We start from the raw sequence: 117,671 nt of genomic DNA, 5'->3' as shown, positions 1-117,671 counted from the left end.
GCTACAACCCTAGTTGGAAAAGCAAGATGCTATAAGCCCAGAGGCTCCAACAGGGAAAATAGCCCAGTGAGGAAAGGAAACAAGGAAAAATAGAATATCTTAAAAACAGTAACAACATTAAAATAAATGTTTCCTATATAAACTATAAAAACTTTAACAAAACAAGAGGAAGAGAAATAAGATGGAATAGTGTGCCCGAGTGTACCCTCAAGCAAGAGAACTTTAATCAAAGACAGTGGTAAATCATGGTACACAGGCCACGGCACTACCCAAGACTAGAGAACAATGATTTGACATTCTAAAGACCCGTTTCAATATTTTAACTTCAATTAAGACCTGAAGACACATAAAGCCTTTGGTCTTCTTTAAAGTAAATCATAAACTTGAATCAAAACGTTCCTAAGACCAGTTTCAAGATATTTCAACTTCGATTAAGACCTAAATGACTCCTAAACCCTTTGATTTTTCTTAAACATAAATTATAAATTCAATTGAAAAATCCAGGCTATTCTAAAGACCATTTTTCATATATTTCAACTTCAATGAAGATCCAAAAGACAACTAAACCCTTAGATTTCTCAAAAAAAAAAAAAAAAAAAAAAAAAGTAAATCAAATTTTAAGACATTATAAAGACCATTTTCAAGAAATTTCAGCTCAACGAAGATCCAAAAGTCTAAGACCTTTGTTTTATAATACGTAAATCATAAATTTAATTCAAATTCCAAGACATTTTAAAGACCAGTTTCAAGACATTTCAACTTTGATTAAGACCCCCCAAAAAAACGAATAAACCCTTTGATTTTTATAAAACATAAATCAAAAACTTACTTCAAAATCCAAGACAATCCTTCACAAAGACTAGAGAGAAGAACAAAGACCTTGACTTTCAAAACACGCAAAGATCTCCAGCAAAGGAAAAGTAGCCATAATATAGAACCGAAATCCTATAATTCAAATAAATTGACATTGAGGACCATTTGATAAAGCTACACCTTGTGACGTTCCTCTAGCAAAGACCTGTAAGATTATGTACAAAGTTTCAACACTTCATATTAACAACACTAATTCCCCATTAACATTGTCATATTGCGAAAATAACTAGCCAAACCCCAGACATGAATTGACATGTCTGGGGCCTTTGTCCTGCAGTGAACTACAAACGGCTGCATTTGCTGTTGTTGTATTGCCAATATAAACATGGAACTTAATATGCTATACAAATATTTGCTATGTCAATACGATTTAACATGAACAACCGGTGTCTCGAAATGGGATCAGTTTCCAGCGCTGCAAAATCAATTCTCAAATACAGGCATAAACACAATAAATGTATTTCCACCAGAACACTGTAAAGCAGTTTCACAACTTGACCGAGCGGCCACGGTAACAACAATAACAACAGCAATCGCCAACATCTAAGTATTAAAAACACGCCCAGATAAAAACCAAATGAGATAGAAAACACCCACTTGATAGCAAAACACATTGCAAATGCTCACAACAAAACAAAATATTGCAAACGCCCATTTACATGCAAACACATTAACAGTAATAACCCCAGTAAATGTCCACATCAACAGTAATAACCCTAGTAAATGTCCACATCAACAGTAATAACCCTAATAAATGTCCACACCCGCAGTAATAACCCCAGTAAATGTCCACATCAACAGTAATAACCCTAGTAAATGTCCACACCCGCAGTAATAACCCCAGTAAATGTCCACATCAACAGTAATAACCCTAGTAAATGTCCACACCCGCAGTAATAACCCCAGTAAATGTCCACATCAACAGTAATAACCCTAGTAAATGTCCACACCCGCAGTAATAACCCCAGTAAATGTCACATCAACAGTAATAACCCTAGTAAATGTCCACACCAGCAGTAATAACCCCAGTAAATGTCACATCAACAGTAATAACCCTAGTAAATGTCCACACCCGCAGTAATAACCCCAGTAAATGTCCACATCAACAGTAATAACCCTAGTAAATGTCCACACCCGCAGTAATAACCCCAGTAAATGTCACATCAACAGTAATAACCCTAGTAAATGTCCACACCCGCAGTAATAACCCCAGTAAATGTCACATCAACAGTAATAACCCTAGTAAATGTCCACACCCGCAGTAATAACCCCAGTAAATGTCACATCAACAGTAATAACCCAGTAAATGTCCACACCAACAGTAATAACACTTCATATGCCCACATCAACAGTAGCAACCATAGCAAATGCCTACATCTACAGTAATAACCACAGCATACGACCATATTATTATTATTATTATTATTATTATTATTATTATTATTATTAGCTGTTGTTGTTGTTGTTGTTGTTTTTGTTGTTGTTATTATTATTATTATCATTATTAGTCAAGCTATAACCCTAGGAAAAACAGAATGCTTTAAGCCCAAGGTTTCCAACAGACAAAGCAACCCAGTGCAGAGATTAAATAGAGAAACAAGGAATAAACTATATATGAGATATAAAAACGTATATTAAGATCAGCAACAATACTAAAATAGGTCATTCTTATAAAAATTATGCAGAAAGAACTAGGTGGGTGACGGTGCCAGAGATTAATATCTAGATCAGATTACGAACTTAATAGCGATTAAGTTTTTGCAAAACAAATTAAGAAGAGAGTCGGCAACTGAAGACCACACAGAATAATACTCAAATCGTGGTAGGATGAAAGAATTAAAATAAGAACAATACTCAAATCGTGGTAGGATGAAAGAATTAAAATAAGAACAATACTCAAATCGTGGTAGGATGAAAGAATCAAAATAAGAACAATACTCAAATCGTGGTAGGATGAAAGAATTAAAATAAGAACAATACTCAAATCGTGGTAGGATGAAAGAATTAAAATAAGAACAATACTCAAATCGTGGTAGGATGAAAGAATCAAAATAAGAACAATACTCAAATCGTGGTAGGATGAAAGAATTAAAATAAGAACAATACTCAAATCGTGGTAGGATGAAACTTGCCGTAAAAAAAAAAAAAAAAAAAAAAAAGCGGCAAAACCCCTGGAATAAATGTTGCCAGGCATTCACCATTTAAAAAACGGACATATTGACGTAAAGGAGTGATATCACGGTCACCAACCCGTAAAAGATAATAAAATGGGATAAAAATTGCAGTTGAATTACTGAAAATACGGCTGAGAACATTATATTTTTACGGAGAATCTTCGATTAATTTTTTTTTTAAGTGCATAAAAGATTAATCACCAAAAATTCTAACATAATTTCTCAATATACCAATTTTAGTGCAATAGAAAAAGAAACAGACCAGATGTATTTCTCAATAGTAAATTTGCAGTCAGGAATCACACCTAGAATTTGAAATTCGTTTTATAATGTTAAAGAGACATTGTTAATACAAATACCTGGATATTGAGGCGCCACTGTCCTTGACCTACTTATAATCACATCAACAGAATAACCACAGCATACACCCACATTAACAGTAACAATCAAAGCATTAGTATTTCGAAATTGATACCAAAAGCTTTACCCAGAGCAGATAAAGCCTAGATTATGTAGCATGCCTTGTGTTTACTAACAATAATATTGTTCACAGCTTTACCAATACCTCTGTCATCAGAGTCTCTTTGATTATGGCAGCAACATTTTTGTTGTGAGATTTTTAATTATAATCCAAAAATAAAACGGCAACAAAAGGAAAAATAAAATAAAAATAAAAATATAGAGAAATAATCTACCTTCTAAAAAGTGTCCGGGAATAGTATAGCAACAAAATTATTATTATTATTATTTTTATTATTATTATTATTAATTGCTAAGCTACAACCCTAGTTGGAAAAGCAGGATGCTATAAGCCCAGAGGCGCCAACAAGGAAAATAGCCCAGTGAGGAAAGGAAACAAGAAAAATAAAATATTTTAGGAATAGCAACAACAAAAATATTTCCAATATAAAACTATAAATACTTTAACGAAACAAGAGGAAGATAAATTAGATAGAATAGCACATGAAACAACAATCACACATCTTTGTAGTCAATTCCATAATAGAACCTCAAGGCCATTAATCAACAACAGCAATAAATAACTAAAACAGTACAAACAGCTCGCCAGCGCAAAACAGCTGCGGCAAATGGATCAAAGCAATCGCTTACAAAACCGTATGCCCAAAAAAAACAAGAATAACGATTCTTCTTCTTCTTCTTCTTCTCCTTCTCATCCTCCTCCTCCTCCTCCTCATCCTCTTCTTCTTCTTCTTCATGAGATCTCTGACCTAAACGTGCATGATCATAGTACGATGCCATGGCCGGATTCCCACTTGGGGAAAGTCAAAGTTCATGCAGAGAGAGAGAGAGAGAGAGAGAGAGAGAGAGAGAGAGTGTGCAACTTTGATCTCAAATCGGTGCAGTTGAAACTTGGATTATTCATAGCCAGAGAGAGAGAGAGAGAGAGAGAGAGAGAGAGAGAGAGAGAGAGAAAATTCGCTACATAGATAGACAGATATATAGATAGATAGAGGTTTAAAAATGTTATATACATAGAAGTAGTTTGATAGAGCACGAAATCTTGTCAGAGAGAGAGGGAGAGAGAGAGAGAGATCGAAATTTGTTTGCTATACACACAGACAGATAAGTGGATGGAGAAGTTGAAAATTATCATATACATAAAATAAATTTGAGAGAGAGAGAGACATTGTACCAACCGTGTGTCACACGACCGTACATAGTAACATTTCATTTTGTGTATACATTCAACTTCAACCGAAGCTGACGTGAATGCCGTAGGACACACACGCCTATGAATGCCGTAGGACACACACATCTATGAATGCCGTAGGACACGCCTATGAATGCCGTAGGACACATACGCCTACCCCGTGACGAGCCGGAGAGGCAACAAAACCACCCCAACTTGAACCACCCATCATCCACCACTCGCTCGCGCTCCAACCAACTTCTACAGCCACTCACTGCCGCTAATCGGCCGCAGTTTTTGCTACTACTACTCCAGATTCAGGGCGCTCTATTTAACATGTACAGTATGTCATTTTTAGGGGGGGGGGGAGCTATGTACCAACCGTGTGTCACACGATCGTACATAGTACCGACATTTCATTTTGTGTATATATTATGCTTGTATCTTCGCTCTCCCCTCGCACTAAAAATAACCTGAATAAACATGTATCTTTTTCTCACCGTTAACTGTTAACCGGTACGGTGTCAGTTGAACAAGAAATTTCCTGTTGCAATGAGTTTTTGTATATAAAGGCGAGTATCTGTAATAAAGCTACTCAGTTGCTTTCATCCTGCCTTTGAGTCACTACCTTCTCTCGGCTCGTCATAACATCGTTGAAACTAGAGTTGAGCTGACAAGGAATAATCTAACGTTTTTAAAGATCCAATTCTTATTTTAGAGTTTATATAATTATGCTGAATTATTGTGATTGTGAATACATGTATTTGAGCTTTTATATATCTCTTAAATAAAATACAGATTAAGTGTCTGGATATAAATATATATATATATATATATATATATATTATATATATATATATATATATATGTGTGTGTGTGTGTGTGTGTGTGAATATGTAAATTATATATATATATATATATATATCGCTCAGCAGCATTACCAGACGTATAACTCCTCGGTCTCTTCCCGTCCCTCGGGTAAGGGAAGTAATCATACCCTGTGAGAGGGAGGGAGACTGTCCTGAGAGGTAATCAGGAAAGGGGAGGTGTTGGGAAGGGTTGAATCTGTGTGTGTGTGCATAGTTATCTAAATATCTAGCCGTCATTTTTGACGGATCGCGTACACTTGTCTAAGATACTTCAAAGCATACTAATTAATAAGGAATTTTAATTTATGGCTATTTAAGTGAATATCCAGAATGCCGGTGACGGCTTTGTATATTAGAGAGAGAGAGAGAGAGAGAGAGAGAGAGAGAGAGAGAGACTAATGCAGAATTCATGTAAGGAATTATTAACAATAGCACCGCAGTGACCGCATATCCTCCATTACAAATGTAATTTCAAGACGTTTTCAACCTGCCAGTGGAAAATTACAGACAGCATACAGACACTGAACACACAATTACACACTTGCGTCCGAATTAACACATACACAGGACCCACTAATTAATAAGATATCATTATTTCCTCCTACACCTATTGACGCAAAGGGCCTCGGTTAGATTTCGTCAGTCGTCTCTATCTTGGGCTTCTAATTCAATACCTCTCCATTCATCATTATCTACTTCGCACTTCATAGTCCTCAGCCATGTAGGTCTGGGTCTTCCAACTCTTCAAGTGCCTTGTGGAGCCCAGTTGAAAGTTTGGTGAGCTAAATCCCTCTTGGGGAGTGCGAAGAGCATGCCCTAACCATCTCTATCTACCCCTCACTATGATCACATCCACATATGGCACTCGACTAATCTCTATTATAATCTCACTTCTAATCCTGCCCTGCCATTTAACTCCCCATATTTTTCTGAGAGCTTTGTTCTCAAATCTACGAAATCTGTTGAATATTGTTCCATTGTCATACCATGACTCATGTCCATACAGTAACACCGATCTCACTACTGACATATAGCCAAATTTTTATTATATGTAATTTCGGGCGATTTGATTTCCAGATTTTACTTAAACCTTCTCATTGTCTGATTTGCTTTTTTCAGTCTTTCATTGAACTCAAATTCTAGAGGTCCTGTATTAAAGTTCATAGTTCCTAAATATACAAATGATTCCACCTCATTAATCCTTTCTCCTTCCAATGACATTTAATCTTCCATTACATATTCCGTTCTCATCATCTCTGTCTTTCTTCTATTTATCTAGAACCCAACCTCATATGACATTTCCTGCATTCTGGTAAGCAGGCTTTGCAAGCTCTGTGATGTTCAGATAATAAGAACAGCTTCATCAACATACTCTAGGTCAGCTAATTTACTGTTGCCAATCCAGCCCAAACCTTCTCCACCATCCCCAACTGTTTTATGCATTACAAAATCCACGAGGAGGATAAACAACATAGGTGACAACACATTCCCTTGGAGTATTCCACTGTTCACTGGAAATTCATTTGATAGGACTCCACTAACTAACTTTTCACTAACTATTCTCATGAACAGGCTTAACCAAATTTACATATTTAAGAGAAACTCCATAATAGCGCAGGACTCTCCATAAAATTGGCCGGTGCACACTATCAAATGCTTTTTCATAGTCCAAAAATACCCTCACAAGTGGATTTCTATAATCTACACATTACTGTACCACATGTCTTAATAAAAAAAATTGGCCGGTACAACTTTTACCTTTTCTAAATCCTACTTGTTCATCTTTCAGTTTTTCATCAACCTTTTAAATATACCCACCTTTCCAATCACCTAAAAAGGATTTTAAATACACCTACCTTTCCTACTCCCTAAAAAAAAGTCTTAAATACAACCACCTTTCCTATCACCTAAAAAATAGTCTTTTAAATACACCCACCTTCTCTATCACCGATAAATTAGTATTTTAAATACACCCACCTTTCCTATCACTCGAAAAATAGTCTTTTAAATACACCCACCTTTCCTATCACCTAAAAATAGTCTTTTAAATACACCCATTTTTCATATTACATAAATATAACATTCTAAATACATCCTCCCTTTTCTCATTTAAATACACCCACCTTTCCTATCATCCAAACAATAGTCTTTTAAATACACCCACCTTTCCTATCATCCAAACAATAGTCTTTTAAATACACCCACCTTTCCTATCATCCAAACAATAGTCTTTTAAATACACCCACCTTTCATATCATCCAAACAATAGTCTTTTAAACACACCCCCCCTCTCCCATCATCCAAACAATAGTCTTTTAAATACACCCACCTTTTCTATCATCCAAACAATAGTCTTTTAAATACACCCCCCTTTCCCATCATCCAAACAAGTCTTTTGAATACACCTACCTTCCCTAACACCTAAGGAATAGTCTTTTAAACAAAGTTTCCTTCCTATACTAAAACAATGATAAAAAAAAAAACAAAAAAAAAATCTCGAAGTTGACCTCGCTGAATAATATCAGAACTTGCATCAGTCTAACTTAGCCTTCACTTACGTCGGAGTCGTACGTAACCTAGTGAAGGTGGTCCCTCGGGCGTATTGATTTGCTCTAGGTTTCCTTTATCTCTCTCTCTCTCTCTCTCTCTCTCTCTCTCTCTCTCTCTTGCTCCTTTGCAATTATTCCACCAGTAAAAATGTGCATTTCACAATCAATTTTGAGCGTTTTTCGGTGCTTTCATATATTCTGCCTCTCAAGTGTTTTATATATATATATATATATATATATATATATATATATATATATATATATATATATATATGTGTGTGTGTGTGTGTGTGTGTGGATCAACAGATGCACGAATCGAAGCAGAGCCTTTACAAATTGAAGTAACGTGATCTGACACTGAACTACTAAAGATGTGTATGCTTTGGATTGTCTTCTCATTATACTATTTTATATTTATAAAACGAATAAATTTTTAGTTAAGAGAATAAGGTAGACTCCCTTACAATATAATATATATATATATATATATATATACATATGTATATATATGCAATATATATATATATATATATGTGTGTGTGTGTGTGTGTGTGTGTGTGTAATAACAAAAATGCACGTTTTACTGTCCACTGCAAGACAAAGGCCTCAGACACGTCCAAATTCATGTAAGGTGGTTTGGCACTGTAGATACTGTAGATAATTCATATATATATATATATATATATATATAGCCTATACACAAAGCGATTTATGAACCCCTCAATCATACACTAAGTTATTGTAGCTATTAAAATCAAATGGACGTTATTGACAATGCTCCTGTCACGCTTTAACCTTTGCTTCCGATTACAACAATAAATTATCCGTTTGTTCGTCAAGTCAACAAGTCCATTAGCTAGATAAAGGATATGTCCCAGTTTCCTAACTCTTTGATTTAGCTCATTGTTTAAAAAAACACAAAGAACAGATATAATAAGTCGTGGAAAAAGCAGGATTTTTAAAAGTGGCGGGAACACCACGAGCGACAAGCAACTTCGAAAACAGGAAGACCGTTACGGTGTATTTTTGAAAGAGCTGTGTGACTGCATTACCCCCTTGTAGCAATTTTTCCTCCTTTCCTACCCTCCACAAGAACTACCCTTATTCATAATTCTCAGCACGATTGTATTGTAGTTACTGTATTAGCATTGTCATTTATAATGGATAGCAGCCACCTGGTTGACTGTCCTCAAGGGCTTGCCGTACTTAGACCGAGGAAACGGAACCAAGAAAGCAGTTCCTAGACACAAGAGCTCGTTTGATGTTGATTCTCGACAGCAAATTTACTTTTGAGAAACACATTAGGTCTGTGTCTTCTTCAATTCCACAAAAAATTGGCTTATTGAGAAGTCTTACAAGATTTTCGGTGATCAATCTATTCTGAAGAAGTGTTTTAATTCTTTCATTCTACCTTGTTTTGAGTATTGTTCTCCTGTCTGGTGTTCAGCTGCTGATTCTCATCTTAATTTGTTGGACAGAAACTTACGGTCTATCAAATTTCTTATTCCTGATCTAGATATTAATCTTTGGCACCGTCGTTCAATTAGTTCATTATGCATGTTGCATAAGATTTTTCATAACTCTGACCATCCTTTACATTCAGATCTCCCTGGACAATTCTATTCTGTTCGTAATACTAGGCAGGCAGTTCATTCTAATAGCCAGGCCTTCTCCATCATGAGGCTCAATATTACACAGTATTCTAGAAGTTTTATTCCAGCTGTTACCAAGTTATGGAATGATCTTCCTAATCGGGTAGTTGAATCAGCAGAACTTCAAAAGTTCAAAGTTGAAGCAAATGTTTTTATGTTGACCAGGCTGACATGAGTCTTTTTATTGTTTATATATGACATATCTGTTTTTGACGTTGTTAATAGTTTATATAGGACATATCTGTTTTGACGCTGTTACTGATTTTAGAATGATATATTGTTAATTTATTCTCATCATTTATTTATATCCTTATTTCCTTTCCTCACTTAGCTATTTTTCCATAATGGAGCCCTTGGGCTTATAGCATCTTGCTTTTCCAACTAGGGTTGTAGCTAGGCTAATAATAATAATAATAATAATAATAATAATAATAATAATAATAATAATAATAATATTTCGGAGAGCATTGGCTGCCTCCTAAAAGTTATTATGAATAAATATCATCAGCATCCGCCTAAATGATAAAGAACGATTTGTCTGGCTATATATATATATATATATATATATACACTGTATATCCGATCACGCTAAGCGGGGGAGTAGGATTAGTCATACCCCGGTGAGAGAGGGTACCCTAAGAGGTACGTACACATGATGATGATGATGATGATGATTATTATTATTACTATTACTTGCTAAGCTACAAGAGTACCACAATCTCCCATATATATATATATATATATATATCATATATATATATATATATATATATATATATATATATATATATATATATATAATCTTTCCAGTCATGCTCAGCAGGGGGAGTGGGATTAGTCATACCTGGTGAGAGAGGTTAACCCGAGAAATACACACAGAAACCACAATTTCCCACAATTGCCAAACTGCTGGGTTGTAGTTAGGAAAGGGAGAGGGAATGGGAAGAGTTGAATTTGTGAGTGTGTGCGTGTGAGTGTCTACCTATCTAAATATAAATTAGCCGTAATTTTAACGTCTCCGGTTCGTCAGTTATTAATAATCGTGTGAATATACATCCTTAAATTTTTTATATCAATCTCCGATTATGTAGAACGACTACAGTAGGAAATTGTCAGAGAAGATGGGTGATATTAAAAAGTACATGTGTATTCTCATAATCTGATCATAGCTCAAGTCAGAAAACATTATCAATAATCTTTGTGCCTCTGTGTGGTTAAGTGAACTTCAATATCATTATTGGATATATCGACAAACAAATCTATATTTAATACTAATGTTATCCGTCAACGAAGTTTGGAGGAGGTTATGTTATGGTCTCTGTAAGTTTGCTTGTGAACAACTTCCTGGCCCCAAATTTACTCATAGAAGTGAAACTTCCAGGGATTAATTTTTTTTTTTTGAGACGTTGAAGTGATTCAACGTTGAAAGAACTGGATCAAAGGTCAAAGAACAAGGTCGAGCAAAAGGTCGACCAAATTAACACTAACCTTAACCCCAAGTTCGCACATGGCTGTCACATAAACTTAAAATACGCCAACGGTCTAAATTTATTCTGGGGGAAAGGCATGCTGGTTTCTAGAAATAACCTACCGTGGTAGAGGTCTGCACTCTCAGACTGTTTTTCTAGTTATCCATGTTCCAACCCTAGTTGGAAAATCAAAATGCTACAAGACCAAGGGCATCAACGGGAAATACAATCCAGTACGGAAAATAAATGAAGTAAAGAATAAACCATAAAAGAAAAATGATATATATATATATATATATATATATATATATATTAAGGTTAATAATAATATCAAACAAATAAGTGGCATAAAAAACATGAAAAGAGTCAACCTGCTCAACAGCAAAGCATTTGCACTTCAGTCCATTTCTTTTAGCGATGCAGATTTGCACCGACTCGCAGCGGTGCCCTTTTAGCTCGGAAAAGTTTCCTGATCGCTGATTGGTTGGACGAGATAATTCTAACCAATCAGCGACCAGAAAACTTTTCCGTGCTAAAAGGGCACCGCTGCGAGTCGGTACAAATCTGCCTCGATAAAAGAAATGGACTATACTTCTGAAGCGTCACTAATTCATCTACTCGATTGGGAATAAACCTTATAGTATAGGCTACTGTGCAATAGTGAGACCTATGAAAGAAAACGCAAGACTGCTAGAATTAACTGTATGTAATAGATGGTATATAGGGAGAACTGAATACAAAAGATGGCTGTATTTATATAAACCTCTCGACAGTAAGCTTAAAGAGTTGATTAAACGGCCGTGGCAGAGATCAATGTCCTGATTTGAGAAAAGAGATTTGATATACCGTCATTTTGGGCTCAATAAATCAAGATCAGGGTCATATACTGAAGATTGAACTTCAGTAGGTAGTAGGCTGGCCAGGACACCAGCCACCCGTTGAAATATTACCACTAGAGAGTTATGGGGTCATTTGACTGGCCAGACACTACTACATTGGATCCTTCTCTCTGGTTACGGTTCACTTTCCCCTTGCCTATACATACACCGAATAGTCTGGTCTATTCTTCACAGATTCTCCTCTGTTCTCATACATCTGACAACACTAAGATTACCAAACAATTCTTCTTCACCCAAGGGGTTAACTACTGCACTGTAATTGTTCAGGGGCCACTTTCCTCTTGGTAAGAGTCGTCAGCTATGGTAAGCAGTTCTTCTAGGAGAAGGACACTCCAAAATCAAACCATTGTTCTCTAGTCTTGGGTAGTGCCATTGCCTCTGTATTATGGTCTTCCACTGTCTTGCTTGAGGGTACACTCGGGGACACTATTCTATCTAATTTCTCTTCCTCTTATTTAGTTATAATTTTATAGTTTATATAGGAAATATTTATTTTAATGTCACTGTTCTTCAAATATTTCATTTTTCCTTGTTTCCTTTCATCACTGGGCTATTTTCCCTGTTGATGGCCTTGGGCTCATAGCATCCTGCTTTTCCAATTAGGGTTGTAGCTTAGTAAGTAAAAATAATAATAATAGAGAACAATAATTAAGACATCATACCATGGTACAATGAATTTATCTATACTTTTATCCCGTCAAGATTAGGGCCATACACTGAAGATTGAACTAGGGAACAATAATCAAAACAGTATAGTACGATGGATTTATCTATTTACCTCCGGCAATGGCATCTGACCTTTAGGGAATATGAGAGAGCATATTCCCTGTTAATACAATTCACTAAATGACTTTCTTAAACAGACACTTCCTTAACAATGCCACGGGAACATATAAGATGGAAAGAAGCAATGACCGTTGATTCAATTCCTCAGACTAATAATAAAAGTAAAGCGATAGCTAGGCATACAGCAACTTGTAGCAGAGCTATGTGGTACGTGAAAAAATCCCTGGGACCTTTCAATAAATCCCTAACTCCCCGCCTTCTGTCTAACTCACATTAATCTTAACTATAAAATCCGCAACTTTATCTATAAAACAATTACGTTAAAAGCTTCTTTCCTCTCACAACTTTGGAGGATTTAAGAGAAAGGTCGATTTGACAACTAGTCTCTCTGCCTACCCAGCTGGATTGGATGCCTTTTGAGAGAACACTCTCTGTCTGTCTCCTCTCTCAGATGTCATTTCCTTGAAAAGAACATCTCGCATGTCCTTTATCTTATTCCCTTTTTTATCAAGATAATCATTCGTGTCTCTTCATTAGTCTATATACAACAATTAATTCGTAGTGCACTGGCAATGTGCTTAAACGTTTCTGCATTTCGATCACTTAATCGAAAATCAAGATATGTGTTTACTTGTCTAGTCGGATATAGCCAACTTAATCTAAACCGAAAGGGAAGGCTTTAGTTATGTCTATGTTTAGTCCTACCTAAATATTTATCTTAATTTTCAAACCAAAATCAGTAAAGTCAATATTGATAAGACCTTGCAATTGCCAAAGTAGAATAATGTAGTGTAAAGACTGAAACTCTTGCCTTTAATTACAGCTATAGTTTAGACATTAATCCTAAGTCATCACGAGACACACTCTCTCTCTCTCCTCCTCTCTCTCTCTCTCTCTCTCTCTCTCTCTCTCTCTCTCTCTCTGCCATGATGCTTCGTCATTCTATGCACAATAAACGGGAAGTATCAAATGGCAGCTTAATACAATATGTTACGCAAGCAGTGTGTCTAAGTGAGAGAGAGAGAGAGAGAGAGAGAGAGAGAGAGAGAGAGAGAGAGAGAGAGAGAGAGAGAGAGAGAGAGAGAGAGTGTGTGTGTGTGTGTGTAAACACGTATGAGTCGACAGCAAACAAAAGTAACTAAATATTCCATTATGAGTAGGGTGTGGTTCGTTACTCATAATAGTGGGTGTGTAGGTAAGTAAGACTAGGGTGAGGATATTAGTGACTCAACCGGACGGGAGCGGGAGAGGTGGGGGGGGGGGGAGGTGGGATACATATCATGGGAGAATAGGATTGGATGGGGGGGGGGGGGTTTGGAGTCTAGTCACGCATGAGCACAATCATACATTTAAGTCATACCGTTTTTTCTTTGGTTCGGTGCTATTTCCGACCGCTAGGCCTAGGCTTCGAGGAAAAAATTGACCCGGACTTGGTTCGAGCTTAAAGATGTGGTTGCTTTTGTCTCTAATATTGTTTCGTTGGTGTGACTGGCTGACATCAAATGCAGTACAAATATACTCTTGTGTCTATAGAACACTCACTTGTTAGCATGCTTACAAATAAATGGGGGAGTAAACATGCATAATTGTATAATATGTGCGAGTGTATTTGTATAAATAAATTATGTGTACGCACTAGAGTATAGCCATATATATATATATATATATATATATATAATATATATATATATATATATATATATATATATATATATATATATATATATATATATATATATCATTAGCTGTTGCTAGTCCACTGCAGGACAAACGCCTCAGGCAAGTCCTTTAACTTGTCTGTTAATGGTTTTTCTATGCCAGTCCAAGCCCAAATTTTCTTAGCTCATCAATCTATTGTCTTCTCTTCCTTCCCCTGATTCGTTTGCAGTCTCTCGGGACCCAATCTGTTACTCATAGTGGCCATTCATTATCTGTCCTCATTATACGTCCTGCCCATGTCCATTTTTTTTTCTTGCATTTCTTTACTTTAGTTTACTCTCGTATCCATGGTGTTCTTTTAGTCTCTCATTATTCTTTCCATAGCTCTTTGAGTTGTAACTAGCTTATATTATTATTATTATTATTATTATTATTATCCAAGCTACAACCCTAGTTGGAAAAGCAAGATGCTATAAGCCCAAGGGCTCCAACAGTGAAAAATAGCCCAGTGAGGAAAGGAAATAAGGAAATAAATAAATGATGAGAACAAGTTAACAATAAATTATTCTAAAACAGTAACAACGTCAAAACAAATATGTACTATATAAACTATTAACGTCAAACCCAGGTATGTCATATATAAACTATAAAAAGACTTATGTCAGCCTGGTCAACATAAAAACATTTGCTCCAACTTTCAACTATCCGATTAGGAAGATCATTCCACAAGTTGGTAACAGCTGGAATAAAACTTCTAGAATACTGTGCAGTATTGAGCCTCATGATGGAAAAGGCCTGGCTATTAGAATTATCTGCATGCCTAGTATTACGAACAAGATAAAATTGTCCAGGGAGATCTGAATGGAAAGGATGGTCAGAGTTATGAAAAATCTTATGCAACATGCATAATGAACTAATTGAACGACGGTGCCAAAGATTAATATCTAGATCAGGAATAAGAAATTTAATAGACCGTAAGTTTCTGTCCAACAAATTAAGATGAGAATCAGCAGCTGAACACCAGACAGGAGAACAATACTCAAAACAAGGTAGAATGAAAGTATGACGAAGCAGGGAGAAGGTTGTGAACTCAAAGGCAGGATGCAATCAACTGAGTTATATTATTATAGAACACACTCCTTTATATACAAAACCTCAAGGCAACAGGACATAACATGTTCACAAGACAGACAATGTTACAGAGGAAAACCGGAGACATGAATTTTCATGTTCGTTTTAGTGCGAGGGAAGAGCGAAGATACAAGCATAATATATACAAAAGGAATTATGTACAATTGTGTGACACACGGTTGGTACATGGTTCCCCCTCTAAAAATGACATACTGAACATGTTAAATAGGTGCCCTGAATCTGGAGAGGTAGTAGTAAAAACTGCGCCGATTAGCGGCAGTGAGTGGCTGTAGAAGTCGATGGTTGGGGTGCGAGCGAGTGGTGGATGAGGGGTGGCTGTGTTGCCGCTCCGGCTCGTCACGGGGTAGGCGAGTGTGTCTTACGGCATTCATAGGCGTGTCCTACGGCATTCATAGGCGAGTGTGTCCTACGGCATTCATAGGCGTGTCCTACGACATTCATAGGCCTACGGCGTTCATAGGCGTGTATGTCCTACGGCATTCATAAGCGTGTATGTCCTACAGCATTCATGTGAACTTCGGTTGAAGTTGAATAGGTGTCCTCTTCGTCACAAGTGGGGGCGTTGATGGAGGTTTTGAAGGTCATGAAGTGGCTGTCCATAAGGGTACGAAGTAGGTTCACCTCACAAGGAGAGCTGTCTGCGGCAGGTTGCAGGCGAGTGATACTGGTCATTTTCCTGAGGGTGAGCGAAGCCCTTTGGTCCCCCAACGGTTGTTGAGAGCTGAAAAGGCGTTGCTATACGGGTGGCTGGCGACGGCGAGTACTGCTGCAGAAGGTATGCGTTGACGGCGTCATAGTAATGGTGAGAGGTGGAGGGGGGGGGGGGGAAGCGGGAGGAGCGATTCACTCCGGGGTCACCAATGTGACGAAGCAGGGAGAAGGTTGTGAACTCAAAGGCAGGATGCAATCAACTGAGTTATATTATTATAGAACACACTCCTTTATATACAAAACCTCAAGGCAACAGGACATAACATGTTCACAAGACAGACAATGTTACAGAGGAAAACCGGAGACATGAATTTTCATGTTCATTTTAGTGCGAGGGAAGAGCGAAGATACAAGCATAATATATACAAAAGGAATTATGTACAATTGTGTGACACACGGTTGGTACAAAAGAATTAAAACACTTCTTCAGAATAGATTGATCACTGAAAATCTTAAAAGACTTTCTCAATAAGCCAATTTTTTGTGCAATTGAAGAAGACACAGACCTAATGTGTTTCTCAAAAGTAAATTTGCTGTCGAGAATCACACCTAAAATTTTAAAAGTCATACAAATATAAAGAAACATTATTGATACCGAGATCTGGATGTTAAGGAGCCACCGTCCTTGACCTACTTACAATCATACTTTGAGTTTTGTTAGGATTCAACTTCATACCCCACAATTTGCACCATACGCTAATTTTAGCTAAATCTCTATTAAGGGATTCACCAACCTCAGATCTACATTCAGGGGATGGAATTGATGCAAAGAGAGTAGCATCATCTGCATATGCAACAAGCTTGTTTTCTAAGCCAAACCACATGTCATATGTATATAGTATGAAAAGTAATGGGCCAAGAACACTACCCTGTGGAACACTGGATATCACATTCCTATACTCACTATGGTGCCCATCAACAACAACTCTTTGAGATCTATTACTTAAAAAATCAATAATAATGCTAAGAAACGACCCACCCACTCCCAACTGTTTCAGTTTGAAAACAAGGGCCTCATGATTAACACGGTCAAAGGCAGCACTAAAATCAAGACCAATCATACAAACTTCCTGACCCCAATCAAGGGATTTCTGTACAGCATTGGAGATTGTAAGAAGGGCATCACGTGCTCCAAGGCCTTTACGAAAACCAAATTGCAAACTAGGGAATAGATGATTACCTTCAGCAAACCTATTAAGACGTTTTGCCAGAAGACCTTCAAAAACTTTAGATAATATGGCAGTTATGGAAATTGGGTGGTAATCAGTGGGATTTAAGCTCCCACAAATACATTTACATAGAGGATTAACATTACCAATTCTCCAACAAGTGCTAATAGCTCCTCTTCTTGCCAACTTGCGCAAAATAACAGATAACTTTGGAGCTAAGAAATCTGCTGTCTTTATAAAAAACAATGGAAAAATACCATTTGGGTCTACACCTCCATAAGCATCAAGGTCCACCAACAGAGCTTTAATTTCACGAGATCAAAAAGCTAAACTAGTTAGTTTAGCCTCAGGAAAACATGACTGAGGAAGTTCAAGTTTTTCATTACTCTGTTTACTGTCAAAACCATCAGCCAAAAGGGTTGCCTTTTCCTTTGGACAGTGAGTGACTGAGCCATCTGGTTTAAGTAAAGGAGGAACTGTTGCATCTACACCAAAGAGTGCAGATTTAAGGGTAGACCACCATTTATGTTCCTGAGTTGTACCAGAAAGGGTTTCTTTTATGGTTAAATTGTACTCCTTTTCAGTTGAGGCATAAACTCTCTGAGCAAAAGCTCGAAGCCGAGTATAGTTATTCCAGGTCAAATCTGATCTGTTACCCTTCCAAAGATGATAGGCCTCCTGCTTCTCCAAATAAGCACGTCTACAATCATCATTGAACCACGGTTTGTCTTTCACTCGTTACCTTAGCACACGAGAAGGGATACGCCTATCAGTTATGTTGACTATATCCTCATTCAAAGGGACAACAGGATCTACATTACTATATAATTGTGACCAATTCAAGTACAAAAGATCATGCAAAATCCCATTCCAGTCTGCTTGGGGTTTCATATAAATTTTACAAGAGTATGATATATCAGGGACAGGCTGCTCAGTCTTCACTACTTTAGAAAGATTCCAAGTTTCTGATGCATAAGTTAATACTGGTAGGACAATCTCATTAGATACTTTCCTTTTCAAAGAAAGTAGAATTTTACTTTTCATAATCACCTTTTGTTTACCAAATGTTCTCCATTCAACGCTTATCCTTCTTTTACTTTCGGTCTCATATCCTGGGGAAACACTTACTGTCTGTTCTAAGTATGTATATTCATAAACAATCATTACAGGTTCATTCATTTCCATTATAGATTATCTTAGATTTACTCATATTTATTTTTGTTCCTACTTTTCTGCTTTCTCTATTCAATTTTATCATCTTTTGCAATTCCCCTCATGATTCACTAAATAGAGGTATGCCATCTGCAAATCTTTAGTTGTTCAAGTACATCCCATTGATATTAATTCCTACCTTCTCCCAATCTAAATTCTTAAAAACTTCTTTTAGGCATGCGTGAAAAATTTGGGATAGATGGGTCATTCTTGTCTAACACCTTTCTCATTCAGAATTTTCCATCTTTAAGTAGTTTTTGGATTGCTGTATTCCTAACATAAGATTCATCTATTCTTTGCCTTTGAAGGGCTTTCATTACTGCCGAATTTTGACATAATTAAGAACTTTCTCATAGCCTAAAAGTGCCATACATTGTTGATTGTCATACTCTGTTGATTTTTCTATTACCTGGATATGGTCAGTTGTGGAATACCCTCTTGTAAAGCCTGCCTACTCTCTTGGTTGGTTAAAATCTTTTGCTTGAGGGTACACTCTGGCCAAATTCTATCTAATTTATCTTCTTGTTTTGTTAAAGTTTTTGTTTTATATAGGAAATATTTATTTTGATGTTCTTATTATTCTTAAAATAATATATTTTTCCTTGTTTCCTCTCCTCACTAGGCTATTTTCCCTGTTGGGATCCCTGGGTTTACAGCATCCTGCTTCTCCAGCTAGGGTTGTAGCTTAGCAAGTAACAATAATAATAATAATAATAATAATAATAATAATAATAATAATAATAATAATAATAATAGCTGTCTTTCTATTTGGCCTAATATGACCTTTGTAAATCTTGTATACATATTACAAGAGAGTAAACTTACTAGGCGGTAATTTTTCAAAACCTTTGTCTCCCTTTTTTTCGTTAATTGGTATAATAATAAAGCCTTTCCATGCTGTAGGTATAGAGCATTCTTGTTGACATTTTGTGCAAAGTTCAGTGATTTTTACTAGCATGAAATCTCCTCCATCTATTAATAAATAAATTGTTAGACCATCTTCTGTTGCTAAGTCTCTTTTCATGGCTTAAATTTTTTTTTTTTTCTTATACTGTTACTTTTGGTACCGGCTCGGGTATTTCAGTGTATCGTTATTTCTTATGTCACTATTTGTATAGTAATGTATTGAAATATTTTGCAATTTCACCACTCCATCTTTGTTGGTGATATTTCCATTTCTATCCTCTAAAGCAAGTATCTGTTGGCACCATGTCACCCAAGGACAAAAAATCTGAAATATCAGAATTCTCAGAATTCCATGGTAAATTCGCTCTTAAGACACTTAACCAATGCCTGCTATCCTGATCTAAACTGGCTTAAAGGTTACTCATAAGCGACAAAGATAAAGAAAGGGAGGACGACATCGAAATGAGATTTCACGGCATTCATTTTTGGAAAAAAAAAAAAAACTGCCTATGCTTTCAGTCATTTCTTAATATTGCTTTCCACATTGGCTGAAGTATATACTCCTGTATCTGGGGCAGCATTTACATGCAAATCCTCATATTTCCAACTTTATCTAATACTATTGAAATGTTAATATTTAAGCCCTTTCATGGGCCCGCTGAATCGACTTACTCCTTGGTAGTCAGAGAGGGGAACCAGTCAGGTGCTCGCAATGACCTTTTAAGTTTATATATTTACATCCTCCCACTTGTGACAGCAGCCCAAATTCGAGCTTTCTTAAATTAATGTTCTGGAGACCTCTTGGTTATATAACCATATTATTCCTATACATAAATTTGGGTATTGTTGTTGGTGTTTAAATGTCACTCATGAATGGCAGAGGCAAGGGACATTAACAATGCCCTAGAGACATACATATAACCAGCGACCAAGCACCCTCTCCAGTGTTAACACAAGCTTGGACCAGGGAGGACAAGGAAATGGCTGCTGATAACTCAGCAGGTAGACCTATAGGCTCTTCCCAAACCCGCCATCTTTTGCTCACAAAGATGGTGAGGTTGCAGACCCTACAAGAAACTATCGCGCTTCTCAAACCGGAGTCTGGCTAAAAAGCCATAAAGGGACGTTTCCAATAGGGTACCACAACCTATAATCCATTTCTTTTAGGGAGTCAGATTTGCACAGACTCACAGCGGTGCCCTTTTAGCTCGGAAAAGTTTCCTCATCGCTGATTGGTTAGAATTATCTCGTCCAATCAATCAGCGATCAGGAAACTTTTCCGAGCAAAAAGGGCACCGCTGCGAGTCGGGGCAAATCTGCCTCGCTAAAAGAAATGGACTATAGTGTTTGTCATTCTTCTTCGCTATCACTAAGTAACGCCGTAATCTCCACATAAACTGCTTATGGACCCTGTCCTTATCATGCACACTTGCACTCAGATCGTCCATCCTATCTCATATATATTCTAGATCTACACCCAGAAATGTAATAAACAGCCATGGACACATGACACAATAATCTGACACACTTTTAAATAAAACTAGTCCCTCTTTTGTATGCGTATTCCAACACAAAATTTGCTTCCACCAACATAAATTTATATCTCCACAAACTGCCTTCTACACCACCTACCATCATCACCCTAAACGTCATTTCTCTAACGGCAGTGCGATGATGCATTAAGACTTTAATGATAATATTCGATAATTTTTGCTGCCAATGCTAATCCTATAGCTAGCAGGACAGCGCCCTGGAGACTGACCTTATATACATACTACATCAGCGCCCAAGTCCCCTCTCCACCCAAGCTAGGACCTGGGGTGGGAAGGTAGACGACTCAGTAAGTAGACCTATAGGATCACACCAACACCCCACCTCCACCATCACAAGGATGGTGAAGTGGCAGACACTACAAGAAACTATCGAGCTTGAGTTGAACTCGAACCCCAATCGGCAGGGACGTTTCCAATAGGCCACCACAACCTTTACAGTAATATGCTAAATAAATCAGACAGATTAACATTATTCGAGCTAAGCTACAACCCTAGTTGGAAAAGCAAGATGCTATAAGCCCAAGGGTTCCAACAGGGAAAAATAGCCCAGTGAAGAAAGGAAGCGAGGAAATAAAATACAAGAGAAGTAATAAAAAGTAAAGATAAAATATTCTAACAACAGTAACAATACTAAACTTGATCTTTCATATATAAACTATAAAAAGTTCAAAAACAAGAGGAAGAGAAATAAGATAGAAATTATTTTGCTTTCTAATAATATCTTTATGGGTACTGATGACAGTATACGGATGATAAATCAAAATTCTAGACTTACCGTCGTCCAGCCCGGGACCAGTGACTCTCACTAATAACGTCCGTATAAGTATGCAGATCAAATGAAAACAATCTATTTATTATTGTAATTTTAATAATATAAGTACGCCAGTATGAAATAAAAAGTACCATTTTAACCTCTCTCTCTCTCTCCACACACACACAAGGCTCCACGAGGCACTTGAGAAGTTGGAAACCTAGGCCTACATGGATGAGGACTGTGAAACGTGAAATAGGAGATGATGAGATATATATGAGCGTGTGTTCTTCAATTTTGCATAGATGAAAATATTACTAATTCTGATAAAAAACTGAAATAATGAATACTAACCTACAACACTATCAGAGAACATGCGAATTGATACAACTTTTCTGTTTTAATTAAAATCTGACAGGAACTCTGGTATATTTTCCTCTATTTATATGTCCGTTTTCGTATACCAGGTAATTTTTCTTTTTTTTTAAAATAAAATCTGTGTGAAAATAAACCATACATTTGCGAAAAAATGAGTCGCCTTCAGTCATTTGCCAAAACATCAAATCTCTCTCTCTCTCTCTCTCTCTCTCTCTCTCTCTCTCTCTCTCTCTCTCTCTCTCTCTCTCATGAAACGGCACCTACTGATTTTCATTTACTAAACCCCGACATTTCACACTAATGTGAAATTACAAACAAGATACTCTTTACCAAATAAAGAACGAAAAGTAAAGGTTTTAATTAAAGAAACAAAAGGGAAAATAAACATGCATTTTATTGAACAAGAAAGTGCATTACAAATAAAACTAAATACAGCCATATCAAAAGAATTACAGAGTATTTCACGCAGGCATGCAAGGATGAAATGCAAATGAATAAATAACTTAATATAGATAAACGTAAATAGGTGAAGAAATCAATAAAAACTCAAAACATGCATTTATTGACCTGGAAAGTGTATTATAAAATAGATAATCAAGTTAATATCAGCAAAGAAAATTACAATGTCGATTACACTGATATGCCAGTATGCAAAATATATGTAGAGTCTAACATTCTTAAACTAAATAAAACAACAGAATATTACTAAGGGCCTTAAGAGGAATCACAGCAACTTTAAAGAAAAGAATGTGAAAATTATACCATATTTACGACGTACAGTTGGACACAGGAATTTCTGGTACACCTCGCTCTGAAAGTTTCACCCAGCCACACCCATACAACGCGGCGAGTTCCTGTTTCTAACCCCGTTCAGCCACCTCTACCTACAGTATCTGTTTGGTCATTCGCCGCGAAGTGAGGGTGTAACAGGGAGCACTTCGAATGAGGTGTGTCAGGGACTCCTGTGTCCATCTGTACCACCGGACAAACCAGGGGCTCGTATTCCCTCGTAATAATAAGAGTGGGCCTACAACTTCTACAATTAGGCTTAGGCATAGAGTGATGGAAGAGAGCAGTAACAATTAGCAATTACTACTTCTGTTGCTAGGAACAACTAATTGGAAGCTTATAAAAACAAAATTGAGAATTTTTCTCTTATGGATAGCTTACTAGAAGGTGGGAACTTTAGCATCTAATGTTACTAGTCATATTAGATGGAAGTGATAACTAAACTACAGGTACTATTACTGTCAATTCTACTCTCATTACAAGTACTAACATTAAGAGTAATGACGATGATAATAGGTAACAGAAGTGACAACTACTACTTTCCTCCACATAATAAAGAGCAAGTACCCGGTTATATATATATATATATATATATATATATATATATATATATATATATATATATATATATATATATATATATATATATATATATCCGCTCACGACCAGCTCTACGGTCTGGGGAAAGGGAGAGAAGTAGTCATACCCTGATTACATGGGTGGTGCCCATGCGTGTATGTATAACTGTATATTTATCCCTCATTTTTTAGCGGGTTGCGTTCACTAATAATCAATAACGATAAAAGCAGAAAAAAGACAAAAAAAAAAGAAGAAAAAATAAACTAAAAAGGCAATTAAAGAAAAAGTTGAAGCGGAACTTTGCGCCACATCCAAATAATACGCATGGACGCTCTCTTTTGTCTACCATCGAGAAGCGTAAGAGCCAAGAGCAGCAGCCCAAGCATTATGTTGCATATAAACAATGCATGCACTCTTTTTTTTCATTTGTTTAATTTCCAACTGCAGGGTTCAAAATGGTAACATTTAAATACTACTTCCTACATGCCCATAATGGCTGCATTTGCCCCGCCAAGTGGGATGCATCTGGGTTTATAGGTCTAGATTTACATTGCTCAGTTATCGCCTACTAAATATATATATATATATATATATATATATATATATATATATATATATATATATATATATATATATATATATATCACAAGCGCACGTGATTTCAATCAATGTAAATATCACCCACGAATGGCATTTGATACCGAGTTCTATCTTGGAAATATATATCTACTTAGAATTCATTTTATGGTAACAGCTGGCCGGGTGGAGATTCGAACCCCCACCTGGTCGGCTGGAAACGGTATCCGGTCATTTCGCCCACATGCCATTTCGCCACACTATGGAGTCAATTCGCCCACAGGTCATTTCGCCCACACTCTGGAGTCATTTCGCCCTCACTGTGAAGTCATTTCGCCCACACTGTTAATATCATACATATACATATCTAGTATCTTTGATTTTTGGACCCACAAATATATATATATATATATATATATATATATATATATATATATATATATATATATATATATATATATATATATATATATATATATATATATATATATATATATATATATATATATATATACATACATTGCAAAACGTTATTTACAAATGCTAAAGTCTCTCTCTCTCTCTCTCTCTCTCTCTCTCTCTCTCTCTCTCTCTCTCTCTCTCTCTCTCTCTCTCTCTCTCTCTTCTCTGTATCTACGTATGTGTATACATCTCTCATATGATATACTCTCTCTCTCTCTCTCTCTCTCTCTCTCTCTCTCTCTCTCTCTCTCTCTCTCTCTCTCTCTGTATGTATGTATGTGTATACATCTCGCATATGATATACTGTATATAGATATATATATTTCATACATAAGTGTATATACTATATACGTTATGAATATATAGTCTTATGTATAACTTTAAAAGAGTCATACCATATAACATCAATTCTTTGTCACTATCTGAATATTACATGTATGTAACTGTCTTTTAATAAAAAAAAATACTTTCTGAATAGTAATACATTTATTTAACTGCTTTCTGAATCTTGCATATATGCAGCTATTTATTAACAAAAGTTTTTTATTTCACCACTTTCTTAATCTTACATGTATGTTGACTCTTTCTTATATGTGGGCGAATTAACTCTTATATGTGGGCGAATTGACTCTTATATGTGGGCGAATTGACTCTTATATGTGGGCGAATTGACTTGTGGGCGAAATGACTTGTGGGCGAAATGACTTTTGGGCGAATTGACTTGTGGGCGAAATGACCGTAATTCCTGGAAACTATGCCTGCAGAGACCCTACCGACTGAGCTAGAAGCTGTCACCATAAAATGAATTCCAAGTGGATATATATTCCCAAGATAGAATTCGGTATTAAATGCCATTCGTGGGTGATATTTACATACATACATATATATATATATATATATATATATATATATATATATATATATATATATATATATATATATATATATATATCACTTGATTTGCTTATCTTTTTCCTTTGCTAACGCAGTATGACAAAAAAGTGTGGATTCTCAAATAAATATTTAGACCGATCTGATAACAAAGCGGGTGTGGCCCATCAAGCGGTTAAACTTATAGATAGGATATTAATTTTAAGAGAAAATTTGTAATCTCAGAATGGTCTTTTTTTTCTATTAAAACTGCCTGCAATGAAACTTAACCTTCATGAATACGAAATAGACCTAACACTTAAAACAACGATGATACAACATGAACACAAAATAATATTAAAAATCAGGCTGAACTAGTTTTGTTTCGGTTAATTTTCTGAATTAGTAAATTGGAACACAAGAATGGAAAATTTACCAGGGACTATGAAGTAATGAAGCATTGGTCTAATGATATTTTGGCGGTTTTTAAATTTTGGTAATGCAAGCCCTCATACAACCGCGCGAATCTGAAACATATAGGCCTACATTTTCTAACCCACAAACTAAGATTGTTGCCCATTGCAGTGATGATTGAATTTATGGAATAATTCAATACATATATATATATATATATATATATATATATATATATATATATATATATATATATATATATATATATATATATATATATATATATATATATATATATATAAAGCAAGGAAGAATTAATGAGCTTATAGAAATAAAGATATCAAATACCTTACTGACAAGAGTTGTTTGTAATATCCGAGTCACAGAGTCAAAACATCTAAAAAAATATTCAACGCACAGGATACCAATAAAACTGAGAGAGAGAGAGAGAGAGAGAGAGAGAGAGAGAGAGAGAGAGAGAGAGAGAGAGAGAGAGAGAGAGAGAGAGAGAGAGAGTCCAGCTTATCCTTGACGCATGATGCATTTAGCTGACACAACTGTTGGGAATAATGATGCCATTAAAGTAAAACACCCCAAATGAACTCATATACGAAATGATAATTGGCCTCTCATATTGTAATTATCTAATTGCTAAGACTTAAAGAAATACAATGTAAAATTAAAGAAATTTATAATTTTTCCCTTTTAACATTACTCAATTATTGTTTGAACCTCAATAAAATAAACAACTGAACCATTTTCAAATTCTTATCCAGCATTGCTAAATAAAAGCTTATAATTATAAAAAGCACAGCTACTCAACAATGATGTACCTCTAATTGCAATTAGGCCTATGCTAAGACGTATAACTACGCGGTCTCTCCCCGTCCCTAGGGCAGGGGAATTGAATTGATTCATTGATTTGGAGTTTACTGGTATTCCGACATCTAAGATCATTGAAGCCGATCGGGTAGGGGGAAAGAGAGTAGTCATACTCTGATGAGAGGGAGTACCCCGAGAGGTACACTCGGAAACCACAATCTTCCAAAAATTACCGAACCAGTGGATTGCAATTTGGAAAGGAGAAGGGGTGGGAACGGTTGAATCTGTGTGGGCCCGTGTATTTAATGACTTAACCGCCATTTTTGACAGGTCGCGTACACTAGTAGCTAAATAAAAAGCCACCAAAAACCAAAACTGACCAACAAGAAAAAATAAAAAAATAAAGGAAAACCGACAAGGAAAAAGTCCAAACCATTGAACTGAATAAAAAAATAAGTTGAAATCCCACAACCGAGCACTGCGTTGCACATCAAATTTGATCTTAACGACTCATCATATGCAGGTGTTAGCTTCTTCAACAGCCACCCCCCCCCAACCAACCCACTCCCCGTATCCCCTACCTTAGACAGCCCTTCCCCCTTCCCCCCAAGCAACCTCCACCGGGGTCCCTTTAAAGACGAGCTGTGGCGCATAGCTATACAATTGAGGAGGCGAACACGTGTATAAAGAATTAAATGTCGCCAGGTCGGGCTTTGACTTTGATGGCATTATCGCATGAGACGACCATACATACACATACACACTGTATATATATATATATATATATATATATATATATATATATATATATATATATATATATATATATATATATATATATATATATATATATATATATATATATATATATATAAACAAATGCAATCGTTTCTAGTCTACTGCAGGACAAAGACTTCAGACATGTCCTTCGTCATGTTCGGGGGTTTGGTAATTTTCATCACCACACTGGCCACTGCCGATTAGTGATGTGGGAGATTTTTATTTGATCGCTCACAGCAAACCAACCTAGTATGGGTGGGCCTGACTTAGCAGATCACGTCAATACACAAATCCTTTTATCATCTAAGGTACCCCCACTCGGAGATGGATATATATAAATATATATATATATATATATATATATATATATATATATATATATATATATATATATATATATATATATATATATATATATATATATATATATATATATATATATATATATATATATATATATATATATATATATATAGTAAGACACGGTAATAATCAAAGATGAAGCCCAGTGTTACGTAGGAGTAATTAACGAAATAATGATCGTACTTACAATAAAAATGACCAGCTTAGCTTATGAAATGTATACAGAAATTAAAGTTATATATATATATATATATATATATATATATATATATATATATATATATATATATATATACCAGTTTGTTTCGTACTCACAAAATCTATAAATTCAAACAATTAAGCACAAATATTCTAGTCACAGCGAATTCATTATACCTTGAACTTAATTTGCATTAAAAACTATAGCCTAGTCTAATAATATCTTTTGAACCCATGAATTAACTGATCAAGACATGGGTGCGAAAACTAGTCAGGACACATCTATCAAATACATAAAATTATCTTAAATACAATATATATATATATATATATATATATATATATATATATATATATATATATATATATATATATATATATATATATATATATATATATATATAATGTGTGTGTGTGTGTGTGAGTGTGTGTATAAGATGTGCTACAGCAAACGGTCACCGTCATGGCCTTTCGCCGAAAAGGTCAAATCGACTAATAAATAGCTACGATTTACAGACTATCTTATTGATGAACAATTAAACCGCAAAATATTTCATCATTAGGAACAAATGACAATATATTAATTAGAACTGTGGCTAACGTCACTTACTATTTCATCTAAAAACAGAACACCTACACAAAATTTCTTTACAAGTAGAAAACAATGTCATCTTTAAATGACTCTACCTTCATAATGACAATCAGCTGTCTGAACCTATTCCTATTTTTTTTTTCAAAATCTAACGATGATAGGTTAAAGCAGTAATTAAATCGATTCACACAGCATCATAAAGTATAGATTAGATTATTTTCGAAAAGGAATATTCTCAAATTATGCTGTTTGAAAGGATAAAATCACTAAAATATACAGAATTTTTACTACTACGAAAGGATGAATTCAATTTGGGTTGAGGTATTAAGCAAAGCATATTGACATAATAGTTTGCAATTAGGTATTTTCACTCCTCTGATTAATGCAAGGTAATTGATCATAACATAATACACATACATTTAAGAGGCTATCTCATGCTGATATGCCAATGCAGAATACGAAATAACAACAACCTAATGAGAAATACAAGTGCTTACGCTAGTAGCTATTTGCAGCTGTATGGGCGAATGTACACTAGATTGGGAAATAACTCGGCTAACAACGTTATCCAGAGATATGACTATCAGTCTGTTAATTACAGAACACACTAGTAATTGTTCGAAGCAGATACGGATGGTGAGAAACACTTAAATGTCACGTAGCAGAAGACACTTTTCAGTTGGATGATGTGACGTTACTGCCATCTCTTCTCTACATTTCTTACTAACACTCAGTCTATACATCTTTTCAATTTGTGCAGCAAAATTTATACATATGTTACATACCTATATAAACACAAGTTTATGAATACTTTAATTAGATTTAATCGATATAATCTAATCCTTATTCATCTTTAAAAAAAACTAATGTAATATACAATTTCAACATATTTATTTCTTTTCAATTTGTACAGCAAAATTTATACATATGTTACATATCCATATAAACACAAGTTTATAAATATCTTAATTATATTAAATAAATATATTCTAACCCTTATTCATCTTTAAAAAAACTAATGTAATACACAATTTCAACATTTATTTGGAAAGATGTTCTACCTACCTGTCTCCGTCAAAGAAAACAAAACAGCCATAATTTGTTCCTGCCTGTAAAACACGTTTCGGTACTTAATAGTGGATTTTCACGCGTATCACCATGGGTATTCTGGAAAAGATTAGCGAAATTGAAAAAGAAATTGCAAGAACTCAAAAGAATAAAGGTAGATAAACTTTATTTGTGTGGCTAACAGGTGTATTTAGTCTTAATCTGCTTAGTTTATTACGGTATGTAATGTTCAAACACATTATAAATTGGTGTTTTATGTCTTGATTATCTGGAATTCATTAATTTGCTGATTGCCATTAATTTTTATAATGGCTATAGATGTATTTGGTGTCCGTGCATATTGCCGGTGAAAGGTGGTAACGCATTTTGGGTATGTCTACAGTAGGATATATTAGCTTAGGCCTTGACGAAGATTGGCATGCCGATATCGGTTCGTAAATTTACCGTAAGTCTCTTTAGATTTGTCACGGGGTGAATGTAGTTGATCGGGACAGGGCAATATCTTTCTTATTACTAGCCCAATCGTTTTTCCTTATGGGGAAGATGTGCTTTACTCTGATCCGATTTCTGTAATATGAAGTTAGTTTATATTTTCTAAGTTCAGCCCAAGAAGGGGGTTTGGGGGCTTGCCCCTGGCTTGGGGTTGTGACCTGGGAACTACTAGGTTGGGTTTATGGGGTTTGTATGATAGTGACAGTGGTTGGGGGTCGTTAGCCCCCCCCCGTTAGATCATTAGGAAGGACACGGCTTGTAGGTCAGGTTAGGGAGGGGGGGGGAAGTTTTGGTTACTTGTTTTCCATTTTTCTCGGCGTGTCCCCATAAACTTCAAAGGCAACGTTCAGCTGGGCTCTACAAGGGACTAAAAGAGTTGGAAGACCCAGGCCGACATGGCGGAGAACAATGAAATACGAAGTAGGAGATGCTGAATGGAGAAGTATTGAATTAAAAGCTCAAAATAGAGATGACGCGTGAAATTTAACTGATGCCCTTTGGTAAAGTTTTACTGTATTACAGATTTCGGACAGAAAATACATGTTTTCTTGTAGTATATAACGTGATTTGACCTTCATTTCAACTGCAAACAAACAGAACAACCAATTCGACTAACTTTTAAGGAGCCGAACTGGTTGCTGTTATTACAGGTGAAATGAAGGTGAAAACCGGTTAAATCACGTTATTTTCTACAGGAAAACATATATTTACTGTTAAAATGTTTAAATATAATGACTTTTGTTATATATATCCTGTTAAAATGATTGAATATAATGTCTTGTTCAAATTCCGTGTCACTTCACTCACGGATGTACTGCGAACGCTAACATTAGCAACGTTACTAATGTTAAACAGAGTTACCGTTACGATGTCATTGCTAACGTTAGCAATGCTACGGTAATATTAGCATGTGTATTTTAAATCATTTTTCCATATACCCTTTACACAATATAAAGAAAGGTACCTGTACTAACAAACCCACCTAACCTAACCTAGAAGTTCATAACATTAGCAACACTATATATAATGGTTTTTGTTCCGCCACTGGCTCGCTAATGCTCCCAAAAAAATCGTATGTACTGGCAGGCGATAATGTTGAGCTGCACACGCTAACATTAGCAAGGTTAATATAATGGTTCTTAAAATATAATGACTTGTTCAAATTCCGTGTCACTTCACTCACGTATGTACTGCGAACGCTAACATTAGCAACGTTACCAATGTTACACAGCCTTACCAACGTTACGATGGCATTGTTAACGTTAGCAATGCTACGGTAATACTATCATGTGTATTTTAAAGCATTTTTCCATATACCCTTTACACAACATATAAAAAGGTACAAAAAGGGTACAAAACCTAACAAGATCTAAAACCATTAGAATTAAAGAAATGAATGAATTACCTTATTTGAATGTCCTTCCTGTAAGATAGGAAGGAACGGCACTTGGGGCACTGTAAACGTTAAGGTATTACATTGTGTGCTTTAAGGAAATTATCAACATTGGATGTCTTATCAAAAAATCACCATAAAATTTAGCAAATGCTTTTAGGTATGGAGTACTGCAGTCACTATAAGTTTCTATAACTTCCTCCATTGCAAAAGACGAAAAAAAAAAGCTCACTTGAGATAACGAACACCTGACTAGGACAAAGGTTTTCACGGAAATGGATTTGGTGGGGTATGAATAGCCCACTTGAAGAGATAAGGGAAGGGGGTAGGGAAATATTAACCCCCACCCCCTGTGCAAACTTTCCATGTGTATGGGTTCGTGATTGGTTAACGGGAAAACAACGAAGTCTAGAGGGTAAACATGAAAGAACTAGAATGGGAAGCTTGTGTGAAATCGGGGTGTGACAACGTAATAACAAAATTAATAAAAGTAATATAGGAAGATAAAATGGAATGTATGATAAATAATATTTAATGGATATATAAAATGGGGTGATTTTATAAGGCATCGGATAATAAAACGTGTAATACTGGGGTCAATCGTAATATGTATACGAGGGTATTACAGAAAAGGAATGGAATAGTTAAACTGGATCAAGTAATATACTTGAATAAAGAGAGTGAAGAAGACGAATAGTTACATTTCATGGTTAGAGAAAAAGAAATCCTATTGGTGGAAGAGGAGTCTCTGACCAGAGAGGCAGGGTTTTTGCGCAGAAGGTCGAAACCTACTTTGACCAAACGAACGAACGAGAGCGACTACAACCGACAAGTAGAATGACATAAAATGAATGAAAAACACTGCTAATGTTAGCATGTTATGCTAACATTGCCGAAGCTCTACATCACACGTTGGCAGCTCTGGTTACCGTATTTTTTCATGAGACATAGCCTTTGCAATGGCGCCTCCAAAGTTTATTCAGTTATACATCCAAGAAGGTAATGTATAGAGAAGAAAAGGCTTGTTTTACCATTGTTTCCCCAGTATGTTTTCCCCACCCAAAACCCCGAGTTCCCACTGGGGGTCCCCCATTATTGTAGGATATAGATATGTATATATATACAGTATATGTATTTGTTCCATAACTGAAATACAAACCACGCTATTTGATGTGGATAATTACTTTCGGCGTAGCTGAAATGACGAGCCATTAGAATTTTAACGAGGGTTTACTACCCCGCCGCTAGTTAGTGGGGGGTTAGGGAGGGTAGCAAGCCCCCCCCCTCACACACACCTGTGCTGAGCTCACTTTGCTCTCGGCTCGGGTGCTAGACGGACGTGTCCGCTGTCACCCTCGCCTTACTGACATCCATTTTGACTGATCTTTTGTTTGCTTTTTCTTTTCTACAGTGTGTTTGTGAAGTTGGCCTCTGTGATGCGGAAGTGTCCCGGTTTACCTGACCGCCCTTGTGGGACTTATATGTCGGCGGTCGAAACGGACCCTCACACCTTATGTCCTTTCTGTAGGGGCCAACGGTGTGATAGAGATAATGTATGTGGGGAGTGGTCTACCTCCCAGTGGGAGAGGTTTTCCCGGCGCCGGAAGTAGTAGTCCAAAAGGGATATTTCTCCTTCGAAGAGTTCTTTGAAGGGGGAAAAACCCAAGGCTTCTTCTTCCGTGCCCCAAACCTCCTCCGAAGCTCCCACTTGATCGGTTTCTTCCGAGAAATTGTCGAGTGGTAGCGTAGGCCGCAGTTCTGTTGACCGATGTCGGGGTTTGGGAGAGGGAGTTGCCTCCCATAGCGAGGCAGCTCCTCCTCCTCCCCCGGGGGAGGAAATTGATTTTCATGTTAACGTTTCTAACCATGATTTGTTACAGCTTTGGGCTTCCTTGGGGCTTCAGGATTCGCCCTCCAAGGAAGCCCTGTTTGACATGATCAAGTTAGGAGCAGCTGTCAAACAGTCGCTGACTTTAGCAGAGGTCCATCCTCTGTCTATCGTCGACGTTGTGGCAGAGGCTTCTGACGAGTTGGGTCAGACCTCTGCTCCTGATGTAGCTGAAGGCTTAGTTCCCCCCTCCGAACATCCTTCGAGGGAGGAACTAAGTCCAACGGTCTCTCCTGCAGGTGATTCTCTCCCTCGAGGGAGTTCACTGACAGAGACTCCTCTTCGGAGGACTGCTGGTCAGCTGGCTGATCCTACGGCCCCCAGAGGGTGTATAAGGCGCAAAGCACGCCTTCCTCTTCGCCATAGAGGCCTTCCCTCGCCCCATAAGGGCGTAAGGAGGTGCCTCTTCGGCTCATCATCCCCGCAGTCCGCCGCAGAGGAACCTCGTTGTCGATCACCGACCCTGGCGCCCACGCATCCCGTTTTCAAGTGGGCATCGGTCCCTTTGGGGCACAAGGGACTTTCTCTCCTAGAAACTAAGTCCCTTACGCGCCAGGTATCCCCTGCGCGCCTTCAATCTCCTACGCGCTAGCGCGCTCCAGTTCCAGTTAGAGTGCGACAGCGCTCTCCTGTGCGCCAACGCTCTCCTGCACGCCCTCTTCCTGATGCGCACTGTGCGCGCCCACGATTGCCAGCGCTCGCCTACGCGCCAGCATTCTCCGACGAGTCAGCTCTTGCCTGTACGCCAACATTCTCCTGCGCGCCCACGATCTTCGGATCTGGGCGTAAAGGGGAAGATAATCTCTTCCCCTGCTCGTCGGCGCTTACCAGCATCGTCACCTACGCGCCATCGCGCGCCCTGCATGCCCACCTGTTGCAGTTCAAAATGTGCACAAGGGATATTTCCCCTGCGCGCGCGCCCAACATGTTCGCCCTTACGGGCTCAACATGATCCTGTGCACCCAAGTGCGTGCGAACAATCGCCTTCATGCGTGCGAGCGCTTATTCAGCCTGCTGCACGCTCGCCGCTATCTTCAGAACGCGCCATCGTTCGCCCACGTGTGCCCTCACCTGCGCGCCATCGATCGCCCAAGCGCGATTTAGGCGGAACTCCATCGCGCGATCCCGCGCACGAGGCTGTGGGACGGCGCACGGTCAAGTCACCGTCATCTCTTCCCCCCCCCCCCCCCCCCCCCCGCAAGCGCAGAACAGCGCGCTCGCCGGAGGGAGGGATTTCTCCAGATAGGTCCAGCAACTTGCCTTCTTTTTCTTTTCAGGCCGACCCTGCTTTGGTAACTCCTCTTAGGGATCGACCGATCCCCTTCCCTCCAAAGGGAGTTTCTGACAGCGCAGCTGTCAATTGACAGCCCTGGTTTGGGTCCCTCGTTAGAGCGGTCGTACAAGCTTTCAAGCCGGTTCTCTCTGAACTGGGACACAAAGCAATGGCGGTCTCGACTCCCCTGAAGAGGAAGAGAGGAGTGGACGTGGTAACTTCTCCAAGGGTGAAGTTGACTCCTCGGAAGTCTTTGAGGAAGGCTCCCTCCCCCCCAGATTTTCTCTCCCTCCCCTTCGGACGAGGATTTCCCGTCTTCAGGGGAGTCCCGTGAGGTGAGGCGTTCCCCCATCGCACTAATGAGGGAAACCCCACCTCGCGCAGAAAAGCCTCTCGGGTAGGGGGGAGAAGAGCCTCCCACCATCACTTCTGGAGTCCTGTATCCCTCCCAGGAGGGAGTCGAAGGACTCCAAGACAGTTCCGAAGTCGTCCTCGAGGATTAGACCAGAGCCAACCAAGCCCTCGGAGAACATCCACGAGTCCCCCCGAGAAGAGCCTCGGGGACAGGAGACTTCGCTGCCAGCCCTTCAGGAGGGGAGCTTCAAGAGTTAGAGCACGCTTTCTGGCAAGTTTTGACCCTTATGAGGAATCTCAATGGGTTTTCGGATCCAGAGATTCCTCCTCGTGAGGGCAAGGACACGGTCCTGGACCGAGTCTTTAGTACTCAGAAACCCGCTAAGGCCAGTGCGGCTCTGCCTTGGTCCCAAGGGGTTAAGAGTGCCAGAGATAAGGTCGAGGGCCAGCTCTCCGAGCTTGCCTCCTCCAGCCGGTCCAGCGCCGGGAACAAACTCCTCCCGCCTCCTCGTGTCCATCAGAGGAGGTACTTCGAGATCATGGAGGATACTTGTCTAGCTCTTCCTTTGCACCATTCTTTGGAAGAGCTTACCAAGGGAGTCCCTCTTGAGAGACTTTCCACCCGGCAGGTGGCTTTCTCGGCTATGGAGATCCTCAGCCAGAAGAAGGTAGCGAAGTGTGCCATGCAGGCAACTTCGTGGCTGGACATCTGGCTAGGGGGTCTCTAGGCATCCTGCTACGATCCGAGGACCTGTCCAAGGAAAGTACCAGGAAGGCCATGGAGACATTTCTACTCTCAGGCACTCGTACGATCGAGTTTCTAGCCCACTAAGTCTCGAACTTGTGGGCTAACACCATCTTGAAGCGTCGAGATGCGGTGTCTGAGAGGTTCCACCAGAAAGTCCCCAACACCGAGATAAGCAGGCTCAGACATTCTTCCATCTTAGGGAGAAATCTGTTTGAGCTTAAGGACGTGGAGCAGGCAGCTGAGAGGTGGAGGAAGTCCAACCAGGACTCTCTCCTGCAGAGGGCTTTAGCATCTAAGCCCTATAAACCTCCAGCAACCCAGCAACCACGTCCTACCAAGACGATGAAACCGGTAACGGCAGCGAAGACAACGGTGTCAAAGCCCTTTCATGTCAAAGACAAGAAAAGCAAAAAGTCCTCCAGGGGAGGGAAAAATCCTAGGGGGAGTGGCTGAGGCCGCAAACGCTAGGATTGGCAGTCCCCCTGCATGTCCACCAGTAGGGGGATGCCTGCAAAGTTGCGCAAGCAGGTGGCAGCAACTCGGGGCCGATTCCTGGACGATTTCCGTAATCAGTCAAGGATATCGCGTCCCGTTCATAACATCTCTACCTCCCCTGACAGCGGATCCAGTGTCGTTGAGCTCCCTTGCTATGGGATCGGCAAGGGGGCAAGCCCTTCAGGCAGAAGTCGAGACCATGTTGAAGAAGGACGTTCTCCAAGAGGTCGTCGACGGGTCCCCAGGCTTCTTCAGTCGACTCTTTCTTGTAAAGAAGGCGTCTGGAGACCAGTCATCAACCTCTCAGCTCTGAACAGGTTTGGCAAGCAGACCCCGTTCAGCATGGAGATGGCAGCAGACACGGTCAGACTTGCAGTGAGACCTCAAGACTTCATGTGTACACTGGATCTGAAGGACGCGTACTTCCAGATCCCAGTGTATCCGTCTTCAAGGAAGTACTTAAGATTCTGCCTAGACAACAAGATCACCCAGTTCAAGGTGCTGTGCTTCGGTCTCTCCACAGCACCTCAGGTTTTTACCAGTGTGTTCACCCTGATATCATCGTGGGCACACAGGATCGGCATCCGTCTCCTCCGTTATCTGGACGTCTGGCTGGTCCTAGCAGACTCGGAGTCAGCCCTTCTTCGACACCGAGACGAACTTCTGAGACTCTGCCAAGATCTGGGGATCCTGGTAAATCTCGAGAAGTGTTCTCTGCTACCTACTCAAAGACTGGTATATCTAGGCATAATAATAGACTCCAATCTCGACAAAGCCTTCCCATCAGACGACAGGATAGCAAGGCTGAGGAGGATCACGAGTCCTTTGCTCAGACGAGAGGAACTCCCAGCCCAATCGTGGTTACGTCTCCTCGGCCACCTCTCATTCCTGGCCCGTCTAGTTCCCAACGGTCGCCTCAGAATGAGATCTCTGCAATGGCAACTCAAGTCCCGGTGGAATCAAGGACACGATTCCCCGGACGTCATGATCCTGATGGGTCCTGCGGAATGGACGGACCTCCAGTGGTGGGTGACAGACGAGAACCTACGAAAGGGAGTGGATCTTCTCGTCCTCCCCCCGGATTTGATGCTGTTTTCGGACGCTTCAAAGAAAGGGTGGGGGGCCCACGTTCTGCACCACAGGACCTCAGGCCTGTGGTCAGAATCAGAAAAGTGCCTCCATATAAATCTGCTAGAAATGAAGTCTGTATTCCTGGCTCTCCAACAGTTCCAACAATACCTGGCGGGTCACTCTGTGGTGGTGATGAGCGACAACACCACAGTAGTGGCTTACATCATCAAGCAGGGAGGTACCTTTTCAGAGCAGCTATCCCATCTCGCAGTAGAGATACTGAGATGGACCGAAGTCCACTTGATTCCACTATTGGCTCGCTTCATTCCAGGCAAGAGGAATGTGGTCGCCGACAGTCTGAGCAGAGCGTCTCAGATAGTGAGTACCAAGTGGTCTTTAGATCATCTAGTAGCCAACAAATTCCTGACTTTGTGGGGTTCCCCGACTGTGGACCTGTTCGCTACAGCGTTGAACTTCAAGCTTCCGCTGTACTGCTCCCCAGTCCCGGATCCCAAGGCACTGGCATGATGCCTTTCAACAACGATGGGACAACATCGACGTTTATGCCTTTCCCCCGTTCTGTCTGATGAGGAGGGTACTCAACAAGACCAGAATATCGGTCAATCTCTCGATGACCCTAATAGCTCCGCTATGGCATCATGCGGAATGGTTTCCGGACCTTCCGCAACTCCTAACGGAACTTCCACGACACGAGCTACTCAAACAACCACACGCCAACATCTTTCACAAAGCCGCAGCTGCGTGAAGTCGAAGCGATTGATTGATTGATTTATATGCCTGAAAACTATAAATCAATCAATCAATCGCTTCGACTTCACGCCTGGAGACTATCCAGCATCTCCTTGCAGAGAGAGGTTTTTCGCAACAAGTTATGAACAGGATGTCTGGACACTTGTGAAGGTCATCCGCAGGGGTCTACCAGGCAAAGTGGAGAGTTTTCTGTGGTTGGTGTCGTGGAAGGGGTATCTCTCCAATCAATGCCACTATTCCAGCAATAGTGGAATTCTTCGTGTATTTACGAGAAGAAATGCACCTTTCAGTCTCGGCAGTGGAAGGCTATCGCTCAGCCTCAAGTCTAGCCTTCAGGCTCAAAGGAGTGGGCATTTCTTCGCTGGAACTTTCCATACTCATACGAAGTTATTAACTTACCTGCCCTCAGTCGGAAGTGAGACCTCCTCCATGGAACGTGGTTCGAGTTCTCAGGTCTCTTAAGAGACCTCCCTACGAACCATTACGCCAGGCTTCAGATCGCCACCTAACTTGGAAGACGGTGTTCCTACTAGCTTTGGCCTCGGCCAAGCGAGTCGGTGAACTTCATGGTCTCTCGTATGACATCGCCCATTCAAGGGGATGGGGGGAGGTAACGTTCAGATTCGTCCCTGAGTTTGTTGCTAAGACTCAGAATCCGGGAGTGCTGGACCCACGGTTCGACTCTTTCCAGGTTTTGAGTCTTCGTTCTGTAACAGCTGACCCAGACCATCTCCTACTGTGCCCAGTAAGGAGTCTGAGGCTGCATCTTGAAAGAACAGCAGCAGTTCATCCCCAAGTGCAGGCATTGTTTGTGAGCACTGGGAAGATGAAGAGAAGGGTTACCAAGAATACCATCTCGGCATGGATTCGGAAGGTAATACACCTATCCCTGAATCCTGACCCTCTTCCGTCGCGTCGCCCTAGAGCGCATGATGTCAGGAGCGTAGCTACGTCCCTGGCCTTCAAAAAGAACTTCTGAGTGACGCAGGTTCTACAAGCAGGGGTGTGGAAGCATCAGACGACCTTCACAGCCCACTACCTGCAAGACGTGACCAACAGGAGACTCGATACGTTCTCTATCGGTCCTGTGGTGGGTGCAAAACAGCTGGTTTAAACCTCAGGCTCCTTAGTGGACAAGTAGCAGAGGGTTGAGGGAATTGTTACCCGGTCTTAGTCTGCATGAATGAAAAGGTATGTCTGGCCCTTATTCTTTTCTTCATCCTCCCCTCTCTTGGGGGAAAGCAGCATCCTGGGTTCTCTGCACAGCTGACCTCAAACCACTGCAGGTAAACCATGTTTCTTTGTGTTCCTAGCATTAAGTTAATACTGTCACGTCCCCATACCCTGACAAGGTGGTATTGGGAGAGTCCTAGCTTAAAGTTTCCATCTAAAGGGCGTCACGTCAACTTCCTAGGACGAGTCACTCTTCAACCTTCACACACAGCTTACGTAGGCCGCAGCCCTTGCATAGCAAGGTTCTAGCGAGGTGCAGGGACTCCTTATTGTTGAGTGCTGACACACTCAGATATTGAGTCCCCAGGCAAAGCCAAAAGCCAGTACTGGCCGGGACTTACCACCCTTCCTAAGGGTTGAGTCACCCGTATTGAATAGCGTGGTTTGTATTTCAGTTACGGAACAAATGACAAATTCGTAGGTAATTTGTATTTTTCAATATTTAACTTAGCCGGTGATTATAATAGCTGCAACTCTGTTGCTCGACAGAAAAACTCTACGGAAAAATTCGCCAGCGATCGCTACACAGGTAGGGGGTGTACTCAACAGCGCCATCTGTCGTTCAGATACCCAGTACTCATTGTAAACAAAGAACTCAATTTTCTCTCTGTCGGGCTACCGGCAAGACCTACTAATTCGCTGATGCTAACTGGATTTGTTTTCACAACTATTTGGTGAAGTACACTATTCTAGTTTTGAGCTTTCGCTATGCAGGTGTTTTATCTTCATCTTAAAACTTGAACTCGTTTTGGATAGATTTAATTATGGTGACAAAGAGAGTATGGACTTTCTTGCACTTTTAAATGGCCGACCCTTCCCTTAGACGGAAGTGTGTTTAGGCTTTTAGTAATTATCTTATCACGTTATAGATTTTCCTCTATATATTTTATATCTCTCCGCCTTTATTAGGCCTCTTCGATTAACTTTCCATTTTTTATAAACATATAAAAATAGATTTTAATGCTTTGTTTATATAGACCTTTCCTGAGAGTAGGCGGTCCTAACTTGGAAACCGAAGTTAATCAACGTTGAGCCCTTTATATCGTCTTTAGCTTTTATAGAGCTAAGGTTTTAAAACTTTTTAAATGTAATATTTTATGAAAGAATTTCTTTGATAGTCTTCGTACTGTTTTCAAAGATGAACTAACGTTTAGTTTTTTATGCTACGCAGTTGTTGACGTTCAGGACGTTCAACATGCGCTCTATCGTTACGATAGAGAGAGAGTGTATCACGGTTTCACTTTGCAGTAAGAGTAAATCGATTCTGACGTTTTGTTCATTCTTTCTTAGCTTAAATGTTTTAAATTCTAATTTAAAGGAACTTTTTATTTGAAAAACCTTTCAGTTTTTTCCTTTAGTCAAATAACATGTTTTTTTTGACGATATATAATTGGGCTCTTCTCTTAGGTGCGAAATCAAGAGAGAAAGAGAGAGAGAGATAGAGACGGAGGGAGAGAGAGGAGAGAAAACGTTCCGTTCAAGCGGGTAACGTTGTTCTCGTGTTACTCACGTCCCTAGTCGCTGTACGGGGAGGAAGGATAAAACGTTTTTAGGTTTTTATTCTCGTCCCCAGGCTATGTGCGGTGAGAGATTGAAAACGTAGTTATATGAACTAGTGTTTAGTCTCTTTCCCAGCCACTGATTTTTCTTTTCATCTTAAAATATGTTTTCTGTTTTTTGCTGGTATTATGAGCTTGCATTATACGACTAATTTCGCAATTACTACCTTTTAATGAAGGGTAGAATTGCGTATTTCAGGTAGAAATTAGTGCAAAACAGAAAATCGAAGTGATAAAGGGATATGCGCAAAGTGTTACAGTGTTGCGTCCGAGGGGCAAAGTGTTACAGTGTTGCGTCCGAGGGTTCGTCTGTTCGTGCCTGTCGTTCACCTAGTCCGGGACCTCTTACAAGCTCCCAAGCCCAGGGGAGAAGTAATGTCAAACGACTTATGGGTTCGAGAGGCCTTGACCAACGAACAGACGTTTTCCCTCTATGGTATCGGGTGTATCTTACCAAGATCTCCCCTACCATAAGACGAGAGAGACGTTGTTTCTCCTCGCCATCCGTAGGCTTTTCGCATAAGAAACCTGTCACAAGGTTTCGAAGCCCTTAAGCGAAAGTCAGTCCTTTCAGGACAGGTCCAGCGTCCTGGTTACAGCCATTAGGACAGCTCTGACCCTATGCAGTCATCGGATAACTGCTCGCCGCCTAACAAAAGCGGAACACAGACTCCGAGAGTCTTTTTTGTAGGCAAAGTGTTGCGGTCACAGACGTTACCCTCGTCTATTACTACAACCATTTCCGTTGATCCTTAAGGGGTTGTATGGCAAAACATGCAGTATATGCTTGCCTCCCTTATGGAAGACTATTCTGCCGATTAGTCCGTTGAGTCTAGTCGTTTATCTCATCGATATCCTGGCTTTCAGCCAACCTAACGTTCCTTTGTGCTTACTGTTGACGTTGGCGTAGCTTAGTCACGTCAGTCAGGTTGTTTAGAACCACACTCGATGCGGTCTCGTGTGGTTTTTCAGCCACATTTGGACGTTAGGCCACTGGCTGATGCTCCTGTTGACGTTCAAGACGTTCACTAACAATCGGAGTTGACTTGTTTTGACGCTGTGCGTCAACCTCCGCATTCTAGAGTTGTTTTGACTGCTCAGTCTAGGCAGTCAAAGCAGTCTCGAGTGGACGCTGTGCGTCCTCACGCACCTGTTGTGGTTGACAGTTCAGTTGTTGACAGTTCACAGACTGTCAAGCAGTTACATGACGTTGCGTTCTGGTCCGCTACTAATGCACCAGTGAGAGACTCAGCTTTTATCGGACAAGGTTCCTGTAGATGAGGAAGTTGCTGTTCTCCCTCCTACTGATATTCCCTTGAGGACTCTGTCAGATGGAGAGGAGCCTAAAGCTGCTTAGCCTCCTATGGACTTTAATTAAATCATGATGATTTTTTTTTTTTAAGGATCTTCGTCCGGATCTTTTTGTAACTGCTGCTCCTCGTTCGCCTAAACGTCAGAGCTTACACTAGGCCTAGCTACTTCGAAGCCGTTGTTTTTAAGCTAGTGCTCTCTCGCTCTCCTAGAGAGCGTTACGTTGGCTAGACGACTGGTTTTTCACCAGGAGGAGTTTGGGGGATACAGCCTTTGCTTTCCCTTCTTTTAAACTGGTTTATAGAGCGAGAGTCTGATATGACACGAGAGAAGTTCTCGGCTTGGGAGTTCATGCCTCTGCCCAGATAGACTTCTCAATTCTGGTAAACTCTCCCTGGCGCCTAGCCAGGAGACGCTCCAAGTTGTTTACAGGTCAACTTCACAGCTGTTGTCGAGCCTTTGAAGTTTTGCTGTACTATTATGTCACGCATAACAAGGCTTTCAGGGATGGTAAACGGTTCCGCCTCAGTCGCAAACCCCGTCTGTTGCCACACCTGCTCCCGTAGACCCTAAATGGGCTTTGCTGCAAGACATGCAGTCCAAGCTTGCGTCCTTGATAGAGGACTTAAATGCGGAGAAGAACCTTCTGGCCAACAACCTTCCAACTGGTCGGTTGTGCGCCCTGTTGACGCTGAGGTAACCTACTCGCGTCTGCCAGTTGAGGTGGTTCCTCCACCGATGCGACCCAGTGTGGGTTGCCAGCCGCACGTTGACGTTAAGCGACGCTCGGAGGTGGTTGTTGACGTTCAGGACGTTCAACAACCAGCAGAGGTGACTTGTTTTGACGCAGTGCGTCAACCTCAGCAACCCGGTAGGGTGTTGACTGCACAACCCAGACGGTCTAGACAGTCTCGGGTTGACGCTGTGCTTCCTCGCGCACCCATGGTTGTTGACAGTTCACAGACTGTGCAGCAGTTCCATGATATTGCGTCCGGCTCCGTCACGCATGCACCAGTGCGACCGGATTCAGCGAGCCAGACGTTGCCCACTCCGTTGCCGTTTCCTCATCAGTTTCGGATGAGGAACCCTCTGATGAGGACGTTGCTGAACAACAAGACGATCAGCCCCCAGCCCTGCTATCCATCCAGAAGATGCTGAAGAAGGAACGCTGCTCAGTCAGGCTGTGGATGAGTCTGGTAGGGACATTGTCATCCGTGGATCAATTTGTGTCACTAGGAAGACTACACCTCCGTCCTCTTCAATACCATCTAGCTTTTCACTGGAAAAAGGACAAGACGCTAGAAGCGGTCTCGATCCCGGTTTCCGAAAAGATAAAGTCTTGTCTGACTTGGTGAAAGGACAATATCAACCTAAGAGAGGGTCTTCCCCTGGCTGTTCAGACTCCCAACCACGTTCTCTTCTCGGACGCATCGGACGTAGGCTGGGGTGCGACATTAGACGGTCGGGAATGCTCGGGAATATGGAACTCGAGTCAAAGGACAATGCATTTCAACTGCAAGGAGCTACTGGCAGTACGTCTGGCCTGGAAAAGCTTCAGGTCTCTCCTTCAAGGCAAAGTGGTGGAGGTGAACTCGGACAACACCACGGCTTTGGCGTACATCTCCAAGCAAGGAGGGACCTACTCTCTGACGTTGTACGAGATCGCAAGGGACCTCCTCACCTGGTCAAAAGGTCTAAACTTATCACTAGTAACGAGGTTCATCCAAGGCAACTTGAATGTCATGGCAGATTGTCTCAGTCGGAAGGGACAAATAATTCCAACAGAATGGACCCTCCACAAGGATGTATGCAAGAGACTTTGGGCCACCTGGGGCCAGCCAACCATAGATCTCTTCGCAACCTCGATGACCAAGAGGCTCCCAATATTTTGCTCACCAATCCCGGACCCAGCAGCAGTTCATATAGATGCCTTTCTCCTAGATTGGTCACATCTAGATCTATATGCATTCCCTCCGTTCAAGATTGTCAACAAGGTACTGCAGAAGTTCGCCTCTCACGAAGGGACAAGGTTGACGCTAGTTGCTCCCCTCTGGCCCGTGAGAGAATGGTTCACCGAGGTACTTCGATGGCTAGTAGACGTTCCCAGAACACTTCCCCTAAGGGTGGACCTTCTACGTCAGCCACACGTAAAGAAGGTACACCAAGGCCTCCACGCTCTTCGTCTGACTGCCTTCAGACTATCGAAAGACTCTCGAGAGCTAGAGGCTTTTCGAAGGAGGCAGCCAGTGCGATTGCTAGAGCAAGGAGAACATCCACCCTTAGAGTCTACCAATCGAAGTGGGAAATCTTCCGAAACTGGTGCAAGTCAGTATCCGTATCCTCGACCAGTACCTCTGTAACTCAAATAGCTGACTTCCTCTTATATCTGAGGAAAGAACGATCTCTTTCAGCTCCCACTATCAAGGGTTACAGAAGCATGTTGGCATCAGTCTTCCGTCACAGAGGCTTAGATCTTTCCAACAATAAAGATCTACAGGACCTCCTTAAGTCTTTTGAGACCACGAAGGAGCGTCGTTTGGTTACACCTGGTTGGAATTTAGACGTGGTACTAAGATTCCTTATGTCAGACAGGTTCGAGCCGCTACAATCAGCCTCCCTGAAAGATCTCACCTTAAAGACTCTTTTCCTGGTATGCTTAGCCACAGCTAAAAGAGTCAGTGAGATTCATGCCTTCAGCAAGAACATCGGATTCTCATCTGAAACGGCTACATGTTCTCTACAACTTGGTTTTCTAGCCAAAAACGAGCTGCCTTCTCGACCTTGGCCAAAATCGTTCGATATTCCAAGCTTATCGTATGGTTGGAAATGAACTAGAAAGAGTCTTATGCCCTGTAAGAGCTCTTAAGTTCTATTTAAAACGAACTAAACCTTTACGAGGCCCGTCTGAAGCTTTATGGTGTTCAGTTAAGAAACCATCTTTGCCTATGTCAAAGAATGCTTTATCCTATTTTATCAGACTGTTAATACGAGAAGCTCATTCCCATCTGAATGAGGAAGACCAAGCTTTGCTGAAGGTAAGGACACACGAAGTTAGAGCTGTCGCAACTTCTGTGGCCTTTAAACAAAATAGATCTCTGCGAAGTATAATCGACGCAACCTATTGGAAAAGCAAGTCAGTGTTCGCGTCTTTTTATCTTAAGGATGTCCAGTCTCTTTACGAGAACTGCTACACTCTGGGACCATTCGTAGCAGCGAGTGCAGTAGTGGGTGAGGGCTCCACCACTACAATTCCCTAATTCCATAACCTTTTTAATCTTTCTCTTGAAATGTTTTTATTGTTGTTTTTGGGTTGTCCGGAAGGCTAAGAAGCCTTTCGCATCCTAGTTGATTTGGCGGGTGGTCAAAGTCATTTCTTGAGAAGCGCCTAGATTAGAGGTTTTGATGAGGTCCTGTTGTATGAGTTGCAACCCTTGATACTTCAGCTCCTAGGGGTCGCTCAGCATCCTAAGAGGATCGCGAGGCTCCGTAAGGAAGACGTACTTAAAAAGGCAGAGTAATTGTTCAAGTCGACTTCCTTACCAGGTACCTATTTATTTTGTTTAGTTATTTTGATAACTTCTAAAATGAAATAAAAATTCTTAGCTCATATGATGTAAACATATTTTGCTGGTCTCTACCCACCCCCCTGGGTGTGAATCAGCTATTATAATCACCGGCTAAGTTAAATATTGAAAAATGTTATTTTGATAATAAAATAAATTTTTGAATATACTTACCCGGTGATTATAAATTAAAGGACCCTCCCTTCCTCCCCAATAGAGACACAGTGGACCGAGGAGAAAATTGAGTTCTTTGTTTACAATGAGTACTGGGTATCTGAACGACAGATGGTGCTGTTGAGTACACCCCCTACCTGTGTAGCGATCGCTGGCGAATTTTTCCGTAGAGTTTTTCTGTCGAGCAGCAGAGTTGCAGCTATTATAATCACCGGGTAAGTATATTCAAAAATTTATTTTATTATCAAAATAACATTTTTCCTAACTATACAAACCTTAGCTATTTAATCAAACTTGCCCACCAGCCCTATCCCCCGTGAAGTCCTACCTCTAAGCAAAGTGAGCTCAGCACAGGTGTGTGTGAGGGGGGGTAGCAAGCTACCCTCCCTACCCCCCCGTTAACTAGTGGTGGGGTAGTAAACCCTCGTTAAAATTCTAATGGCTCGTCATTTCAGCTACAGTACGCCGAAAGTAATTACCCATATTAAATAGCTAAGGTTTGTATTGTTAGGAAAAATACAAATTACCTACGAATTTGTCATATTTCTGAAACAGTTCATTTGCGATGGGAAAGAGTGTCATTTTAGAAGAGTGCGGAATTTTTTCTATAGAAAAAAGTAGTTTTTTCCTAGGTTACATTGCCCTGTAATACAGTAAAATAATACCGGCCCTTTACGTCAATAGGCGTAGGAGGAGGTGATGATTTCAAACCATGTTTCGGTTATAAAAGTGTATGTAGCAAATATATGATACTTTAATTTCTAGCCAAATACATGAACTATGTATTTTTCCTGTGTGCTATCTTTCAATGGCAATAATATCATGTTAAGTAGGAGATGATGAATGGAGAAGTTTTGATTTAAAAGCTCAAGATAGAGACGACTGGCAAAATCTAACCGAGGCCCCTTGCGTCAATATGTGTAGGAGATGATGAGGAATGACCTTGTGTTTTATCTATTTCTGGTCATGAATATTAAGGCGAAAAACTCAGTGCTGAGTTTTCCTAAATCATATAAAAACGGTAGAATTATAGTTATGGACGGAACAACACTTTGAACAAAAACAGTTTTTCCTGTAGTAAATAATAACCTTTCACTGAATTTGACCTTCATTTCAACGGGAAACAAACTAAAAACCCATGTGACCGACTGAGAACAGGGATATTTTTTAGAAATCTAATGGATTTTGCTCCGACGTGCGCTCGCTTCTCAAGGAAAATGAAAAACATCGAGCTCCAATATACTGGCAAGCGGTACATGCTGAACTGTCCACGCTTACCCATTGATTATTATTCCTTAGATAATTAAGCTTTTATTTCCAGTGAATATAAGTGTCACTTTCGAAGGAAACAGACTTTTTTTCCTACATGATGCACCTATTTTTTTAAGTAGAAAAGCTTTATCTGTCCGTAACTATAATAAAACCATAAAACCAATTATGGGGATCCCATTGGGAAAGGGGTTTTATTTTGGGAAACCCCAAAAGGAGTGCTTTGCAGTAGATATAATGGTCAGAAATGTATAATAAACTCAAGAAAACCTGTAGGAAAAATTCATAATTACCTATAATTCATATCACATACTTCAGATGGATTTTGCTCCGCCATGGCTTGCTTTGCTCGCAAGGAAACAGTCTCACTACTACTCTATTCTGGCAAGCGGTACCCTGATTTGGTGTACAAGCCTCTTGCTTGCATAGGAAATGGGAATTTCCTTCCCATTTTCTAGGTGTTCTTAAGCAGTGACCGTCTTATTGCAAAATCCATGTCCGTCGTATTGTAAAACCTCTACACAAAAACACCACCTGACATTCCCCACCTAACCTAACTGAAGACCTATGTCCTTACCTATTTACCTACCACGGGTTTACACCCCCCTGCTATCTCCCCCTTAGACTCCCATATTCTTTGCTTGTCCTGTAGAGCAGGGGAACCCTATTCTCTACAGGACCTCCATGGTCGTTTTATGATGTTCATTTGGTAGCATTTAATTTCACAATGCCTATTGCTTGCTTACTGTTAGATCATCACTATTGAAACACTCGCAGAATAAGAAAGTCTTCAGTTTCCTCTTGAAAAAGCCTTAACGTCTCCAATTATTCGGATGTCTCATGGGAGCTTATTCTTTATTCTTAGGGCTGCATATTTAAAAGCTCTAGAGCCTACAGTAGACATGTATCTAGGTTCTAATAGTTTGAAACCATCCATAATATTCTTGTGTAAGGACAATTTGTTTGCTCCACAATATGTAGCAATTCTCTTACATATTTCGGATGACCAGTTCTGATAGCCGGGTGGGTTATTGTACATTATTTAAACTCAATTCTTGCTTTAACTGGCAGCCAATGTAGATTAATTAGTATAGGAGTGATCCATTCTCTGGGTGGGACACCTTTTATCAGTCTTGACCCAATCAATTACATTGACACAATAATATATATTAACAGAACCAAATATAGCTGTACTTACATTATTCGGAGTCACAGAAGTCAGATTCTTCGGGTAATATCATTCACTTTCCAAGGAACAAGTTTTTTTTTGTGGTAGATGATATATACTGGCAATTTGCAAAGAAAAAGGAAAAGGATTTTGCAATGAACTCATGGGGTGCAAGGAACAATGTTGCAGTGATCTGACAGATATCCTTCAAATATTGTTTCTGGATAATGTAAGTCATACAAGTGGTTGCTTCCCGTATTTTAGGACACGCTGCTGTGCTTCAATCATGTTGTGTACACTGGGATCATTTGGGCCCTTAAAATTAAGGCTGTGGTTAAAAGTGCGATGTTGAAGAAATTGATCCCCGATATTATTATAATCCTTCCAATAGTCCGAAATTATTGGAGTTTTAGGATGAAAAAATCCTAATAATAAAGGAATCAATGTCTTCGCTAAATGATCCTCGACAACCCTGAATAGTCTCGCGTGTTTCCCAGTCAATCCTGACCAACTCCCGGCTTTAATCTTGCTACCAACATTCCCTTTCTACTTTCCAAACTTACTCTCTTCTACCTCTATGATATGTCCTGGTCTCCCAATTTTCTTGCTGTCCATCGTCAAAATATCATCACACGTCCCGGCAGAAATTGTACTAGTCCACAAGCATGTGTTCAAAATTTTTGTATATACAGTAATGCAGGTCATGTTTTGGGGTGCACTATAGGTAAAGCAAGCTAACAATCAAAACTTCTTCACAAGATAGTTTGGATCGTTCAAAAAAAGCTTCTAGGTTATGGGGCAATCTTCCTTTACCAAAAGCTATTTGCTGTTTGAACACCGATAAAGAAAAGTGGGCTTGCCATTGTGCGTTGATTTTTCATCGTAAACGTAACCCATTTCACCAACACTAAACTTGGAACAAATGCTGGAATAATCAACCGGGAGTCCTATCATACATAAATAAGATGTAAACTCCTGTTGCTAGGTAAACTTTATAACCCTTTACAATTTTGGATTTATTGATTTTTAAAATGTTTCGGAAATATCAGGTCGAACTTAATCACTCTCGGAATGATACGTTGCCATCTTCGTGCTCTGGGGGCTAGAATGGACGTCTCAAACCTACGCTTGATGCTCCCATTACCCTGTTCAAATTTTGGAAATATTGAATTGAGTGGATAAAAAAAGCCCTGTGGCAATTTTCTGGGTCAAGTAGGGGCGGATTTGGGTTGTTTCAAATTACAGGTACCATGCTTGCCGACTTGTTCAATAGTCAGCTGCTAAACCGCTGCAGAATTTATCAAAATATCATCTAAAGTAAATTCTAGGAACTACAGGAGCGGGGAAGTTCATGTCGTGGCACAGAGCATGTTTTACTTATAAATTTCAAGACAGTTTTGATGGTTTACAAATAATTCTATATCTGAAGAGTTTTTATTCTTTATATATTTTTGATATAGTTGAAAATAAAGAATTTCTGAGGCTTGGTTGTCATCATATATACATAATGACCTATAATTCATATCCTATTCTTCAAATGGTTTCTTTCAGTCTCTAAATGCAAACCATTTCGCTCTTTTTAGGGAAATATACTTTCGGCGAAGCTGGAAACTAACCATAAGACTTTTAGCAAGGTATAACGACCCACCGTTATTTAGCGGGGAATAGGGGAAAGTACCAGCTACCCCACTCACACTCACACCTGTGCTATATTGCCAATTTTACTTTTGGCTCGGGGGAGTGAGGACGGTTCATTTTCTCTCCTCCGTTAACAAACTGGCTTTGACTTTCTCTTTCTGAAGTGTACTGCATGCAGGCTCTGTTTGTAGGACTCTATTGGTATTGCGTGTCGGGAGTGACCATCCTCCCAGTTTGTGAGATTGGTAGGAAGTCTAAAGGTATTTTCTCCTTTGGGGTCTTCTGCAAAGGCAAAGAAACCCAGATTTCCTTTGCCATCAGCTTGATCCCTCCACTCTGACTCTGCTTGCTCGTTCACCTCTGGAGGAGAGTCGAGTAAAATTGATGGCTGCTCTATAGGTACAGTAATGCACCGATAGAGCTCGCGACCCCTGGAAAACCCGTAGGTGCTGACATCGTTGCTTTCCCTGCTTATCTTTTCGGGTAGGATTGTTTCTTCTTCCAGCTAGTGTGCGGACTTATCCTGGAACTGAGTGGCGGGAATGCAGCACCTTCACTTCTCTGGTTGAGACTGACCAAGATTCCCTGTGTCCGGCCTGCAGAGGACGTTCGTGTACGCAGGAGGATACCTCATCTAAGAATATGACACCTGATGCTCTGGATGTTTTGAGAACTAGCGTCCATCTTTGATTTGATATTTAGAATTTAATTAAAATAGATACTGGAGAGAAAGTAAACAAGAAAAATGTCAATGTCGCACTCATTTTATTTTTTTATTAGGAAGAGCATTACTATAATTACGATCCATCAAACTAGTTATTCATGTCTATCTTATTTGCAAACTCTGACTTCCTTGATATTTTGTTACTGTTAAATGCCGGGAGTGGTCATCCTCCCAGTGGGAGAGGTTTGGTAGAAGGCTCAAGAAGAAGGTCAAGAGGGATTCGTTGCCTTCGGGGTCATCCTCAAAGGGGAAGAAACCTCAGCTTCCTTCGGTTTCTCGATCTCTACCCGAAGCTCTTCCTTGGTCACCCTGTGCGGGGGAGCTATCGAACAGGAGCGATGACCCTCTAACACTTGAACAACCCTTAAAGAAGGACTCTGTCGCTTTCCCAAGCGAAGTGGCGCTGTCCTCTTTCTCAGGTGACTTTTTCTGTTGATGTTGTACTCCAGCTGTGGACTTTCTTGGGGATTGATGGTCCCCTGTCAAAGGAGGGTTGCCTTGAGCTGGTTCAGTTAGGGACACAGAGGAAGTGCACACCAGCTTACTCAGAGATTGACCATGGTCCTCTTAGAATCTCCGATGGTTTTGCACTGGCATAGTCTCCAGTGTCCCAATTTGTGAAAGTCTCTGCTCCTGTACTGCCTTTGTCGTCTTCGTCTGCGGCAGTTCCTGATCATAGTGCTGATGACAGTGCTCTCCCTCGTTCTGAGCTTGCTCAGCTAACAAAGGGAGGGCAAAGTCCCAAGGTTGTTCCTTCAACTCACGATGGACATCTTTCCCATGTGGGGGTTCGGTCTTCCCCGTAGTAGTCTCCACCACGTGAGGCTAAGAGTAGGTTATTGTACTCTTTCATGCCTTTCTCTAGCCCCTCAGAGTGTTAGGATAAGTTAGCTCGTAGGCTCAGTGCAAGCCTCAATACCTCGCTGGTGAGTTAGACGCTTCAAGCGACCATCCCTCTTCACTCGGCCTTCCAGTTTGTCTTGCCCAGCAGACTCGTCTCGTCCTGTCTCCCCGACTTGTCCAATTCCTGCTTCAGATCTTCACAGGAGTGCTCATCACACTCCTGAGAGAGTATTGATGATCAGCGTGTGAGCGATCTTACCGTGACCAGAGGTATCTTGCCACCTCCAGCTTGCAGTGCCAACAGCAGAGACAACTGACGCTATCCGGAGTGATCCCCCAAACATCAGACGACACCGCTCACCAGCTCGCAACCAGGTTCCAGCTTACGATCGCGCTTATCCTTGTGACGTCACCTCGAAACCACACTTTAGCGCGCAACCAACCAGCAGCTCGTAACAGTGTGCAGCAGCGTTTCATCCCACAGCTATGGAACATCACGCGACCATGCAACTCCCGACTACACAGCAGTACACGAGTATGCTCGTGAGAGTTTCCCCTTGCTATTCCCTATCTACCAGGATAAGCGAGTGTGATCGCCAAGAACATCGACAGCTCTCCAACCACGATCTCCAGATCATTCCTCCATGCTGGAACTCGTCGGTATGCCGGTGCGTATGCAAGGTAAGTGCAAGCACTCTTCCCCCACATGAAGGCAGAACTATCTCCGAGTAGACAATTTCCAGTTTGGGAACCCAAGCAAAAGGCTACGACATCCGTCCCGTCGTTTCATGACAGCTTAACAGGCGGCTATGGGTTCTTTACAGGCTCCCACAGGTAAGGTCCTGGTTCTTGCAGGGTCTACTAGCACTCCTCATATTCCGTTAAGAGTCCTCAAGTACTGCAAAGGTCTTCTCTGCCATCAGACCTGAGACATAGGTTTTCAGTTCCGGCCTAACCAATTTGCTCTAAGGTTAGTAACCAACCGACACTTTCAGGAACACTGCAGCAGGACTTTTACTAAGCTGGAATTTACACCGAGGATGACGACAAAAACAGCCGATGCCTCCTCTGGGTGTCACCCTTCACACCCGTACCAGCAGGGGTTCGAGATCTCTGGAACAAAATCTTACCGCCTTTTGGATTTTCAAGTCGTCCCATCCTCTCATCCCTCTCCATCTTCAAAAGCATGCCATCTAGTGCACGATCCCACCTAGCGAGGTGAGAGGTCAAGCTCTACCCCATGGTGTAGTTCAGCATGCTCTCCCAGATACGAACCAAATTCCTCACTCACCAACTCTAGACAGATTTAAGCGCATGCACCTATTTACACGCCTAATTCATTACTTGCCAAGTCTAGATGGAGTTCAGCATGTGCACCCAGCTATGCGCCAAACCTAGACTTGTTTTCTTGCACACAAGCACAGGTAGGTCAGCGCACTCCCTTGTATATGCGCCAACCTCCTTATGACGAACCTCTTAGTCATGCCTCGTCTTCTCACCTTGACGAAACTATGACCGCTCTTGTGCCATGCACAATAAAGACAACACACACAGGTACTCAACTTCCCTGCACGCTCGTACATGCACCCTACCTCCTCCTACTAGTTGTTTTGCCAGCGCTCACTTTACCAATGCTGGCTGCGCCAATGCTCACCATATGCACGTTCACCTCATCATCAGAGCGCACCTGCTCTGCGTTGCCATATACGCATGCGACATCAAAATTTGCCATGTGAGCGCTCTCCTCGGAGAAAACAGGTTGGTGCTCCTTTGAAATTGGTCACCTTTTCGAGGAAGTCCTGGTTCCAAGAACTTGTGCAGGCAGTCTCAGGATAGGCCCAAGCTCCCCTGGCAGCACCTATGGGTACTTCTATGATTCACTTGGAAGTTCTCCTCTGTCTGACCTTAGACACAGGAGTGGCTAGCAACCCCTCTGTCTGGTGATAATGCAGCCCTCTTTTCCGCAGAGGTCTTCCAGATACGACCAATACAGTATCTGCGTACCAAAGTCTCTGGCATTGGCTATGATCCTGTTTGAGATAGATTAGGTATCATCCCTATCAAGCAGAGGAAGAAGACATTGGGCCAGTGAGCGGATACCCGTCTTCCGGGGGACTCCGTGCGTTCAAGAACTAGTAGAGACTTGAGATCTCTGAGGGTGGTCACTTGTACGGAGAACTATCGGCTTGTACAGATAGACCTGGATTCGGCAAGCCCAAGCTCTTCGGCCCCTAGGATGCTTTCCCCTCTTCTGTTCCCTTTAAGGAAGTTAGACCGAGGTAATCGGTGAGGAAAGACACCACCTTGCTTTTTGCATTCTTTGCCATCCGACCGCAAGAGTGAAAGGATTCGGAGACGATTCCCAAGAATTGGATGTCAGCTGTGGGCCAATGAAGTTCAAGGGTATACGCTACAGATTCGAGGTCCACTCCCATACAACCGGAGCACAGTGGCCTCCCCCCAAGGCTGTAGCGGATCCTAGATTCAGGCCCTTCTGGATTGAGTGTTTCTGTACTGTAACAAGTGACCCAGATCAATTTTAACTGTACCCTGTTAGGGAGCAGAGGAAATACCTTTGCACAATTGCTCAGGCCGTTATCTCTGATTGAGAGGTAGCGAGGTGATTTGGTACGCTCTTCCACAGTTCGTGCGAAACAAGAGTTGCGCCCTATATTGACCAACCAGTTGGTTTTGGATTTCCAACCACCTAAACATGAATCTCCATAGTAAATTGAAGGGTTTGTATATGGTGCTGGAACAAATGACAAATTTGGAAATGTGTATTTTTTCTAACCATACAAACCTGAAGCTCTTTACACATACTGGCCTGCCATCACCTACTCCTGGAAGTCCTGCTTGCAATTGCAAGCTGGTTTGGCTAGTGCGTGTGTGAGCGGGGAGGTTAGTCCTACCCCCCTCCCCCGATAACTATAGTTACATCTTGCTAAAAGTTTTACAGCTGGTTTCAGCGGTCACCAAAATATATCTCCAAAGTAAAGAGCCTCAGGTTTCTATGGTTAGAAAAAATACAAATTATTTCCAAATTTGCCCTGTTAGTTTTATAATTTTTTCATTATGCATAGTTATGTTTGAGAAAACTGTTTCATTGTGGTTGATGAACAACCTCAGTCATATCTATGAGACTGTATCCTTTGTAAGGCCTAAGTCTCCTATATTAAAGACAAAGGTTTGTAAATTTTTGGAACAAATTGAATAAAATTACATTTTCCATGGTATAAAAACCTTGAAGTCTTTTATCATACAATATTCCCTCTTCAAATGAGCTCTGTTTTTATTCCCTCTTCAAATGAGCTCTGTTTTGTTTGAAGGAATCTATAAGTTCATCTGTCTGGGAGTGGTGGGCACCCCATACCCATCTCCTAACTACTTTGTCAGCAAATTTCAGTGACTGATTCCAGCTGTCAATGGGGGAATATTCTTATGTTAAAAACTTCATGTTTTTATATTAAGGAATAATATAAATTACTGTGTAATGTCCTGTTTTGCATTGCTGTGTTAAACTGGGATTTACACTTAAAAATAATTTCATGACTGTCTTTATTATTCGAGCTAGATTGTTTTTATAATAATGTTAAATCTGTATATTATAGTTTCCTTTATCTTTCTCTTTGCTATTGATAAATATCTGGTGAGCTTGTAACTCTCTTCATACAATAAGCAGAATTTATGGGATTGTTCTTTGCACTCCCCAGAAAACATTTGTGTGAAGCTGAATCTTTCTAAGTTTTTGGAAAAGGTGTCAAATAACCAAAGAACCATTTTGATTATGTATCTGGAAACTGCCAAAAATTTAGATGCTTTTCACCAGATTCCAGATTATTAAACTTGCACAATTACTTGAAAAGTAGGTTAGTATTGAATGAAAAGATCAGATGCAAATAGCAATTGATTTTCCATTTAATTAGGTTTTAAACATTTCAATTAATTTTCCCCAGCCACTGAATATCACTTGGGTGTGTTGAAAGCAAAACTTGCCAAGTATAGAACGCAGCTTTTAGAACCTCAGGGGAAGAAAGGAGATAAAGGCGATGGCTTTGATGTTATGAAAAGTGGAGATGCCCGAGTTGCTCTCATTGGTTTTCCTTCAGTTGGTAAGGTAAGTGTAAATATGAGTTTGTTGACAGTGTTAAGATGTTCCTCTAAATAACTGCATAGTAAAGTATATAGTTATAAAAGTTATAAAACATGTGGTTTGGTTTATTTCGGAAATATGAATAGAACTTGTTTATTCTAAAGAGAATAAAGTACAGTAGGTAAAATGTAATTTTAAAAGAGTTTTAAAGACAGTAAGCAATTATTGTACCTGTAAATTTTCAATATTAAACTTACCCGATAATCATGTAGCTGTCAACTCCGTTGCCCGACAGAATTCTATGGAGGGATACGCCAGCTATCACAATACTAGAAGGGGGTGTATTTACCAGCGCCACCTGTGGCCAGGTACTCAAGTACTTCTTGTTGACACCTCCTCAATTATTCCTCTGTCGTGCTTCCGGCAAGACGTTCTGGGATACGCTTATGTTCTTGGAGTATTTTCACGACTTTGGTGAAGTATTTCTCTTTGATTTCGGCTGTCGCTTTACTGGAAACTTCTATATTAGCTTAGTTAGCTTTTGGAATTAATTTGATTAATTATGGTGACGAGAGAGTTTGAACTCTCGTTCACCTTTCAATGGCCGACCCTTCCCTTAGACGGAAGTGTTGGTGTCTAAGAGAGTATAGACTCTCTTTCTTAATTTTGCTTAACGAAAGTTATAGATTTATTTTATATCTCTCCGCCTCTTATAGGCCTCTTCGATTAACTTCCTTTTATTATAAACTCATTAAAATTAATTTTTATATTTGTTTATATTCGACCTTCCTAATAGTAGGCGGTCTTTTACCGAAGTTAATAAACTTTGAGCCCGTCATTTCGGTTTTACCTGTTAACATATTATGCTATTTCCGCCACAGAGTTTGAAAGATTTTCTTTGACAGTCTCGTACTGTTTTCAAAGTTGAACTAACGTTTTGTTTTGTCTCTGCAGTTGTTGACGTTCAGAACGTTCAACTTGCACTCTATCGTTACGATAGAGAAAGAATGTTCACGGTTTCACGTTGCAGTAAGAGTAACCGTGTCTAGCGTTTTGTTCATTCTTTCTTTACTTAATGGTTTTGATCCTAATAAAGGAACTTTTCAGTTTTTTCCTTTAACAATAATATGTTTGGGCTCTTCTCTCAGGTTCTAAGTCAAGAGAGAGAGAGAGAGAGAGAGAGAGAGAGAGATAGAGACGGAGGGAGAAAGAGGATAAACGTTTCATTCAAGCCTGCCAGGCGTACGAGTAACGTCGTTATCGTTTTTGCTCTTCTCCCTAGTCTCTTTAGGGGAAGAAACTAAACGTTTCTAGAGTGATCTAGTGTTTAGTCTCTTTCCAACCACTGAATTATCTTTCATTAGATTTTTCTGTTACATTGTAATTCTGTTTTCGCAATTACTAACTTTGAGAAAGGATAGAATTGCGTATTTCAGGTACAAACCACTTAAAGTTTCGAGTTCAGTGAAATAAGTGCAAACAGAAATCAAAGTGATAAGTGATTAGTGCGTGAGGGTACTTTTGTGCGCGCCAGTCGTCCTCCCAGTCCGGGACCTCTTGCAAGCTCCCAAGCCCAGGGGAGAAGCAATGTCGAAGGGCATAAGGGTTCAGCAGGCCTTGATCGGCGCACAGAAGTATTCTCGGTGGTTGTGGGCGTGTCTTACCGAGACCGTCACTCCCACCCGCAGACGATTGAGCCCTTATTTTGCTCGTCTGCAGAAGAGATTAGGGGAGAAAATAAAGGCAGAGTAACGCTGGTCTCAGGTCTCAAGACCTCTTAAACGTTAAGTCCAGACCTATGCCAGACGTACGAAGTTAAAGTTCACAACCCGAATGCAGTCATTGGGTTAGCTCTGACTCTCCTCAGTCATCAGTTGATTACACTCCGCCTAAGAGGAGTAAGGTTCTGCCACAACAGATCTCTGCTGTTAAGGCTTTACCTCAGCAGAACTTAGTGTCTGCCGACCCCAAGTTAACTCTACTGCAGTCCATACAGTCACAACTTTCGGTCTTGATGCGTGAGTGTCGGGCTGAGAGTGTTGCGCCTCCGCCTACACTCCCCCCCGCCTATGATCGCTCCGCCTGATCACAGTACCACCTGCCAGGCGTACGATGTTGTGAACTCTACTACAGTCCATGCAAGCACAGCTTTCGGACTTGATGCGTGAGTGTCGGGCTGAGAGTGTTGCTCCTCCGCCTCCGCCTACACTCCCTCCACCTACACTCGCTCCGCCGGATCGCAGTACCATCTGCCAGGCGTACGATGTTGTGGACTCTACTACAGTCCATGCAAGCACAGCTTTCGGACTTGATGCGTGAGTGTCGGGCTGAGAGTGTTGCTCCTCCGCCTCCGCCTACACTCCCTCCACCTACATTCGCTCCGCCTGATCGCAGTACCACCTGCCAGCAGTTCCACCTGCCAGGCGTACGATGTTGAGCCACGTGCTGAGTTTGCTGTTCCCTGTGGTGTTCAGCCTCCGCCTTCCTTAAGGCAACCTTTACATTGGGATCAGGAGGATTATACCTCTCTTCCTCCGCCTCCACTTGCTGCTCCACCAGTGATGCAACACTCGGTTGAGGTACAACAACCTCTCCCGTCCATGAGTCAGTCTCCTCAGCTCTCGCTGCAGCGAGCTCAACCCTCCACAAGGCAAGCACCACAACACCTTAGCCTTGCGCCTCAGGAGCCTCAGCTTGCGAGACATTTACCTTGTTCTGCGCAGCCTCTTCCTCATCGTGCTCCGCTCACACCACAGGAACTGGAACTTGCTACTCCGCTTCCGCCAACCGCTCAGCAAGCGCACTCTTGGGTTCAACCACTCATGCTAGGAGTCAGCCTCCTCCACCCATGCGCCTTCCTTCTGCTTGTCTTTTATTCAGCCTTTGCAGACTGAGCCTCAGGTGTTCCCTCATCGGAGTCTTGAAGAGGAAACCACAACTATTGTTGTTCCAGCTCGTTCTGACTCTGCTGTTCAGCATACCTTACCTCCATTTTCATACCATGGTTTAAACCCCATGCAAGCATGCATAAAGCACTCTAGCACTGGTCATGGAATTTCTGAGAAATGTTAAACGCCATGCACACGCTCTGCTTTCCTTACAGCAGGCTCTGCTTACTACATGCTCAGCATACAGCATGCTCTGCATTCAGCATGCTCTGCATACAACATGCTCTGCATACAGCATGCTCTGCATTCAGCATGCTCTGCATACAACATGCTCTACATACAGCATGCTCTGCATACAGCATACTCTGCATACATCATGCTCTGCATACATCATGCTCTGCATACCTTACCGCATGCTTCTCAACACATCTTGGGTTGTTGCCAACTCACTAGACTGTCAAGCAGTTTCATAACGTTGCCTTCTAGTCTGCTGCTTTTGCACCAGTGAACCCTCACTCAGAGAACTTAGCTTTTCTAGGATAAGGTTCCTGTAGATGAGAAAGTTCTTTTCTCCCTCCTTCTGATATTCCCTTGAGGACTCTGTCATTTGGAGGGAGCCTTTAGCTGCATAACCTCTTATGGACTTTTATTTAAGCATAACATGCTTACAGGGTAGGTAATGGTTCCACTTCAGCCGCTAATCCCGTCTGTTACCACACCTGCTCCCATAGACCTTGAGCTGTGTTGCATGACATGCAGTCCAAGCTTAGTCCTTGTTAGAGGATTTTTTGTTTACGGAGTCAATGTGTCACGGGGAAGACGTTCAACAACCAACAGAAGGGACTTGTTGTGACGCAGTGCGGCAACCTCAGCAACCCGTTAAGGAGTTGTCTGTACGACCCAGACAGTCTAGACAGATTCGGGTTGTCACTGTACTTCCTCGCTTGCCCATGATTGACAGTTTACAGACTGTGCAGCAGTATCATGATCTTGTGTCCGGCTCCGTCAGACGACTGGCTTTTAAGAGCTCCCACAAGTCGTCGCTGTCTGGAGATTTTCAAATGGACTATGGATCTGACCAAGGAACTGGGCCTCCTGGTCAATTTTGAGGAGTCTCATCTCGTTCCATCCCAGACCATTGTCTCCTTGGGTATGGATCTTCAGAGTCGAGCTTTTCGGACTTGTCCGTCGGCCCCAAGGATCTTCCAAGCCCTAGAATGCATCCAGAGCATGCTGAGAAGGAACCGATGCTTAGTCAGGCAGTGGATGAGTCTAACAGGGACACTTTCATCGCTGGCCCTGTTCATCGAGTTAGGGAGACTCCACCTCCGCCCCCTTCAGTATCATCTAGCTGCTCACTGGATAAAGGACATGACGCTAGAGACGGGCTCAGTTCCTGTTTCCGAAGAGATGAGGTCTACTCTAACGTGGTGGAAGAACAGCATTCTTCTCAAGGAAGGTCTACCATTGGCTGTTTAGACCCCCGACCACCGTCTCTTCTCGGACGCATCGGACACGGGCTGGGGTGCGACACTGGACGGACAGGAATGCTCGGGAACATGGAATCAGGAGCAAAGGACACTTCACATCTATTGCAAGGAGTTGTTGGCAGTTCATCTGGCCTTGATAAACTTCAAGTCCCTCCAGCTTAACAAGGTGGTGGAGGTGAACTCCGACTACACCACAGCCTTGGCTTACATCTCCAAGCAGGGAGGGACTCATTCGAGGAAGTTGTTCGAGATCGCAAGGGACCTCCTCATTTGGTCAAAAGATAGAAAGCTCACGCTGGTAACGAGGCTCATTCAGGGCGATATGAATGTCATGGCAGATCGCCTCAGCCGGAAGGGTCAGGTCTTCCCCACAGAGTGGACCCTTCACAAGAATGTTTGCAGCAGACTTTGGGCCCTGTGGGGTCAGCCAACCATAGATCTATTCGCTACCTCGATGACCAAGAGGCTCCTCTTGTATTGTTCTCCGATTCCAGACCCAGCAGCAGTTCGCGTGGATGCCTTTCTGCTGGATTGGTCCCATCTCGACCTGTATGCATTCCCGCCGTTCAAGATTGTCAACAGGGTACTTCAGAAGTTCGCCTCTCACAAAGGGACACGGCTACGTTGGTTGCTCCCCTCTGGCCCGCGAGAGAATGGTTCACCGAGGTACTGCAATGACTGGTCGACGTTCCCAGGACTCTTCCTCCTAGAGTGGACCTTCTGCGTCAACCTCACGTAAAGAAGGTTCACCCAAACCTCCACGCTCTTCGTCTGACTGCCTTCAGACTATCGAAAGACTCTCAAGAGCTAGAGGCTTTTCGAAGGAGGCAGCCAGAGCGATTGCCAGAGCAAGGACGACATCCACTCTCAGAGTCTATCAGTCTTAATGGGAAGTCTTCCGAAGCTGGTGCAAGGCCAATGCAGTTTCCTCAACCAGTACCACTGTAACCCAGATTGCTGACTTCCTGTTACATCTAAGGAACGTAAGATCCCTATCAGCTCCTACGATCAAGGGTTACAGAAGTATGTTGGCAGCGGTTTTCCGCCACAGAGGCTTGGATCTTTCCTCCAACAAAGATCTACAGGACCTCCTTAGGTCTTTTGAGACCTCAAAGGAACGTCGGTTGTCCACTCCAGGCTGGAATCTAGACGTGGTCCTAAGGTTCCTAATGTCATCAGGATTTGAACCGCTCCAATCAGCCTCTTTTAAGGACCTCACATTAAAACTCTTTTCCTCGTGTGCTTAGCAACAGGTAAAAGAGTAAGTGAGATCCACGCCTTCAGCAGGAACATAGGTTTCACATCTGAAACGGCTACATGTTCCTTGCAGCTCGGTTTTTTGGCTAAAAACGAGCTTCCTTCCCGTCCTTGGCCTAAGTCGTTCGAGATCCCAAGCCTGTCCAACATGGTGGGGAACGAACTGGAGAGAGTACTTTGCCCAGTTAGAGCTCTTAAGTACTATCTAAGAAGGTCAAAACCATTACGAGGACAATCAGAAGCCTTATGGTGTGCTATCAAGAAGCCTTCTCTACCAATGTCTAAGAACTCAGTTTCTTACTACATCAGGCTTCTGATTAGAGAAGCAAACTCTCATCTGAAGGAAGAAGACCTTGCTTTGCTGAAGGTAAGGACACATGAAGTGAGAGCTGTGGCTACTTCAGTGGCCTTCAAACAGAACCGTTCTCTGCAGAGTGTTATGGATGCAACCTATTGGAGAAGCAAGTCAGTGTTCGCATCATTCTATCTCAAAGATGTCCAGTCTCTTTACGAGTACTGCTACACCCTGGGTCCATTCGTAGCAACGAATGCAGTAGTAGGCGAGGGCTCAGCCACTACATTCCCATAATCCCATAACTTATTAACCTTTCTCTTGAATACTTTTTATGGGTTGTACGGTCGGCTAAGAAGCCTTCCACATCCTTGTTGATTTGGCGGGTGGTCAATTCTTTCTTGAGAAGCGCCAAGGTTAAAGGTTGTGATGAGGTCCTTTAGTATGGGTTGCAGCCCTGTATACTTTAGCACCTTTGAGTTGATTCAGCCTCCCAAGAGGAACGCTGCGCTCAGTAAGGAAGACGATCTTATTAAAGGCAGAATAACGGTTCAAGTCGACTTCCTTACCAGGTACTTATTATTTCATTGTTATTGTGGATAACTGATTATATGAAATACGGGATACTTAGCTATCCTTTAGTCTTGTACACTGGTTTTTCACCCACCCCCCTGGGTGTGAATCAGCTACATGATTATCGGGTAAGTTTAATATTGAAAAATGTTATTTTTATTAATAAAATAAATTTTTGAATATACTTACCCGATAATCATGATTTAATCGACCCTCCCTTCCTCCCCATAGAGAACCAGTGGACCGAGGAATAATTGAGGAGGTGTCAACAAGAAGTACTTGAGTACCTGGCCACAGGTGGCGCTGGTAAATACACCCCCTTCTAGTATTGTGATAGCTGGCGTATCCCTCCATAGAATTCTGTCGGGCAACGGAGTTGACAGCTACATGATTATCGGGTAAGTATATTCAAAAATTTATTTTATTAATAAAAATAACATTTTATTTTAGAAAATTTTCAAGTCATGCTCTTGGAATGCAGATAGATAAATAAGAAATGCTTTGCAGAAAAATAAAACTAACCAGCTGTGATGTTATGAACTATTTAACAGTTAGGCAAGTCATGTTAACTTCTAATAATTTAAAATGAGCAAAAATATATGAAATTAAGTTGCAAAGCAAGCTTTCACAAAAAGAATGGACATTTATGAAAAAAGAAGAAATTGGTAGAAGGAAACACATTTACAGTGTTAGATTGATAAAAATATCAAACTGATTGATAATAACACCAGGTAAAATGTGAAAATTACAGGAACGAGTGCTTTGTAGTGTTTTCAAGTAAATTTGTAGTGCTTTTAAGTACGTTAGTGGGGATGAGTCACTTTCAAAGTTTTACAGTAAATGGGAGGAAAGATTAATGATAGCAGCCTGTGGTAGCTAGATATTTATTTAGATTTTTTCAGGGCTAGCAGCTTCCATGAATTTTGTTTTGGATGCAAGCACTCAAGGCAGTGATAGAAATTTTTTTATTGAAATAGATCTTGTGGAGATTTTGCTTTATTTATATATTGGTCAGAAGTTGTACTGAATGTGAGATTACAGGCATCAGGAATATCCAATTTTTCATGTATGTATATTTGTTGTTAGGATTCAGTTTTCTAGAATTGAGGTACTTGTGTAGCAGCTTAAAGACAGGCTTTTCAGAAACCTTAGAAATTTGGAGGATGGAAGTTGGCTGTTAATTGTTGGAATCAACACTAATTGAGATCTGGGAAACCGCCAAAGTATTTAGTCACTATTGGTGAGGTTTCTGTAGGCACTGAAGCATATAAATATTACTGCATGTTTGCAAAAAAAAAAAAAAAAAAAAAAAAAATTATAAAAGTTTACGATTTTTTTTTTTTTTGTATATGATAGTTACTCTTCTAGGAACTACCTGGCTAATTGCAAGTTTTGTTTATCATCAACTTCTGAATGATTAAATTTTTATCTTTTTTTTTTTTAATTTTTATCTTTTTTTTTCCAGTCAACGCTGTTGAGCACGTTAACCAACACTCAGAGTGTAGCAGCGTCGTACGAATTTACCACATTGACGTGTATTCCTGGTGTAATTGATTATAAGGGCGCCAATATTCAATTACTTGATTTGCCTGGTATCATTGAAGGAGCTTCACAAGGCAAGGGTAGAGGAAGACAGGTGAGTTTGTCTTTTTTAGTGCATCTTTGTTCCTAAACAAAATAAAAGCCATTGTCCTTTAGGCAGAGAATTTGTTTTCAGCGCGAGCTGGAGGACTGTTGAATCGTTTTAACGAGTAGTTAAACAACTGGTGGGAGTGAGGGTGAGGAGGCCTTTCCCCTACCTGTCAAAAGCTCTTATGTTTTCGGTTGCATCGAATAGTTTTACTGTTGAGCCCATAATCAAACTTTTCATCGTGCCGTCACTAATACTAACACTTCGCTCTCTATTAAGGAATATATATTTGGCGAAGCTGGAAGGCTAGCAATAAGACTATTAGCAAGGTATAACTACTCTGCCAGAAGTTAGTGGTGAGGTAGGGGATAGTTCCGGCTACCCCGCTGACACATCAGTGTTGTCTCGTCACTTTTTGCTTTTAACTCCGTTGAGAGTGGACGTCTTTCTCTGCCACTGATTACTGACTGCCATTTGACTGATCTTTTCCTTTGCTTTTTTGTTTCAGGTGTGATTGTTTCTTCTTCTAGGCCAGCATGCAAACTTGTCCTTGACCTGAGGGGTGGAAATGTTGCACCTTCATGTCTCCTGTCGAGACCGACCCATATTCCCTGTTCCGGCCTGCAGAGGAGGATCGTGTACGCAGGAGGATACATGCGTTGAATGACAGGAGTGATCATCCTCCCAGTGGGAGAGGTTTGATAGGAGGAGGAGAAAGAAGGCAAAGAGGGATTCATCTCCTTTTTGGTCATCCTCGAAGGGGAATAAACTTCAGCCTTCTTCTTCGGCCTCTCTATCTCTGCCCGAAGCTCCTCCTCGGTCACCCTCTGCGAAGGCTCGATCGAGTAGGAGCGAAGACCGTTTAACTCATGGGGAGGACTCTGCCGCTTACCCTAGCTAAGCGGCACTGCCCTCTTTCTCAGGAGATTCTTTTACAGTTGTTGATATACTCCAGCTGTGCCGATCCTTGGGATCGCTGGTCCTCCGTTATCAGAGGTTGATCTCGATCCTCCTCTTAGAGACTCAAAAGGTAATGCACCGGTGGAATTTCCAGCAGTTCTTCCTGTGGAAGTCTCTGCTTCTGCACAATCAGCGCCTTTACTGACTTTGCCTGCGGCAGATCCTGATCAGCTTGGTGACGACAGTACTCTCCCTCGTTCTGAGCTTTCTAAGTCCGATGCCTGTTCCTGCTAGTCACTGTGGACACCTTTCCCGTTCGCAGGTTTGGCCCTTCCCAGAGTGGTCTCTGTCACGCGGAGCGAAGACAATGTTGTTGGATTTGTCCATGCCTTCCTCTAGTTTCTCGGAGCGTGGTTCCTCTGAGCGTGTGGGTGAGGTAGCTTGTAGGGTGGGTGCAGCTGTGATAACTCGCCGGTGAGTTCAACGCTTCCAGTGACTGTCCATCTTCATTCGCCCTTCCAGTTTGTCTCTCCCTGCTGTCTCGTCTTGCCCAGCTGACTCGTCTTGCTTAGCAGACTCGTCTCATCCTGCCCCTTGGCTCGCCCAGTTCCTGCTTCAGATCTTCACAGAAGTGCTTGTCACACTCCCTCGGGATTTCTGATGATGAGTGCAACATCTCCAGCTCCGCATAAGCAATCTTCTCGTGATGAGAGAGATCTCGCAGACAACGATCAACGCTCGCCACCTCCAGCTTGCAGCACTGACTGTAGAGACAACCGATGTGATCCAGAGCGATTGCCCAAACATTGATCAACATCATCCAGACGACACTACTCACCAGCTTGCGACCAACGGCCAGGGTGCAACCAGCTTCCAGCTCGTAACAGCGTGTCTCCTTGTGACGTATCCTCTACTTGTGATTGCCCGTCAGTTCATGATAACCTCTCAGCTTGTGAATGCAATAGCGCCTCAGCTTGCGGTGTTACTTCAGATGTGATGACGCTTCATCTTGTGGCTTCACTTCAGCCTCAGCTCATGAACAGCCAGCAGCTCGCAGCAGCAAAACAGTGCGTTACAGCGTTTCGTCCCACGACTGTGGAACTTCACGCGACCTTACAATGAATCGCAGTGACGCAGCAGCCCTTGAGCATGTTCGGGAGAGTTCTCCCTTGTGACTCCCTATCCAGTAGGATAAGTGAGTGTGATCGCCGAGAATGTTGACAGCTGTCCATCCACAATCTCCGACTCATTCCTCCAAGCTGGAACGTGATGATATGCCAGTGTGTATAAAAGGTAAGCGTAAGCACTCATCCCCGCACTAGGACAGACAGTTACATCTGGTTCGAGAACCACTGCAAGGGGCTTCGACTTCCATCCCATCATCCGATGAGGACACGCCCTGGTTTAAGGAGTTGGTAAAGGCAGTTAAGCAGGCGGTTACTGACTCTTTGCACGCTCCCGAGGTAAGGATAAAGTATCTGCAGCATTTACCAGCACTCCTTGGATCTTGTCAGAATCTTTAAGTGCTGCAGGGGTCACCTCTCCACCTTCAGACCCGAGACGTAGGAGCTCGGTTCAGGAAGAACCACCAGAACGAATCATGTTACAGTGTATCCAATTCTTTCTGAGATTCGTAACCAGCCATCAGGTTCTGCAACACTGCAGCAGGACTTCTCCAAGCTGAAATTTAGACCGAGGATGACGACAAAGAAACTATGTCAGAGACAGCAATGCCTCCTCTGGGGGACACCCTTCACCCCTTTATCAGCAGGGATTGGAGATCTCTCTAACAGTCTTACCCCCTTTTGCCAATCGAGGTTGTCCCATCCACTCATGCCGCTCCAGTTTCAGAAGCAGACCATCCAGCTCCCACCTCTTCTCCCAAGAAGTAGAATGTGAGACCTTCCTTACTTAAGGAGTTCTTGCCTCCACCTCGGGAGAGGAAGTATACCAAGACAGTGCTGAAGAACTGGTCTTCAAGGATGGAGGCTCCTGTCCAGGAGAAACTTCAGAGTGCCACGCACTCGACTTCAACGATGATGACCAGAGAGGTTCCAGCATCATCGAGGGACTCAGCGAGGCATTAAGAGGACCACAACGACCCACCCCGGGCACCTAAGGGGAAGTACGTCAGAGTGGTATATAGCATTGCCACCTGTGTTCCTCCCAAAATGGTGAGTAGATCCAGATGGGTGTGGCGAGTAGACTGGCTACAGAAGTATTTCTATTTCTGTGGCATACTGTCCAGCCTGTGCAATGTTGCTGACATCTACATTGTTTACCTGTGTTGCAATTTGGTGAAGGAGACGTTGTTCTCCTACATGTACTGGGCAGTGTGGGCATGGAGAACGCTGTGTTTTGTCTGTCTGAGTGCCTGTAAGAGATGGTCAAGAAGAAACTGTTACCATTACCCCGTATGGCAATGGTGTTGATTGGCTCCTCTTCATGACTGATGGTCTGCTAAGCTGGTGATGGTGGAATCTTCTTCCAGATCCTGAACCCCAGAATCTTGGCATGCTCACACTGCCACTATCTACTGGGTCGAATATCAATGGTGGCGCTGGAGTGAAACCAGTCTCCATGCAGACAGGTGAAGGTGAAGGGCTGGATGAAGCAGACACTGGTGGTGTTGGTGGTGTGGATGGAGGGCTGGTGGAACCTGGTGACTGTGGATAGCTGTGGCAGCTGAGTCTCTGCTTAGCCATGAGGTATGGCTTTATCCTCAAGTTGTTCACCAGCTGTTTCAGCCCCTTCAGGGTTCTATAATCTGTGCCATAGAAAATGGAATCCAGGACTTTAAAACATTTTAAAATTCAAGGGATACAAATTTATGCCTTGGAAAATGAACCCATGTGCAAAAACTGCATAAATTGAAATTTTTCAAGAGGGTCCATATTCTATGCAACAGAAAAAGGACCTGTGGTTTAAATAACTATATAACTCTTACCAATAAAGTTTGTGAGGTCATTGTACTGAGGGCCAGGCCAGAAGTAGTGGCTCATGAGGGAATTGGTCTTGTTGACACCCTGGCGATCTGCTGTAGGGGCAACAAGGCATGTCTGAGGGATGGCCTCCTTTTCTGTATCCCTGATGGCACGAAGGTGCTTCTGGGTCTTTGGGTGAACATAGTGAAGAGTGCCGTTTATTAGTACATACCTGTTGGCCTTCCTGAAGGTCCTCCTGGTGTTCATTGTGTTAGCAGAGGCTGGCCAAGCCTTTGCTTGTTATAACAAGTAAGTGAATGCTTGATTTAGGCAATTACCCAGCTTGTGTGTGAGACTTGTTTATGATTTGCTCACAGCCCAGTTCAGAAGCAAAGTCTTTTAAGCAATAACAATCAGTACGGAAACAACATTCAACCAATCTGCACGGTGGACATGGAAATCACTTGAAAACACAAAGTCTTATCTATCATCATGTATCTTAGCCATGATTTTGGGTATTATGCATTACTTAGAAGTCTTAGCAGTATTCCTTTAACCCCCCTAGCTACTTTGCCTCCTTTTGTATTTCTTTTCTTCCATCTTGCTGTCCACCTTGTTTTACTTTTACCTCATAGTGTAACTGCAAGGTTTTCCTATATGCACTTTTGTCATTGAATGGTTTCAAAGGCCCCATTGCTGAGCTATACAGCCCAAATTCGTGAATTTACAGTAATCTAGCCATGATGGAAAGAAGACAGTGGAAAATAGCACCCTCTAAGTCTGGATTTTGATAGATGGAACCCTAATAATTGTTATGCATATCATAAAGCAATTTTGTTTTATTTTATGTTCACATTAATAGCAGGACGTATAAAAAGATGGGTATGAGAATAAGAGTACTCATTTCTAATATACACTGACATCCCCTTTGCTTCAGGAATATCACCATTCTTTTGTAAAAACGTGGACCGAGCAGTTCAGTAAATTTTTTTTTTTTTTAAACCTGGAATGATCAGGTCAGCGAATGGTTTTCAAACCTGGAATGAGCAGGTCAGTAAATTTTTTCAAAACCTTGGATGAGCAGGTCAGCAAATATTTTTTCAAAACCTTGAATGAGCAGGTCGGCAAATATTTTTTCAAAACGTGGAATGAGCAGGTCGGCAAATATTTTTTCAAAACGTGAAATGAGCAGGTCGGCAAATATTTTTTCAAAACGTGGAATGAGCAGGTCGGCAAATGTATTTGCAAACCTGGAATGAGTAGGTCAATAAATTTTTTGTTCATAACTTGGAATGAGCAGGTCAGAAAATATTTTTTTTTAATCCTGGAAGGAGCAGATCAGTAATTTATTTTCAAAACCTGGTATGAGCAGGTCAGCAAATGGTTTTTTAAGCCTGGAATGATCAGGTTGACGAGTGCTGTATTTCAGAAACTTTGCTTGTATAGACCATCATACTTTTTGGAGGCAATTGCAATGTCTCTAATATTGCCATATTCCCTACTAATGTTACATTACATCAAACAACGCTGGTGCTATCTTAAACTTCTTCATCCTGGACTTTGGCCCAATATCTTGAGATAGTGAAAACATAAAAGCTAATGAAAAGGCCACTGTACTTCATATTTAAAAGTCAGCTTGACAATTTTTATTATTATTATTATTATTATTATTATTATTATTATCATTATTATCATTATTATTATTATTATTATTATTATTATCATTATTATTGTTATTATTACTGTATTATTGTTACTTGTTAAGCTACAATCCTAATTGGAAAAGCAGGATGCTATAAGCCCAGGGGCCTCAACAGGGAAAATAGCCCATCGAGGAAAGGAAACAAGGAAAAATAAAATATTTTTAGAAGAGTAACAACATTAAAATAAGTATCTCCTATATAAACTATAAAAACTTTAACAAAACAAGAGTAAGAGAAATTAGATAGAATAGTGTGTCCGAGTATCCCCTCAAGCAAGAGAACTCTAACCCAAAACAGTGGAAGACCATGCTACAGAGGCTATGGCACTACCCAAGACTAGAGAACAGTGGTTTGATTTTGGAGTGTCCTTGAAGAGCTGCTTACCATAGCTAAAGAGACTCTTCTACCCTTACCAAGAAGAAAGTAACCAGTGAACAATTACTATAGAGCTGTCCATCATCAGTCTGGCCAATCATAGAAGTATCCTTCAACACACTAGTGGTATTATCTCAACAGGTGGCTGGTACCTTGGACAGTACTGTATATTGGCTTTAAGTTGTTAAGAAATTAATGTTGTTCATTGCCCACTTAAACATTAGCTATAGCAGAAAATAAGGGGTAACAGCTTGAAAAAAAAAGACTTGTACCTCTTCAAATTTAATGTTTAATTCAATGGCTAGACTACTTAGTTTTAATTTACAAATGCTAAATTCATAACTATACAGTTTTAATTTACAAAGGCTAAATTCATAACTATACCGTACTTGCTGAATTACTTAACATGTTGTATATACTGTTGGCTTTTTCTATGGTAGTGTAAAAATAAAAAGTCCTGCATTAGAAAATAATTGTACCAACTGTGATGTATGGAGCGGAGTTGTGGGGAATGAAAGTGATGGAGAGACAGAAATTGAATGTGTTCGAGATGAAGTGTCTTAAGGGTTAGGAACAAAGTAATGAGAGTGAGAACAAGTGCGAGGAATGAATTAGCATCCAGAGTGGATATGAATGTGTTGAAGTGGTTTGACCATGTAGAAAGGATGAAAAATAGTCATCTGCTGAAGAATGTGATGAATGTAAAAAGAAGGTCAAGGTTTGAGTGGATGGATGGAGTGAAGAAAGGCCTAGGTGATAGGAAAATTTATGTGAGAGTAGCAAAAGAACGTTCTAGGAATAGAAATGAATGGCGAGCAAGGTATTGAAGTCCATGATTGTAGACTATACTCATAGATAAATTATTATACAGCAGATCCTTGCTGAATCCCACAAGAAAGCATAATTTTTTAAGTAAAAATAAGATATTATAATGAAGATTTGCTTACTAATCCTCTGTTGTCGTTTGTTATTTTGTTAGGTTTACTAGTTAGTAGCAAGCAACTCATTTATATCATGATGTTATTCAAGAGGGACAGAAACCAACTCCTCTCAAAAGAAAAATCCAACAATCTGGTATAAAAATTTTGAAAAACACTCTGAGCAACACATTTGATATACTGTAATTTGTTGTACTATTGCTCTTCATAAAAGCACATCATTATCGAATGACTGACAGTCTCAGTGCTTTGGCATTTTTTTTTCAGGTTATTGCTGTTGCTAGAACTGCCGATCTTGTCATCATGATGGTAGATGCCACAAAGGGTGAGATCCAAAAGGAATTACTTACAGCTGAATTGGAAGCTGTTGGTATTAGGTTGAATAAAGATAAACCGGGAATCTACTTTAAGGTATGACTAGTTCAGTAAAATGAATTTATTGAGTACTATCATTTTGCAGTGTCTAGTAAATTCTTTTAAGTTTTCACATTAATTTAACATGTATTTCATCAGTTAAAAGAGGTCTTGAGATATGGCAAGGTCCAAAATTCAGGTAAACTTCCATGGTTTAATATCAGATCTATGGTAAAAGACAATCCACAACTATAAAATCATGCATAGGATTGTACAAAACCACAAGGCACGGTATGAATCTTTATGAAAATTATTATAGTAAATACATTCCCTGTCCTAGCCTTTAGCAGAAAAGTCTTGGGATATCATGGAGACCCCACAGCACTCTTAACACCAAAAATACTGTAGTCACCAAACAAGTTTTCAGTAACAGTCACAAACAGCTACTAACTTTGGTATTTCTTATATGACAAATTGAAGACGAAACAGACTCACAAGATCGGACTGGAATCCATATGAAGAAAACATAAACAATCAGCTTCATGAAATACTCTTTGCTTTAAATGATGATACTTCTGATTTTGATAATTTATAAAAATAAAGGAAGGCTGGTTCCTTTGTCCTAACATTTATAGTACAGTATGTAAACAATAAGATAAGTCTGTATGTATAAACTTGTTATGGAGTTTCAAATAATTTAAAAAGCTAATATGGTAGTTATTGAATTAAATTTCTAAAGCATCTAAAAAGAAAAAGTTGTTCCTAACTGAAGGTTTTTTTTTTCTTTTTTCTTCAAATATTTTAGCCATGAAGAATTTACGGCTTTTAATTGCATTGTTGGTCTCAGGAATTCTTTGTTTAATCAATCCCATCATAGTGGGAGACAAAAGATGAGTCCCCCAATATAGGAGAAATATTTCCAATACAGTACAGAAAGGAGAGGCCTATGTAAAACTTATCTAATGTATCGGTGGCAGTGGCAGGTTTAACAGTTTAAACCCTGATCCCCATATGATAAGCCAGCAGTGACTAGAAAAAAAACTCTTAATTAAGATGGTGAAAGGATTTTTATAAAAACATGATCAAAGAACTGACTGGTATAGGTGAGCATAAAATTTGAAGGCAGTTAATTTGCATTTATTTAAGACAATAATGATGGGTACTTAGTATTTTTGTATCAATTTCAGATACAATTTTGTTTGTATCTGTAGTTTTTGTAGAATTAACTTCACTGTTAGAATTTATTCATGCTTAACCCCTGGTTTTCTAGTGAATGGCGACCTTGAATTGACTCGAAGGCCATGTGCCCTAACTCAAATGTAGTTGTTTTATCTAAAAAATTAAATTTTTTTCCAATTTGTTTTCTCAAAAAAAATTAAACATTTTTCAACTTCCACCTGATGTTCTAAAAAATTTACACTTGTAAATTTTCTCAACAGCAAAAGAAAGCTGGTGGCATCAAATTTAATGCAACCTGTCCTCTTACCAAAGTGGATGAAAAGATGGTACAGATGATTCTACATGAATATAAAATGTTCAATGCTGAGGTAAGGTGTTTTTATCTTCTTTTAGAATAGTAAAATTAAGTCTCCTCAGTTTTAGTTACTTATATGGAAGTATTTACAATAAAATATCCTCTGATTTGCAATACATTATTTCTATAACATGATTATATTGAAGTTTGTGCTATTTCAGGTTATATTTAGAGAAGACGCTGCAGCTGATGAACTTATTGACGTTATATCGGCGAATCGAGTTTATATGCCGTGTTTGTATGTCTACAATAAGATTGATCAGGTGTCAATTGAAGAAGTAGACAGAATTGCTAGACAACCACATTGTGTAGTTGTTAGGTATGTAAAGATGTTTTTACATGGTTCAATTTTATCAAGTTAATATAAAAACAGAAAGTGGGTTATATCTCATCCTCAGATTATTTGTATGGCTCTTCAGATTTGCTCATATGTTTGGCTATAAATAATGAAAGTAAATTAGCAAAGTGATAAAAATGTTTTTTTTATTGATATTGGATAGCATTGAAAGTAATATACTAATATTAGCATGACCAGCTCATCAATACAAAGATATATCATAGGAAAATCATTTGGAAAGATATGTCTTGCAGGCAAGTATATAAGGGTTTAGGCTCTTACAATGGGAATCTTAACTGAATTAAGATATGTCTGTAGATTTCTGATGGGGTTTGCACCATAGGTACATATATGTACAGTATAGAGTTTCTGGCATTTCATAGCTGAATTTTTACTGTTCCCTTATTTGCTACTCTGGTGGAGAAATTTTTCCTGGCTATCCTATATATTTGGTGCCACCTATGTTAAAAAAGTTAAAGTTGCTGGTTTTAGGTCTCCACCGAGACGATTTACATCCTTCTCCTCGGGTGATCTATGAATTTTCAACCCGTGATTTTTTCTCGACTGTATCCTATAGAGATATATTTTTCCTGTTTACCATAGCTATTACAGTACTATATATTGATATTTGTTCCAACACGGAGTACTTACCTCAAACTACTTTCTTAAGAGTATCTGGGATCTCCTCCCAACCGACCAGAGTTTTGTGTAGTCTACCCTATACCCATTTTCTATGAGGGGTAACCTCAGGCGGAGTGATACGCGCCCTGAGGCTAACCCTGGGTCAGAGACCATGCTTGCTCAGGTCTCGACCTCCAGTAAGTTCTCTGGGCGCGTCGCGATATCATCTTGCTGCTCTCCTTAATCCCAGTGTGACTCTTTGTGTCCCCAACCCCATTGTGTCTCACGTGGTTCCTTTGTGCTTTTCCCTTTGCTTTCCTTGTGCGTTCTTGTGTCTCGTAGTGCTTCCTACTGCGTTATGGAGCATCCCCGCTGTTTTCCAGGGCCTATGTGTTCGTCGTGTAGGGGCAGTGTATCCGTAGTGCGTGTCCTGGAACGAGGTGCAGTGGGTGCGTTATGGCACCAAAAAGAAGAAGGCGATGAAGAAGTCGCCTAGGAAGTCGAGCATCGCTTCTCCCCTTGCTTCGCCGGGCGTGTCGTCGGGCCGAGCTTCCCTGCCACCCTCCCCTACCCAGAGTAGGGGACGAGGTAAGTCTGTTGCAGGGAAGAGGCCTGTGGCCCTTCCCCAAGAGTCTGAGCTGCAAGATAGTGGGGTTGTGGCATCTTTCCAGGCAAGTGTGGGGCCTGAGGGAGGGACGGGAGTGTATGTGGGTGACGGAGTCCTGGTGCAAGCAGGGCACGTCTCCTCTGATGACCCTATGTGGGGGAAAAATGTCCCTAATTCTTCTCCAGCCTCCTGGAACTGTTTTTCAGGAACTTCTGCTGGCGAAGGTACCGCGGAGAAGGAACACTCGCCGACAAGAGGACCCCCCTTGCATGGGTACCCCCGAAGACACCCTTCAGGTCCCCTCTGAGAATGGAAGAGGGCTTCAGTTCCTGGTCCCCCGCTGAAGAGCGTCCGCGCTCCCCTCCAGCGCCATCTGCTACGTTTCCGGACGTCTTCCTACAGGCCCCGCCGCCGGTCGAGCGTCGCGGGATCTCTCCTATGACTTCGTGTGGATCGGCCCCACCTTAACGGGCCTGGATCGGCCCCACCTAAACGGGCCTGGATCGGCCCCACCTAAACGGGCCTGGATCGGCCCCACCTAAACGGGCCTACAAGTCGTTGGGTTCGTTAGTCGAGGATTTTTCCTGCTCCTCGGAGGACGAAGCCCGGAGAAAACACAGAAGGCATCGAAAGAAGTCCCGCAGGAGGCACTCCCGTTCGCGCTCCCGCTCCAGGTCTCGCCACGGGAGAAGACGTTCCGGATCCCTCAGGAGGAAATGGAGGAGAAGTGGCTCCCCAGACGAGGAATGGGTGGTTATACCTCGCAGCAGACTGTTGGAGTTAGCAGCGGTCCCAGGCTCTTTAGGTTGGCGCCCTAGAGCCCGTTCGCCGGAGAGGTACTCTTCCAGTAGCAGATTCGACCGACGGAGGGAGTCGTCGTTCCAGGTCCCAGCAGACAGGCATAAGTCCGCGAAGGTTTCGGCTCCATCCGCCCAGCAGAGAGAGTCGCCCCTTCGGTCTGGCAGACGCGTCCAGATCTCTAGGACATCCCTAAGCCATCAGGATCGTGAAGGACGGCTCCCCTCGTCGAGTAGACCCGCAGACACGTGGTCCTCCGTGAGGAAGGATAGACCAAGGACGGAGGCCTCCGTCTCGACGGGTATGCCCGTTCTTCAACCAGAACCCCAGGAGATGGAGAGGACCAAGGCCTTGGCTTCTCCCCGTACGGAAGCCTCCGACGGAGGTGCCCCGTCGCATGCAGCAGTTCGTCCTGCAGAGGGACTGGACGACCAGGGAGTGGGTTCTGCAGCGGAAGTATCAGCCTATCGCAGAGTGATAGGCCTCATCTGGAGACACCACAGGCTAGACGAGCCCGAGCCCCCCTCCGAGGAGTTCTGGCGGTCCAGTCTCAACAGACTGATGGATGCCCTCGTCCAGCAGAGACCCTCCCTGGCCCTGCCGCTAGCCAGGGATGTGAAGCTAGGTAGAACCCACGTGGACAAAATTGTGGCTAACCACGCCGAGGCTCCCAAGAACCAGAGTTCCTGCAAACTACTACAGAGCCTGAAGTCCCAGAGCAAGTTCTACCTTCCGGAGGGCCACCGTGCAGGCGCATGTACCCGGGAGTCTGCACTCGCCGTTCTGGGACAAGGAGCTGCGGAAGAGAGAGCCTCGTCAGCGCCAATCTGTTTCTCCCCTGCAGAAGCCACCATGATGGAGGAGATTGCGAAGGACCTGGTGAACGTCTCCTCCTGGCTGGATTGGTGGGCTTCTACCCTGGTGGGTGTCCAGGCATCGTACGACCTCACGGTCCCTGAAAATCAGGCCTTACTCAAGGAGCTGATTAGCTTGGGAGGTAAGGCCCTGAAGTTTCTCTCATACCAGTTACTAGCACAGGCTGCCAACAAGATAACCAGACGGCTCCCCGACAGAGAGGCGAGGTCCCTGAGAAGCCTAACCCTGTGGGATGACTCGATTTTCCCCCTGAAGGCAGCTGAGGAGTCGATTGAAAGGGTATGAAAACTCAAGGACCAGGGCGATCCCAGACCTCCCCCAGTGAGGAGGCCCGCGCACAGAAGTTCGACCTCCGATGTTCCTCCACCATCTCGGCCTACTCCAATCAGACCAGGAGAGACACCCCTACTACGGCCTGGTCACAGTCCTCTCAGCCCTCCCGTAGGGGAGCAGCCTCAGCTCAATCCTCCTATAGGCCTTCGTACGCAACGTCCAGAAGAGGGTGTTTAGGCCGCGCCTCTAGGAGAAGATAGGGAGGGAGGCCTCCTACTCCTGCCAAAGCCTCAGGTGGGGGATGCCTCAAACACTCTTGGCAAGCATGGAAAGACCACGGAGCAAACCCGTGGACAGTAGCAGTCCTGAAGGAAGGGTACAGGTTACCCTTCCTAGCGGAACCCCCACCTCTGATACCAGATCAGCAGGCAGGGTGGCTAGCCCCCAAGGACCCCTTGAAAAAGATAGCCCTACAGGAAGAAGTCTCAGCGATGTTGGCAAAAGAAGCGATGGAACCAGTCAAGGACCCTGGTCTGGGGTTCTTCAGCAGGCTGTTCCTGGTGGAGAAGGCGACAGGGGGCTGGAGACCGGTCATAGACCTCTCAGCCCTGAACAAATTTGTGTGCAAGACCGACTTCAAGATGGACACTCCGAAGTCGGTCTTAGTGTCCTTGAGGGAAGGGGACTTCATGATGTCAGTAGACCTCAAGGACGCCTACTTCCAAATTCCAATTCATCCATCCAGCAGGAAGTACCTACGGGTGAAATGGGTTACCCAGGCGTTGCAGTTCAGGACCCTCTGCTTCGGGCTGTCCACAGCCCCTCAGGTCTTCACAACGGTCTCAGCCTGGGCACACGAACAGGGCATTCGCCTGATTCGGTACCTAGACGACTGGTTGTTACTTTCAGCCTCAGAGGAAGTACTGAGGGAACAAGGCGCGAAGTGTCTGCAGTTCTGCAAAATCTTGGGTATCATCATCAACCTGAAGAAGTCCCAGTTGACACCCTCCACCAGGATGACCTACCTCGGAATGGTTCTGGACACCCGGTTGGCGAGAGCCTTCCCCTCCGTGGAGAGATTAGACAACCTATACCGAGTCCTCCGCCCCTTCCTGTCGGACCAGCCCAGGAGACTGATAGGACACCTTGTGTCATTAGAGAAACTGGTTCCCCAGGGGAGGCTGAAGCTCAGAGAGGTCCAGTGGAACCAGAGGGACTCCCCCCACAAGGTGATCCCGGTGTTCCCGGAGACGAAGGAAGTCCTAGAGTGGTGGTGCGGCAGGTCGAACACCCTCAAGGGAGTGCCCTTCGCAGCCGACCCTCCGGAGATGCTCCTGTTCATGGACGCATCAAAGGAGGGGTGGGGTGCCCATCTCCTTGGACGTTCAGCAAGAGGGACCTGGACGAGCGAGGAGAAAGCGCTGCACATAAACGTGTTAGAGACGCGGGCAGTACGAAGGGCATGCCTGGAGTTCGTCCATCTACTCCGAGGGAAACCGTGGTGTTGATGTGCGACAACGCCACGGTAGTGGCCTACATAAAGAAACAAGGAGGACTAAGATCGAAGGAGTTGTGCGTCCTCACGTTGGAACTGCTGGAATGGGCCGAAGTAGAACAGATCAGGATCTCAGCAAGGTTCATTCCGGGAAAAAGGAACGTCCTGGCCGACAGCCTCAGCAGGATGGGACAGTAGTGAGTTCCGAATGGTCCCTGCACCCAGAAGTAGCCAGAACCATCATTGAAATGGGGGTCGCCGGTGATGGATCTCTTCGCAACGAGGTTGAATGCTCAGCTCCCCGTGTTTTGTTCTCCGGTCCCAGACCCAAGAGCGGCATTCTAGGACGCCTTCCAACATCCCTGGGACAACCTCGACGTTTACGCCTTCCCCCCCCTTCGGGATGCTCAGACAGGTTCTCAACAGAGTAAGAAGGGCGGACAACCTGTGGATGACTTTGGTAGCGCCCTGGTGGCCGGAGAGAGAATGGTTCGTGGATCTAAAAGAACTGGCACGACTTCCACCTTGGCCCCTTCCAGACAGGCCAGACCTTCTTCGGCAACCACATTTCCATAGGCTTCACGAGAACCCTCGGTCCCTCCGTCTTCACACGTGGAGGTTATCGAACGTCTCCTGAGGAAAGAAGGCTATTCGTCGTGGACGGCAGCGAGGATGTCAGGCTACCTGAGACGATCATCGGCAGCAGTCTACCAAGCAAAGTGGGCCACCTTTACTAAGTGGTGCGCCTCTAAGAACATCGGGCCCCCTTCCCGGAGATAGCGGACTTCCTGGTTTATCTCAGGGACGTGGCAAACATGTCCATCCCGGCCATCAAGGGAGTACGGGCTGCTCTGGGTCAAGTCTTCCTCCTGAAGGGCATCGACCTAGGATCCTCCAGACATCTATCGATGCCCATTAAGAGCTTCGAATAATCGTGTCCCCTGCAAGCCGTTCGGGTGCCACAGTGGGACGTGGGCAGGGTCCTGATGATGTTGTCAGAGCCTCCCTTCGAACCCCTAAAGGACATCGTGGACAAGGATCTCACCCTCAAGACGGTTTTCCTATTGGCATTAGCTTCGGTGAAACGAGTAGGAGATACATGGATTGTCCTACGAGGTCTCTCACTTGAAGGGCTGGCGGGAGCTCACCTTCTGGTTCGTGCCGTCCTTCGTTGCGAAGACCCAGAATCCTGCCGTGTGGGATCCCAGGTTTGAGGGGTTCTCAATACCAGCTATTCCTCGTTCGGACAACTCGAAGGACTTGCGTCTGTGCCCTGTCAGGGCCGTAAGAAAATACTTAGAGAGGACAGCCAGGCTTCGGCCCGAGATCATAAGTCTGTTTGTGTCCACGGGCCTGGTGAAGAAGCCAGTCTCGAAGAACACTATTTCCTTCTGGTTGAGGCAGGTGATCATCAGGGCCTACAGTAAGGCAGGTATCCCCCTGCCGGGAAAGCCCAGACATTAGGGGTCTGACCACCACGTTAGCGTTCGAGAAGAATATAGCAGTGGGCCAAATCCTGAGATCTGGCACCTGGGCTAACCAGTCTACCTTCACTGCTCATTACTTGAAGGACTATTCAAGAAAATCCCTGGACGGTTTCTCGATAGGTACCGTCATTTCTGCGCTCCAAACGGTTTAAAGGTCTGGCCCCAGTGATAACCACGGGTAGGAAGTACAAGAGACACAGGTTCATTCCTTAACCCCCTTGTTCTCCCCCCCCCTTTTTCCGCTTAAATTGGTCTCAGATAGGACTCTGAGCTGGGATACAAGGACCCCTATTTTGGAAGGACATGGCTCCTAGGATTTCTTACACAGGTGAGTTACTCAGACACTAAGATGAGTTTTTTGTGTTGTTTCCCCTATTCTTGTCTTTCCTTGGGTTCATCAAGACCTAGCCACTTATCTAGGTCTTGGGATATATCTCAGCACGGTCTCAGAGGGTTAAGGCCACTCCCACCTCCTAAATTATAAGTCAACTAAGAAAGTAGTTCGAAGTAAGTACTCCGTGTTGGAACAAATCACAAATTTTTTAAGTAATTTGTATTTTTCCTAACAGTACTTACCTCGAACTACTTTCGGGTAATGGCCCGCCCTTCCTTCCCCGAGTGCCTTATGGAATTCTTAGAGACCTAAAACTACCAAGAACTTACGGGAGGTCAAGACCTGAGCAAGCATGCTCTCTGACCCAGGGTTAGCCTCAGGGCGCGTATCACTCCGCCTGAGGTTACCCCTCATAGAAAATGGGTGTAGGGTAGACTACACAAAACTCTGGTCGGTTGGGAGGAGATCCCAGATACTCCTAAGAAAGTAGTTCGAGGTAAGTACTGTTAGGAAAAATACAAATTACTTAAAAATTTATGATTTTAAGCAATTTCTTGATTTTTAGTTTAAAGATTTTCTTCTGAAATTCCCATCAGTCCTATTGTTGTGGGATCGAGATATTTGCTAATACAATATATTATTTTTTAAAAAGTGTATCAGGATTCGTAAAGGGATGTGAGAGAAGGAAGTTGAGAGTTAATGTGGGTAAGAGTAAGGTTATGAGATGTACGAGAAGGGAAGATGGTGCGAGGTTGAATGTCATGTTGAATGGAGAGTTACTTGCGGAGGTGGATCAGTGTAAGTACTTGGGGTCTGGCGTTGCAGCAAATGGTGTAGTGGAAGCAGATGTAAGTCAAAGAGTGAATGAAGGATGCAAAGTGTTGGGGCAGTGAAGGGAGTGGTAAAGAATAGAGGGTTGGGCATGAATGTAAAGAGAGTTCTATATGAGAAAGTGATGGTACCAACTGTGATGTATGGATCAAAGTTGCGGGGAATGAAAGTGACGGAGAGACAGAAATTGAATGTTTGAGATGAAGTGTCTAAGGAGTATGGCTGGTGCATCTCGAGTAGATAGGGTTAGGAACGAAGTACTGAGGGTGAGAACGGGTGTAAGAAATGAGTTAGCAGCTAGAGTGGATATGAGTGTTGAGGTGGTTTGGCCATGTTGAGAGAATGGAAAATGGTTGTCTGCTAAAGAAGGTGATGAATGCAAGAGTTGATGGGAGAAGTACAAGAGGAAGGCCAAGGTTTGGGTGGATGGATTCAGTGAAGAAAGCTCTGGGTGATAGGAGGATAGATGTGAGAGAGGCAAGAGAGCATGCTAGAAATAGGAATGAATGGCGAGCGATTGTGACGCAGTTCCGGTAGGCCCTGCTGCTTCCGCCGCTCGCCTTGGATGACCACGAAGGTAACAACAGTAGGGGATTCTGTGTTATGAAGCTTCATCTGTGGTGGATAACGGGGGAGGGTGGGCTGTGGCACCCTAGCAAAATATGGAAATTCACTGGACAGGAAAATGAGAATTGTATGTACAATAAATAGATTAAAGAAAGCATTTGCGCTAGATGCTTGCTTAAGAGGAGTAGTGGCAAAGTTATAAGAGCAAAGTTGAAATTAAATAATTTCATGGTCAGAGTTGGTCTAAACTACTCTTATTAGGGACATCCACCAGACAAATAGGAGACATTATTTAAACACACTTTTGTCATATATATTTTTCAGTTTGTTGTAAATGATTTTAAGTAACAAACAATGTTTTGAGCTGAACTAACTCATGAATACTTGTGTAATGTAAGTTATTGATATTTGACATGATTTTTATTTCAGCTGTAATATGAAATTGAATTTGGACTATCTTTTGGAAAGAACTTGGGAAGAACTGTCTCTCCTTCGGATATATACAAAGAAACCGGGTCGAGCTCCGGATTTTGCAGACCCAATTATTTTAAGAGGTGGTGCTTCTGTTGAACATGTGTGCCATTCCATTCACCGATCTATTGCTGCAGTTTTTAAATATGCCCTTGTTTGGGTAAGTAAAATTTTTTGTTACATATTTTATCTTTCATGTATGTTTATTTTAAGGCTCCATGTAAGGGTATAACACTTATAGTGTGCCTTGTGTGGGTATACTGTAGAGAGTACCAAAGGGTTTTTGCAGTGGCCTTTAGGCCCACTGCTTCATTATTTCTTGCCCTAGAATATTTGTCAATATTCTTTGGTTGCTTCCCATATTGATATCTTGACTTTTAAGATTGACGTGCCTCTTTTTCGATGACCCTTATTATCTGATTTTTTCTTGTTCTTATTCTACTGATTTTCTTATGAAATGGCTACTTTTGTTGCAGTCACTGGTCTTTTGCTATTTCTTGTACGGGTTATTCAAGCTAATGTCCAATATCTTTGATGATTAGATCATCCTACGATTGGTGGAAAAATCATCTTAATTCTCTCTCTCTCTCTCTCTCTCTCTCTCTCTCTCTCTCTCTCTCTCCCTCCCTCCCTCCCTCCCTCCCTCCCTCCCTCCCTCCCTCCCTTCCTTCCTTCCTTCCTTCCTTCCTTCCTTCCTTCCTTCCATGCCATTAATACAGAAGGGCTCTCTTTTGCTCCTTCATGTTGGGTTAGGGCTGTCAGATCCGAAGTCCAAGCCTTTCCAAATGAGTGAGTACAAAGGACCCCTCTGTAACTCTTGATCACTGTCTAGTGCTGTGGTGATGCATTTACCTTGCATTTGCACGAAAGCAGATTGATTGCAGCCTGAGACTGTGAGTTCAAGCTGTTTACTGAGGAGGTTATTTCTGTGGTTGGGCACTGCCGTGGGAGGTTCAGCTTGCCCTTCTGATGTTCTTGTGTGTATCTCTTCATATGATACTGGTACTGAAACCTGACATCTTTCACCATTAAGGACAATTTCTTCTGGTAGCAAAGAAATATGAGGGAACCCTTTATTATTATTATTATTAAAGATACTTGCTAAGCTATAACCCTAGTTGGAAAGGCAGAATGCTATATGCCCAAGGGCTCCAACAATGAAAATAACCCAGTGAGGAAAGGAAATAAGGAAACAGAATAATGTGCTTGAGTGTACCCTCAAGTAAATGAACTCTACAAGTTAACTCTTACCCAAGGCAGTGGAAGACCATGGTACAGAGACTATGGCACTATCCAAGGCTAGAGAACAATGATTTTATTCTGAAGTGTCCTTCTCCTAGAAGGGAATAGTGAAATTGATGAGGTATTAATCTGTTTGTTGTTCCGAGTAACGAACTTGTCTTGATAAAGGTTAATTGTTGATGTCCTGCATTTGTTCCTATGAATATACAAACCTTTTGTTCTTTGAAATAGCGATATATCTTCAGTAGCACTGGAACACCCTTTGAATAGTTAACTAGGTAGTTGGTTAATGACAGGTGGTGCGAGGGCGAAAGCCCTGCTCACCAGCCTCTCTCAGAATATGCACTATTGTCGATGGCTGCAACGTGTACAGACGTATCATTGCGCTGCCCTTGCGACTGCTGCATCTTTTGTTCTATATGTTGTGATAAGTGTTGGTACTTGTTTTTAGTGAGCTCTTTTGTTTATAACCGGAAGTGCAATGTAAGGTAAGCATATGGTGAAGTGAATTTTGTTCTTATGAGAATACAAACCTGAATCTCATTTGTTGTGTACCTTTGTGAATAGGTGACTAAGCAACCTCCTTAGTGTGTTCTTGTTCTTCTGATCAGGAAGACGATTAACTCGGTGTTACTCCTCTCGCTTCACGGTAGTTTCTCTACCTCAGGGGGGATTTACCTAATTCAGATTGAGTGTCTTCCATACGTGAGTGGCCGAATGAAAATATTCATCTGGCGGGCACAGATGGCACCAGCCAATTGGTGGGATACTACCACTAGAGTTATTGGGTCATTTAACTGGCCAGACAGTACTACATTGGATCCCTCTCTCTCTGGGTACAGCTCAGTTTTCCTTTGCCTACACACACACACACACACACACACACACACACACACACACACACACACACACACACACCGAATAGTCTGGCCTATTCTTTCCACATTCACCTCTGTCTTCTTACAGCTGACAACACTGAGATTACTAAATTCTTCTTCACTCAAGGGGTTAATTACTGCCCTGTAATTGTTCAGTAGGTACTCTCCTCTTAGTAAGGGTAGAAGAGACACTAGCTAAGGTAAGCAACTCTTCTAGGAGAATGACATTCCAAAATCAAACAGTTGTTGTCTAGCCTTGGGTAGTGCCATAGCGTCTGTACCATGGTCTTTCATTGTCTTGGGTAGAGTTTCTTGCTTGAGGGTACACTCAGGCACACTATTCTATCTGTTTCTCTATTTCCTTTCCTCACTGGTTATACTTTAGCTAGTAATAATAATAATATCTAGTAGACAATAAATACAGTACAGTAATACATATAGCAATTCCTTAATTTTATTCTTGTGGTTGGCCAGCACCCTGTTATCGGAAGTAACTTTTCCACTTGCCAGACATAATGGACTGCAGAAAAAGGCGCACAAATATTAAAAAAAAGAGCAGCATCAAAATCCTGAATGCATGTCATAAACAAAGGTGGCAAAGTAATGTTAAAGTAACGCATAATGCAATACAGTCCTCCGCTGCATTGGTTGCTCTCCGCATGGGCAATAAGTTTGTAGTATTAAAGAACCAAAGGTCTTAACTCGAAATGGAATTACGAGGATTTTTTCAAGTACCTTATGGGAGCCTCGTTGTAACAGCAAATTGTCGTAACCCGAGGACCTGCTTTATATCTTTGTGGAATATTGACTGTGAATGGATTAAACCCTCTTACCAGCGTGCCGATCTGATGGACTTCCACTGTACATCTTTTAATTGGTCTTGCGAGTCAGTGTAATTTACCTTTATAGGCACATTTTCTTTTAACCTCAAATCATAGTTACCTAAACACTCCTTTTTCATTTTCCTTCTTGAAAAGCTTTCAGCCTTTCCCCTTTTTACAAATTATAATGTCTTTTGTCTGACCCCTGTTTTATAAGAAAATTATGGGAAAAAAATCTTCCCAAGGACCCATGCCCATGTTTTTTAAACGTAGGCCTAGTTTAAAAACTTGAATGCATGCACACATACACATGAGTTAATATTGTATATAATACTATATATGACTGTATTCATAGAGATATAACTCATATCAAACATTTGAAGCATATTAATTTGAGACCTGCAGATAGTATTTCATTAATGTACACCTGAAAAACTCTGCGCATCGATTGATTAGTCTTTTTGTACAGTAATAGTCTAAGAAGAATGCCCAAATGGAGCTAAATTTTTGCTTGCAGACTAATGCAATACAAGTTTATATTAAACGAGGTACTACTGTAAGTGTACAAATTATTCAGGTTAGGATGAGACGCTAAATTTTATGACAAAAGTTATTTGTTCCAACACGGTTACTTACCTAGAACTACCTTCTTAGGAGTTACTGGTACATACATACATACATATACCAAAGGCACTTCCCCCAATTTTTGGGGGATAGCCGACATCAACAATGAAACAAAACAAAAAGGGGACCTCTACTCTCTACGTTCCTTCAGCCTAACCAGGGACTCAACCAAGTTCAGCTGGCACTGCTAGGGTGCCACAGCCCAACCTCCCACATTATCCACCACAGATGAAGCTTCATAATGCTGAATCCCCTACAGCTGCTACCTCTGCGGTCATCTAAGGCACCGGAGGAAGCAGCAGGGCCTACCGGAACTGCGTCTCAATCGCTCGCCATTCATTCCTATTTCTAGCACGCTCTCTTGCCTCTCTCACATCTATCCTCCTATCACCCAGAGCTTTTTTCACACCATCCATCCACCCAAACCTTGGCCTTCCTCTTGTACTTCTCCCATCAACTCTTGCATTCATCACCTTCTTTAGCAGACAACCATTTTCCATTCTCTCAACATGGCCAAACTACCTCAACACATTCATATCCACTCTAGCCGCTAACTCATTTCTTACACCCGTTCTCTCCCTCACCACTTCGTTCCTAACCCTATCTACTCGAGATACACCAGCCATACTCCTTAGACACTTCATATCAAACTCATTCAATTTCTGTCTCTCCATCACTTTCATTCCCCACAACTCCGATCCATACATCACAGTTGGTACAATCACTTTCTCATATAGAACTCTCTTTACATTCATGCCCAACCCTCTATTTTTTACTACTCCCTTAACTGCCCCCAACACTTTGCAACCTTCATTCACTCTCTGACGTACATCTGCTTCCACTCCACCATTTGCTGCAACAACAGACCCCAAGTACTTAAACTGATCCACCTCCTCAAGTAACTCTCCATTCAACATGACATTCAATCTTGCACTACCTTCCCTTCTCGTACATCTCATAACCTTACTCTTACCCACATTAACTCTCAACTTCCTTCTCTCACACACCATTCAAAATTCTGTCACTAGTCAGTCAAGCTTCTCTTCTGTGTCTGCTACCAGTACAGTATCATCTGCAAACAACAACTGATTTACCTCTCATTCATGGTCATTCTCGCCTACCAGTTTTAATCCTGGTCCAAGCACTCGAGCATTCACCTCTCTCACCACTCCATCAACATAAAAGTTAAACAACCATGGCAACATCACACATCCCTGTCTCAGCCCCACTTTCACCGGAAACCAATCACTCACTTCATTTCCTATTCTGGTAACTCTACCTAAGCGACCAGCTTTTTGTATAGTTTACCCTCTTTCCGTTTTCTAAGGGGTCAACCTCAGGCGGTGTGATATGTGCCCTGAGGCGACCCGGGGTCGGGAAGCATGCTAGCTCTGGTCGGCGACTCGTCAGTAAGTTTCTGGTCGCGACGTGATCAACATCTCGCCGCGCTCTCTCTTACCTTGTGCGACCCTTTGTGTCCCCCGATCCTTTGTGCTTACCACACGTTACCCACGTGTTTCCCTTTCACTTTCCCTGTGCATCCTTGTGTCTCTTGGTGTCTTAGCGTTGCGTTATGGAGCATCCTCGTCGTTGCCCTGGGCCTGTGGCTGGGAAGTCTTGCGGGGCTTTCCTTTCGAAACCTGAGATTGATCCCCACTCCTTGTGCTCCACGTGTAGTGGGAAAGTTTGTTCCCCTGCCTCTACGTACCCGGAGTGTGCTAACTGGAATGAGATCCAGTGGGTGCTCTTCGGGACTAAGACGTGATCAACATCTCGCCGTGCTCTCTCTTACCTTGTGCGACCCTTTGTGTCCCCCGATCCTTTGTGCTTACCACGCGTTACCCACGTGTTTCCCTTTAACTTTCCCTGTGCATCCTTGTGTCTCTTGGTGTCTTAGCGTTGCGTTATGGAGCATCCTCGTCGTTGCCCTGGGCCTGTGGCTGGGAAGTCTTGCGGGGCTTTCCTTTCGAAACCTGAGATTGATCCCCACTCCTTGTGCTCCACGTGTAGTGGGAAAGTTTGTTCCCCTGCCTCTACGTACCCGGAGTGTGCTAACTGGAATGAGATCCAGTGGGTGCTCTTCGAGACTAAGAAGAAGAAGGCCGCTAAGAAGTCGCTTAAGGACTCCAGTATCTCGTCGCCTGTGGTTTCTCCAGACGTCTCGGCAGACCATAGCACCCGTTCTTCTTCCCCTACCCAGAGTAGGGGACGAGGTAAGTCTGTTGCGGGTAAGAGGCCCATTGCCCTTCCCCAAGAGTCTGATATTCCTGTGGGGGAAGTGTCCAGTGTGGGGCAGGCATGTGTGGGGCCTGAGTGTAGTGCGGGAGTGTGGGTAGGAGGCGAGGTCCTGGTGCCCGCAGGTCCCATCTCCTCGGAAGATCCTATGTGGGGTAAACCGAGTGTGGATTCTTCCCCTCAGGCGGTGTGATATGTGCCCTGAGGCGACCCGGGGTCGGGAAGCATGCTAGCTCAGGTCGGCGACTCGTCAGTAAGTTTCTGGTCGCGACGTGATCAACATCTCGCCGCGCTCTCTCTTACCTTGTGCGACCCTTTGTGTCCCCCGATCCTTTGTGCTTACCACGCGTTACCCACGTGTTTCCCTTTCACTTTCCCTGTGCATCCTTGTGTCTCTTGGTGTCTTAGCGTTGCGTTATGGAGCATCCTCGTCGTTGCCCTGGGCCTGTGGCTGGGAAGTCTTGCGGGGCTTTCCTTTCGAAACCTGAGATTGATCCCCACTCCTTGTGCTCCACGTGTAGTGGGAAAGTTTGTTCCCCTGCCTCTACGTACCCGGAGTGTGCTAACTGGAATGAGATCCAGTGGGTGCTCTTCGGGACTAAGAAGAAGAAGGCAGCTAAGAAGTCGCTTAAGGACTCCAGTATCTCGTCGCCTGTGGTTTCTCCAGACGTCTCGGCAGACCATAGCACCCGTTCTTCTTCCCCTACCCAGAGTAGGGGACGAGGTAAGTCTGTTGCGGGTAAGAGGCCCATTGCCCTTCCCCTAGAGTCTGATATTCCTGTGGGGGAAGTGTTCAGTGTGGGGCAGGCATGTGTGGGGCCTGAGTGTAGTGCGGGAGTGTGGGTAGGAGGCGAGGTCCTGGTGCCCGCAGGTCCCGTCTCCTCGGAAGATCCTATGTGGGGTAAACCGAGTGTGGATTCTTCCCCGGCATCATGGCGTGTTTCAGGTGCGTTAACCGCCGAGGGAGACACCGAGAAAGGAAGTTCGTCGTCTTCAGACCCCACCACGTGGGTGGCCCCTAGGACTCCCTTCAGGTCTTCCGCTAGAGGAGAAGAAGACGTCGAACAATGGCTCTATAAAGGACTCGCTTGGTCCCCTCCGGCTCCCTCGTCTACGCTACCCCCCGTGTTTCTGCAGCCTCCCACGCCTGAGAAACGGCGAGAATTTCCCCCCGCAGTCTTGGACGTTTCTGGCGGTCTGAGGGATTCGTCCTCATCCTCGTCATCATCGTCGTCATCGGACTCTTCTTCTTCTTCGTCGTCAGAGGACGAGGATAGGAACTATAGCAAGAGGAAGAGGGAGAAATCCCGCAAAAAGAAGAAGTCCCGTTCCCGTTCAAGATATGGAAAGAAAAGCTCGAAGTCCTCTAAAAAGAAAGCAAAGAGGAGCAAGTCCAAGGAGTGGGTGAATTTCACAGTGCCCCGGAGCGAGCTGTTTAGGTTTACCACAGCCGCGGCCGCTTCTGGGTGGCTCCCTAGAGCCTCGCCTTCTGTGTCTCATCCTCCTACCTCCTCCTTCGGACCAGTCGCCGGGCAAGAGGGGTCGAACCGGGCCCCCCGTGTAGTGACTAACCCAACGGTGGCCTCCGCTTCTGCTTCCCTTAGGAAGGATGTACGGCGTATGAAGGAAGGCTTAGCGTCGACCACGGGCACCTTGGAGGCCTTCCTTAAGCACCAAGGGCGCCCGTCGGTCCGCATGGATCCCCCATCCACGGAGTCCCCCGTGGAACAAGGTACTCCCATGACGGATGGATACCTTCGTCCCCACGGGGCAGCCCATTCCACTGGCAGACTCGTCCAGCGTTGCCTTTCCCACCGTCACGGAGTACCCCCGTACAGAGGAACTGGTGACGGAAGACCTGGTGGAAGGAGGGGAAGGCTCGTCTGACGACATCTCCTCCTACCGTAAAGTTCTGGCCCTAATTCGTCGGCATCACCGATTGGATGAACCTAAGCCCTCAGCTGCAAAGGCCGTGCTCTCCGGACTGTCCTGAATGATCGACAGCCCGGTGCAACAAAAGCCTTCATTGTCTCTCCCTCTCGCTCCGGACGTGAAGTTGGGAATGGAGCAAATAGATGAATACCTGGCAGGACTGGCGTAGGCCCCCAGAAGCCAAAGTTCCTCCAAGCTTCTTCCGGGCCTAAAATCACAGAAACGTTTTTACGTCCCAGAAGGGCATCGCGGCGGACCCCGTGCGGTAGAAGCAGCGGTGACCTCACTGAACCAGGGAGCCTCGGAAGACAGGGCCTCCACTGCCCCCGTGTGCTTTTCCCTGTCAGAAGCCTCTATGATGGAGGACATGGCACAGGACCTTGTCTACGTGTCCTCCTGGTTGGATTGGTGGTCTTGCGCCTTGGTGGGGTTTCAGGCGTCCCACGACCTCTCCCTCCCGGACAATCAGGCCATGCTGAGGGAGCTTGTTAGTTCGGGAGGCAAGGCCTTTAAGTTTTTGTCATCCCAGTCCCTGTCTGTTGCTATGAACTGGGTTCTTAGGAAGAGGGATACGGTGCTTAGCAAATTGGTGCGGAAGTTACCGGACAGAGAAGCGAGGAGACTGAGGAATTCCTCCGTGTGGGGAAATGACATTTTCCCCATCAAATTGGTGGAGGATACGATGGAGAAAGTGAGGAAGGTGAGAGACGCGGACCCTAGGCCGCGCCCCCCCCCCCCCCCCCCCATGAGGAAGTCCGGGTTTAGAAGAGCCTCAGCGGACGTCCCTCACTCCTCCCAGGCCACCCCTTTGCTGCCTCAAAGAGAACCACCGTCAGCTCCTTGGCTTCAAGCCTCTCAGCAGCCCACCCTTAGGACCACCGCAGGCCCTCAGTCAGCCTTCAGACCCTCCTACAATAACTCAAGGAGAGGTCGCTCTGGCCGCTCCTCCAGGAGGTGGTAGGAAGAGAGGCCCCCTACTCCTACAGGAGCCCCTAGTAGGGGAATGCCTCAGACTTTTTTGGCAAGCATGGCGGGATCTCGGTGCGGATCCCTGGACGGTGACGGTCCTGAAGGAGGGCTACAGACTCCCTTTCCTAGAAGAACCTCCCCCTCTCATCCCAGCCCACCGGGCCGAGTGGCTGGTTCCAAAGAACCCCTTGAAGAGGTCGGCGCTACAGGAGGAAGTAGCGTCCATGATCGCCAAGGGAGCTTTAGAGCCATTGGAGAACCCCAGCCCGGGTTTCTTCAACTGGCTCTTCCTTGTGGAGAAATCGACAGTAGGGTGGAGGCCGGTCATAGACCTCTCAGCCCTCAACAAGTTCGTCTCAAAGACGGACTTCAAAATGGACACCCCCAAGACAGTGCTAGCAGCCTTGAGGGAGGGGGATTTCCTCATGTCCCTCGACCTCAAGGATGCCTATTTTCAAATCCCCTGCACCCCTCCAGCAGGAAGTTCCTCAGAATCAAGTGGGAGTCTAGTGTCCTGCAGTTCAAAAACCTGTGCTTCGGCCTATCGACGGCCCCGCAGGTGTTCACGAGGGTTTTCACCACAATCTCGGCATGGGCGCACGAGAAAGGCATACGACTGATCAGGTACCTGGTTGACTGGTTGCTTCTTTCTGCCTCAAGGGAACAACTGAAGGAGCAAGGCGTGATGTTGCTCGACCTCTGCAAGGGTTTAGGGATCACGATCAACCTAGGAAAGTCCCAGCTAGTCCCCAGCACCAGAATGACTTACTTGGGGATGGTCCTGGACACCCAGTTAGTAAGAGCCTTCCCCTCAGGGGAGAGGATAGACAACCTGAAACATATCCTTCAACCCTTCCTGACGGGCCAACCCAGGAGGGCCAAGGACTGGCAGAAGTTACTGGGTCACCTGGTTTCGCTGAAGAAATTAGTACCGCAAGGGAGACTCAGGCTCCGCCCGGTACAGTGAAATCTGAAGGAATCGTGGACCCAAGGCAAGGAGCCCCACAAAATAGTCCCAGTCCTCCCGAAGACGAGGGAGACCCTTCTTTGGTGGAACATCAGGTCGAACACAGAGAAGGGAATGCCCTTCGCCCCCGATCCCCCGGAGATACTGTTGTTCACAGACGCATCGAAGGAGGGTTGGGGAGCACACCTGCTAGGGGAATCGACAAAAGGGCAGTGGTCCAGCGAGGAGGCATCTCTCCATATAAACATCCTGGAGATGATAGCGGTTCTGAGGGCGTGTCGACAGTTCGTACACTTCCTGCGAGGAAACACTGTGGCGTTAATGTGCGACAACGCCACAGTAGTGGCGTATGTAAAGAAACAGGGGGGCCTGAAGTCAAGAGTTCTATGCGCCCTAGCCACGGAACTGTTAGAGTGGACGACAGGAGAAGGGATAGAACTGACGGCAAGGTTCATCCCAGGAAAGAGGAACGTGATGGCCGACGGCCTCAGCAGAGCGGGTCAACTGATAGGTTCAGAGTGGACCCTACACCCGGAGGTAGCTCGGGCAGTCATCCTAATGTGGGGCTCCCCAGTGATAGACTTGTTCGCCACACGTCTGAACGCCCAACTCCCCGTGTTCTGTTCTCCAGTCCCAGACCCGTCAGCAGCGTTCGAGGACGCCTTCCAACATCCCTGGGACGACCTCGATGTGTACGTCTTCCCTCCCTTCAGTTTGATCAGGCAAGTGTTGAACAGAGAGACCGACGTCCAACCCGTCGATGACTTTGGTAGCGCCCTGGTGGCCGGAGAGAGAATGGTTCGCAGACCTAAAAGAATTAGCTCTTCGTCCTCCTTGGCCGATTCCGGACAGGCCAGACCTCCTGCGTCAACCTCACTTTCACAGGTGGCATGAAAACCCTCGATCCCTCCGCCTTCACGCGTGGAGGTTATCGAGAAGCTACTGAAGAAAGGAGGATACTCATCGAGAACCGCGGCAAGGATGTCGGGTTACCTGCGACGTTCCTCAGCAGTAGTTTACCAAGCAAAGTGGGCAGTCTTCGTGAAGTGGTGTGCGTCCAAGAACATCAGGCCCTTAGGGGCGTCGATCCAGGACATTGCAGACTTTCTGGTGTACCTGAGAGACGACGTGGGCTCGTCTATTCCGGCCATCAAAGGAGTACGAGCTGCCCTAGGTTAAGTCTTCCTTCTTAGGGGCATTGACTTGGGAGCCTCAAAGCACATCTCTATGCTCATTCGCAGCTTTGAACAATCATGTCCCCCCCAGGAAGTAAGGGTTCCGCAGTGGGACCTAGCCAGAGTTCTCAAGGTTCTGTCAGAGCCATCCTTCGAACCTCTCAGGGACGTACTAGACAGAGAACTCACCCTTAAAACAGCATTCCTTTTAGCCCTGGCCTCGGCGAAAAGAGTTAGTGAGTTACACGGTCTCTCTTACGAGGTCTCACACTCCAAAGGGTGGAGAGAAGTTACGTTTAGGTTCGTCCCTAGCTTTGTGGCGAAGACGCAGAACCCGGCATGTTGGGATCCTCGGTTTGATGGTTTTTCGGTGCCAGCCATCCCTCGCTCAGACAACCCGAAGGATCTACTCTTATGTCCTGTGAGAACAGTAAGGAAATACCTGGAGAGGACCGCAAAATTCCGCCCTCAGATCAAAAATTTATTCGTCTCAACAGGCCGGGTGAAGAAACCGGTCTCGAAGAACTCTACTGTATCTCTTTCTGGCTGCGACAGGTGATAAAGAGGGCCTACGAGGCTTCTGGGACTCCTCTCCCAGGAAAACCAAGGCCACATGATATTAGAGGCCTGAGCACCTCCCTGGCCTTCGAGAAAAACATGGCTGTGGGAAAGATCCTGAAGGCAGGGACCTGGTCTAGACAGTCCACCTTCACGGAACACTATCTCAAAGATTGCTCTAGAAAATCCTTGGACAGGTTTTCCATTGGTCCAATCATTTCAGCCCTTCAAGAGATCTAAGGTCATGGCCCCAGTGTAACCAGGGGTGTTAATGCCAAGAGACACTAGTTCCTTCCTTAACCTTACCCCCCCCCCCCCCCCCTCACCTCCTTTCCTTCCTTCCCCGGGCCGTACTGCCCAGGAAGATGTCGAAAAGACCTTAGTCACTTGAAGAAACGTCCTCCAAGAGAACATGTATCGGAGTTGGTTTTGAAAAGGTAAGCTATTAGTGAGTTTTTTGGATAGGTTCCCCTACTTTTCGTGTAGTTTTCTAGTGGTCGTAGAACCAAAACCTCCTTAGAGGTTCCCTCTCTCGCGAGCCTCCTTGTCGGCTTCTGGTCCCTGCAGGACACTCCCACCTCCTAAAGTTTGAGTCTCCTAAGAAGGTAGTTCTAGGTAAGTAACCGTGTTGGAACAAATCACAAATTTTTAAGTAATTTGTATTTTTCCTAACATACTTACCTAGAACTACCTTCGGGTTATGGCCCACCCATCCTTCCCCGAGAACCTGCAGGGTCAAGTAATACCTGTTCCAACGAAACTTACCGAGTCGCCGACCTGAGCTAGCATGCTTCCCGACCCCGGGTTGCCACAGGGCACATATCACACTGCCTGAGGTTGACCCCTTAGAAAACGGAAAGAGGGTAAACTATACAAAAAGCTGGTCGGTTAGGTAGAGTTACCAGTAACTCCTAAGAAGGTAGTTCTAGGTAAGTATGTCAGGAAAAATACAAATTACTTAAAAATTTGTGATTTTCACATAAAATGTGCCCCCCCCCCAACCCTGCAAGTTTTGCTGCTTCACAAAAGTTAACTTAGGTTGCTGTATGTGGCAAAACATAGGCGTTGTAGATGGGGCATACTTGGAGAGACAAACTCATTCTGTCTGACAAAACAAAGATGTCAACTTGGTAACTTTTGAACCACAATACAGAAAATGTGATTGATGGGTAGGCATGAAATAAAATTTAGTTTAACTAGATTAAGATTAATATCGTCATTATGTATAAAAACTAAATCCTCTATTAGTTCCTTAGTTTTTATTGTTTAGCATGTTGCATTATATTTTGTATATTGTAAATAAGTTAGTAGTTTCTTTTGCAATATTTTTCACAATTTCAAGTCTACTTAGCATAACAATAGCAGTTCTTAGAGAAATTCATTATATTTTTTTAAGAAGTTTGATCATATAACTAACCTTTGATTTCCTTTTCAGGGCAAAAGTACAAAATTTAATCCTCAAAGAGTTGGTATACACCATACAATGTGCGACGAAGATGTTATCCAGATTATTACCAAGAAGTAGTTTTATTATATTAAGATAGCCTAACAAATAGCATGAATTGTTACATTGAGATTGTTATTTTCACTTTGATAATCATTTTTGGAAGATGTGATTTAAAGATATATCCAATTTGGATAAATATCTTTCTTCTTTTCTTTCAGTGTCTGATAGATTGCCTTTCATCCTCATATTTAGTCATCCCATTCATCATCATTGTCATGATTTGAATTTTACTGTCGTAAGTAGTTTTGTTTGAATGACAAGGGCTGTTAGATTCATCATATTTCTTGAATACCTCAAGAATTAAATTATTGTGCTCTCAACGGCACTACTCCGCCAGTTTACCGTTCATTTAGTTTGACTGGGCTTTCATGTGATTTTTATAACCTTCTCATGGCATTTAAGGTTATGTTGAGCGCTTTTGAAATAATTTAGTGTACTTTATGGGTTTGAATTTTTATTTTCTTAATTTTTCTAGTGGTCAGTTGTACATCTGCATAGGGTTGTTTCAAGAGGGTATAAGTCATGTTTAGTTTTGTAGATACTATTTTATGGAAATTGTATATTTCTTAAAAATATTTTTATTTTAAAGGGATCATTCGGTCTTGCAGCTAGCCCTAACTTTGTATTGGAAATCACCCGATCTTCGTGTTATGTTGGTCAAGTTTCTTCAGAGTCAATCCAGGGATAAGAAATGGTGTTTTTTGGTAATCTATTTTCTTTTCCAAAATATTTAGGGCTAAAAAGTGAAAATTGGAAACCACCATTTTACAACTTTAATGTATTGTAGGTATGTTTATATATTTGATTTTGTTACTTAGGAATTTAAGTTTTCAAAAGATTGACTTGGTATAATCCATGGGTACTCATAGTTGGGTTACAGTATAAACACTTGAATTATGAAATCCAAAGACTGATTTCAATATCAAACTGCGTTTTCCTTAAAGAGGATAACTTTGGCAATATATGCCAGCAATGGGCTGGGAACAAAACCTAGATTGCAGGTAGATATGCTGTACTAATATTGTTATTCCTAGTCATAATATGTAGACCAGTTAATATCCTGTATATACAAAATATCAAAAGAATCTTTTGGCTGTGCTATTTAAGGTATGGAGTCTTATTTTTTCAGAATTACTTTTTAGAGAACATTTTTGAAAGCTTGGTAAAATAAATTTACACTTAAAGGGTAGATGTTGTAAGGAGAAAAGTTTTCAGAATCTGTAATTGATGTATAAATTTTTGCTTTTATCACATTAGAATCACAAAGAAATTTTGAATAGATTTTTCAAAGATAAATGTTTGCAAAAGTTGAATAGGAACAGTGTAAGAAAAAAGACAAGGTAGGCGTTTCCATTATTTCACGTTCTTTATTTTCATGTCGAACGTTTTAGAATGAATTAATTACTGTAAAAAACTTGAAGAGAGAATGAATAGGAAAAAGGAATCTCTCGCTGCTGATGTTAGGCTCATGTCCTAAACAAACTGAACTTGGAAGAGAAGTAACTAGAAGCTTCTGTATTGAGTGCTTATGACTTATTTTCACTAGATAAAGATACAGTACCACTTTGCAGTATTCTGCTAATTTGTTCATAATAGTAAGAAGTTTGAAATGTGATTACTTGATTTTATGAGGAGCTGACTTTCGTATATTCTATACACAGACCAGAATATTTTATTTCTCAGAATTTTATTTTTTTTCATATATTTGATTACATTTTGAAGTACATAAACATTGATATATTTGCACTGTCATCAAGTGCATGGGTAGCAGACCTGTGTCATTGCTGTTGTTCAAGTGTGTAGCAGTAAAGTGTCCAGATGTATTAAATTATCAATTATATATTAGTTGCTAAGGATTTAGGGAATTGACATTTTTGATAACAGATGATGTATTTTGTAGACATTTCCTTTGGGTTGTTGGGAGAGACAAGGAAACTAAAATATATACTAATGAACTTGGATAATTAAGATGTAAAACCAGATTGTCCAATAATGCAAAATTCAATTTGCTTTGCAACATTACATCACTCTAATACTTGGCATAGATATGGCAAACTCTAGCAGTGTCTTTCTTATACTTTTGATCCACTTTTCATGTTTAGATATGGCCATCCCACACAATTTAAATCACTGGTTCAATGTTGGACTTCAAGGCAGTTCATTTCTACACAAGCCTGCCACTCCCTGTGGTTATTGCTTGGAAGCAAAGGTTGTTCTTTTTTGCCCATTTCTTTGATGTTCAGAATGGGGAAATTTCTGTTTACCTGTCATATTTCTTGACTTTCCCTCTTATACAAAGCAAGTCTTTGTCTTCTTTTACTGTCATCAGGTGTTCTTTTGTCAGTCTTTATAGTTTGTGCCAAATTAAGAGAGCAAATAAGCTTGACTAAGAGTTCAATAGGGTTGCATTTGCATTCTAGTTGCATGGGTTTCTGGGTAACATCTTATTTGGTTGGCTCTTTGTCCAGTATTATATAATACTTTTACTTTCATTTAAATCCTTTTTTTTTTTTCAAATAATGTATATCTCCTAGGTATCTTTAGCCAGATTGCTTTTGGAACTAAGTTTTTATGAGATTAGATCAACAATTACTTTACCTAGTGTATACACATTCTTTTGAAACAAGCCAAAAGGCCATTGACTCAACCAAGAAATTTCCTCAAGACTGAATGTTATGCCAGAAATGAAAAAGGGGGAAAAGGGAAGATAGTAAATTGAATAAATAGATAGGAAGCAGTTGCGGGTAAAACTTGTACAATATTAGAAAATAATGGCAAATGTTAAAATACTTATCTTTTTTAATACCAATATCTATAAAACTGTCAACCATATATTTATAGTTTTGTGGTATGACCAACTTGAATCCCCAGATATTGGCTATATTAAAATCATGTTACTCATCACAGTAAGATGCTGATATTGAGCAAGATAATTAACAACCATTAAATCAGGAAACTCATGCGATAGGCATAATTGTGAAAATTCTCTGTTACAAAAGTGTATGGTAGATGGCCACATTGGAAATCTAATGAATTGTTATAAGTACCATGTCAAGGAAAATCTCCTATGTCAGTTTGGTCTAGAGGATGAAAGCCTTGAAGTGTTCAAAACAAAAAAAAATATTCTTATAATGGTAAAACTTAAGGTTTCGTTGAACCTATCCGTCATTGGAAACCCAATTTTCTGTTTTCAAGAGTTTTCAGCTACTTCTTTGGCTATTAAGCATTGCTGTTTATGTTTTGTTCACAGTTTTTACTATCATAATCTACCTTTCTTCCTCAATTTCGGCACCAACACCATGGCACTCTTTGACTCATATCTAATAGTAATGCATTGCTGCAGATGAGACATTAAAGGTTCCACAGTAGAGGATGAAATGAATGTCGCATGATTAGTTCTCAGACTTGATGCTACTGCTCTAGCTCACAAGGAAAATCCAGTACTAGCATATCATGCCACGTGTTGGATACATCAGATGAATATTCAGGGGTGTAGGGACCTGAAGGTATTTATGTTGCAATTACTGTATCGAGGTTACATTTGCTGTGCAACCCTACTCTTTGAGTGACCTCATTGATAACTCTTCTCTAGATCCTATGGTTGGTAGCAAGAGTTTTTTGTTGAGGGAATTTTGCATTTCTTTAAGGTTGACTGGATTTGGTCTTTGTGTCTCTTCCAAGGGTTGCAAGATATTTGGTTGCCATTATTTAGGTTATATAAAACTTTTTATGGTAGCCGATTGTTCGGCATACAGATAATGTGACCAAACCATTGACAATACCGTTAAAAATCTGTTGTAAGTGGAGAAAAGCCTCCTGGTCTACTGAAGGCATTAGTTACTAATCGCTATGTTTAATTAAAAGAAATAGTTGCCTCAGCAGCATTGAGATTGGTAAGTCTTATCTGGATTTTTGAGGATTTTCTTTTCTTGGCTACTGCATTCTACTAGTAGGGAGTGGTGGTATATATATGAAAAAAGGCAAATAAGCCGAGTGATATTTCCTTCTTTTTATGTACATATATACGTTGGCTATTCCAAGGAATATTCTAAGTTTTGTCCAGGTCATCAGTTTTCTTTGGTTTCTTTCAGGGGAAACCACAATGTTTCAAGCAATCTCTCTTATCTCACTGTTATAATTTATGATACATTGTTTAAATTATCACAGTGAGAGATGACCTCTAAAACTCTCCAGCTTGTAACTCAAATTTAAAAGATGAAAATCAATTAAAATAAACTAAAATCTCCCTAATCAAGGTTGTGCAAGATATATAAGAATTTAAAAAACTCTTATTTTATAATATTTCTTATATGCATACTGACTATAAGTAGTTGGTTATTCAGGATTCAAGGTAATTTATAAATAAATTTTTCATTGGTGAAAATGTTTTCTGAATACTTCTGCAGTCTGAAAGAATCACCTGGATTTTCTGCAACTCTTATTTATTGTCCAAGGGTTCTTTAGTATTAATTAAGTGAAAGGCAAATTTTGTAAATATTGGGTCTAGAAGACCGTACTGTATTATATTAAGAAAGGGAATTTTGGTGTGAAAACTTTTAGTTGCAAAAACTTGGTTTGAATCAGGGTACAGTATTTCATAGAAGACATAATTATATGGATTATGTGTTGATAACTAAAAGAATGTTTGGAAGATTGAAAGACGTGCACGTGTTTAGGGGTATTGGCTAACGGTATGTCTGATCATTTTTTGGTGGAAGGAAAATTAGTTGTAGCAAAAGAGTGGGGGAATAGCGTAGGTGGATGTAAAAGGGAGCTAGTGAGGGTTGAAGAGCTAATAAAACCGGGGGTAAAAAGTATATATCAGGAAAGGTTGAAAATGGCATATGACGAGGTGAGAGTAAGAGAAACTGGTAATTTAGAGGAGGAGTGGAAGTTAGCAAAAGAAAATTTTGTTGGGATTGCAAGTGATGTATGTGGCAAGAAGGTTGTTGGAGGCAGCATGAGGAAGGGCAGTGAATGGTGGAATGAAGGAGTGAAGGTAAAAGTGGAAGAGAAAAAGAGGGCTTTTGAAGAATGGCTGCAGAGTAATAGTATAGAGAAGTATGAAAAATATAGAGAGAAAAAGGTGGAAGTAAAGCGCAAGGTACGTGAGGCAAAGAGGGCAGCTGACCTGAGGTGGGGTCAGGGACTGGGTCAGTCATATGAAGAGAATAAGAAGAAGTTTTGGAAAGAAGTGAAGAGAGTAAGGAAGGCCGGCGCAAGAATTGAAGAGACAGTGAAAGATGGAAATGGAAGGTTGTTAAAAGGAGAGGAGGCAAGGAAAAGGTGTGCGGAATATTTTGAAAGTTTGCTGAATGTTGAGGATGATAGGGAGGCAGCTATAATTGCTGTTCCAGGTGTTGAGGTGCCAGTGATGGGAGATGAGAATGAGAGAGATTACAATAGAGGAAGTGAGGAGAGCACTAGATGAAACGAGAGTAGGAAAAGCATCTGGTATGGATGGTGTGAAAGCTGAGATGTTGAAGGAAGGGGGTGTGACTGTACTTGAATGGTTGGTGAGATTGTTTAATGTGTGTTTTGTGTTGTCAATGGTACCAGTAGATTGGGTCTGTGCATGTATTGTACCATTATATAAGGGTAAGGGAGATGTGCATGAGTGTTGTAATTCAAGAGGTATTAGTTTGTTGAGTGTAGTTGGAAAAGTGTATGGTAGAGTACTGTTTTTTATAGGATTAAGGATAAAACTGAATGCAATCTTGGAAGTACAGGGTGGTTTTAGAAGAGGTAGGGGTTGTATGAATCAGATTTTTACAGTTAGGCAGATATGCGAGAAATATTTAGCAAAAGGTAAGGAGGTGTATGTTGCGTTTATGGATCTGGAGAAAGCATATGATAGAGTTGATAGGGAAGCAATGTGGAATGTGATGAGGTTATATGGAGTTGGTGGAAAGTTGTTGCAAGCAGTGAAAAGTTTATACAAAGGTAGTAAAGCATGTGTTAGAATAGGAAATGAAGTGAGCGATTGGTTTCCGGTGAGAGAGGGGCTGAGACAGGGATGTGTGATGTCGCCGTGGTTGTTTAACTTGTATGTTGATGGAGTGGTGAGTGAGGTGAATGCTCGAGTGCTTGGACGAGGATTAAAACTGGTAGGCGAGAATGATCATGAATGGGAGGTAAATCAGTTGTTGTTTGCGGATGATACTGTACTGGTAGCAGACACAGAAGAGAAGCTTGACCGACTAGTGACAGAATTTGGAAGGGTGTGTGAGAGAAGGAAGTTGAGAGTTAATGTGGGTAAGAGTAAGGTTATGAGATGTACGAGAAGGGAAGGTGGTGCAAGGTTGAATGTCATGTTGAATGGAGAGTTACTTGAGGAGGTTGATCAGTTTAAGTACTTGGGGTCTGTTGTTGCAGCAAATGGTGGAGTGGAAGCAGATGTACGTCAGAGAGTGAATGAAGGTTGCAAAGTGTTGGGGGCAGTTAAGGGAGTAGTAAAAAATAGAGGGTTGGGCATGAATGTAAAGAGAGTTCTATATGAGAAAGTGATTGTACCAACTGTGATGTATGGATCGGAATGATGGGGAATGAAAGTGATGGAGAGACAGAAATTGAATGTGTTTGAGATGAAGTGTTTTAGGAGTATGGCTGGTGTATCTCGAGTAGATAGGGTTAGGAACGAAGTGGTGAGGGTGAGAACGGGTGTAAGAAATGAGTTAGCGGCTAGAGTGGATATGAATGTGTTGAGGTGGTTTGGCCATGTTGAGAGAATGGAAAATGGCTGTCTGCTAAAGAAGGTGATGAATGCAAGAGTTGATGGGAGAAGTACAAGAGGAAGGCCAAGGTTTGGGTGGATGGATGGTGTGAAGAAAACTCTGGGTGATAGGAGGATAGATGTGAGAGAGGCAAGAGAGCGTGCTAGAAATAGGAATGAATGGCGAGCGATTGTGACGCAGTTCCGGTAGGCCCTGCTGCTTCCTCCGGTGCCTTAGATGACCGCGGAGGTAGCAGCAGTTGGGGACTCAGCAGTATGAAGCTTCATCTGTGGTGTAAATGTGGGAGGTTGGGCTGTGGCACCCTAGCAGTACCAGCTGAACTCGGCTGAGTCCCTGGTTAGGCTGGAGGGACGTAGAGAGTAGAGGTCCCCTTTTTTGTTTTGTTTCATTGTTGATGTTGGCTACCCCCCAAAATTGGGGGAAGTGCCTTTGGTATATGTATGTATGTATAATTATTGACTGATCGAAGGATAGATTCTTTGAACTTGGGAAACTTTGTTTGTCGCCGTTTTCAAATTATATTAGGCTATTCTCGGAATTGGAATTTACTGTTTTACTGCAATGTTCTAATTTTAAAAAAGATTATTCTTGGGTATATGTGTCTGCTTAGGTTGAAGTTTATCTATATTTCAAGGCTTATGATCCCCCCAAAAATTAACCAAGGTCAGCTAATTGTATAAAATTTTATAGTTCCTGTGTTACAGTTGGTTCAAACTTCTGATGATGTCTGATTCAGTTTAATTTTAATATTAGGGCAGGCTTCAAATGAAGCCATTTTTGTTGCAAAACTTCCTTCAATCATTTCCTGGTGAGACAAAATTATTTTTAATATTGTCAGTGGAAATGTGATGATTGTTTCAACAGTTGGGAAGTGTGAATGAGTTACATCAGACATAACGTAACTGTCAGAACTTGAGCAAATACAAAACAAAAAATATAAGGTTCCCTGATCAACTGAAGACAATCGGAAAACTAGGAAAGTTCCTTATTAGACCTGCTGTACTTATTGTTACTGAATTCTCAGTTAAAAGCATGGACTTTCGTAGGATATTGTAATTGATAAGAAAGCCAGTGGAGAGAGTGTCATCATACCCAAGTTTTATGTAACAGATACCCATATCTTTCATAATGTAAATCATACTTGCATACAGTTTATACACTGAATTGATCATTATGTGCATGACAGTGTCATTCAATAAAAATTGCTTTCCTTATTGTATTTAATTAATCGAATACTGTACTCAGAATGTATTCTAATATATTGTGTGATTAACAGTATCCTTGAACATATTCTGTTGTGCTTTAATGAACATGTTATTTGTTCATACAACAAACCCCTCTTATTTTACAAATTCCCTATTTAAATATCAGGTTTTATATTAACTTCATGAAATTAAAGGATTAATTTGGTTTGGTTTTTCACCCTCCTCTTGGGAAGTTCGTCTTGCCTTTTGTACTTGTTTTGGTCCATCCAATTCGTACAGTACAGTACATGAATAGCTGTTTTATTTGCTAATCCCAGTGCTTATTAGTAGAAATGTTTCTTGGTACATTATATAAGTGATGTCAATGAAAGCTTTTTCCTGATTTTGAAAAGGAAAAATTTGAGCTCAGTTAAGTACTTTTGATGAATGCTTATCTGGTTTGGTTTTCAGTTTTTACAGCCTTATGGTCTCCTTATCCTTTTATAGTCAGGGATTACCTCCCTTTGTAATTGTGCCATGCAATTTGGTTTTTGGCATACATCTACTGGGTAGTTAGATAACAGGCTTGTGAATCTGCATTGTGATAATTATCACCCAACCAACCATTAGTATTAACTTGATTTGTCATCACCTCATGGACATTTGTATCACAGATGTGGGAATGTGCCATTTAAAGACAAGCTTATGCAGTACTTTTCCAAAGTGCCATCTTGCATAAGCCACTTTTTCACACTGTGCATTGGTTTTAAGTTGTAATTTAGATTTTAGAATGGCTTTTATTACATTAATGCAGTAATTTTTTTTTTATTAATGATGTATGCATACTTGAGGTGTTGACATTATTTTAGTTTATTGACATACAAATAAGAAAATCTAGGATTATTTTTATGAAATGTCCCCTGATGCTCATATTGCTTCTCTATGGAAGCTCGGTCATATCAACATTTAGGCATTTAGCTAAAAAGAAAATCCCGATTGCCATAGACTTTGGCCTCTAGTAAAGTAATGAGCCAATCTAACTATGGTAATAAACCAATAGCTTGGGTAAGCCTAAGCCATACTGCATTTGTCTTCAGTGCTGTCAGAGGATAAAAATGATAGTCATCATACTCCAGATTTCGAATGCTTTTGGAGGTCTTGATTTGTTAGTAATTTCTGTGTATGTTGTTTAAGGGAATTGTTTCATGGCAATTATATCTTGATTTTTCTTTGTCTTGTCAGGAACAGTATAGTGATATAGATACCATGATTGTGAGGAGTGTGTAGACCTCACTGTTCCTCATGAAGAAGTACCAGTATGATTTTGTTTTGATACTTTTTTAAGGTGTGCAATTCTTAAAACATTGCCTGTTAATACGTCTATATGGAATTAGGGCTTTTTGTTCTCTATCATAGGTTCTAAAATACATTCTGTTATATAGATATATGTTTATTTCATCTGGTGCTGTCAATAACTAGAATTAGTTTGGATATTGTTAAATTTTTTACTCTTTTGTGGAAAAAAACTTTTCATTTCAGCCATTAAGGGTTATAGATTCATGTTTCAAGTATTAAAGTGGACATGTTTAGACCTTTTAATATTGGAAAAAAAAAAAACTCCAGTAGTCAGTCTAGTTTTGGAAGTTACCTGAAGTTTTATATTTAAAAAGTTTGAGTTTTTAACCTTCAGAGTATCTTACGATTAAATATCTTGTAGTGTATTTAAAACACATTTTCCTGTTGGCATTGGCATCAGCTAAATGCATGTGAACTTCAAGCACCATTTTTTAAAGTTTATTTTGGGGATCATAAGATTAATTTTTTTTACCTACTTTCAGAGCTAAAATTATTTTAAGATTAAAGGTTTGCTGCAATTTCAAATTCTCTGGAAAAGGAGGTGAGCATAGATTTCTTTGTAGGTAAGATCTGTTGAGTATTATTTAGACAAGACTATGGACGTTGGATATCTAGCTCCTAATTTGTTTTTGTGGGATTAGAATTCCAAATCATCATCTCTAATATGCAATGGCCTTTCTTGTTAATAATTTGGTCAAAGGTTCTCAAAGTCTTTGATTCAAGTCTTACGATGAAAGATTTGATGGTTTGGATTCGTGATATTAGAAGTGCAGCTACATCTTTTGATTTTTGCGGAAATCTTTCTTTGGAAAGGGTTTGAGTGGTAGCTCAATGGTCTACCAAGTCAGTATTCACTTTAGATTTTAAGGAATTCATGCACATTAATTCAAATAGGAATCAGGGGGTAACTTAACATTTATTGATAAAACCTGGAGTTTTGTAATTCAAACTTTAATTTTAAGCTTTGCTATAAAAAAAAAAGACGACGATCAATGAGTCTAGAATGTTGATTAAATTTATTACTTGAAAAGTATGTGAAATTTCTTTCCTTTGCAGGGGACCAACCTCCATCAGTGTGGGAGTCAGCAATATGAACATCAGGGAAGACTTGTAGAAATAAACAATTTTAATAATGAAATCTGCTTTCTAGCTACATTAACAAACTTTCGTACTTTACACAGAATTCAGTGAAAGCTGGCATATAGCTATAAAAACTTTTACCGAGGTGCCAACAACCATTACAGTTGTTACCAGTGGTAGCGGAGAGAAGTGCTGCTGCCCACTCACTCATACCTTCACTTTGATCTCAGTTGTGGTTGGAGACAGATCTCTTATTCCACGTTGCTGTGGCAAATGAAACTTTCACTGCTTTATTACCATTTTGACGCATTATTGTCCTTGAGTTGTAGACTTGATTAATATCATGACTACAAACTCTTTAGGTTGGTTAAAAGTGAACACCTGTAAGCTCAGAGGCTTGATTGATATCATGACAACAAACTCTTCAGGTTGGTTAAAAGTGAACACCTGTCAGCCCAAAGCCTCATCTTCACCTCCTTGGAGTTATACTTCCATGAGCTTCCCGTTGTGACGTATTACCATCTCAGGGCTATTGTCTGTTAGTTGGAGGACAACATTACGGTTCCATTCACCCTTTAGATGGGTTAAAGGGGAACAACTGTCACCCAGGGTCTCACCTTTAGATACTTAGAGTTAGACTTGCCTGAAGTCTTAGGATGAGAGGACCTCTATGAGGAACTCTGCTTTCGTCTGTGGAAGCCAATATGTCGGCGAACACACAAGCAACACGTGCTAGTGAGTACTAATTAAAACTTTTCAGCCTTACTTGATGGTAGCGGTCAAATTGCTAAGGAGATATGCTTTATAAGCAACCTCTACGCGCACTCATAGCTAGCTTTTTTCTCCCCCTGAGCTCGCTGACCTTTTGGGTTTATCTATCCAGGCAGCTCAGAAGCGTCCTTGCATTTCTGTTGCAAAAGTGCTCCAGCTCTAAGAATCTCCTGGGAGATCTTGGCAGCTGTCTGTGGCTGCTGGCACCAAAGATGAAAGCTTTCCTTTCACCTGAAAGTTGCTTGTAGCAAGCAATAGCAGGAGACAATTCAGGCTCATGGCTAGTCTAGATTGCGGTGCCAAGGGTGAAAGCTATCCTTTCACCTAAGAGCTTTGCTTGAAGCAAGTGATCTCTCAACACCTTGTGATGTGCTTCAAGCTCACAGCAAGCTTGAATTACGGCACTAAAAGTGAAAGCAATCTCTCAACGCCTTATGAGCCATGCTTGCATGCTATTCAATATCACTGCTAAGTTGGATCATGGTGCCAAAGGTGAAAGCTATCCTTTCATCAGAGAGTATTGCTTAGAACAAGCGATCTTGCAATACAGGTTCATGACGTGTTTCAAAATCACAGCACGAGCCTGGATCACACAGTTATGACTGTTTATGCTTTTCTAAGTGGAGTAAAGCACACGAGCACCTGTGACAGAATGTAGTTGTGTGTAGGCTTGTGATTCTGTGGCATTTCGCACTCTCAGCATTCACTTAAGGTGATCGTAGACCATTGTTCAACGATTGAGGTGGTCGCTTGGCTCACCCAAACTCTTGTTCTCTCTTGAATGCTCTTTGAGTTAATTACTGTCTTACTAAACCCCTAATATGCATGAGAAAGTTAGGGGGTTTATTTCACTGTTTGGGCTAACCTAAAAGCGCAAGGATAGGTCGAGAAACCTTTATGCCCTGTGATACAACTATCCAGCGTATGTATTTAGGTTAAACTTTTTTTTTTTTTTTTTAAAGCTTGAGTCTTTGCCAGCCACAAAGAAAGAGAGAATGTAATTGAAGGATTTGACATTTTTCCTCCTAATCTCTCTCTCGTAAGGTTATATTAAAGATCATGGGTTTTCTGTAAGGATTCCCAAAAAATTTCGGACTCTACTGCTATTTAGAATTCGGTTGTTTTGGGAAAATGAAAATTGCTTAAGATTTGTAATATTTTTTGTAATTGTGTATTAGACTTAATCTTGGAGAAACCATCAAGAATTCAGGTGTGTTTGGGTGAAGCACTATCCTTCCCATAGTAAAATAACATTGGAATGCAGCTCCTTACTAGTACAGTGGTAAGGCATTCACCTAGCATTAGCAGGGGCAGATCAATCTCACATCGGGATCATGTTTTCTATGTTTCAGTTTTCTTGAAAAGCTTTACGCATAGAGGCTATCGTATGGGGTATTGTTTGCACGTTAAAGTTATCTGCCTTGGGAAAGTAATTACTGTATTTAGTTAATAACAATTGAATGGGGGTGAGCCCTTTTCTTTTGTTTAAATGCATAGCATTTTAAAACCACTTGGTAAGAGTTTCAATGGACACTCCTACCCCTTTTTTTCTTCCATTGGAAGAAAGTGTTAGCTGCCAGCCTTCCATCAAGGACGAAGAAACTACAAAAGTTGAGCGCTGTTGAGTTTTCTTGTTAAACAAGCCTCAAATGTTGGACCGACACCTGGAGGCGAGCGGCTTTGGAACATTTACATGCAACTGATGTTTGTGACCGATCGCTCTCCTGTTTGCTATCCGTTACATGCCTCACAACTACTCTTGATTGGTCATATACCCTCACCTGTCTGCCTAATAACCCCATTTTCTTCTGGCAAGTACAGCCTGAAGTAAACAAGTGGGCGAAAGGTAAATGAATCCTAAACAATACAGACCTAGGTAGATGCTCATGTAAATACTGTAATGTTATAGGGAATACAATTACTTACTAAGGGGTCTAACAGGCAATGCTGATATAGTTGTACTTGGACACGTTCTCAGTCGTCACTCCGTCTGCTCTCCTAGCCTTTGGCATGTCAGCTGGCATGGCGACCTCAATCTTGTGAGCTCAGTCTAAGGACGGAGACTGACTCTGGACCAAAGAGAGTTGGGCTAACACCTTTGGCACGCAGCAGATCCTATTCCATCCAAGTTCTGCAACTGAACTCACTCAACATGAGGCTAGTCACCCTTATCCTAACCCCTCTAAGCTCGGTTTTGACCCTTTGCGTACCGTTGACAGACACTGGCAAACGATTTGGAGACTCCTTGAATCTCCAGCTTGCGCAGTTAGCTAAACTTACGCCAAGTATGCTCATCATCTAACTCACCTACTGGGGTTAGAACAGTGATGTAACACTCAGGCCCAACTATCTGCATCACACTCATGCTCTGTTGCAAGAGCGCAAGACACAGGTTTGCGGATCTGTGATTTGTCGCCAGAGCACTCAGGCTTTTTGGAACTCTCAGTTTCTCATGTTATTCTCTTGCTACCCAGTGCAAAACTCCACGAGTATTCAAGTTAGTTCGCTACCAGTCTCCAAGTTAGTACTCAAGTATCAATCTGCAAGGAAAGATATACAGTACCAATTTTGGGTGTTGTACTTCGGCATGTCGATAGCTCCTCGAGTGTTCATTTGAAGGTTGACAGTAGTTCAGCTTGGTACTTTGGTATCGACAGTTCCTCGAATGTTCACTTGAAGGTTGACCGTAGTTCAGCTGTGTTACATGGCAACTGCATTTGTCTCCTCTGCTATCTAGACGATTGGTTAATCCTAACAGACTTGGTGGAGAGACTTCTTCAACATTGAGTCATGCTTCTAGAGTTTTGCTGCGATCAGGGGCCGTGGCAAACTTGAAGCCCTCTTTGAAACCCAAGCAGAACCTGGTGTATCTTGGAATGCAGTTGAACATGAGGGAAGGTCAGGTAATTGGAGGTAAGAATTGCAAGATTCAAGAAGTGGCTCAGCAGTTACTAATGCAAAGTTCTCTTTCAGATCATCCATGGCAGTGGCTGCTGAGTCACCTGGCCTCATTAGAGCGTCTGGTGCTCAATGTGTTCACTTCAGTGGCAACTGGAGACCTTTTGGTCTCAGGGCAGGGTTACTCCTATGGGTAGCTATTCTTTCTACCTCTCCAAAGTTGATGCTCTTCATGAATGCATCAAAAGAAGGGGGAGGCTTACCTGCTGGAGAACATGGCATCCAGGCTATGGTCAGAGTCAGATTAGTAATGCCACATGAACCTCCTGGAGTTTATATCGACATACTGTGCCTTGTTCTTCAACATTTTCAACAGCTTCATTTGGATTACTCAGTGTGTTGATGAGTGACAACATGACCACAGTGGTGTATCTAGACAAACGAGGTTCTATTTCACGGAACCTAGCAGTCTAAATACTGTGAGAGAAAGAAGACTGTGATGTCCCCGTCAGCCACCATTCATGTTCGAAAAAAAGAACATTTTGACACACACTAAGCAGGAAGACTATTCGATAGCTGGTTCTAAGGGGTCTTTAGACCCTGCAAATAAAGCGACGACTGTGGGGTCACGGATAATAGACCTGTTCTCTACGTCTGTTAACCGGGACTTCCACGCGTTCCCCCCGTTCTGCCTAATAAGTATCTCAACAGAGTAAGATTGCAACCAACCTATCCATGATGTAGATAGCTCATTACAGCAACAAAGTAGAATGATGACCTGCCCTCTTCCTGATGCTGACAGAGGTTCTGAGGGAGCTTCCTCCTCCTCACAACTGGCTGTACCAACCAGATGCTCAGATTTACTATTAAAGTGGGATCCCTGGGACTTGGTGTTTGGAAGGTATCTAGTATCTCCTCACTGAGGTTTTTTTTTTTTTGCAACTAGAAGTGAAACAGACGTCTGGTTACATCAAGAGGTCCCTGATCTCAGTCTACCAGGCAATGTAGGTGATCCTTTGTGGTTAGTGTAGCAGAAGGGGTCTCTTTCCTCTCGGAGCCACTACCCCTCTGGTAGTGGAATTCTTACTTTCTCTTTGGTAGAGCTGTTCATGCTCATATAGTTTGAACAGACTTACCCTCAGTCAGAAATGTGACCAATTTGTTACATGGGGCTTAGAACTGTGATATAACTCTGAAACGGTTTCTTCTTAGTTTAACCTTCGATAAGTTTTAGCAAGTTGCATGGTCTCCCCTGTGACAACACCCATTTTCTGAGAATGGGTCAAATTACTTTTAGCTTCATCCCTGAGTATGTTGCCAAGACTCAAATTTCAAACCAATGATCCTAATCGGCTGATGTAAGACAGCCGAGGTGCTACTTAAATGAACTTGAGGAGTCCCATAAAATAAAATTTTTTTAAGTAATTTGTATTTTTCCTAACAGTACTTACCTCGAACTAACCGACCAAGAATTTTGCGTAGTTTCCCCTTGTCGGGTCCCTCCGTGGCAGATGGATACATACTCGCCCTGATGCGACCCGGGGTCAGCGCGCGAGAGAGCGCTGCTAGGTCTGAGTCGTCAGTAAGCGTATGTTTAAGTACTACTCGAACTCCTGTAAGACACTCGGGGCAGGGTGGGTGGGCCATAACCCGAAAGTAGTTAGAGGCAAGTACAGTACTGTCAGGAAAAATACAAATTATTTAAAATTAGTGATTTGTTCCAACACAGAGTACTTACCTTGAACTACTTTCTTAGGAGTCTTAAACTTAAAGAGGAGGAGTGGGCTTACAGGCCAGAAGATCCCGTTAACATACTGGGGCACGGGACCTAGATAGGAGGCTAGGTCTTGACGACCCTGTGGACAGAGTAGGAGAGTCGGGGAAAGCACGCAAAAGTCTACCTTATGTACAACTCACCTTATGTATTATCCGGACATGGGTTTCCACAGAATCCATCTCTCACATGGTAGGAGGAAAGGAAAGAGGAAAAAGGGGGGTAGCAAGGAAGGGGGGAGTAAGGAGGAAACTTGTGTCGCTTGCGATTACTTCCCTCAGGCTACCCGGGGCCTTCTACCTTTAAACTTGTTGCATGGCGGAAATTACTGGCCCAATGGAGGAGTCCAGGGATTTCCTCGTACAGTCTTTCAGGTAGTGGGCCGTAAAGGTGTTTACGGCGGACTGCCTGGCCCAAGTACCTGCTTGCATGCTTTGACCCACTGCCATGTTGGTATCAAAAGCCAAAGTGCTAAGGCCCCTAATATCATGGGGTTGCGGTGTCCCAGGAACCGCAGATCCATCACTGTCGTAAGCCCTCTTAATGACTTGCTTAAGTCAGGAGGAGATCGTGTTCTTAGACACTGCCCTCTTGACTGGGCCTGAAGAGACAAACAAACTTTTGATGGCTGGCCTGATTTTGGCTGTCCTACCAAGGTATTTTCTGATTGTTCTCAATGGGCACAGGGGCAAGTCTTCCGGATTGCTTGAGTGAGGGATTGCCAGAATTGAGAACTCCTCAACCCTTGGATCCGCAACGGCTGGGTTCTGGGTTTTGGCCACGAATTTGGGCAGAAACTTAAAAGGACAATTCCTTCCACCCTTTTGAGTGCGAGACCACGAAGGACAAGCCGTGGAGCTCACTTTACACGTTTGGCTGAGGCTAGAGCTAGTAAGAACATTGCCTTGAGAGTGAGATCTTTATCCAGAATGTCCTTAAGGGGTTCGAAGGGAGGCCTCGATAGCACCTTGAGAACTTTGGCTAAGTCCCACTGCGGAACCCTACTAGAGGTGCGTGGGGAACAAGACTGCTCGAAACTCCTGATGAGCATGGAGACGTGGCGAGATGCCTCTGAGTTGAAAAACTTGCCCCAGTGCCGCACGAACCCCCTTGATGGCTGGAATGGAGACCCCTAGGTCGTCCCTCAAGTGAACCAGGAAGTCTGCAATCCTGTGGACTGATGTCTCTCAGGTTCTGTGTGGCACACCACTTCATGAACGTGGCCCACTTGGTCTGGTACACCACGCACGAGGACTTTCGGAGATACCCTGACATCCTTGAAGCTGTCTTCTCCGAGAACCCGTCCTTCCTTAACAGGCGCTTGATAACCTCCAAGCGTGTAGCTGCAGGCACTGTGGGTTTTTGTGTAGTCTTCGGAAGTGCGGCTGGTGTAGGTCTTCCCTTACTGGAAGAGGCCATGGAGGGAGTGTGGCCAGGTCCTGCAGATCCGCGAACCACTCCCTCTCCGGCCACCAGGGCGCTACCAAAGTCATCCTTGTAGCCTTTGACTGCCTGAGGATCCCGAAGGAAGGAAAGTTGTACACGTCGAGACCGTCCCACGAGTGCTGAAAGGCGTCCTCAAACGCTGCTGTTGTGTCTGGCACTGGAGAACAGAACACGGGTAACTGAGCATTGAGCCTCGTGGCAAAGAGATCTATTATTGGTGAGCCCCACAACTGGAGAACCTCCTGCGCCACCTGCGGATGTAGACCATTCCGACCCTACCACTTGTCTTGTCCTGCTGAAGCCGTCGGCCAGTACGTTTCTCTTTCCCGGAATGAACGTGGCTGTGAGAACGATGTGGTTTTTCTCGGCCCATTCCAGGATCTGAGCTGTGAGGTCGCACAGGCCTCCCTGCTTCTTTATGTATGCCACTACAGTGGCGTTGTCGCACATGAGGGCTACTGAGTTTCCTCGGAGTGGATGGGCGAAAGTCACGAGGGCCCTTTGAACTGCCAGGAGCTTGAGCAGGTTTACGTGGAGGGTCTTCTCTTCCAGGGACCATTTTCCCTCTGCTGTTTCTTCGAGTAGATGGGCTCCCCACCCCTCCTTTGATGCGTCCGTGAAGAGCAACATCTCTGGAGGAGCGGATGCGAAAGGTATCCCTTTTAGAGTGATCTCCCTGTCGGACCACCAGAGGAGCATGTTCTTGATGGCCTGAGTCATCCAGACTACGTTCTGCGGAGAGTCCCCCGGTGACCAGAGGTCCTTCAGATTCCATTGGACTGGCTACAGCTTGAGCCTCCGATGAGGGACCAACTTCTTCAAGACTAGGTGTCCCACGAGTCTGGCAATCCTTGGCTCTCATTGATGTGTCTTGTCAGAAATGGCCGAATGACTTGGTCTAGGTTGTTCAGCCTCTCCTGGGAGGGGAATGCCTTCGCTAACTGGGAGTCCAGGACCATCCCTAGGTACGTCATCCTGGTGGTGGGGACTAACTGGGACTTCTTTAAGTTGATGGTGGTCCCTGCATAACTGCAACAGTTTTGCCCCCTGCTCCTTCAAGGCTGAAAGTAGCAACCAGTTGTCGAGATATCTGATCAGTCTGATGCCCTGTTTGTGTGCCCAGACTGATACTACGGCAAACACCTGAGGCGCCGTTGACAGGCCAAAGCAGAGGGTTTTGAACTGCAGGGACTGGGATCCCCACTTCACTCTGAGGAACTTCCTGCTGGAGGGATGTACAGGGATTTGAAAATAGGCATCCTTGAGATCCAGGGACATCATGAAATCCCCTTCTCTCAAGGCTGCCAGCACCGACTTTGGCATGTCCATCTTGAAGGACGTCTTCTTGATAAACTTGTTCAGGGCCGAGAGGATGACTGGCTTCCAACCTCCCGTAGCTTTCTCTACCAGGAAGAGCCTGCTGTAGAATCCTGGGGACGATTCCTGGTTGTAGAGCTCCCTTGTTCAGCATGGCTGACACCTCTTCCTGCAAGGCTGCTATCTTCTTGTGATCTTTGGGTGCCAGCCATTCCGCTCGATGTTCTGGGATCAGAGGGGGCGGTTCCGACAGGAAGGGAATCCTGTATCCCTCCCTGAGGACCATCATGGACCATGGGTCCGCCCCGTTATCTCGCCATGCTTGCCAATATCGTTTGAGGCATCCCCCACCTGAGGCGTGGGAAGGTGTATGGGGCCTCTCTCCCTATCTCCTTCAGGGGAGACGGTTTGAGTGGCCTCTCCTTGAGCCTGAATGCTTTTGCCTAAAAGAGGCCTGAGCTGGACCACTGGCCCTGCGGAAGGGACGTGGGGATTGGTGCCAGGAAGGGGAGGAGGCCTCCTGTCTAGTTGGTGGCATAGGTGGATAGGCCCCTTCCACTGATGTTCTCCTGTGGGGAGGACGTCTTGCCGCTGATTGCCTGGGCTACGACGAGTCCTTGAGTTTGCTGGAAGCTCTTCTCGTCTGAGGAAAGGATCTGCGACCCTCCTCAGCCTTGCTATCCTGTCGTCTGATGGAAGGGCTTTGTGGAGATTAGTGTCCAAGATCATACCTAGATATACCAGTCGTCGAGATGGAAGCAGAGAAGACTTCTCGAGATTTACCATGATCCCTAGATCTTGGCAAAGTCCCAGAAGCTTGTCTCGGTGTCGAAGAAGGGTCGACTCCGAGTCTGCCAGGATCAGCCAGTCGTCCATATAACGGAGGAGACGGATGCCGATCCTGTGTGCCTACGAAGATATCAGGGTGAACACACTGGTGAATAACTGGGGTGCTGTGGAGAGACCGAAACACAGCACCTTGAACTGGTAGATCTTGTTGTCTAGGCTGAATCTCAAGTACTTCCTGGAAGACAGATGGATTGGGATCTGGAAGTACGCGTCCTTCTGATCCAGTGTACACGAAGTCTTGCGGTCTCACTGCAAGTCTGACTGTGTCTGCTGTCTCCATGGTGAACGGAGTTTGTTTGACAAACTTGTTCAGGGTGAGTGGCCGATGACGGGTCTCCAGCCTCCAGACGCCTTCTTTACAAGAAAGAGTCGACAGAACAAGCCTGGTGAGCCGTCGACCACCTCCTGGAGAGCATCCTTCTTGAGCATGGTCTCGACTTCCGATCCCATGGCATAGGAGCTCAACGACACTGGATTCGCTGTCAGGGGAGGAAGAGATGTTATGAACAGGACGCGATATCCCTGACTGATCACGGAGATCGTCCAGGAATTGGCCCAGAGTTGCTGTCACCTGAATGTGCAACTTTGTAGGCATCCCCCCACTGGTGAACATGCAGGGGGATTGCCAATCCTAGCGTTTGCGGCCTCGGCCGCTCCCTCTAGGATTCTTGCCTCCCCTGGAGGACTTTCCACCCTTCTTGTCTGACAGGAAAGGGCTGCTGTTTCGACACCTTCGTCTTTGCTGCCGCTGCCGGTTTCATCGACTTGGACTGGTGAGGTTGTTGGGGTGTTGGAGGTTTGTAGGGCTTAGATGTAAGAGCCCTTTGGAAGAGAGGAATTGTGGTTCGGTTTCCTCCACCTCTCAGCTGCCTGTTCCACATCCTTGGGCTCAAACAGGCTCTTTCCTAGGATGGAAGTGTGTCTGAGCTTGCAGACATCCACGGCTGGGACCTTCGCGTGGAACCTCTCGGTCACCGCATCACGTCGTTTCAAGATCGAGTTTGCCCACAAGTTCGAAACTTGGTGGGCCAGAAACTCGATGGTACGTGTGCCCGAGAGGAGGAAGGACTCCAGGCCCTTCCTGGTGCTTTCCTTGGACAGATCCTCGGATCGCAGCAGGATGCCCAGAGTCCCTAGCCAGACATCCAGCCACGAAGTGGCCTGCATGGCACACTTTGCGACCTTCTCCTGACTCAGGATCTCCGGTGCCGAGAATGTCACTTGCCAGTTGGAGAGTCTCTCAAGAGAGACTCCCTTGGTAAGCTCTTCCACGGAGTGGTGGAGCGGGAGAGCTAAACAAGGCTCCTCCATGATCTCAAAGTACCTCCTCCGTTGGACACGAGGAGGTGGGAGGAGCTTGTTACCAGCAGAGGAACGGCTGGAGGAGGCGAGTTCCGAAAGCTGGCCCTCAACCTTATCTCTGGCACTCTTCACCCCTTGGGACTAAGGCAGGGGTTTTGAGTGCCATAGACTTGGTCCAGGACCGTATCCTTGCCTTCACGAGGGGCAGTCTCGGAGTCCTTGAACTTGTTGAGATGCTTCATCAAAGTCAGGACTTGCCAGAAGGCGTGCTCTGAATCATGCTGCTCTCTTCCTAGTGAATTGGCAGCAAAGTCTCCTGTCCCCAACTGCTCTACTTGGGGGGACACGTGGACGTTCTCCTGGGGTCTCGCTGGCTCTGGTCGAATCCTTGAAGAAGACTTCGGGACGGTCTTCGAGTCCTTCGGTTCCCTTCTAGGAGGGATGCAGGACTCCAATAAAGAAGTCTAAGGGTTCTTCTCCGCCCCAGCACGCGACGATTCTCCTACTCGTGGTGGGGTCTCTCCCATTGGTGCGGTGGGAGAAGGTCTCACCTCGATAGATTCTCCTGAGGACGGAAAAGCTTCGTCCACAGGAGAAGGAGAGAATGTCTGAGGAGGGGAAGGAGCCTTCCTTACGGACTTCTTAGGAGTCAGTTTGACCCTAGGAGAAGTCACCACAAACTCTACTCCTCTCTTCCTCTTCAGTGGGGTCATTGGTTTGAGATCCAAATCAGCGAAGGCAGGCTTAACAGCCTGGACGACAGCTCTGATAAGGGACCCAAACCAAGGCTGTCGACTGACAGACGCAGTGTTAGAGACTCCCACTGGAGGGAAGGGGATCAGGCGATCCTTTGGAGTAGACACCACAGGGCCTGCCTGAAAGGAAGATGATGATGATTGGTGCCTAGACCTCTCTGAAGACTTCCCCTCCTCCTGCGAGCGCGCTGTTCTGCGCTTGAGGGGGGGGATCATGAAGATGATGACCTGGTAGTACGCGCTCCTGAAGACTCGCTCGGCTGCTCGCACTGCGAAACCCGTTGGGAATCGCCCTGGTGCTCGTGCGATGGGCAAATCGCAGGGCGGAGATGAAACCGCGGGCGCGCGCGGCCGGGAGAATGACGGCGCGCAGGACGAGAAGGTAAGCAATCGCACACAGGAGAGATAGCGCGTGGGCGCGTAGGTGACCTTCGGCGAGCAGGATCGTGGGTGCACAGGCGCGCTGAAGAGTGCTTGCGCGCAGGCAATGGATCACGCGGGCGCGCAGGAGCGCGGTCTGGAGCAGGCAGCTGGGGCGCAGGGCCAGCAGGTGTAGAAGCGCCTACCGGAGGCTGCTCGTGGGCGTGTAGTGTCTTGTCCAACCCTGGAAGAGCGCAAAGGCGAGTGCGCGCAGGTGATCGCGGGCGAGAAGGAGAAGGAAGAGTCTTCTTGCCTGCGCCCAGATACGGGATCGTGGGTGCGTGGACGAACGATGGCTCGCAGAAGATCGCTAGCGAGCTGGAGATCGTGGGCGCGTGTCAGGAACAGGGCGTGCACCAGCGATCTGCGCTGGCGAGTAGGAGATCGCTGGTGCACAGAAGATCGCTGGCGCGTAGGCGAGCGCTGGCGAACAGGAGAGCGCTGACGAGTTGACTCTGCCTCTGCTGCAGGAGATCGCTGGCGTGTAGGAAGGTCCTCAGCAACAGCAGGAAAGCCGCTACTGCGCGCTCTAACGTGGGCGCGAAGGTGAAACCTGGCGCTTAAGGGACTTGCTCACATTGTGAGACAAGCCCTTTTGCCCCGAAGGGAACGGAGGCCGTTGGAAAACGGGGTGCGTGGGAGCCCACAGTGCGTCAGCTTCCAGAAACGGAGAAGGAAGATCCACAGGTCTGGCAGGCGTTGGAGATCGCGAACGATCTGCAGAGAGTTGAAAAGACTTCCACCCACCTCAGGTCGAGTCTTTAAAGGTAAACATCAATAATAAACTTCCAGAGTAGCAATATGATCATCAGGTGAATAAAGAAATACTTATTTTTGGGGAGGTGCTGTGTGGTCTTCAGGGTCGTCCTGACAATGAAGACTACGAAGGAACTTTCATATAAAGGCCTTTGCGGAAAACTAGGTAGTGGACCTTTGCCTCAGAAAGTGGGACCATGCAAGAATTCTTAATTCAGTGACCCTTCCCATCAAGAGGTTCCGTAAGGAGAGAAATTTATTCCTCTCACCCTTCCATATGTCGGGTTCACTCAACAAGGACGGCCTAACGTGTGGGCTCCTGTGAGAGGCGATCATGTTACTGCTGGATTCGAATGCATGGAGACTATTATGTTTGCGCCATCTCTCTTATGAAAGACAGATTCCGGTTCCATTCCTTCTATATCCATAAAAAAGATCAAATTTCGAGGGTTCTAGCTCCGGGAATACATGTTTGGATCAAAGAAGAACTGGGTGCTCCTGCTCCTCTGGTCTTTCCTCTCAAAGACAGAAATCGCGTGCACTTCCTCCTCGATGGGTATGATCGAATGGGGGAAGTGAT

General features: G+C 42.9%; 1 protein-coding gene across 1 annotated transcript; it reads left to right on the top strand.

Annotated features, from left to right (window-relative positions):
- Positions 1-29,937: 29,937 nt before the first annotated feature.
- Positions 29,938-102,395, top strand: LOC137624426 (developmentally-regulated GTP-binding protein 2-like). Its single transcript, XM_068355174.1, has 8 exons — positions 29,938-30,080; positions 55,850-56,010; positions 63,952-64,122; positions 71,224-71,367; positions 72,750-72,857; positions 73,006-73,163; positions 81,500-81,701; positions 94,378-102,395. Exons 1-8 carry the CDS (start codon positions 30,017-30,019, stop codon positions 94,465-94,467), a joined length of 1,098 nt encoding a protein of 365 aa, XP_068211275.1. The 5' UTR covers positions 29,938-30,016; the 3' UTR covers positions 94,468-102,395.
- Positions 102,396-117,671: the final 15,276 nt, after the last annotated feature.

The sequence above is a fragment of the Palaemon carinicauda genome, chromosome 31 (assembly GCF_036898095.1).
Source record: "Palaemon carinicauda isolate YSFRI2023 chromosome 31, ASM3689809v2, whole genome shotgun sequence".
NCBI lineage: Eukaryota > Metazoa > Arthropoda > Malacostraca > Decapoda > Palaemonidae > Palaemon > Palaemon carinicauda.
The sequence above is the reverse complement of the archived record's forward strand: the minus strand, read 5'-3'. Positions and strand labels throughout refer to the sequence as shown.

Excerpts from the sequence above, each read along its gene's own strand:
- LOC137624426 (XM_068355174.1), top strand. The coding sequence starts at position 30,017 with ATGGGTATTCTGGAAAAGATTAGCGAAATTGAAAAAGAAATTGCAAGA. Across the intron at positions 71,368-72,749 it reads AACCGGGAATCTACTTTAAG|CAAAAGAAAGCTGGTGGCAT; the intron begins GTATGACTAGTT and ends TTTTCTCAACAG. Across the intron at positions 81,702-94,377 it reads TTAAATATGCCCTTGTTTGG|GGCAAAAGTACAAAATTTAA; the intron begins GTAAGTAAAATT and ends TTTCCTTTTCAG.